Source organism: Malaclemys terrapin, chromosome 12 (genome assembly GCF_027887155.1).
Source record: "Malaclemys terrapin pileata isolate rMalTer1 chromosome 12, rMalTer1.hap1, whole genome shotgun sequence".
Lineage (NCBI taxonomy): Eukaryota > Metazoa > Chordata > Testudines > Emydidae > Malaclemys > Malaclemys terrapin.
The window spans coordinates 14,420,450-14,564,628 of record NC_071516.1 but is presented as its reverse complement, the minus strand read 5'-3'; the positions used below and the strand labels follow the sequence as shown (position 1 = coordinate 14,564,628).

At 40.5% G+C, this 144,179-nt stretch overlaps 1 protein-coding gene across 7 annotated transcripts; it reads right to left on the bottom strand.

Moving 5' to 3' along the window:
• Window positions 1-48,996: 48,996 nt before the first annotated feature.
• BCAS1 (brain enriched myelin associated protein 1) lies at window positions 48,997-140,725 on the bottom strand. 7 transcript variants are annotated; one of them, XM_054045706.1, is made up of 13 exons: window positions 140,586-140,722; window positions 133,910-133,991; window positions 133,266-133,350; window positions 111,289-111,878; window positions 98,887-99,030; window positions 98,042-98,086; window positions 90,707-90,847; window positions 86,505-86,540; window positions 85,946-86,161; window positions 72,403-72,570; window positions 62,418-62,483; window positions 56,708-56,959; window positions 48,997-49,975 (listed from the first exon to the last, which is right to left on the bottom strand). In XM_054045706.1, the coding sequence occupies exons 2-13, from the start codon at window positions 133,979-133,981 to the stop codon at window positions 49,901-49,903; spliced, it is 1,890 nt and encodes a 629-aa protein (XP_053901681.1). In that variant the 5' UTR covers window positions 133,982-133,991; window positions 140,586-140,722; the 3' UTR covers window positions 48,997-49,900. The 7 variants fall into 7 exon arrangements, with proteins under 7 accessions (XP_053901681.1, XP_053901682.1, XP_053901683.1 ...); XM_054045707.1 differs by lacking the exon at window positions 140,586-140,722 and adding an exon at window positions 139,848-139,976; XM_054045708.1 differs by lacking the exon at window positions 62,418-62,483 and having other exon boundaries at window positions 140,586-140,723.
• Between the last annotated feature and the right edge of the window lie 3,454 nt (window positions 140,726-144,179).

Sequence of the window (144,179 nt, the reverse complement as noted above, 5' to 3'; positions counted from 1 at the left end):
GACCGAGGAAATTGCAGTATTTGTTATTTCATGAATGGATTTTCTAATGTTGTGGTCCATGGACAAACTGAGTGTATAGAAGCATCTCAAATCTTGAGTAATGGAGATTCCAAATACATTTCAATTTTATTTGATCACAGGCTTAAAAAAAACAAAGCTGGGAATTTTTCTAATTCTTTCTGACAATAAATAGAAATGCTTTCTAGTTCGTTGAACAAATTTGGTGGCTTTGAATTCCAGAAATTCAGATATCCTCACAAAGTTAGCCATTATAACTGACCAGGTTACCTGTTTAGAATTTTGGCTGGATGCCGTTCTGACAAATACAATTGTTGCTTTAAAATGTGGTCTTTGCTTGAGCAAATTTGAAATGGCCAGAGATGTCGAGTCATCCTCATTGGTTGCACTTTGGAACTTGGGGCCCTCATTATAAATGCAAAACATGGCCCTGATCCTGCAAGCAGAACAAGGGAACAGCTTGCTGAGGTAAGTCTATGCTGGAATAAAAGACCCATGGCGTGGGTGCGGCTGGCCTGGTTGAGTGGAGCTAAAAATTACTGTGTAGACATTCGGGCTCAAGCTGGAGCCCAGGCTCAGGAACCCTGCCACCTCACAGAGCCTCACTGACTTCAATGGCTGAGTGATTTGCCCTAAAAAAAGTGGTGATTTTTATAGTCAGTGTACTGTCATTAATCAATCAATCACTTTTCAGGTAGAGAAACTATTGAACATGTCCAAAGTGTATGTTTTCAAAGATATTTGCTTTAGACATATCAGAAGGCAGAATAAAGATTTGATTGCAAGATTGGGGAGGGAAATGCTTTCCCCCATGTCTTTTTATGTTGTCTCTCAGGCTGCTGCTGTTCATTCAAGTGATATAGTAAATATTTATATCATTAATAAATACACCTCTACCCAGATATAACACGACCCGATATAACATGGTAAAGTAGTGCTCTGGGGGGGGTATGGGCAGGGCTGCACACTCCAGCGGATCAAAGCAAGTTCGATATAACGCGGTTTCACCTATAACACGGTAAGATTTTTTGAATCCCGAGGACAGCGTTATATCGGGGTAGAGGTGTACTCAGCTTCAAACAAGCCCCAAGATATTTCTTCTTTGCATTAAAAATATGGTTCCTTGATCATTTTTTTTTTAGTCAACATTGGTTTTATTACACAGAAGGATGTTTATGTTCTGTATCTTATAAAGAGTGTGGTTATCGGAACTGGAAAAGCAATTCTTGAGAAATTATTTATTACGTAAATTCCTCCTGTTTCTGATCACTAAAAACTGAGAGAGTTACTCTGATTTATTTGATACTCAAAATTATTCAGGGAGTAATTTTTACAAAGAAACCTTGGTCAATGCATTGTGGGCATTTTATTGATAACTTCCATTGTCTGAAATTAGATATTCAACAATATTGGCTTGTATTGAATGTTGCACAGGTCAGGTGGTCTGCTTCTTTCCCCTGATGGGATAACGTTTGCAGAAAGTGAAATCTGAAATTTTAAATGCAAGTATATCCACAAAAACTCAGAATCATCCAATGTTTTCTTAATATTCTGTTTGAATATTTATAGACCATGAACCCTAAACAGGTGTGAGCATAGATTAAACAAGCTTGTTTACACTTTTCTGTATTTTTTTCAATATTACCTGTAATTTTCTTATTAATATAAGATTCAACCCTGTACATCTGACCATCTCGCTCTCATTTGATCTTTTGTTCTTTAGGAGAAAATTCCTTTACTCATGTTCTTGAAACATCAGCAACAACATAATTCAAAGTAACAGGAAAGACTCCAATCTTGCCAGGGATTTTATCTGAGTGCGTAAATTTTTGCAGGGTCAGTGCTTAATACATTGCGCTATAAGGATCATTTCATCTGCTGGTCATTTAAATGCAGAATAAACAATTAACTGAGTCTCACGATGCCATTGATAGACAATCATTGTATCCATTTCACAGATGGATAAACTGAGGCCCAGAGAGTTATTTAACACAAAGCTAGGAACAGAGCTGCACATACTGTTTTAAGCACTAGCCCACACAGCTTCAGGATGTACAGATTCTTTGCAATAAAATATCTACTAATGCATTTACGTATAGAACATCGACTTTCCTAAGTTTTAACAATTCTGGTTTTCCCATTGTACAGTCCTGGGCGTGATAAGAAAGCAGGACTGAATGCCAAAGAATTGCCATCATACAAATTGCTACAGGCAGCACCCTCCTTCAGCATACACCTTAACTACTCAAATTACCTTATTTACTTTCCCTTACCCTTCCCACAAATCCGGTAGTAGTGTAACGCTCAACCTACCAAGGCCCCAATAAAGACAAAATGTATGTCCAGATGTCCTGATTTTATAGGGACAGTCCTGATTTTTGGGTCTTTTTCTTATATAGGCTCCTATTACCCCCAACCCCCGTCCCGATTTTTCACACTTGCTGTCTGGTCACCCTAAGTATGACTCAGACCCAAAATGAGAGACAAAACAATTATTCATACAAGAAATCTAGTACTGTGGGATTCCTCCCTTCCGTGTAAATATCTCTTTCTATAACCTTCGCTTCGTAATTCTTTACTTCCAAGGTAAGTAACTTCCAACAGTAAAAGCTGTGGATTGCACACAGACTGTTAGAAGGACTCATGGATTCCTTTCTTCTGCTTTTTATAAGTACAAAAGACAGATGAGGTACAAGTAGAAAAGTGAAGCTAAGTATTAGCAAAAGAAGTGAGAATGTCTGGTTGCAGTGCTATGGAGACTGCCTACCCACGTTTGTTTCTCTGCCCAATGCCTTTGGGAGTAGGTTTTACAGGGACGACATGTCATGATAGAAAGCAATAATTGACTTCAGCAGAAGAAGAGCAAGGCTTGTCTACATAGGGAAGCTACTATGAAATACTCCAGGGTATGGAGTTAAAGAGGAATAGTTATTCCACAATGGCTTCCCATGTGAACATTTATTCTGCATCAGGAGTGCTATTTTGAGGTTTAGCTTAGTCCACAAAGGCGTGTTTAGTGCAGAATAAGAGAGTCCACACAGGGAGCTAGTGTGGTATAGCTGTTGTGGGCTATTTCCCCATGTAGATACAGCTCTAGGCCAACACTGAGCATTTTTGGAAAATCACAACACACCTTGAAAGTCTAACACCTTCACATAAGGGCATATGTAACAAGGAGAGGAAAGGTGGTCCAGTGGTTAGCGAGCTAGCCTGTGACTTCAGAGACATGGATTTGAGTCCCTACTCTGCCACAGACCTCCTGTGTAATCTTACACAAATTATTTAGTCTCTCTACTTAAGTTCCCCATCTGTAGGAGACCTGCCTTACTTCACAGGGGTGTACTGAGGATAAATATATTAAAGATTGTGAGGCACTCAGATAGCATGATAATGCAGGCCAGATAAGTACCTAACATAGATATTAGGCATCAGAGCAGGTCTCCGTGACATGGTGTTAAGAAATGCCAGCAGCGTGGGGATCTGGCCCACACTAGAGGACCCAGCATTGTTTCCACTGGAGAAGCTGCATTGGTATTAGAATGAGAGGGAGATTTATTGCCAGAAAATCCTGATTTAGACACAGGCTTAGACTTGACTGCAAGATTCTCTCTCTCATAAGACAATGGTATTATTCTATCTGAGATGATTCAAAGATTCTGCTATGAATAGTTTCAGGGGAAAGCTGTTCATATCATCTTTGTTGTTGTTATCTAAAAGGTAACAGCTCATCTGCTAGATAGATGGGGGCTGGTTCCTGGCAGATGCTGAGTCCGCTTGCCTCTGTAGTAGAGGATGTTCAGCACCTCACAAGATGAAGCCCTTATTCAGCAGTTAGGGCCAGTTTTTAAGTATTTTTTAAGCATCTAAAGCTGCAGATAGGTGCCTACACCTAACCACATTAATAGCACCTAACTACATCATTGATCAGGAAGGTGAAGCAGTATGGGCTGGAGCATATGGACTGCCCAGAGGACTTAGCCCTTATACCTCTCCTATGAGGGCTCTTAGGATTGCACATGCCTGGACTACATGGACCCAGTTTTCCGCCTACTGAAGGCAATGGCGAAACTTCCACTGATTTTTTGTATGGATAGGATTGTGTGCATAGATGCAAAGCTTTTTTCTTTTCTTTTTTTTAAGTTAGTCAATTAGTTCTCTGGTTCAAAGTCTCCAAAGTGAGTGTGTGACTCTGTCTGTGTATAGGGGAAGCATCAGTGGAGACCTGGAGCTGGTACGTTGTTAATTTGAGGAGGTCTCTGTTGGGCACTTGCAGCCAGACTGTACTACATGCATCTGTGACGTTACTGACATAACCTGTGACCTTATAGATCATTATTGCAACCACTGTTATATATTTGCCGCAAACGTACAAAGGTTGTCGTGTAAGGTGTCTATGGAAAGGTTATGATTTGCTGGTTATGATGATGCTATCTGTGTGTGTGAATCATGTTTGTAGTTGAAGTTATGAATATTGGTTAGGTACTTGTATATCAATGTGTTTTGATTCTAAGTAGCCTCAGTGAAGCATATTTGGTCAGCTTCTTGAGAAGGGACTATTCTCAGTAAGTTCCCAATCAAGAAACACTTAACTGGCAATGGACTTTGGGAGACGCCCATCCACATCTGAGCTTTTCTGGGAATGTTCAAACTAAGGGCTGGTCTATACGGGGGGTGGGGGGGGGTGGGGAAATCGATCTAAGATACGCAACTTCAGTTACGAGAATAGCGTAGCTGAAGTCGACATATCTTAGATCAACTTACCTCACATCCTCACGGCGCGGGATCGATGGCCACGGTTCCCCCGTCGACTCCGCTTCCACCTCTCGCCCCGGTGGAGTCCTGGAGTCGACGGGGAGCGCATTCGGGGATTGATTACTACCCGCCGATCCGGCGGGTAATGAAGACGTACCCTAACATGTAAATAATGGTGTTGGCCTGCAAACTGAGTAATAGATGGAAATGTGACTTGCCCATGTGACTCCAAGCTCCATCTTGCTGCTGTACTTTTCCACAGTAAGAACAAAGAGGTGTCCTTACACCTGGAAGAGACTATAAAAGATAGCTGCCTCATCTCCATTTTGTCTTCAATCCTGCTTCTTGCTTCTGAAGGAACCTTGCTACAAACTGAAGCTTTGAATAAAGGACTGAATGACCCATCCCAGCTGTGGATGTACTACAGAGACTTGATTTAAACCTGCAGTTTATTCTATCACTGCTACAAGCCTGAACCAAGAACTTGGCCATTACTGTATGTAATTGATTCCATTTAACCAATTTTAACTGTCATCTATATCCTTTTCCTTTTATGAATAAACCTTTAGATTTTAGATTCTAAAGGATTGGCAACAGCATGATTTGTGGGTAAGATCTGACTTGTATACTGACCTGGGGCTTGGTCCTTTGGGATCAGAAGAACCTTTTTTCTTTTACTGGGGTATTGGTTTTCATAACCATTTGTCCCCATAACAAGTGGCATTGGTGGTGATACTGGGAAACTGGAGTCTTTCTCTGGCTGGTTTGGTATGCCTTAAAGGTGGAGAAACCGCAGCCTTGGGCTATGACTGCCCTGCTCTAAGCAATCTGCCCTGAATTGGAGTACTTGGATGCATCCGAAGAAGTGGGCTGTAGCCCACGAAAGCTTATGCTGAAATAAATTTGTTAGTCTCTAAGATGCCACAAAAACTCCTGTTCTTTTTGCGGATACAGACTAACATGGCTGCTACTTTGAAACCTGCCCTGAATTGATACTCTCTGAAGTGTCCCACCAAAGGCAGCATCGTTACCACACCCAAGCCATTTGCTGAGACTCAGCAGTAACAATACACAATCACCATTCCACCGACCACCACCCACATGCAAGTTCAAAAATTTCCCTATTGTTTCTCAACTCCCTTCACATCAGATCCTGCAGCTTCCCCTCAGCATTTACACTGAATCTGAAAACCACCAATTTCATTGTAAATGAAGTATGAAAAAATAGTGAAATATGCAATATTTGCAGAAGTGCATCCCTATGTACCAAGTTGGATGTTTTACTTCTGCATTTATATAACTCACATGTAAGAAAAAGGAACAAAGAAACTTTTTGTATTTATGATTATTGGTCAGATACTCAAGAGCCAGTATAATGCAATACAAATAAAAACAGTCAGGGGCAGGGGATAAAGACCCAAAAGAGCTTCATTCAGCAAAACTTATGGGAGCTGTTCCACTGAAGTCAATTGGACTAGTCACATGAGGACTGCTCATACAAATAAGGGCTGCATGATCAGACATAAAGTTAGCATTAATACAGTGGTTAAGACAGCACTGGAAGCTGGTTCCCCATCTACACAAGTAGGCAATACAAAGAAAGAGAAACTTCCCCTAGTGAAGCTGGAAGTAAGAGTCTGACTGTAAGATGGTGCACTGCAGATAAGTCACAGGTGTAGACCACAACCCTTTATGGAAAAAATATGGGTCAAAGTGTGATGACAGTTCTGTGTCTATTTTTATCCCAAGATGCATTTGTATATATAGGGTAAATTCTCAGATCTTTAGTTCTCTAGCACATAGAAGATTTGTTTTCTTTCTATATTCTGCTCTGCTACTCTGTATCAGATGGATTTATTGTTCGGCCAGCAGGAGCTGAAAACTGGAAGTCAGCTATTCTATGCAGTTCTGATGGAAGAATTTTGCCCTACTATGTTTTTAGGTAGAGGGTTGGGTTGTTTGTTTTTGTTAACCCTCAGAAATCTCTTCTTTTCTCTCCATTTCACTCCAACTATATTTCCAGTATGTGTATAGATATATTTAATCACAGTACTCAAAATAGAACCTAAAGGACCTTATCTCCGAGTGAAAGAATGGTTCCTCCTCCTCTTACCCCCATCATCATTTGAGAAAGTAATAAAATGCCCTCATGCTCACTTAAGATAATTTCAAAACTTTTGCAAACATTCTGGCAGGGGGTGGGAAGTTTAAAAAAATCCCCTCAAAAAACAAACTTTAGGTCACATTCTGCTCCCATTGAAATAAGGGGAAGTTTTGAAGTTGACTTCATTGGGAGCAGGATTAGGCTCTCTGTCCTATTTGATCCAATTTCAAAAGCTTTCTATTATTTTTCACAGCTAATTTATTTCAGATTGTTACAGATGCAAGAACCTTTCCTCAGAGTATCTTCCTTAACTGGCAGGTCAGCTTCTTAACTACAGTACAGCTTGGCTGATCATTTGTTCTATTTTGTGCCCCTAAAGAAGGGTATAGCCTGCTAAAGCCAGATAAAAGAAATGAATGAAGTTATTTAACTTTGAGCAATTTAGCAAATATAATGAGAGATTAACCTACCAAATATTAAACCCCTTAGCTAGCAGAGCATTGAGCTTATGGTTTCAGCTGTTTTCCACCACATTATGGTGAGTAATTACTGACTTTAAAAGGCTGGCAGACAATAAAGAAAAATGGTAAAGGTAAATGAAAAATGAATTTACTGCTGATACAAAGGAAGAGGGATATTGCATATAAGTATATTGTTTGGGAAGCTTTAAGACAATGAAAAGAAAACCCATCACTGTAGATACCTTGTGACTGTGCTCTATATTGTCTAACCCCTGGAGAAAGCCTGAGTTATTGAATGAGGAGACAAATCTTAAGTATTTTTTTTTCATATTGAGTAAGCTGTTTGAAGAAATTTTATCTGCGCATGGCTGAAGAGACAGAGAAAAGGAAACCAAAACCAAATGTAATGGTGAAGACAAATTTAGACTAAAGCAATGCAGAGAATATTATATTTCACAAGTCTGCTTAGTGCTTATCAAAGTAAACAGGGGCAAATATCCAGTAGCCCTCTGCTGAATCTATGGCAAAGAGGAGTTGGGTGTGATAGGGAAAAGCATCGAGAGAAAGTGCAATAAATGGAGGAAGGTGAAACTCATTGAGACAAATATTTTTTTTAAGCCCAGCCAATCACATTGTAGGACTGGGGCTTTAGTTAAGACTAGGGATATGGTCAAAAGATTTCCATCAAAACTGTTTTCTGAGCGAAAAATGTGTATTTGACAAAACAATTTTTTGCACACGATGCCTACTTTCTGTGGAAAATTTAGACTGTTCGTTTTTTCAATTTACAAATCAAAATATTTCCCCCAGAATCCACATTGCCTCATGAGAGCTGTAATTCAGTTCCTTCATGTCCACTTCTCCCGTATGGGCCAGGCTTCCAGGCAGGACTACATCTCCCATGAGCGGGATAAAGCCTTGCTTAGAGTGTTTTTAAAATACAGTCTGGAGCTTATCACATATACCATGGACTCCTTGCATCTCTCATTACCCATCGGTGAGCTACTTATGTGCCACCCCACCTTTATTTCAAACACTCCCTGCAACTCCCCATCCCCTCCCAACTTGTTATGGCTCTGTGTGTTTCCCATTCCCCCCTCTTTCAAATGTAAAAGGCTCGGGTACTCCCTGTTTACAAAAACTACAAACTTTTTGATATGAAATGGTGTTCAAAAGTTATTGTGTCACACATAGGCAGAAGTGTCATCAAGTGGAGTGTAGGCCCTTGCTTTGCTCAGCCAGTTATGTTTTCCTTTCATGCATATATAAATTACCAGCCACTATTGTTTAGGAACTAAAGCGCACTTACAAAATAAACTCTTAGAAGTTTATGTAGATTCTATTTTACATTATTGACAGACTGGTATATCTAAGCTCTACAGTGGCACAGGTGCAGCTACACTGATGTAGCACAAATGCTTACTACAGTGACAGGAAGGTTTTTCCACCCCCTCAAGAGATGGTAACTAGATCAACAGAAAAATTCATTCATCCACCTACCTATGTCTATGGTAGGGGTTAGGTAGACCTAACTACGTCACACAGGATGTGAAATTTTTCACAGCCCTGAGAGATGTATCTAAGTTGACCTAAGTTTTAGGTGTAGATCAGACCTAAATCTAGATGCGTGAACAGTAGAATTTCATTATTCAAAGGAACAGTCACTTCATTTTTTTATTACAGCTTATTGCAACACATTTGGAGCCCTGATCCCAAATAAAGATTTATGCACATGCTTAACTTTTATGCTCTATGAATACTCCCACTGAAAAGAACCCAAACCAACCACACAAACAATAATTATCTAATTTGCTGCATATAAGTTAAGATTGTGGTAAATCTTTGCAGAAAGAGAGCCTTGCATTAACAAACAATCTGCTATTTAAACTGGATTTTTTGTTTAATTTCTGGAGATCTTCACAAGAAGCTTTATTTTATATTGATAGTACAAATGTCTAGTAACATTGTCAGTAAGAATCTTATTATCTTTCATTTATCCGAGAGTGTTTGTAAAGCAGTTCAGGACCAACATGCTAGTGCAGTTTTCACTAAATGTGGATAATTACAGTGAGTTATGTTGTTATTAATTATTGTGGAAGAGTATCGCAGCAAGACAATCCAAGAAAGCAAAGAGACCCAGTTCAGAGGGGCTTAGATAAACCTACCCAGTTTATTTTAAGTATTGAAAAAAAAAACCCCCCAAAACCCTAAACAACCAACAAGGAATAACATCTATAACTAAATTCCTACAGGCCCATGTTCCTCCAGGTGACCCTTCCTCCTGCAACTCTGACTTCCAGCTAAAAGTCAGGAAATTTTGAAAAGGGCTTCCCACCTAGAACCCATGGGGGCGGGGAGGAGAAGAAAGGGAAGTCCTTCCCATCTCTCTGGCTGGGTTAGCAATCACCCAATCTCATTTCCTCCCTCCTGGCTACACAAGGGCTTCACCTCATCACAGTTATCAACATATCCATTTTATAAGTAAACTGAGGCACGTAAGCGTCTCCTTGCTGGGGTTGAGAGTAGAACACAGGAGTTCTGATTCCCGTCAGCCACTCTGACAATCATATAACACACCTTCCCAGTTTTGGTACTCTAGGTTCATAGGATTGTTACAAAAGTTAACTGTATGTGAGTACTGCTATGTTGTATGGCATCAACTACTGTAATCACATACAGGCCTCATCTGGACTAGTAAAAAGGTGTATATTTCAATTGAGTTAGTCAATTGAGCTAACTGAAATGAATACTGTATAATCCCTTTACATAATAATTCTGTATACATGTGTATAATCCTATACACAATTTTTGTACCAGCATAACTATTTTGTTGGAGGATGGGGTGTTACTAAAATCGTTATCCCAGTACAAACCCTAGTGTGGACATAGTTGTACTGATACAAGGTGTTTATAATTGTAAGGTTAATACCCCTTTCCATATGGGAATATGTTATACTGGTATAAGTACTTGTAGACAAGACCTCAATAAATCTAAACCCAAAATGGAACCAGATTGCTGGCACTTAAAATTAAAAAGGTCATAGCACAGTTTTTAAAATAAGGGCTGGGGGAAAGCTGACAGGTGCGGAGGAGCACATGGTTCAAATAGCGACATCCCTTATGGGAGGATTTATCAGTGGAGAGTCTCTATGTCCTAACAAGGAGGAGAGGATGGAAGATGATAAAATACAGGTAGCATCTGATAAGAAACAGTCAAATGAAAAAAAGTCCCATTCAATTACATTATTTAACAGACAGCTAAACAGTGACAAGTTTTTAAAGTACTTAAATACCAATGCTAGAAGTCTAAATAATAAGATGGGTGAACTAGAGTGCCTCATACTAAATGAGGATATTGATATAATAGGCATCACAGAAACTTGGTGGATTGAGGATAATCAATGAGACACAGTAATACCAGGCTACAAAATATATCGGAATGGCAAAACAGGTTGTGCTGGTGGGAGAGTGGCATTATATGTGAAAGAAAGCGTAGAATCAAATGAAGTAAAAATCTTAAATTAAACAACTGTACCATAGAGTCTCTATGGATAGTAATCCCATGCTCTAATAATAAGAATATAGCAGTAGGGATATATTACCGACCACCTGACTAGGATGGTGATAGTGACTGTGAAATGCTCAGGGAGATTAGAGAGGCTATTAAAATTAAAAACTCAATAATAATGGGGGATTTCAACTATCCCCATATTGACTGGGTACATATCACCTCAGCACGGGATGCAGAAAGAAAGTTTCTTGCCACCTTAAATGACTGCTTCTTGGAGCAGCTAGTCCTGGAACCCCAAAGGGGAGAGGCAATTCTTGATTTAGTCCCAAATGGAGCACAGGATCTAGTCTAAGGCCTGGTCCCCACTTAGTCCGGACTTCGGACTAAGGTACGCAAATTCAGCTACGTTAATAACGTAGCTGAATTCGAAGTACCTTAGTCCGGACTTACCGCGGTCCAGACGCGGCCGGAAGTCTCCCCCCGTCGACGCCGCGTACTCCTCTCGGCGAGCTGGAGTACCGGCGCCGACTGTGAGCACTTCCGGGATCGATCCGGGATCGATTTATCGCGTCTTAACCAGACGCGATAAATCGATCCCAGAACATCGATGGCGTGCCGCCAGACCAGCCGGTAAGTGAAGACTAGGCCTAAGAGGTGAATATAGCTGGACCTCTTGGTAATAGTGACTATAATATAATTAAATTTAACATCGCTGTGGCGGGGTAAACACCACAGCAGCCCAACATGATAGCATTTAATTTCAGAAAGGAGAACTACACAAAAATTTGGAAAAAGAACGAGGAGTACTTGTGGCACCTTAGAGACAAACAAATTTATTTGAGCATAAGCTTTCATGGGCTTAAACCCACTTCATCAGATGCATGCAGTGGAAAATACAATAAGAAGATATATATACACAGAGGACATGAAAAAATGGGTGTTGCCATAGTAACTATAAGGAGAGTAATCAGTTAAGGTGAGCTATTATCAGAAGGAGAAAAAAAACCTTTTGTAGTGATAATCAGGATGGCCCATTTCCAACAGTTGATAAGAAGGTGTGAGTAATGGGGGAGGGGGGGGAATAGCATGGGGAAATAGGTTTTACTTTCTGTAATGACCCATCCACTCCCAGTCTTTATTCAAGCCTAATTTAATGGTGTCCATTTTGCAAATTAATTCCAATTCTGCAGTTTCTCATTGGAGTCTGTTTTTAAAGTTTTTTTGTTGTAGTATTGCAACTTTGAGGTCTGTAATTAAGTGACCAGGGAGGTTGAAGTGTTCTCTGACTGTCCGGTTTGGCCAATGTACATGGCAGAGGGGCATTGCTGGCACATGATGGCATATATCACATTGGTAGATGTGCAGGTGAACGAGCCTCAACAGAAATTAAAAGGCACAGCGCCAAAAGTGAAATCCCTGCAAGCTGCATGGAAACTTTTTAAAGACCTCATAATAGCAGCTCAACTTAAATGTATACACAAAATTTAAAAACATAGTAAAAGAACCAATAAAGTGCCACTGTGGCTAAACAACAAAGTAAAAGAAGTAGTGAGAGTCAAAAAGGCATCCTTTAAAAAGTGGAAGTTAAATCCTAGCGAGGAAAATAGAAAGGAGCATAAAGTCTGGCAAGTAAAGCATAAAAATATAATTAGGAAGGCCAAAAAAGAAATTGAACAGATAGCCGAAGACTCAAAAAGTAATAGCAATTAAAAAATTTTTTTTTTTAAGTACATCAGAAGCAGTAAGCCTGCTAAACAACCAGTGGGGCCACTGGATGATCAAGATGCTAAAGGAGCACTCAAGGATAATAAGGCCATTGTGGAAAAACTGAATGAAGTCTTTGCATAGTCTTTACAGCTGAGGATGTCAGTGAGATTCCCAAACCTGAGCCATTCTTTTTAGGTGACAAATCTGAGGAACTGCCCCAGATTGAGGTGTCATTACAGGAGGTTGTGAAACAAATTGATAAACTAAACAGTAATAAGTCACCAGGACCGGATGGTATTCACCCAAGAGTTCTGAAGGATCTCAAATGTGAAATTGCAGGACTACTAACTGTCATCTGTAACCTGTCATTTAAATCAGCTTCAGTACGGAATGACAGGAGGATAGTTAATATGATGCCAACTTTCAAAAAGGGCTCCAAAGGTGATCCCGCAATTACAGGCCGTCAAGGTACCGGGCAAACTGGTTGAAACTATAGTAAAGAACAAAATTGTCAGACACATAGATGAACACAATTTGCTGGGGAAGAGTCAACATGGTTTTTGTAAAGGGAAATCATGCCTCACCAATCTACTAGAATTCTTTGAGGGGATCAACAAGCATGTGGACAAGAGGGATCCAGTGGATATAGTATACTTAGATTTTCAAAAAGCCTTTGACAAGGTCCCTCACCAAAGGCTCTTAAGTGAAGTAAGCTGTCACGGGATAAGAGGGAAGGTCCTTTCATGGATTGGTAACTGGTTAAAAGATAGGAAACAAAGGGTAGGAATAAATGTTCAATTTTCAGAATGGAGAGAGGTAAATAGTGGTGTCCCCCAGGGGTCTGTACTGGGACCACTCCTATTCAACATATTAATAAATGACCTTGAAAAAGGGGAAAACAGTGAGGTGGCAAAATTTGCAAATGATACAAAACTACTCAAGATAGTTAAGTCCCAGGCAGACTGCAAAGAGCTACAAAAGGATCTCTCAAAACTGGGTGACTGGGCAACAAAATGGCAGATGAAATTCAATGTTGATAAATGCAAAGTTATGCACATTGGAAAACGTAATCCCAACTATACATATAAAATGATGGGGTCTAAATTAGCTGTTATCACTCAAGAAAGAGATCTTGGAGTCATTGCGGATAGTTCTCTGAAAACATCCACTCTATGTACAGCGGCTGTCAAAAAAGTGAACAGACTTTTGGGAATCATTAGGAAAGGGATAGATAATAGGACAGAAAATATCATGTTGCCTCTATATAAATCCATGGTTTGCCCACATCTTGAATATTGTGTGCAGATGTGGTCACCCCATTTGAAAAAAGCTATATTGGAATTGGAAAAGGTTCAGAAAAGGGCAACAAAAATTTTTAGGGGTATGGAACGGCTTCTGTATGAGGAGATGCATAGATTCTAGGACTGGAAGGGACCTCGAGAGGTTATCGAGTCCAGTCCCCTGCCTGCATGGCAGGACCAAATACTGTCTAGACCATCCCTGATAGACATTTATCTAACCTACTCTTAAATATCTCCAGAGATGGAGATTCCACAACCTCCCTAGGCAATTTATTCCAGTGTTTAACCACCCTGACAGTTAGGAACTTTTTCCTAATGTCCAACCTAGACCTCCCTTGCTGCAGTTTAAGCCCATTGCTTCTTGTTCTATCCTTAGAGGCTAAGGTGAACAAGTTTTCTCCCTCCTCCTTATGACACCCTTTTAAATACCTGAAAACTGCTATCATGTCCCCTCTCAGTCTTCTCTTTTCCAAACTAAACAAACCCAATTCTTTCAGCCTTCCTTCATAGGTCATGTTCTCAAGACCTTTAATCATTCTTGTTGCTCTTCTCTGGACCCTTTCCAATTTCTCCACATCTTTTTTGAAATGCGATGCCCAGAACTGGACACAATACTCCAGCTGAGGCCTAACCAGAGCAGAGTAGAGTGGAAGAATGACTTCGCGTGTCTTGATCACAACACACCTGTTAATACATCCCAGAATCATGTTGGCTTTTTTTGCAACAGCATCACACTGTTGACTCATATTTAGCTTGTGGTCCACTATAACCCCTAGATCCCTTTCTGCCATACTTCTTCCTAGACAGTCTCTTCCCATTCTGTATGTGTGAAACTGATTTTTTTTTTTCCTAAGTGGAGCACTTTGCATTTGTCTTTGTTAAACTTCATCCTGTTTAACTCAGACCATTTCTCCAATTTGTCCAGATCATTTTGAATTATGACCCTGTCCTTCAAAGCAGTTGCAATCCCTCCCAGTTTGGTATCATCCGCAAACTTAATAAGCATACTTTCTATGCCAATATCTAAGTCGTTGATGAGGATATTGAACAGAGCCGGTCCCAAAACAGACCCCTGCGGTACCCCACTTGTTATGTCTTTCCAGCAGGATTGGGAACCATTAATAACAACTCTCTGAGTACGGTTATCCAGCCAGTTATGCACCCACCTTATAGTAGCCCTATCTAAATTGTATTTGCCTAGTTTATCGATAAGAATATCATGCGAGACCGTATCAAATGCCTTACTAAAGTCTAGGTATACCACATCCACAGCTTCACCCTTATCCACAAGACTCGTTATCCTATCAAAGAAAGCTATCAGATTGGTTTGACATGATTTGTTCTTCACAAATCCATGCTGGCTGTTCCTTATCACCTTACCACCTTGCAAGTGTTTGCAGATGATTTCCTTAATTACTTGCTTCATTATCTTCCCTGGCACAGAAGTTAAACTAACTGGTCTGTAGTTTCCTGGGTTGTTTTTATTTCCCTTTTTATAGATGGGCACTATATTTGCCCTTTTCCAGTCTTCTGGAATCTCCCCCATCTCCCATGATTTTCCAAAGATAATAGCTAGAGGCTCAGATACCTCCTCTATTAGCTCCTTGAGTATTCTAGGATGCATTTCATCAGGCCCTGGTGACTTGCAGGCATCTAACTTTTCTAAGTGATTTTTAACTTGTTCTTTTTTTATTTTATCTGCTAAACCTACTCCCTTCCCATTAGCATTCACTATGTTAGGCATTCCTTCAGACTTCTCGGTGAAGACCGAAACGAAGAAGTCATTAAGCATCTCTGCCATTTCCAAGTTTCCTGTTACTGTTTCTCTCTCTTCACTGAGCAGTGGGCCTACCCTGTCTTTGGTCTTCCTCTTGCTTCTAATGTATTGATAAAGTCTTCTTGTTTCCCTTTATTTCTGTAGCTAGTTTGAGCTCATTTTGTGCCTTTGCCTTTCTAATCTTGCCCCTGCATTCCTGTGTTGTTTGCCTATATTCATCCTTTGTAATCTGTCCTAGTTTCCATTTTTTATATGACTCCTTTTTATTTTTTAGAGCATGCAAGATCTCATGGTTAAGCCAAGGTGGTCTTTTGCCACATTTTCTATTTTTCCTAACCAGCGGAATAGCTTACTTTTGGGCCCTTAATAGTGTCCTTTTGAAAAACTGCCAACTCTCCTCAGTTGTTTTTCCCCTCAGTCTTGATTCCCATGGGACCTTACCTATCAGCTCTCTGAGATTAATAACACCGTGACTTTTCAGTTTGAAAAAGAGATGACTAAGGGGGGATATGATAGAGGTCTATAAAATCATGACTGGTGTGGAGAAAGTAAATAAGGAAGTATTGTTTACTCCTTCTCATAACACAAGAACTAGAGGCCACCAAAATGAAATTAATAGGCAGCAGATTTAAAACAAACAAAAGGAAGTATTTCTTCACACAACACACAGTCAACCTGTGGAACTCCTTGCCAGAGGATGTTGTGAAGGCCAAGACCATAACAGGATTCAAAAAGAACTAGATAAATTCATGGAGGATAGATCTATCAGTGGCTATTAGACAGGATGGGCAGGGATGGTGTCCCTAGCCTCTGTTTGCCAGAAGCTGGGAATGGGTGAGAGGAGATGGATCACTTGATGATTACATGTTCTGTTCATTCCTTCTGGAGCACCTGGCATTGACCACTGTTGGACGACAGGATACTGGGCTAGATGGACCTAGATGATTAAAGTTTGGTTTGATCCAGTATGGCCATTCTTATGTAATAAAGCTGAAGGTGTTAAATTATGTTTATATTGGTGTTAAGATGGGTATTACAGCAAGTTAAATTTACAGAACTGAAATTAACTCAGCTGAAATATATACATCTCATAGGGATTTGCCTACATAGGGAAATTGACTGATGCAGCTATGTTCTAGGTTGGCAGGTAAAATTTCCAGCGTAGACAAGACCCCCGTCTAGATAGGGCCATAGAAGAGTAGCAGGTTCTACTCATACAGCATGGAAAGAACTATAAAAGGAAATTAAATAAGAGTTCACTGAAAGCAGGTTTTTAAAATAGCAAATAAAGAGTCTCCTTATTCTTAGATTAACAATATATAACATCCCCAATGACAAATGCAAAGGGAAAATATTTCTTTATAAACAATCAATAAGAAGATGGGAGGTTTCAAGGGTGCAGTAGGTTTGTAAATAAAAGGCTAGTTTAATGACTATAAGAAAAGCTTTCATCATGGTTCTCATTGCTTTCATCCATTGTTCTTAGCGTTTGTTCTTAGCATATTACTAGCAATAATCACACTTTGAAAAAATGATGCAGGAGGGAGGGACCCTTTTTGCAACAAAGCAAACATGCCCTGACAAATATGAAGCTTTGCAAGTTCATCTCTATTTCTAGAAAAGCCAGACTCTCCTAGAGAGTATAGTTGCTTCTCCCAACATTCAGCTTTTCTAAATAGTTATGGCATAGGGACCAACATGAGTATTTGCATGTGTGTGTTAGCATGAGCAACTGAATAACTGGGCTAAATAAATAGTTGTCAAAACCACTCATATTTTGCAGACACACCTATAAAAAATTTACATGCATTCACTCTATTCTTTCAGTTATTCAATACTGCATTTAGCAAAAGGTTAGCGTGGGTGTGGTAAGTACTTTATAATCTTGCAGGGTGACCTAGTAACTTTGTTAAAAGGTACGTGTCTTCTCTCCCCCTCCCTTCCCTTTTAAATTACAATGGGTAAAAAAATACTTTATGTAGGTGATTAAAATTTAAGTGGTCTCATGCATTTTAGAACTGTTTACCTGTGATTTAAAACCAGTATCTGTTGATCAAAGAGATAAGCTGTCTCCATTCTGTCTGGTGATTAGTACTTTCATAGGCCCTTCTCCACCTTCAGTTAATTTCTTTTAGTTTTACCTGAGTAAGAATGAATGGATGAATACAAGTTTGAAGTTTGCTATTATAAGTTGACATATTATTTTGCCTAGCTCTACATTATTGTGTCTGATGTAATGGTTCTGCAATTTAAGTTTTAACAGCTGTTGCAGAGAATTGCAATTGGATAATCACAACCACACAATTACTTTGAAGTTGCCATGTCACAATAAAACCTGCAATTTCTTGCTAATGCTGCACTTGGGGTTATTAACAGCCAGTTGGGGGAGAAGATTTTTTGATATATTCTCAAAAACTTGTTAGCTGTTCTGCTAACTTCATCTTGAGAACTGCAGAGCAGATAAATTAATACTGTATTCTTCTTAATGGAAGTTTCACATGTAAAAGAAACTGAAATAAAGTTTGGCCTGATTTCCTTTAGCATTTGTTTATAACATCAGAGCCGAAAGAATCTTACTGCTTGGCAGTCCATTTTCTGAATTAAGAAAAATCTAGTGCAAATTTCATTCAGATTGTGACACTTTGATAACATAAATAATTGACCTGGTTGAATATTAAGGATAGAAGAGAGACTGTCCATTTACCAGCTCCATCACAGAGAAAAAGTCATCAGCTTTTTCTTTACTATCAAAATATTTTATACCTACGGAAGGGTAGTAAATGTTTCACTTCCCCCCACCCCTTGTCAGAAACTGCAATGATTAACTTGTTAGACAGAAAACTCTTGTATCCCAGCCTCTCTCTGGGATGATGGGACACATCAATGATTATAAATATTTACTTCAAAATAATGTCAGAGTTGGACTTAATTGAAATGCTAAGTCTTTGTTTGCTTCTCCTAGTTCAGTACAGCTGAAACAACAAAACCAGTTAGACAACTTTTTTTTGGTCAGGTATGTACTGAATTACTGGCAATAAGCTTCAGGGTTCTTGAAAAAGTTTTTTTACAGCCAGTTGATTTCTTCTTCCGAATCCTTACAGTGTGGTTTCATTTGACTATCTTCATTGCTTTTTTTATGGGATGTTTGTTGCTGGTTCAGATCATTACAGTATCCCATTTTGGAGCCAGACACAGGATTTAGTAAAAAAATAAAAATAATAAAAAAAATGGCTGTAGCTTCCTTTTATCAAAACATCAATGGGCTACAATACAGGCTTTTTCATGATTAAAGTTATTATATATAGGCCATGTATACATGTGTGTGGGGAGGACTGGGTTTTGTTTTTGTTTGTTTACTAGAAAAGGTAAGGAATACTTGGAACATGAAGATAAAGGGAATTTCCTTCATGCTTAAGTTTTTCCCATATGTCATTATATATGTTTGTCTGGAATACAATGCCTGATAACAAATTTCATGAGAGTTTTTCCTGAGTAGGAATTTCAAAATTAACCAATTCAGTCTCAGAGAGTTTATCTAGATTAGGGAAATTTGCTCTATCTATCTAATCTATCCAGGTACTTTTATGCCCCCAACTTCCATAGCATCTGAGGGTATACCTACAATACATTGGGAACGGTGGCAGCTGTAGCACTATAATATAGATGTTTCCGACGTTGATGGAAATAGGGTGACCAGATTAGTAGTATAAAATATCGGGATGGGGGCGGAGCAAAAAAAAAAAAAAAAAAGAGTTTTAAAGGGGCGTGGGGCATTAGCAGGCCCCGGCCCCGCGCGCTGTCCTCCCAGCAGAGCCCCCCGGCCCGCCATGGGCATATGGGGGTGCAGTGGTCTGGGCGGGAGCCGGGGGGGCGGCAGGGGCTGAATCCCCACTGCTGCAAGGGAACCCCGCGCCTCTCCCTCCCGCTCGTGGCTATGGCTCCTTCCCGGCGGGAGACACATCTCCCGCTGCCCCGGCCACATGCAGTGCGCGTCCCCTGCGCCTAGTCTCCCTCCCGCTGGGAAGGAGCAGCTGGACGCGCGCCGCATGTGCGTGGGGCAGGCCGGGGGGGCGTGTCCCTCCGGGAAGGAGCCGCAGCCGCGAGTGGGAGGGAGAGGCGCGGGGCTCCCTGGCAGCAGCAGGGATTCGGCCCCCGCCCCCGCCCCACCCACCTGGCCCCTGCCTGCTCCGCGCTGCCCCCGACTGGACCCACCGCGCTGCCCCGCGGGCTGCAGGGCTGGAGCAGCCTCCAGGCTGCACTCCCGGACCCGGGTGCAGCAGCCCAGGCAGAAGCCCTCTGGTGCGGTGGGGGGTTTACTGCTGAGCCCCCCGTCTCCCTCCCTTGCCAGTCCCCCTTTGCCCACCCGGTGCCTGGATGCCGGAGCTGATTCACCAGCTCCAGGATCCAGGCACCGCCGTCACCCTCTCCCTCCCAGGCTTGTGCCGCTATGCTGCAAGTCTGGGGGGGAGGAAGAATGCTGCGTGGTTGGGGAAGAGGCGGGGCCAGGGCGGGGATTTGGGGAGGGAGCCAATGGGGGAAGGAGGGGGTGGAGCCGGGGGGGGAGGGCGCGAGCGCCAGAGCAGAGGGCAACATTTCTTTTTTGTCCAGTGTCCTGACCAAACATTGGTCGGGACGCAGAACAAAGAAACAAATATCGGGACAGTCCCGATAAAATTGGGACATCTGGTCACCCTAGATGGAAAGGGTTTTTCTGTTGATACAAGTAATCAGCCTACTCGAGGTGATAGCTAGGCTAAAGGAAGGAGGAGGAGTTTATGTAAGGTAAGTGCTGTTATCCCCCATTTTATATCTGGAAACTGAGGCCCAGCTTCCCAAAGGTATTTAGGCACCTAAGTCCCACTGACAGACTAAGGGCCAGATTTTGAAAGGTATGCATAAAGACAAATAGACACCCAGTAAGATTTTCCAAACCATTCAGGTGCCTAACTCCTGCTGAGTCAATAGAAGTTAGGCATCTAGGTACTTTTGAAAATCCTATCTGCATCTTTATGCACTTTAAAAATCTGACACTAAGTGACATGGCCAAGGTCACACAGGAAGTCTGTGGTGGAGCAGGCAATTGAACCCAGGTTTTTGAAGTCCCTGACTAAGGCCCTACCACTGGACCTTCCTTCTTCTCAGTCCTAGTGTGTTAATGTTATTATTGTTTCACAGGGTATATTGCACTAATGGAAGCAGAGGTTCTCTTGTAATCTCTTGACTCCAGCAACTGATCTTTAAGTACACCAAATAAATACTACGAAATGCATCAAATATGGAAGACTCATGATACAATCATGGAGCTGTCAACACTGCAAACTATTTACAATCCTGGTGCAGAAGGGGAAAAGTAGCATAGCATTGTCTACATCTGGTCATTTTCCAGGTGTAGACAAAGCCACAGAGGTCTGAAGATGATTTCTATATCATTTACACTGAGTGAGAAACAGACAAAACTGGGACAATGTTCAGTCTTTTTTTTTTTTTTTTTCTTTTAAAGCAGGCATTGTAAATTGCGTACCATAAAGACAAAAATGGCTTTTGAAGGGCATATCAATTTCTGTTCTATAGACAAAACCTCCTAAGAGTAAGTAGGAGTTGGTGTCAGAATTTTCCCACACAGGCCTCTTTTCACAAAGAAACAGAGGAGAAAAAATGCAATTTATCACTGTGTGTGTCAGAGAGTATGCGAAGATTCTCTTCTGTTTCATAAGAAAAATGTGGTGATGCATACCAGGATGTGGGTGACTCAAAGGTTAGTGCTAATATTATGCAAAATAAATGTGTGTGAGATGGGGAAACAGATCTACAGTAGAATGGTAACTGTATATACCCCATTAAAAACACACGAACACACACAGGCAAAATATCTAGAATCCCATCATAAACACACACAGAGCCAGACAAATGTGTATTTTTTTTTTCAAACTATGACTTAACATAACTTCTAATAAGAATTTTTCAAAGGATATAAATAAGTGACATTTATAGTTCTCTAATGGTGCTTCATGAATTTGGTTGGTAAGATTGTTTAACAAAAGCACAAATGGACATTTACAGTGCTTCATAAGAGCCAGATTCAGCCACTCCTACTCAATTGAGTTGTGCCATTGATTTCAATGGGACTACTTATCCTGCAAGGCACAACTCAGCCTGAATAAAGGTGGCAGAATCTTGCTTGATAATATTGAATCATAATCTGGATCATTTAGGGACAGTTATTGCCACCACTCTGCATATAAAGTAGCATCTTCCTCCATATTGATCCCAATTGATTGCAAAATGACTCAGAGTATCAAAATCTAGCTGTTAGTTTGCTTCTTTCAAAATTTATTTTTATTGTGGTAGCACTTAAAGGCCCCAACCAGGCCTAGAATTCCATTGTGCAGAGCCCTGAACAAACACCTACGTAAACATATGTTCATGTATTTACAAAGGTACTTTGATGCCTAGTGGAATTTTTAAAAGTGCCTAAGCAGGTTAGGTGTCTAACACCCAAGGAAAGTTAGGCACCTACCCTGCTATGGTGCTTCTGAAAAATCCTCCTAGGCATCTGTCTGTTTCTTTAGCTATCTAAGTACCGGTTTCAGAGTAGCAGCCGTGTTAGTCTGTATCCGCAAAAAGAACAGGAGTACTATTAGTCTCTAAGGTGCCACAAGTACTCCTGTTCTTTTTATCTAAGTACCGTTGCAAATGTAAATGGCTCTATGGTCTGCCTTGAAGATCTTACAATTTTGTTAAAGTATTTTCTCACAGTGATAGAACTATTAGTGGCAGAACTCACAGCTACTTCATAAAGAACAGGAGTACTTGTGGCACCTTAGAGACTAACAAATTTATTAGTTTTATGCTCTAATAAATTTGTTAGTCTCTAAGGTGCCACAAGTACTCCTGTTCTTTTTGAGGATACAGACTAACACGGCTGCTACCCTGAAAGCTACTTCATACTGTGCTGTGACCAAAGCAAAAACAAAAATCAAACTTTCATAAGTCAGGTTTTCCCCATCTACAGAAGCTACTACTCTGATGTGATTACTGTGTCATTACCTTGCATATTGGAAGAGTAGGCCTCTGTGACTCAGAAAACAAAGGCAGAGTGGGTGAAAAGAGCCCATGACGTAATATACCAGCCTTCAGAGAGTGAGAAATTCCATCTCGATAAGTAATGGCAAATCCAAATATGTGCAAGTTCAACTTTTGCAATTCTGGGCTAGATTGTGCAATCTTTAATTTACACTAGTGTGCATTTACCTGATCATTTTGACATTGAACTCAAGAGCGCTATCCCAGCATCAGGAAATCTTGCATAATCTAGTCCTGTCATATGTTTTCATTGTACAGGATACTTAAGATAGTGAATCTGCCACCCTTCCTCCCACTGACTGAAATTCACCCTTGTGAAGAGATAGCAAAAACTTACAGAATATTAAGTCTCACTTCTGGCCCTGTGTGCCCTGTGCTGGCCCATGGGTGCATTTCACCTACTATTGCTTTACTCACAAGTATTCCTATTGCTCGACTACTCAAGTAAGTAAAGTACAACTCTAGGTAAAAACAACAAGGAGTCTGGTGGCACCTTAAAAACTAACAGATTTATTTGGGCATAAGCTTTCGTGGGTAAAAACCTCACTTCTTCAGATACATAGAGTGAAAGTTACAGATGCAGGTATTATATACTGACACATGCAGAGCTGCCTGCATCTGTAACTTTCACTCTATGCATCTGAAGAAGTGAGGTTTTTACCCATGAAAGCTTATGCCCAAATAAATCTGTTAGTTTTTAAGGTGCCACCAGACTCCTTGTTGTTTTTGTAGATACAGACTAACACGGCTACCACCTGATACTTAACTCTAGGTGAGTAAAGATAGCAGAACAATGACTAATCCTATTGAGCAGACAAAGGGTTCGCAATCTGGCACCAAAGTACTGCATTTGAAATGAAACCATTAGAGAAATGCCTTTTATTAGGAGACAAAGAATTATAGCTTCTTTAATGCTCTAATATTTATTAACAGTTGGCTAACACAGTGAGGCAATTTTTGTTTGTTTGTGGGGTGGGGTTGCCCATCTACTTTTTTGTTAAAGTTTATTGATAGGAGTTGCTCATGCAGTGCTGGCAATAGCAGGCAATGTGGCTTCCACTTTCATTAGAACAGCTTTATGCACCTCTTAGAAACACAGAATAGTTACACGCAATGGTAGTGCTGCTTTTTATTAAATGTGCAATGTTGGTGTGTGTTGGCTCAAATGGCCTTACAGGCAGCAGTGAAGGCAAGTGGGTAGGACACCATCCTCTAAATCTGGAGACCTGAGTTCTAGTTCCGCTATTGAGTTCAGTGGAATCATGGGCAATTGCTGTCACCTCTCTGCCTCAGTTTCCCCAAATGAGGATAATGATTCTTATTCACCTTTTTAAAGAGCTTTGCAGCTTTATGGATGAAGGATAACATTTTCTAAAGCTCTTAAGTGACTTAGGCTCCTAAGTCCCATTTTCAAAAGTGACTCAGGACCAGATTTGCAAAGATCTTTAGGCATGCAGATACATGCCTCCTGGGATTTTCAAAAGTATCTAAGCAGGTTTGCCACCTAATGACCATTGAAAGTCAATGAGACTTAAGTGCTTTTGTAAATCCTCCTAGCCACCTAAACACTTTTGAAAATCTGGTCCTTGATCCCATTGTCTTTCACTGAGACTAAGGCCTTGTCTACACTACAAAATTAAGTTGACCTAAGTGAGGTCAATGTAAAGCCATGGCAGTAAATACTGCGGTGGCTCATGTCCATGCTACACCCCCTATGTCAGTGGTGCGCATCCTCACCAGGAGCGCTTCCAACAACTTAACTGTGTAGGCATTGTAGGGCACTGACAGCTGGAGCCCTGCTACCCCGGGGTTGACAACCCAAGCTGTGAGCCCTGCGGGGGGCTGACAGATTGGACTGTTGGCCCCAGGGTGTGGGGCTCCAGCTGTGAGACCCATGCAGGGCTGACAGCCAACAGGTGATACAAGAAACGCAGTGTCTACACAGACACGGTGTCGCCCTAACTATATCGATCTAAGCACTATGTGTCTCGCAGAGGTGGAGTTATTAGGCAACTTCCATCGTCAGGAGCAACATTGTAGTGTAGACACTTACAGAGCTAGGTCGACATAAGTTGCCTTACTTCAACCTAACTCTGTAACGTAGACCAAGACTCCTAAGTGCCTAAGATGCTTTCAAAAATGGGGCTTAGAAACTAAGCCATTTAGGAGCTTTTGGAAATGTTACCTGAAAAATGCTAAGCATTATGGTGTAGTAGCTTCCAAGGTATTCAGCCAGTATACAGGCCTGTGATATTGTCTCCTGAGCCTCAGTCTGAGGCAGTTCATCATCCTGTTAACAGAGGATATCAGGCCTTATGGCGGGAGGAGAACGCGATGCATTCTGCTGTAGCGTAATATGATGAATGAGCAATAGAGTTATGGGAATCTGTTTGAAAACTGAAAAGTATATTTATTACCGATGCTCACTATTTACATTTGACAGATAGCATTTGCCTCCAACCTTCTGAGCCAGAAGTGGAACAGATGTTCGGGAAAGCAAGCTAATTTCCTGCCATTTGTGAACTGATTAGAAACTGAAACACTAGCATACTGACACTTCTTTATTTTTGATCTTATTCATGTTTTGAAAGGAAAAGAAAGGACCACTAGGAGCTAAATTCAGATAGGAATGGGCTGCACATTCTTGTTTCCTGTTTTAACCCAAAACCTTTCTGTCAAGGAAAAAGAAAAGAGCAAGACTGATTCCCCACAACCTCTTGCAACTTGGAGTTGCAAACTGTCTGTTTGTAACTGGCACAGTGAATAAGGAGGAAGAGAGAGAGAACAGCTGGTGTTCTCTCTCACACCCAGCTTCTATAGCAATTGCTTTGTATGTAAATAAGGCAGCTTGGGCTGGCTTCAAATGCTGCTAGCAAGCAGGCAGCTGTGCTCTAAGAGTCATTGTCACAAACCCAAGGCACTGCCCCATAATGAGGAACAAGGAATAGGGAACCTTTCCAGTTTGGGTTATCAAAAACGTTGTTACTGAGCTTCATTCATGACTGAAGCCAAACAATCTCTGTGTTGTAAGAGTTCTCCAGAATAGGAATGTAGGGCCAAATCCAAACCTGGTGTAAACGGGCTCAACTCCATTCAAAACTGCACCAATTCTCTAGCTCTAATTCCAGGGCAACTCCTTTGTTATAAACTATTTACGTACTATTATGAATCCCAGTGGGAGATCTCTGGGCATGTGTTATGAGTTCATATATTTCAGCCCTGAAAAGGCTTTAGGATTTTCTCTGTCTTGGGTCAGATGGAGGAAGTTACATAACAGCAATAGAAAGCACTGTCTTTTCCCAATATCCAGAACCAAGCTTATTTTTTCTATCAGTCTGGGAAGCATTGGGTATATATTTGGAAGACCCTGATAGGTCATTGGGCTGGTCAATATTCAGTATCCTTTGCCCATATTGCATATTATAGTGAGATTCAGAGCTCGTAACGTATCAGTTTTTGACTTCTTAATGTATACTCTGGCCCTATAGGTTACCAAATGGAAGATACATATCTGATGAGCAGTAGGATATTCTGTTTAGTGAGGGCAGACGGTAATAACTAAAGAAATGTGAAGCCTTTCAGAGGTTATGATTGGGGCTATGGAAAAACTTTCACACTGAAACCCAGAGGAGTTAGGTAGAGGGGCGAGAAGAGAAGCAAAAGCTGATACATATCTTGCCAAACTTTAATAGGTTTTTACAAATCTGTCACTCCAGGTGAGTCTTCTTTACTGTAGCTAGAAAGTTTTTGTTTTGTTTTTCACTGAGTTTCCTGCTTTCATAACTGATGGTTGGACAAATCCTCATAAACCCACATGCATACACAGAGCCTGACTTGTTTTGCCTTTACCATACTGAGTCGGAGGAACACACCCAAACTTACGAAACTTTGAGTGAAACTAACTCAAACGTTACCTCTCTCACAGTGTACAAACAACGAGGATGTTACACACAGAATATTCTTTTCTCCACAGCTGGGGTAAACTTTTGTAGCACAGTTGAAGTCAACAAGACTTCACATGCTTAAAGTCAAAACAAGTGCTTTGTTGGATTCAAAGCAGCATGCTTGCCTCTTGGCAGGATTGAGCCCTGTGTCTTATAAAGATAAGCACATATCTAAGTATCTTTGTTCATTAAGGGCCTGAGTGAATTCAGCAGCATTTCTCCTTCATTACCACTCCCCAATCATCTCTAATAGTAGTCAGCATTTGGTAGATGCCCATATTAACTAAAATCCCTAGCCCACTCACTTTCTGCCCTAGACAGAAATCCCCTCCCAACTACCACAGCCCTGTTCCAATGAAACACATGGACTCTGCAGCAGGCCTGTGGAAGGCTACTTGGGTTTGGGGTTTTTGGACCAGGCTCAAGGAGCATTCCAAAAGAAAGGGGCCCTCACAAAGAATGCTTTAGCAGCAGCTCACTCTCCCTTATCCTTATGGGGTCTATTAACAATGTCAAGAGAACTTGGAGAGCAGCAACAAAAGTAACTAGCTTTCTGGAGGGATTTATTTCTAAGAAAAAGGTAAAAGAACTAAACATGGTCAAGTGGTGACTAAGGGAGGAAATGATAATTGTCTACAAACAATTTAAGGTTGTAAGTAGCAAGAAGTGCTATGAATAGTATAGGCTAAAAATGAAATTGAGCAAAGGGAAAATTAGGCTGAACAGCAATGAAATCTTCTAGACTGGAATATTTTGTTAACAGTGGGGAGAAGGAGGCGGGGAGAGGGATTGAATCATTTTAAAACCAGGCTGGATGAGGAACTGGAGAATATACTATAAGGAGCAAGATCCAGCTACATCAAAGGCTGAATTTCAAGCTATGAACCACAGTGACAGCTGTGTTGCTCTGGGGAAATGTAGATGGCTAAGCCCAGGATGAAGTATGTGAGAGCTGGGGACAAAGTATTCTTGATTACAGGGATCCAGCTACAAAATAATTTTCCGGAGCAGATCAGACACATTCAGGACTTGCCCATCATTAGGAAATGCTGTAAATTTTTCTTCCTCATCGAAAAAGCCATTCTACTATAAGAATGACACTCACAGTGTTGACAACCCCATCAACCAAAGAAATTCCGCCAATCAAAAACCCTCTCCCAAGCAGAGTTTGGATCCCAAAAAAAACAAAGTACCAGAGACTCACTCAATAAAACCCACTTGGGACTTCACTATTGCTACTGATTTTACATGGAAGGTACTCGGATACTATGGTGAAGGGTGGCAGTTTAAAACCCTAAAATAGAGGAGGTTAAGCTAAATCAGAAAAAAGGCACTCATCTGGGGATCTATTCTGCAATAGTTATTCTGGTCAATGTACCCTTGTAGACAAGCCCAGATAAAAATATATGGAACAATCTTGGAATAGTAGGGAAATAAACAATAGTTGATGATCTAATTGATGTTTTCTCTAATTTCTGATTTTTATAAACTCACATTTTAATAGCTAGTTGTAAGGACTTGTCTGTTAGAAAATCTAGTGTAAATTTAATTTACCCAAATTAAGCTAAACTGATTTAAGTGAAGCTTTAACAGGTTTAAGTGGATCTACATTAGGCAGTTGCACCAGCTTTACAAGATTGATTTAAAAATCAATTTAGTTACCCTAGTGGTTTAGTCATCAGAACACTTTTAAACATGATCAACACATTTTACATTAGCTACCCTTTTTGTTTTAGTGCTTTGGCATGTTTTAAAAACTATATTTTAGGGAATTTTTCTCTGTTTAAATGATGGACTGAATAGAAATAATTACTCAGACCTGAATCCATAAAAACTAAAACTGATTTTGCAACAATGGAAGTCCCCCATTTTTTGCCTAAAATAGCTACATCAGGAATAGAATTGGTGATTTCACAGGGGTAGAAAGGATATCCTCCCAGAATGAACGACAACTTGGAAATATGTAATAAGAATATACAGTGAGCATTCTCATGGTCTTATTAAGTCAAAATCAGATTTTAAGTTTCTCAATGGAAGTCAACGAAGTTACATGAGGGATTAATTTGACCCTTTTTAAAATGTATAAAAGCAATTTTTGTACACAATGAAATTAATTTACACTGCTTTAGGAATATCTATTTAATCCATTGTGCTTTTCAATAAATGTTCTTTTGTGGTATTTATTTTAATTGAGCTTCATTAGAAATTTAAAATCAGAAAATATTTCTATTACAGCTGTGTAGAGGATAGCAGTTCTATTTTGAGAATTTAAAATTTGGCTTTGTTCCAAATCCGAAAATGTTGAAATATCTCCAAAATGTCTCTTATTAGGGGACATGTAGCTTGGCATAGGATAAATGTTTACTTTTTTCACTCATCTGATCTTGCAGTATGTCTTTATCCTTCCTGTACATTATTGACACAACTAATATTGAACCATGAAGCTGGGATTGTAGAAAGTTAATAATGCTAAAAGAAATTAATCCAACAGGATTAAAAGTTTTTGTTTGTTTGTTTCACCACTATGCTACTACAGCTTGAGATGTGTGCTGTTTCCTACCAATATTCTCATTTCAGCTGAAAGGTCTGATTTTCATAGCTTAGGTATGCAACTGTATGTGGCACCTACATACATAATTGCACCTCTAATTTGTGTATGCACACAGATATGTCTTAATAGACATTTGGCATGTAGTTACTCAATCTGTGCAGGCAATCCTAGGAGCAGAGTCCCAGAAAGAAATGAAGAAAGGTTAACACCTCCAAAAGTGCCCCAATGTTTCCAGAATTTAAAGTTTTGGTTTAGGTTCTAAAATGGGCAAAGATTCATAGATTAGTGCTGGCCAACACAGTAAAATAGTGTTTTTAACTATACTTGTAGAGAGAACATACTGATATTAACTAGTTTGATACTGACCCATTGATTTGCTTATTTGCAACTGAGCCTGTTTTTATACACAACTATGTTCAATGGACACAAAAGTTGCATGAATCCTAGTGTAAATAAATATTTTGGTAGAGCATTCACTACCAGAAGTGTTCTTGTGGCCATTCTGAAAATCCATTTTCATTATTTGCCTAATAGCTAATTTGCAGATGGAACCCTCCCCCCAACATCTCATTTGAGTCATCCAATCAGGAAACAGAAATAATATCCTGTGACCAAACACATTACTGGAAAAATTAATTACAATGAATTCTCTCTTTGGCCTGTTCATGAACAAACCATAGGATAAAATTTGTTTGCAGAAACCATTTGCTGAATGGTTTCGAATAACAAAACAAGAAACAAAAACAGACTTTAGGAACAGAAGAAAAGGCTAAATTGGATAAATCATTTACTGTGAATCTGTGAAATCTAAAAGTGACTTATTATCTTATTCTATAAAGTTTTTATTTATCCAACAGATCCACCTATCCCAAATGTTTCCATTTATACAAATGGCAGTCACAGGCACACCCCAGATGTGATGAATAATTATTTGAATGAGAAGGGGGGGGGGGGGGGGGAAGGCTCTGAACTTTTCAAACCTCTTAGTTCAGATTCAGGTTAGTTCTCATTTTATGCAAACTAGTTTTCCTAAAGTTGATTTTCACTTACATTATCACTGCTGCCCACCTTCCTCCAAAAGATTATAAAACCTTACATGCTAGTATCCAAGTCTTTACTTCCTAGAAGTGAAAGCATCAACTTCCCTTTTGTGTAACTGTATGTGCTGTTACATACAAATTGTTAATGGCTTTTAGCTGTTTTAGCTGTAGTGATGGGACTAATCCCGCAGAAACTGGATCCAGATCCAAACGTCCCTAGCTTTAGCGGCTTCCAGAACCGGGAGATTTAATTTGGTTTCATCTCTATTTATCAAGCTTTGCAAAAAGGACTGTTGCACTTGGTGCTTCTTGTTAAAAGGGCCTGACCCTACAAAGTACTAACCATTCTCAACTTGGATTTACTTCATTTAGAGTTGAAAGTATTTCCTGCAAGGAATCATTCAGCACTATGCAGACTGTATCCTTAGTTGTACTTAGAGTAACATGTTTTCCTCTCGCAGAATTGTGTTGGCAAACCTAAAATGAGCGTAGAGTTCTCAGAGCCAAGACAGTCTTATTCCAAGAACACAGGTATCGCTTAAAAAAATCTGTACCAACAGGTTCAGAAGCATGGTACATGTGGGAAATAGCATTTTGCACTCTTCTCACAATGTTGCATCCATTGTGTGCAATAAAACCAGTACTCAGGCCCTGAGAGATAAGTTACATGCTTATTTGGTCTTTAGGCTTTGATACTATGTTAACAGCTGGGAAATCTTTATTAGAAGCAGAGTAGCACAGTGCATTCTGTTAGGCAGAGGCAGATCTGCAGTGGTGTGTACGTGTATGTGTGTTTCCAGTCTCAGTGAGTTGGAGTAGGCAAGTAGACAAGTTTGTCCATATACATTGTGTATCTGAACACAATATAATTATTTATACTCTGGTTCAAGTTTTCATTCATTAAAGCGGGGCTATGGTCAGGGGAGTGATTATTTAAAATATGCTCAACATTTCTACTCCCTTCTGTACCTCTGACTGATTTTAGTGGCAACAGGTTATTATTTCTGCTGTCTTACAGCAGTAGATACATGGGATCTTTAGGGTGATGTAAAACAGACTAGAGCTGGTCAGCCAAGTTCATCCCTAGCATAGTGCATTCTGTTATGGCAGGGATGAATTTGGCCCTGTCTGATTAAAAAGTGGCCTTACCTTGGCTATGACTAAAGTATAGACCTACTCTGTGAGTCATTAAAACCTCCCGTCACTTTGTCAGCAGGCATGTGTGTAAGCACAATCCAGAGGGTCAGTGCCTGTTTGGAAAGTGGATGCTTGGGTTAGTCTCTGACTGTTCTCTATACTCTCTAATCGATCCAGGCGAGGGCTCTCCTTTTTTGCATTGTCTGATGGAGGGGGGAGGGGTTTAATTCCTGCTAGCAGAGGCTATGTCTACCCTACAGCTTATGTCAGCATAATTTATGTCCCTGAGGCGGATGAATAAATCACCCACCTGAGCAACACTCCTGCTGATGTAGCTATTGCCGCTTGCAGGGGCTGGAGTAGCTAAGCCGATGGGAGACCTCTCTCCTGTCAGCTTAGAGCAACTACGTTAGAGAGCTGTGGCCTTAGACTTTGTTCAACACTCCCCATTCTCTGCCACCTCCTCCTTGCTGCGACCATGACCTATGTACACGAACTGCACTGGCAGAAGTGCTGCTTGAGTGGAAACGTGACAGGATTGCCCGAGCCGTTTACACTTTATTATCTATTATGATATGTGAGTCCGTTAGGCAGTTAGCTACTGATACAGCTTTGGAGTCTAACCAAACTTCTCAAGGCTTAAAAATGAAAGTATAAGCACAGAGGCCCAGCACCAGGTTTACTTTCTTTTTCTATTTCACATAAATCCCTGTTCACACCCTGATTATTCCACCCACCCCTGCCAGCCATGTGAGTAAAAATCGAGGGAGTACTCTCATTTCTCTAGTCAACAGGCCTGTATTGATACATCTATCAGTATCACCCTAGAGCCCCCAGCATACTGTATTCTACCAGATCAGGGCCAGCATCCTGAAATACTCACCAAACCAACAAAACTTTGAACTTGAACAGTGGATCCCACCTGTGGCGTTCAGCAATCATTCTGAACCCAAAACACTCAGAAGAGATAATCCTTAATTTAGTGGTGACTGCCTCTGCATAATGGAACATGGGCTTCTGCAGCAGATACCTCTGTCTCTGAAGCTAAAGTATGGTTCCCAATCCCACACGGCCCATCCAAGCTTTCAAACTGGATCCAGGACTTTGTCTCTCTCTGAAGTGACCTAACCAGAAGACTGAATCTGCACATCTGGAATTTTGGAGAGTGACATGAATAGGGGCCCAGACTCTTACAGATAGCTCTAAGACCCATCTTTATTTAGAAGTATAATAGTCATGCAAGTGCTTGGGCATTTGCCTTTCATGAGTAAGGGTTGATTGAGAAATGTTTGGGTTTATTATACATAAATAAGCTCCTCCTCCTTCTCAATTAAGTATTTGCATTACCATAGTGCCTATGAGTCTGTCATAGAGCTGTACCCCATTGTGATAGGTGCTGTCCAAACACAGAATAAAAAGACAGTCCCCATCCCAAACAGCTTACAGTTGAAGTATGAAGATAAATATTTCTTTATGACAAAGGGATTCCACTGGTAAAAAAAAAAAAAAAAACATTTTCTACATTGGTTGTCCCAGATGTGTTTTTTAAACCCAAATGCATTTGCAGAATAATACAGAAAACATTGGCATGCTGAGGCACATTTGGCACTTCTTGCTTGAGCAAGGGCTGAGTATGCTCTGGGAAAGTATGGATGTCAGAGCAGGTAAAACACCTGTTTTCTGTCAAGACTACTGCTTTCACTGTTGCTACAACCCAGGGAACTACATGGATGGTAAATCATGGATCGTTAGCGTTCCTGGTGTAGACAAGGCCTTCTTTTCACTAGTAATTGAAGTACTGGCTAAGGTCTGATTGTTGTAACATGCAGGCAAACGTGTACAATTGTGTTCCTAATTTACACATGCAATCGCTACAATTGCACCTGGAAATTGGTTAGCCATGCATGCAAATAGCTAGTTATACATCTCACTAGCCATCTACACACTTACCTGATTTACACATACAATCACAAATAACTGCAAACACAAACTGGTCATGCAATTGTGTGTACCTCTGACATGTAGTTCTGAAAAATCACAGTGTGTAAGTCTTTGCTTAACTGCTTACAATCTTTAGCGTCGCCAACCCTATTCATTTTGCACCAAGCATGCATTAATAGTGTCAATTAGTTATAGCTAATAGAATTGCTTTCTCCTTTAGAAGCCATTGGTGGGTAGAAAAGTTTTTTCAGTAACAGCTATTTCTCAGGTTTTATACAGAAGAATGTGAGTTGTTTTCCAGGAAGGATATGATAAGTGTATGTCGCAATTTTTCAAAGCAATGTGGTGAAGCACACAGGTAAGTAAATGAGCTCACTGCAGCTGAGTTTCCTGCTCACTGCAAACAGCAGTCGATCTCTCACCCCATCTCTTGTTTTGAGTGCAACCTTTGCCTATTTTTTATTATTAAAATTTTGTTTATTTAAACGTTACATATTCACAAATGGGCCAGCAAGACAAGAAGAGGGGGAGAAAAAAGTTAAACACAAACCTGTTTCCATGCAGCATAATATAGTATCACTAGTTCTTTAGACCCACTTTTTTTTTTTTTGGGGGGGGGGGGGTAATGCAACAAGAGAAGCCAGGGGGTTGAAAAAGCTTAACTGGCTTTTTTGAAGTGGGGGGGAGACATTTTCCTTGTTTCATATAGTTCCAGTCATTTCTGTACTGCTCCCTTTAGCTGAAGTCCCTTTTGTGCCTACACAAACTTTGAAATGAATATTGTAGTAATTTTTGAACGATTTCACAACTGTACAGATTGTGGAAGTGATATTTAGAGAATGGGAGGGACAGCTGTCGTACTCTTTTGTCCCCTTCTGTAGTGTCTTCCCCTGCCCCTCGTTGTCAATGTCACCATTTATCTGTCCACCCCTCTCCAACTTCGTAGGCCCTGGTTCAGAAAAGCATTCCTATTCAGGGGAGCACTTGCTTAACTTTAAGTCAATGGGATTTAAGCACATGTTCAGAATTAAGCATGTGCTTAAGGGCTCACCTGAATATGTACATACTCAAGTGCTTTGCTGAACAGGGATCACTCTGAGGAGAAAATATCCATATTTATCTAATATAAATACTATCCCCCTTCACACGAGGGAAGTGGCCACAGCCATCAACAAATTCATGGTGCAGTCATTACCAGGGACAAGAGAGAGGTTGAACTGTACCTTCTACCAAAGGAAAGCAAATGACAAAGAGAAGGATAAATAGGAGTGGAGATATGCTACTGCTCCATATCATCCACACTTCTTAGGATGTGCCACCATTTTGTTGTGGCTGTGGAAGTGTTCTTGTACAGAACCTGTGTGAAATAATACAGGGGCTAGTCTTGCTCGTCATGGAAATGTGTGAGGATCTGAATGCATTTGTGCAGCAGCCCCTCATCCTTCCCTCTCTGTGAGCAGAAGATTCTTAGAGAGAAACTAGAAAGCACAGAGTTTACCAAAATGGTGTCTTCCATTGTCTTCTCATGCAGTGATATCACAGACACATCTGATGCTGAGGAACCTGAAGCCATCTTCTCTCTCTTCTGCTGATCTAGATATAAATCTTTTATTTATTCTCCTTGGTTCACCCACTTTCTGAGCCTCAGTTTCTACAAGAAAGAACCACCAGGAAAAGAGACTGCAGTGCAACTGTCTGAATAGTTTTAGTGACTCCAGCTCCTAAGAAACTAAATCCAAGTGCCCTCTACTGGCCACTGGGGGAAGACATTTGGAATGATAGCGTGGGTGGGGGAAAGGCAGTAAGAACAAGAGGGAAGTGAAATTAAGCAACAGTAGAAGGAAACTGTGTTAATAAAATGGGCCTGGCCCGAAAACTGCTCAGATAGCAGGATGAACAACAAAGTCTGCCAACAATTAATAATGTACAGTACATGCTGAGTACTGTATTGTTGGTATGAACCCAATAACAAGCCAGGACGTTGAAACAACTTCTGTCTCGGGGAAAAATAGAATTGAAACCTGTTTTAAGTCATTATTTTTCCTGTCTCGGAAGACATTTAACACAGGAGCTTTGTGGCTTTGTTTTAATCATTTCTTTTTGGAAGAGAGAAAGAATTGGGATTGGGATTATTCAGTATTTAATGTCTGTATTTACAGCTAAGAAAAGCAGTTGTGCACAACCGTACCACAGGAAGACAGGCCTGGAAACAATGAGATCATGTGTACTTTAGAGAACTTAATCCATGAGACCCTAGAAACTGTGGGTTTGTGTGGATGAGAGTATGCATACACACATGCACTGACAAAAGCAGTTCATGGAAAATCTGTTTCAAAAAGACAGGTCTCTCTGGATAGTACAGTTTGCCCTAGCCCTGTTAGAACAGCAGATACCTTTGTGAGGTTTTATTGCTCAAAGTGGTGACACTGTGCTGATGGTTTACTAAACTTGGGAGATCATCTATACTCCGTAATATAAAGGTACGAGAACACACAGACTGTATAGACTGCAATACCCTGCAGGGTCTTCACAACCTCAGTAAAAGTTAGAAACAAACTGTACTAATACTGCGGAACAACTCCAATAATTTACTGGGGCAAAAAGTAGAAAAAACGAGATGTATCAGTGGTGAAAATAATTTTTTTTTTTTAAATCTGGGGAAATTTTCTTAAGTTCTATAATAGATGGTGTTTTTTCTTCTGCTTTAGTTTAGAGACCATGTCTAAGGCTTAAGGCATTTATAGGGAGGCAAAGACATTGGGGAAGTTAGCAGTAAAGTGGGAGAACTTCAAATCATCATCTAATGACTAAGAATGGAGTTCAACTGCAGCATGAGGAAGCTACTCAGGAAAGTTGTAGTCTTGCCTTGGGGGGGTGAGGGGGAGGAAGATACTATGATCTCTGATACAACCTTTATGAAGCTGGATGGTTTTGCAATTAGTCACGTGAAAATAAGCAGACAGACTGTACATTTCTGCAGTTGTCATTTCATCTTTCTGCTTTACCACTTGGAGTGACTCAGGCACAGAACTGCATTTCTGACACGGGTTCTGGATAATTACCATGTAGTGATATTGCAGGAGCCGTATGTGAGGCCTGATTCCAATCTCACATACATCTATTTTATGCAGCTGTAACGCCATTAATGTCAATTTAACTGAGATCAGAACCAATCCATACCTTCTAAATAATTATAACGTGTTTGAAAGAATAGCATCAAAACGTTGTGCAGAGTCAAAGATTCTTGAATTGTGTTTTGGCTAGTACTTATTACATGTATTTAGTCATTTATATTACAGTAGCACTCTAAGGCCTGGATCAAGGAACATGGCCCCATTATGCTAGGCACCTATACAAATATGTAGTTAAGAGACCATTCTTGCCTTAAAGAGCTTAAAATGTTGATCTGCTTTTTGACCCTAAAGAGACTGCCTCTTTCTGAATAAAATGTAAATGTATGTTCCACTCTGTATGCATCCGAAGAAGTGGGCTGTAGTCCACGAAAGCTTATGCTCTAATAAATTTGTTAGTCTCTAAGGTGCCACAAGTACTCCTGTTCTTTTTGCGGATACAGACTAACACGGCTGCTACTCTGAAACCTGTTTCTATCTAGATTTCCCCCCGGCCATTCATAAAAAGGATTGTGGTTTTAATATAAACACACCCAATAACATTATTTTCAATATCAGTGATGCTTTTATCAGCTCCATCTTTAATAATTTACTGCTGGGAGTAGTCAGCCCTCTGCAGTGGTTTGTTTGCAGTCCATCTCTCTCCATCAGCACCTCCCTTTAACTACCAGCCTTGCCTGAGCTACGAGAGCTCGCTTAGTGCTGAAATCATTTATACAGAACACAACAATCCTAGACTTCAAATCAGATTCATTATTAAGCTCATGCCTAAGCCTCTCACACGCCGGATATTAAACCATAAACTTCTCAAGATTAGTTTTAATATTGAAAAGCTGAATTTCTATAAAATGCAATAGGGGAAAAATTGAGATTGGAAAAAAAGCTATTTTGACTAAGCTGTGGCTAACTGGATGCATGTAACCAGAACACCCACTTCATTTGAATCATAACTTGGATGTGCCTGAAATATTGTTCCTGGGAGTCCGTTGTTATCGGAACTGTCCTTTGGAAATAGGGCAGGATTACGATATAAGCCAAGAGAGTCTGCTTGGGGCTGGCTCCAGGCACCAGCGAACGAATCAGGTGCTTGGGGCGGCCAATGGGAAGGGGTGGCACGTCTGGATCTTCGGCAGCAATTTGGCGACGGGTCCCTCAGTCCCTCTCGGAGCGAAGGACCCACCACCGAATTGCCACCAAGTTGAGCTGCTGCCGATAGCGGCTTTTTTTTTTTTCCCCCTTCGACGCTTGAGGCGACAAAAAAGCCTGAGCCGGCCCTGATTCTGCTTATACATACAAAGATGAAACATGTATAGAAATCATTTTATATGTTCCTGGCAGGTCATTCTGAACAGCACCAAGGACTTGATTTGACATTGAACAGTGTTTCACTAAAGTAAATGGAGTTGAGAGATCATAGGATTAGGGTGCAAATTATGGACAAGGTCCTCATATCTGCTCTGGCCCCTTTGTGACAGGTAAAAGCCAGTGGAGTAATACAAGAAGTCTCTTAAAACCTAACACCGGAGTGAGGAAGGATTTCCTGGTGCAGGTACTCTGGAGGACCCCATCACAAGCCTGGGTGTAGTGTTTATCAGGGCCATGGCTGCAGCACATAGGGCAGGCCTGGGAGGCTGTTGTAATTTAGATAGAATCCCAGGACTGTCTAAATTATGCCAGGGGCCTCCTGAGCAGCCCAGGATTAGCAGGGCACAAGGATATCTTAAAGCTGCGTTAGTTTCCCCCTCTAGCTTGGCTGGGGGTTTTGCACTAAGAAGTGCATTATGAAATCTCACCCCATGAATATAAACATGCTACAATCTGACTGGACCACAAATTCCCCTCTTTCAGTGGGTTCCAGAGGGTTTTTTTTTTTTAATAAACCAGCCAACCAATCAATTTCCAAATCACAATGTTTTGACTTCAGTTAAAAGAAACTGTACTATTTCTATCACTTGCTTCAGTTATTTGCACTGAATGGAATAGTCTCATATTATCTAAATGGGGAAATCATTTTTGGAAGCAGATATTACCCTACCTTGCCAAATTTGATCTTTCATTGTAGCCCAGTAGAGGATTGTCTTGCTGGCTACACAGTAATATCTAAAAAACTGATTTAGAAGATCTGGAGTGGTCTGATGTGTATGTTAATAATGAATTAATGCCATTGGTTACAAGAATTAATTTAAGGCTGTACAGTGAGACTTTCAGAATTGTCTAAGAGATTTACGTCCCCAGGTCCCACAGACTTTTAATGAGAGTTGGATGCTTAACTTCCTTAGGCACTCCTGAAAAATCCCACTCATTAATATTAGTTTATGTGCTTGTATTTCTCCCCCCAAACAAGTAAGCATGATGAGTGTAATGGGAGGAGCAAAACAACTGAAATTGTGGGGTGGAAGGAAGCATCAATACACCAGCTCTGATAATATAGGGCTAGACTTTGATCTTAGTTACACCCGTATACATCTGGAATAACTCCATCAGAGCTATACTAGGTTAAAACGTCACTGGAATTACTGCAGTGTAATTAAGACAAATATTGGGTCCATAGTGTATTTTTCCAAAACATATAGGACCCTATCCTGCATCCTGCTAATCTGGCAAAATGAGTGCTGAGCTGGGATTGGGTCCACAGTGGGTAAGATAGTTGCAAGTGACTATTGATTTTGGATATCCCAGTTCTTGAATGCTCAATTTAAGGAACTTTAAAGGTGCCTGATTTTCAAAGGGTGGGTGCTCAAGATTTTCTGAAAACTGGCTCCCTTTTAAGGTTCCTTAAATTAGACACCCCAAAATTGACGCACCCAAAATCAGAGTCAGCTCGGCAAATCTTGGTAGATGTGTGCATGTAAAGAGACATCTGTGAACAAAAAAACTTAAGGAATATTGTATGCAAAACTTTAAGAACTATTTCTATCCTAGAATAGATATTTACAAGTAGTTCTGTCAGTGATCTTTTGTAATTGTAGTGGTGCTCATTTCCAAGCAGTAAAAGCAACTACCCTGTGTAATTGACTAGAAATGGTAAATGCCAATGCTTGTCCTGCCTACAGTGGTTAAGATTTTTTTTTTCTAAAGATGGAAAAACAAAGCACAAATTTGATGGAAATGGAGTAAAGTGTATTCACTTCTTCCATTGGTAGCTGAAACAGATCCATAGTCTAAACTAACACACCGCCCATTGCAGGAGACATGAGGATGAACACTTAATTCAGGCTAAAATAAAATAAACTCTCTTACCATATGGCACCTTGACAAAAGCTTTAAGTGCTTCAGTGTCCATTTTATATCCCCTCACTTTGAGTCAGCCATAATGATTGTCACATGTCAGTGTCGGTGAAAGAATGAAGACTTTTGAATCCATTGAGACTTTCCTTAACCCTTTCCACACCACTCTGAATGACATGCTTCAAACAGACAGGCCCAGCATCTCTTTCTCAGACCCCTTTTGTCACTCCCTTTAAAGCCATTCGCATTAGGAATGCCATACATTTAAAAGGAAGTGTGCAGCATCTAATGTGTTTGTTGTTAAAGGAGAACCGCAGTGCTAATATAAACAATGAGGCAAGGGTGGAAATCTGTGCTAAAAGGCGCCACTTAAAAAAAAAATAGATTGAAGAGCACACTCACCATCGAAAGCTCAACTTCCTCTTTAAAAAAAACGTTACCCCTTTGGAAATTCTCTGCAACTTTCTGACAAAGACAGAGAATTTATCGCTCTAACTTCAAAGATGTCAATATGTCCAATGCAACCCTGTGTGTTAATGCCATCAGTGTGATTCCACAGAGTAGTTCTGGAATGTCTTTTGAGCATTTACAGGGAGGAGCGATATGTGTTGTATGCTCTCGTGTATTCCTGAGTCAAGTTACGTTTTAGCATTGTTGTTTACCTTTAAATAAATATTGACTGAGATAAAAGTTATTCCAACATAAGAGCCTAAAATTAGGCTCCTAAATCCATATTTAAGCACCTAAATAAAAGTGGCCTGCTTTTCAGAGGCAATGAGAACCTGCCACTTCTTTTGACTCTATGGGGAACTGCAGGTGCTCAGCCCTTCTGAAAAATCAGCCCCCCCTCCTCTTTTAGTGCCTAAATACAGATTTAGGAGAAGCTAAGGCCTGGTGTACACTTGAAAGTTTTACTGGTATAACTGTTTCAGTGAGGGATGTGGTTTTTAAGTTTAAAAACTTCTGTGTGTACGTCGTTATACCAGCATGAAAGTGCCTTATACTGCTATGGTTATTTCCTAGTCCCCTACAAGAATAGTTTACTAATATGAAGCACCTCAATACTCATGTAACTGCATCCACATTAGCTGACAATAATGATACAGTTAAAGTGCTATAACTTTCTAGTTTAGATAAGGCCTAATTTTAGGCACCCAACTTTGAGCTATCAATATTGAGCTCAATTTCAAATCAGTCTGTAGAACTATGCCTGTATCTCTATCTCCATACCAGTGAACCGTCTCAGTGAAAGCTGCCATTGTACGGATATTTCACAGCAGGAGATTGTCTGATGATTTTAAAGCAGGACTTGAAGATTCCAGGTACAATTAAATGTAAAAGAAAGAAGGGACTTTCAAAATAGTCACCGGGGTCTGTTATTTCTGTAAAGTGCTAACACATGAGCACTTGGTTATCTGCGTTTGCATCCTATCCCTCAGCCTTAAATTGTATGCTAGGATGTCTGCAAAGAACCTTACATACCTTTGATGTTCAATGTCTTATGTTTTTTCTATGCCTACACAATGCCAATTTAAATTGAAAACCCTTTTAAGTCAGGGACCTTGTATTTTCGGTGTCTATTCAATCTCTAGCATATTTAGGTCAATAAATAAATACATAAAAAGAGTGAGTACATTTCTTGTAAGGCCTAAATTACCCAATTAAATCACTTTAAATCTTGCTCAGATAGATTTAACTTAGGGGTCTACTCTAGGGATTTGCACTGGTTTGCCTAGATCAATTTTAAATCTAGTTTAGTTAAACCGATGCAACTACCTAGTGTAGACAAGGTCTTTGTTCTGTTGTTTGTATGTGTGTAGTTAAACGCGGCTTAAGTATAGCTAGGGTCTTTTTGTTAGCTGGTGTATCCTGAGGAAATCATTTTGTTTGACTAGCTGTATTTATTCTAAGCTATCTATTCATTTACCTAGATATTTGCATGGGGTCCTTCCGCGCGCCCGGTCTTCGGGGCACTTTGGTGGCGGGTCCCCGAGCGCGGAAGGACCACCCGCCGCAGAATTGCCGCCGAAGACCTAGAGTGCGGAAGGACCCCAGCCGCAGAATTGCCGCCCCCCCAAATCCTGCCGCCCTAGGCGACCGGCCCTGCACTGATCTGCTGGCAAAATCCCCACCACTCCTCCAGACTGCTCTCAATACCATTCCTCATGCTCTTGGAGAGAGCTCCTGCAATGTCCCACCTATGTGAACACCCCAACTGCATGAGGTCCAGTAGAACCAGGGCAAGTCTGGTTTGAACTGGGCCTTCCAGAGCCAAGGTGAGGTGGGAGGATTTCACCTTCAGTGAGCAGACGTGTGTGTTTCTAGCTATCTTCCACACAGAGTTATGTAACTACAGCGGGTGGAGGCAGGTGATGTGGTAACCACACATTTTTTCCAACAGTGGAAATAGGTGTGTTTAAAAATTTGCTTCTGAGACAGGTTTCATTTTACATGCAAATTTTCCTATTTGCAATTCCTCTCTTCTTCCTTATTAGCCCAAATAAAGTTAATAGCGAAAACTGCAGAGAGAGAGGTTCCTATGAATTCCATGTCTGAACACAGCAGGACAGATGCCGATCTCATTACTGTGGTGTAAATCTGAAGTAACGTAGGTGAAATCTTTGGGGTTTCTCTAGACTTACACCGGTGTTAAAAAGCAGAATTTGGCTGGGTGTGTCAACATTCAGAAGAGATGCCACAGATGTTACTCACTGCTATCTTATATTTTTATTCACCGTGTAGACTTCTGCATGGTCAAATGGACACAGATGGCCAAGCAACAGAGCATTATTGATGTGTCCAATGATCTAATCAACTATGTGTAGGAGTCAAGAGCATAGGATTTGGCCCCAGAGATATTGCCTGATAGTTAAAAGACAATTTAGTCTAAATAAGGTTGCAGCATAAGCCTATGGGCAACTATGATTTCTAGGCAGCACAGGTATCATTACAGTATTTTAATTCTTTCTGTTCGGTATGCATTTCCAAAAGGAAGCTTCTGTATATTATTAGTGTGTCCTATGGACTGTCTGTTGGGGTTTCTTCAGCCAATGGCGTCCCCCGACGTGGTTCAGGATGTTAGGACAAGCCTGCCTCAGTTTCCCCTTTGTTGGCCGAATCTTCATTTAGACCCATGTCTGGTAGTACCTCACTATGACTCCAGCCAGATGTTTAATAGTCTACTCCCTCTCAGGGCAGTAAAGAGTCTTGTGGGTCAGGAGACCAGTAATGAAGGGTCAGTAGTGTCTGGCTTTTTGGGGTTCAGATCCCTTTGTTCTTCAGGCTTTACTGCCCTGCGAGGGGGGAGACTAGGGCTGGTAGAGGAACCCAGGGTTCCAGTCCAGGGATCCTGTGTGAAGCAGTTGGAATCAGTTTGCCCCCTCCCTTATTGCTTCCTACTATGTGTCTCTTGTAGGCTGTTTCCGATACTCACATTCTGTGATCCTCTTCTTTTGGAGGTCCAACTATCTGGGCAGCTTCCCACTTGTCCACTGATGAAGACCCCTGCTCTCAGTGGTTTCCTCAGCCTCTTTGGTAGCCATCTCTCCCTTCTGCCCTGCAGCCTTTTTATCTCTCCAGCTTTTGCAGGGCTACCAATCAGCCCCAGCTGAGGAGCTGTTAATCCTTTCATGTCTGTGACAGCATGGGCGCTGTGCACTCTATAACATAGATCCAAAGAAGGGCCAATTCATACAGTAACTTTGCATTGCAAGCAGAACCCGCCATGTTAAGTAGCCAGCAGAGCTTTCCTTCTGGCACTCTCAAGACATAATTCCCCTTTTTTATAACTGTCAGTTGTTTAGACTGGAAATACTATATCATCGATACAGAAAGCATCATTCCACTACACACAGGAATCGTCCACCGTTACTGTCACTTAATTATGATTTTCTGTTTGTTCTTCATCCCAAGTTTGGACTGAGACCTATAACTACTAGGGGCCAAATCATAAGCTGGTATAAATCGATGTGCTTCTGTTGAAGTCAGTGAGGTTAACTTACACCAGCTGATGATCTGTCCCTATAGCTGGTTGGAAAAAATTGACAAAAATAAACTTTCTGTGAGGAAAAAATTAAATTAAATGTTGTAAGAATTTTGCAAATTCATCCCCTTGCCCCTATTTGTAATGAATTTATTAGGGTTAAAATTTATTTAAAAATTCTCTAAGTGCTTTAATTGGGGTGGAGCTACAATGTTCTGAACTTGTCAAAGGTTTGGGGTTTGTTTATATCATTGTTCTGCTTCCTGCCCTGTTCTACTAAAGACACATGCAGCCAACAGAGTGCAATAATCAGAAAGTGCTTTTCTCTCCTTTCAGGAAATTCTGCATGTTAAAAAAAATTCCTTAGATAAGAGTGGGTAATCTCTAATACCTCCAGTGCTGCGTTACCTATGCACAGTGCGGTGAGATAAGGAAGAAGTTTGGACTCTGTTCTTTACTGGTTTAAACACAAATGGTTAATGCTTCCTTTCAAGTAGCTTGGATTTTTTTTAATGGTTTACTAAACAACAAACTTAATAGGAAATGATTAAGTAAAACTAAGGAGTCTTGATAAGGGACTTATGGTCTAAGGCTTCTCATTGGTGTGGTTTTATTATTTTTTTAAACAAATAATGCATGCTTTATGCTGAGGGATTTACACACATCTTCAGCCTTAGTCAGGGCTGGTGCAGAATTTCCTGTTTTTGTGCTGTCAGAACTGCTAAACTGTTCAAACTGCCAGTAAAGACCTAGGATGTTTATCCAGAAGAGGTGGAGTCTGTAGCCATTCCAGGCTCTTCACTGATATTCTCAAGTGCACATAAGGAAGTTAGAGCAGTTCCACATGTAACCCCCCAAATGGGGCCAAATCCCTCTGCAGATGCTAGTAGCACTTTCTGCTTATCGCTTCACAAAGGATGTACTGTTTTTGTTGTATTAAACAATGGATTTTGTCGCGTAAATCAGCTGAAATGAATCTTGTGAACTCCTACAGGCTCAACAGACAGCGGCTTAGCCATAAAAACCGGTGTTCTTACCCACATTGCAATTTGAAATTCAAATGCACACGTGGGCTGGTGCTTTGTTACCCACTTGCAGAGCTAGATTGGGATCTCAGATTTGAATCTGGCTCCTAATCTCTTAAAGCAAAGAAGCCATTGCACACAATGGGTAAGATGCTGCTCTGATAGGATTCGGATCTGACTCACATAAGGATGTTTTTGATTAAGTGCAATGTAAGGCTATGTTTATACTAGCACTTTCGTTGGTAGAACTTTTGTCAGGCTATGTCTACACTACAGCCAGGATCACGCTCTGAGATCGATCCACCGGCAGTCGATTTAGCAGGTCTAGTGAAGACCCACCAAATCGACAGCAGATCGTACTCCAGTCGACCCCTGTACTCTACCCCTACGAGTAAGGTAAGTCAACGGGAGAGTTTCTCCCATTGACCCCCCCGCAGTGTAGACCCCGTGGTAACTCAATCTAAGGTATGTCAACTCCAGCTACATTGTTCACGTACCTGGAGTTGCGTAGCATAGGTCGACTTACCGCGGAGGTGTAGACATACAGGGCTGACCAACATAAGTTTCACTGACAGAAGCGCCAGTGTGAACAGTGCTATAGCTACCGCCGCTCGTTGGGGGTGGTTTAATTATGCCGACGGGAGAGCTCTCTCCTGTTGGCAGAGTGGCTACATGGGAGATCCTACAGCTGCAGAGGTACAGCTGTAAGGTCTGTAGTGTAGACATAGTCTTAAGTGAGACCAGAACCAGGCCCTATGTGGTCACTAAGGGCTTGTTTACACTGGCACTTTACAGCGCTGCAACTTTCTCACTCAGGGGCGTGAAAAAACACCCCCCTGAGCCCTGCAAGTTTCAGCGCTGTAAAGCACCAGTATAGACGGTGCTCCCAGCGCTGATAGCTACGCTCCTTGTGAAGGTGGTTTTTTTATAGTGCTGGGAGAGCTCTCTTCCAGTGCTGGTGCTGCGACTACACAGCCATGTTCAAGCACTTCTGCGGCAGCACTTTCATGTTGCTAGTGAAGACATGCCCTAATATGAAAATGTTAAATCTACAGTAAGGTGTAAATCTTCAACAGAGCCGCCACCTGTATAGGCACACACCATGAGCAATTCTACGTTTGCATACAGTTCAGTTTGGTTGTTTATTAAAGCTTTTTTTCCTATCAGATAAGAATGTTATAGGAATAATATCTATGCCACAATGCTTCCATAATTAATCTACTTTATTCATCTACTGAATAGTTTTTATTTCTTTTTGATTTCACTTCAGTAGCATCCTGGACAACATGCATTTTTTTAAAATATAAGCATCAACAGAACTTTATCTGGATCTCTAGTCACAAATAAGTCTTCCTCTTCTTGACCCACATGTAGGGAAAGCCAGAGAAAAAAATGAGTTATTAATGCTACTGGCATTACAATCAGAGAAGGAACTTGCAGGAAGGCACTGAACTAGAACCCATTTAAACCAAGTTCAGTTCCTAGCTGCAGACTCCCTGAGGGACCCTGGGCAAGTCACTTAGGGTCAGATTTTCAAAAGCCCTCAGTCTGAATTTTGTTGTGCCTCAGTTTCCCATCCATAAAAGAGGGATAATGACACTTCCTTTTCCCCACCCTTTGCCTGTTTAAATTGTATGGCCCAGATCTACAAAAGTATTTTAATGGAAGTTAAGAGCCATTTGTGGATCTGGGCTTAAGGTCTTTGGCAAGGAACTCTTCTGTGTCTGTACAGTGCTTAGCACAATTGTTGATTTGTATTCCTGTAGCACTTACGAGCTCCAGTCATGGACCAGGACCCCATTGTGCTAGGTGCTGTACAAACACAGAGCAAAAAGATGCTTTCTGTCCCAAAGTCTTGTTGTCTATATATAAGGCAAAAGACAACCATTAGACGCAGCCAGACAGAGGGGGGAAAAGAATGGGGCTCTGTTTTTGTACAGGTCTCTAGGCAATACTTAGTACAGAAATAAAACACTAAAATCAAATTCCATATTTTGGCTGTTTTAAAAATTCCGCTTCTATTTCTGCATAAAATCCACATCAGACTGTTTGACACTGGAAATTACATTGTTTTACTTAAGTTGTGCTACTGAGTCAGCTCAGGACAGTTCCAGGCTTGAAAATATCAACTATTTGCCTCTTCTAGTTTAACAAAGTTGGGCACCTGGCCAGTTTCCAAAGAGAGAATTTGTTTGCAGGTTGAAAAATCTGCAGCATGAAACTTCACAAGAATCTAATTGTTTTTCTGCATTTCCAGTGCATAGCCTGGCTGAAAGAAAACTAATCCTGTAACGAGCAGAACACATGGCTGTGGAGCGCAAAACAACTTAACTGTTGAATGAGCTCTTTTATGGAGGGCAGTCCATAAATCACTGTCAGTTGGAGGGAGGCATTTCTTATGCGAATGGCAGCTATTTATTTAAACTCATTTCCTAGGAAGTTTACTTATTCCCTAGACAGCAGTTTTGGCTTTAAAATTTTATTTCTTTAAAAATTCTACTTTAAGATCACTGGATATTTTGCAATATTCTGATGTAATGTGGTTTGCTATTCAAAAGCTTAAATATAAAGATAGAGCTGATTCAGTAAAGTTCTTCATGTGATTTCTTGACAACTGGGGCTCAGTGCAGTATTTTGGTCTGGGAACTAAGAAACATTAGCAACCTTTCCCTTTGTCTTTGGCTGTGGCTTTAACAAAGCCCTGCCTCCCATATAAGCTCTCAATCTTTACTTTATGTGAACATCTACCATCTAAAACATATTTAAATTTAGTAATATGGCACTGGGATCGAGGAAGCTCAACTGAATGGTGGATTCGTCCCCTACGACCTTTTTTCCCTCTTAGCGTGTCGTGCTGCTTTATGAGAAGGCTGACGCTGCTTCTTCAAAGCTTGTAATCTTCCTGTTATCAGAGAGGAATCAAATGAAAGGGGTAGTTCCTGTGTAACGGGGCCCTGCCGAAACTAACCACTATTTCATCAGTATTAGCCACTCAGTGGCATGAAGTCATCTGCAATCGCTCTCGCCTTTTTTGAACTTCAAAAAGGTTGAGATGGAAATAAAATGTTTAGATTTGGTTGAAATAAAAATGTTCAATTTTTTTTTTACATTTTTGATTTGCGCCACCTCTCTCCCCCCAAAAAGACCTGAAATGATACTTCCCCCCTAAAAATACCAGTGAACCTAAAAAATCCATTATTCATACTGCTCTGTGTGGCAGTCACTTCCCTGATTCCATTGTAGAGATAAATTTCTCTTCTAAGGAAGGTCTGGCCTTCACACAGACTTTTTATAACAAGTCAGCTTAGGGGAGTGACCTTTTGTTTTGTTTTGTTTTTTTGTAACTGAAATAATTATTCTGGTACAACCTCTATTGTGGCTGCAGCTATACTGTGATCAGCTATACTGATCAACAGGTCTTGCACCAGTGTAACTATTAGGCTTATTGCTGGTTTCGTGCCACATTAAACTTTCCTATGTGAAGTGGAACAGTGAGAAAATGGGACGTTAACTTAAATCTGATCAACCTGGATATAACAGGACTGATTCTCCTGTCACTTACACCTGTGTAAATGAGAATTAACTCGTTGCAGTCAATGGAATAACACAGATGTAAAACCAATAAGCTGTGGATCAGGCCCAAGATGCATATAGTGGTTTTCTACAATTACTCTTGATTTATATCACTATATATGACATCAGGCCCATTGTGGTTGGGAGAAGAATAGACAGGGCTGAAATTATTAAAAGACCAATGTAGCTTTCTGATGCTGGCGCTAGTTTTGGTCATCGGTTGCAAGACTATGGGTTTGAGAGGTCCACTGAAGCATTATTTTCTACCTACAAAAGATCCTAATGAGAAAGACAGATCTCTTCACCTCTTCTTTCATAATACTAATCAGGAATATAGTTCTGCAGATGCTACAGAATCCATCTACCTACAGTGATGATATCTGGAAAGGACTGAAGTTTGAAATCTGAATTCAGTTCTAATCGATTCTTGCACTGAGGGAGTATGACATATTTATTCCACAGCCAAGCATGGTGTGGATGTGTAATTTATCCTTGTTCCATATCAATGATCAAAGAACAGGGACAACCTGAGTCCCTGTATAAGGCTCTTCAGTCAAGGACTAAAAATTCAAATGATTATTTTTTTAAAAGGAAACACATTTGCTTGTATATTGATTATATGTATGATTTAATAATCTATCATTCAGATGCTACTATGCATTAAAATGTCAGTCCCACAGTTCCCTGTTTGAGTTAATATAAGGGTTTAATAAACCACAGAAATCTGAAATCATTTGTAAAATTTATTAACCCTGATTATTACAAGAGTTTAGTAAAGCAGGGAGAATTCTGGTCAGTCTTAGGGTTGCTTTTTATTAGGATTAATTACAGATATGAATGGAGATGAGTAACTGACAAAACAACTAAGGTTTTTATTTTTTCTAAATCTGAAAAACATTAACAACATAAGATTGTAGATACATCCTCTGAATTAGTATAGTGGAGATACTAGCGCCCCCTTGTGCTTATGAATAGTTTAAGTATTTGTATTTGTTATTCTACCTCACCAAGTCAAGGAAGAAACTGTGCTTTAAATCATTTCAAGCCTTTGCATTTTAGCCTTTTAATTTACATTAATAATATGCAGGCCAATCTGAAGCATAATCTTAAACCACTGATTCTATTATATGCCAGACCTTGCTAATTACAGCATAATGACAAACTACATAAGGGTTGGTTGGTTGGTATTTACTTTTAAATATAAATTTTATCAAAATATGATTTTTTTTCATGACTGCTTTAAAGCTCTGTAGCTGAGAATTCTTTGTTCACTGCTTTGCCACAAAAATTGCATTCCTTTCATCACATGCACTTTCTCTGCTATTCATCTTTTTCACTGCCACTTGCTGACCTCACCTATACTTCCTCTCACCCACATAGACTTAAAAATCATTCACATGACCTCCCTTTAATTATAATATTACAGATTGTTTCTCAATGACCTTTACAGTTACTTACTAACATCTAATGAACAAATTCTGTAAATGATACACCTCAAATGTACACAAACATTGCCTTTAGCCTTCAGCATGGCCCTCTTTTGATGACGGCCATATAAAGGAAAATAATGAGACATCTTTACTGCAAGGGAGCTCATAGAGAGTGGCTGATTCTTCAGCAGCCAAGCATATTCATTACTTGGATTTTCCAGCAGGTAAAATAGACACTGGATCTGTTTGCACTTCAGCATCAGACATCCGTTTCGGCCCCTGGGGAAGAATATATAGAAACGTAAAAATAATTGAACAATGCTGAAGAACAATTACATCTGCAATTATGTTTTAGTTCTTTGCAAACAGACATTTCCATTGATGTTACTTCTCTTCTCCCCTCAGTTCTCCTCCTTTAATCAATTTTTAATACTATTGAGAGCTGGAGCCACATCCGCACACTCACCACAATAGGAGAAAAATGGTGCAAGCCACAACTATACCTAAACATGGTTGTTGCTCATTCTCTCTGGTTATTGTTTTCAGAGAACTGCACTAACCAACCATGCTATGTTATTGTGGTTCCAGAATAGTTCTCAATAATATATCATTGTCCAAACTGGTTACTGCACCCATACTAGAGCCCTTCAAATGGGCTTAGTAGTTCTGCTCCCAGTTTAAAGGAACATTAAATGCCTTTACATATATAGGTATTTGAATGTCATAATGATCTTGCATTTGTAATGCCCTGTCTACACTACAAACCCAACTGTTCCGGTAACCGTTCATGACACTCCTCTGTCCCGATTATAAGAAACATGGTTGAGTTGCAACAGGTCTAGTCACAACACAGACATGGCTCTGTCTTACATTAGGTGAAATTTTCCAAGCAGTTAAAGCCATTTTGTGAACCCAGTTTTAGGTGATTTGGGGTGTCCTGACCCATTTTTAGTCATCTTGAAACCAGCACAATAAATAGAAATATGCAAAAATCAGTTGAATAATTCTGAAGGACAGGCGTCTTAAACAGTCTAAATCCAAACCCATGTCTAAACTACACAGCTAAACCGTTTTAAAATTTCGTTTAGCTGAACCAGATTTAAAACAAGATTTCCTGCAGTAGACCAGTGCCATGTGTTAGCTAGGCTTACGCAGCCATACCTACCATTCTGTCTAATTGTGTGTATTTAGTACATTATTGGAAAATCTAGACCTCTATCACTCACAACTTCAGCAGTGGGTCTATTGCCTGGAGAGGATGTGCACACAGGGTGGCACCAATAATGCATGGAGAATGGCACTCTGGGACATACAATTTCACAGAGAAGTGGGAGAAAGGAGGACTAGCCAAACTAGTCTCACAAGCATGGTTAGGGAATCCTCCCCCTTGCTCGTGAAGCAACAGCAGATACTTTGACATTAATCCACGTGGCCATGGTAATGACCTGTTGGCTGCTGGCCATTTTATTTTTCTTGTTCTAAAAAATTGCAGCATAACACCCTTCCACCCTTAAAAGTCACCACCACCACATCAGTTGGCCAAAGAGGGCACTGTTTTATCCTGTGCAATCTATGTTGCCCCAGATGCTGGCAGGTGCGACTCCAGTGATTGGAACTGAGTTGAATTTGAACCACTGTGTCTAGAACTAGATGGCTTCTAACTGGTTATGCCCTGCAGGCAGCACAAGCTGTCTTTTTAAATGCATCGACATTGGTAGTTGACCATAATTATAAATCAACAACACAAAACAAGCTAGTCATTCCAAATTGAGCCAGTGAAAAGAGTCTGAACATCAATTAAAAGATTTCCCAATGTTAGATGATTAGCTTGAAGTCTGTCAACTGCAACTGTGTCTGTGCAATGCATGACTACATTGACTTGAGAAATAAGATACTATTGTTTGCCCCATTTCCTATAAAAACTGCAAGCGGGAAGTGAACTCATTTTGACTAACTTAGCACACTTGCCAAATAGCATCATTTATTAATGTTCACCTATAGTGCATTCTGATCGCTGTGCCCATTTTCAAAGTGCCTTGCTAAATAAAACTGGAAGCTGGAAAGGATGCTGGCCTGTGATTCTTATTATCTAGAATTTTCGAGGCTCTTGTGTCTATGAAACAAAGTGTTGATACCTCTGTTTTAATAAGCAAGTTCCAGATCTGCCCTCAGATATATGGGTAGGCATGGTTCCCATTGGTCCAAACTCTGCTCTCAGTTATTCCTGTGCAACCCCTTTGAGGGCTAACCTGGAACACATTTAATTTGGATTGTATCTGTTCTAAGTGCAGGATAGGAATGTAGTGATAGAACGGCAGTTCTGATTCAGAGCGCACTCAACAAAAGCATTGCCTCCATGCACACTGTACCGAAGATCCCGATTCAGATAGTTCCCGAGAATGTTTTCATGTGTGGAATACCCACAGTTTCCATTTATTTCATTTTGAGTTGTCCTATTTCTGAAAATCAGCCATTAATCTCGAGCTTTAGTAAATGTACATTTTCCTGATTCTCACTCTACCCTAAATTCCTTTGCATTTTATTACGTTGTGAATTCCTCTTTTGCTTATGTAACAGACACAGAATTGTGTAGCTTCTTTCAATGAAGTTCAGATAGTCAATGACCCTTGTTCTCTGACAGACCAATGCTATTGGTGCTGTAATTTTGTCTAATAGCATAATCTGTTCCACTAGTAGCTAGGAACAGATGCCTGATCTCAACATTCTAATCTAGTGCATCCCTGCACATTCCGTTCCCTTTATACTACTCTGTGAGCTGAGGGGTGAAAACATTATCTACTATCCTTTTCCAGAAGAATCAATGGTTTCAGGGCAGAGTGTTTTTTAAAACAGCTGGCCAGAATTAAAGGGACAATCCAGTGGACTTTGCCGATGAAAATGCACAATGGAGTATGGAGACAAGTAAGGTCTAGAGAACCTCCGTATCTGCTAAAATATCTTCTATCCCCATTTTATCAGTCCAGAGCTCAGCACTTTATCAGAGAAGCTGTTACCAGATTTCTGGACTGATACTTTGAATGGAGGATACTATGATTGGCTTATGTATAGTCTAATACTCTGAGTTTAACTGTTACAATTTGTGGTGTGGACTTTGCCACTTATTTTGGTTTGGTCTCCTCAGAACTATCATTGTTGTTTTGTAAAGTGTTGGTCTCTGGAAGGATTGAGGATTGACTTCCTTAGACATGGATAAAAAGTTGAGACATAAATGTATGAAGGAGTGGTAATATGCTGTCAAATATTTCAATCTGGGGAACACTTCTGTTTTAAATGCTGAATATTCTTCCTGATTGGAGAGGTCAAAACATCCATCTCCTCTGTGCAGCAAGATCTGGTAGTGGATTGGCTTTCCCAGTTGGAGAGCTAGCCAACTGGCCAGATAAACTATAAATCTAAAATCTTTCCACTATATATATACATATAAAAAGGAGTTATTCTGCTCATGAAAAAGGAAAGATACCAGAGTATGTTAGGGCTTTGTTAATGCAACAGAAAATGATGCCCTGCATGGCCAAATTCATATCAGGCATGAGAAATACAAAGTAGCAAAGAAAAATATCTGAGAATCTCTATTTCTATTCTGCCTTCACTTTACTTGCTTGTAGCAATATCCACCTCTCTTTCTCTGCACACAATCTCATCTCTCTTGGTGCAAAAGCCTTCTCTGCTCTGTGTCTGAGACATCCTCCTGCCTCACTGACTCTTATATAAAAACATATTCTCTTGTTTGCCTCCTAATCTCTTTGCAATTATTGTAATGCTGTAGCTATTTAAGGCCATGTGTACACTTACAAGCTTACAACAGCACAACTGTACCAATACAGCTGTGCCATTGGAAGAGCGCTCATGTAGCCACGTTATGCCAATGGGAGAGAGCTCTCCCGTTAACATAATAAAACCAGCTCACCGAGAGGTGCTAGTGCAAGTGCTAGTGTAGACATGGCCTAGCTGTATGAAAAGTTTCTGGTGCAGCTTGTATGAATGACACAATACAAAATAAAGAACTATTGTCTACAAATACAGAACCCCTTTCTCACTCATTGACTTCACTGAGAATTTTGACTAAGGCTACATCTTCACTACAGGGGGGGGTCGATTTAAGATACACAAATTCAGCTACGCGAATAGCGTAGCTGAATTCGACGTATCACAGCCGACTTACCCCACTGTAGGGATGGCGGCAAAATCGACCTCTGCGGCTTCCCGTCGACGGTGCTTACTCCCACCTCCGCTGGTGGAGTAAGAGCGTCGATTCGGGGATCGATTGTCGCGTCCCGTCAGGACGCGATAAATCGATCCCCGAGAGGTCCATTTCTACCCGCCGATTCAGGCGGGTAGTGTAGACATAGCCTAAGAAAAGACATTGGTATTTGGCCCACAGTATTTAATTTCTGCAGAATTCAAACCAAGCAATTCTCCATTATCTCTAGAAACAATAGAGGTAGTAAATATTTGCCTGGTCAACTTGTAACCCATGTAAGAAGGCCCTCTACTCAGTTCACATAAGAGGTTAACAAATCTACTACAGCTACCAGCTAAATCGTTTAGATCAAGCAATAGAAGCTCATGGTTTTACACCAGAAGATCCCAGGTTCAAACCCTGCTGTTGGTCAAAGTGGGATTGGTTACAAATATACATAATATGAGTCGAGTTTTCCAGACACCGTATGCTTGTCAGTCATGTGGTGCATACACACACATTTACATACTTGTGCATATTGGGGACTTGCACACAGATTTGGGAAAGTACACACGCACTCAGGAGCATGTGTCTAATAACTGGGACCAGTTTGTACAAGATACAAACAGTAGGTATAAACAAGGTCCTGCTTCTCCCAGAGGATGCTGAGCAACAGGACCTACCCTTGACTTCAGTGGGAGCTGCAGACAGTGCTTAATTTGTAATGAAAGAGGTACTGGAGCTCAAGCAATTTTTTACTTTAATAACTGATGCGGCAAGCACAGTGGTGCTGGGGCTATGAACTGCCAAGCCTAGAGGTGTTGGGGCTCAACCCTGGCAAGCCCCAGCACAAATTAAGCACTGGCTGCAGATGAATGGAAATCAATGGAAATTATTAGTACTTAGCATCCCTGAACATCTGGGGTGAAATTTTGGCTCCACTGATTTCAATGGCAAAATCATCCCAGATTTTAAGAAGGCCAGGATTTCACTCAAGGCCTCTAAATGATACATATATGTTAAACTGGAAAAAAAAATTGTAAGTGGCTTCATTATTATGAAGAGATCATGCAGAAAGAGTTAAGTTTCTTTCCTTCTCCTTCTCCAGCCAATATACAAATTTTTTGTAATGCAAATAGCACGGTGTAGGATAGATCACAATTCTGAGAAATGAATGTAAATCAAACACTCCTTATGATGTGGAAAAACATCTGCCACAAAATGAGTCATATTGTTCTGAACAACAGCTTAACTTTATAACCTAATGTTCTAAAAGGGCTAGTTTTCAAATCAGTGTCAATTTAAATTCTGTTCTACTTGCTTTTTCCTCTTCTGGGCAGTGGTGGTTGGCTCTGTTTTATTTTCTTTCCTAGTCACTTTATGAGCAGAGCCGGGGGGAAAAAAAGTTTTAAATAACCTCGCACAACCAGATTCATTACAGATAAGGTGGCCTCATCGTTTTGTGTTCTTCCCACCACTGGGTATTCTTGGCGATGTCCATTTGGGATGTAAAAAGATGTGGCTAGCCTTGGATGAGGGTTTGAAGTCAGGAGTGATCCCATAGCATGTTGTACTCAGTCTCTCTGTTGTGGTAGGGAGAGCGGAACAAGTTGTTTCCTGCCAATTGATTTTATGAAAAGCTACTAGAAAATGCTTGACTCCTCTGTTCCTGACATTGGTTGTTTAGAGAGAAGGCATCTTAACAGAGGCAAGTGGCTATCTGTGAACTAGCTTTTGCATTGCTCACCATGAGAGAGACAATGTCAGTGAGGTAATATCTTTTATTGGGCCAACTTCTGCTGCTGAAAGAGATGTTTTTGAGCTACAGAGAGCTCTTCTTCAGGTCTGGGAAATGTAATCAGAGTCTCCTAGCTAAATACAAGGTGGGACAGATTGTTAAACATAAGGAGTTAACACATGTTGCAAGAGACTATTCACAATGAAGTGGGCAATGAACACCTCTGCAGTCATAGGACAAAGGAGGATTAGTAGACTGCAGATTGTTGTAATGAGACATAAAATCAGTGTCTCTGTTCATGACTTTTAATGTATAGCAAAGTTATAAATTTTAGCTCCCACACTAAAATTGCACAGGTGTGGTGCAGCTTTTCTTTGAGGATGAGGACTGAGAGGTCAGATATGGAGAGTGATGGTTTTGTAAAAAGCGTTTACCCGCAGGTGATAGGGTATTTCTGTCTGATCATTTTTTTCTGTGTCAGTTCATTTGAGAGCTTAGTGATTGTCTGGTTTTACCCACATTATCGTTCTTTGGGGGGACTTAATAAAAGATATTACCTCACCCACCTTGTCTCTCTCATATCCTGGGACCAACACAACTACAACAACCTTGCTCGCCAAGGGCTCACTAGATGGGTGAGAGAAGGGAAGCAGAAGGCGCCATACCCATTGTATACCCCGAACAAGCACTAGACTCGTTGGCATTCCCCAAGCTCATGAGAGTTCAGATGTTCAGTCAACAACATTTTCCCCAAAAATCTAAATTTCAGGGGTGTGAAATGCCACAAAATAAAGTGGCAAAGAAAAATCCACGCACGTGTTCCCAAGATATTTTCCACCTGCTCTAATGTTGATTGGCAGCTGTGTTCCCATTTTCCCCTGCCTCTGGCTGAAAATGTGCTGCCGTAAGGGCCTGATCCTGCAAGCTGCTCCATGTAAGTGAACTCCAGTGCCACCCCATTGAAGTTAATAGCATGTACCAGTGCAAGGGTCTGCTCACAGGAGGCAGCTTGCAGGGTCGTCATTTAAATCAGCGGAATCACGATTTAAAAGCAAAAGTTAATTTAACGTACTAAGCCCTTAAAAAAGCCTCCAAATGACTGTCTCTTCTCCATTTTCTTGAGGGGGGAGTCCTTTGCAGTGTCCCCTCCATTCTGGATTGAGTCGGTGGCTGTGGTTTGCTGTTCTCTGGAGTCTTGCTGATCTTGGGTTTCCTGTTTGCTCAGCTCTGTTGTAGACGTTTTGTCTTTTGAACTCTCCTTGCTCTTCTGGCCCACAGGTTCACTTTCCGTTGGGGCGACTGGCCTCTCTGTGGAGCCTGATGTCTAAAGCAGTTTCAAACAATGGTTATTTTTAGTGGAAAATATAAACATTTTGGCAGGAGGTTCATAAATATAGTAAAAATCAAAGGCCACCTCCAACATACAGAGCTTGGGCCTGATTCAGCAGCCTTTACTTAGGACAGTAGCCCCAGTGAGACTGAGATCACTTATGTGAGTAAAGACTGAGGATCAGACCCTTTCTGCATAGCCTTTATTTTTATATATTTCGACAGTGAAGCTTCTTCAGCAGGCAGCGGCACATGATTTAAAAAAAGAAAAGACCGTATATTTATAGATATAGAGAATTACATGCATGCTCTCACAGCTGCAAAGATATAACCGTCTCTGTATCCCAAGCTGCAAAGTCACCATAGAAGCTTGAAAGTGCAAGGGAAGGAGCGATAAAGACAGGTAGCAGGGCACATAAAGCAGAGGTAAAAATATCCCGTCTATAAAATTACAATACTCCACCAGGTGATTAACAAGCCATGATTTGGCCAAGGAAGTCCAGTGCCATAGAAAATGCTGCATGGAATTGCAAAAGGAGACACTGTGAATTCCTTAAAACACAAACAACATTACAGAGCAGACAAATACAGTGAAGGTAAGAACTCAAATTGAGAAAACAAGTAGACAGGGTCAAAGTTCACAAATCAAGATTCAGATTTGAAGAACAAATAAAATAACATGATGATTCTGTCAGTTTCTGTGGTTGTAGATTACTGGTTACATTTGTGCTAAAACATTTGCTTGCAAATGGGAATTTCTTTTTGCATCATATAAGACTTGTCAAAACTATATTGACTTATTTATTCAGTTAAAAAGAATCATGGTAGTGGAGCCTACAAATTACATATTTAGGCCATCTGCAAATTTGGCCCTTGCAGCCTGAAGATGCTCCCATGGTTTAACAAATTGCAGTGTTGCCAACTCTTCTGATTTTATTGTGAGTCTCATAGTAGTGGTTGATTTTCTTAAAGCTCCATATCCTGGAATCATGTGATTACAGGAGAATATCAGCTTTCATTAAAAACAAAGTAAGTCTTTAGCTATCATGGTTACAGAGAAACTTCGAAGTATAAACTCTAAAGCAGGGATAGGCAATCTATGGCACGAGCTGATTTTCAGTGGCACTCACACTGTCCGGGTCCTGGCCACCAGTCTGGGGGGCTCTGCATTTTAATTTAATTTTAAATGAAGCTTCTTAAACATTTTAAAAACCTTATTTACTTTACATTCAACAACAGTTTAGTTCTATATTATAGACTTATAGAAAGAGACCTTCTAAAAACATTAAAGTGTATTACTGGCACGCGAAACCTTAAATTAGACTGAATAAATGAAGACTCGGCACACCACTTCTGAAAGGTTGCCGACCCCTGCTCTAAAAACCAGGAGACAAAGAAAAAGAACTCCAAATCTATTATTAAAAAAAACAACCCTCATGATTTTTAAGCTCGTCACATAATTTTGGGGCCTGATTTATGATTTTTGAATTCCTGGGGTTGGCAATACTACAACTGGTCAATTTCACATAAGTCCCTCTTTCCTTTTCATTATAGAATCATAGGGTTCGAAGGGACCACAAGGCTCATTTAGTCTAACTCCCTGCCAAGACTGCAGAATTTGTTGTGCCTAAACTATCCAAGACAGATGGCTATCCAGCTTTCTTTTGAAAACCTCCAGTGAAGGAGCATCGACAACCTCGTTAGGCAGTCCATTTCATTGTCCTACTGTTTTTACAGTTAGGAAGTCTTTTCTGAGATTTAATCTAAGGCTATGTCTACACTAGCATGTTTGTCAATAAAACTTTTGACGGTCAGGGATGTGGAAAAAAAGACACCTCGCCCCCCCGACCGAAATAACTTTCACCGACAAAAGTGCCTGTATGGACAGCGCTGTCGGTGGGAGACGCTCTCCCACTGACATAGCTACCGTTGCTCATTGGGAGTGGTTTAATTAACCCGACAGGAGAGCTCTCTGCCGGCAGCATAGAGCAGCTACATGGGACACCTTACAACAGCACAGCTGCAGTGGTACAGCTGTGCCGCTGTAAGGTCTGTAGTGTAGACAGAGCCTAAATCTGCTATGGTGTAGTTTGAACCCATTGCCTCTTGTCCTGCCCTCTGTGACAAGAGAGAACTTTTCTCCATTTTTTAAGGCAGCCTTCCAAGTATTTGTCCTCCCTTAATCTCCAAACTAAACATACCCAGTTCCTTCAGCCTTTGCTTATATAGCTTGCAGTCCATCCCTTTGATCATCTTCGTGACTCGCCTCTGGATCTGTTCCAGTTTCTCTACATCCTTGCTATATATGTACTGCTCACACCAAAATCTTGCAGGTCAGAGAACCTTTGATTCTATATCCATGCCAATTCCCCTGCTGTTTAAGAATGAACAACTTAATTCCTTGACTACGGCTACGTCTACACTACAGCCTATGTCAGCATAACTTATGTCACACAGTGGTGTGAAATCCCCCCCACCCCCCCAGCAACATAAGGTATAAAGACATAAGCACTCGTGTGCACAGCGCTATGTCACAACACAGCTTCTGCTGCTGGCGGAGGTGGTTTTATGATGCTGACGGGAGAGGTCTCTCCTGTCAGCATAGAGAGTCGAGTCTTCACCAGACGTGCTGCAGCTGCACCTGTATTGGTACAGCTGCGCTGCTGCAGTGCTGTACATATAGACAGGGCCTCAGTTATAATATTGTCTTTATTTTCAACTGTGAACCCTTGTTCCTTTTCTTTTGGGGAGGTAGTATGTCTGTGTATTGCTTGCTTGTATATTGATTTCTCAACCTTTATATAAAATCAAACCTATATCATTTCTCTGGAATTCCCTCATTCTGCTGTGGCACATAAGATGACCCATCAAATTTGGAGTTATAATCGGGTTTATAATGCGGTTTTAGCAACGGCATTATACACCATACTGAGGCCAGCTGTGTCTCTTAGGAAAAAAGAATATTCTTAAGGCAAATTCAGAGCTATTCAGCAACTGCCGGATTTATCTACACCCACACTGTATCTTGTAAATAATTGCATATGGGGTAAAAGAGCTGATTTTTATGTGTTCTGTGGGCACCCAAAACTTACAAATCGGGTTTCTGGGGGTGCAAAGAATGCAAGGAAAAGTGCTGCATAAAACCAAATTTAATTCTGTCTATCCTTATTCTGACTAATTTCCATGTCAAACAAGAAGCACTCATTTGCTCGCCTCCTGCTTTGTTTGACAAGATACTTGTCCCTCTTATTTGCCATAGATTGCTTTTTGAAATGTCACTATTTAGTGGATTCGCAGACCTGCATGAACAACTAGAAATAATCAAAGTACAAAGATTCCTGCACTACAACATGGGATGTGTCTGAGGTCATGTCCACCCTACAGGTATATAATGGTATAATTGCTTCCATCATTGTAGGAATTCCACCTCCCCAAGTGATGGTAGATAGGTTAATAGAAGCATTTTTCCATCAACCGAGCTGCATCTATATCAGGATTAGGTCAGCATTGCTAGAACAGTCAATGGTGTGGATTTTTCCACGCACATGAGCACCACGGCTATGTTGACCTAAGTTTTAAGTGTAGACTAGGACTAAGTTCCAAGATGTGAGGACAGAGTCTAGCCCTGATAAACACCCTATGAAATCAATGGGATCATACAGGTTGTAAAGTTAGGGCAGATTCTGTCCTATCATGTTTATTCAATTGTGTGAGTTCCTGATAGTTATTGTAGTTTTTCAGGCCAAATCCAAACTGGCTTCAATGGGACTGTTCTGATAAATGTAGCAAGCAGATTTTGGCCTTTGATGTTACTCAGAAAAAACACTTTAAACAATATCGGTAATATTTTTTTCAGACAAAGCAGAAAACAATCAGATAATCTCTTTGAGATGTTTCATATTAATCTTGAAAGGCAGGAAATTGACACATTTAATATTGATGGGAGTGACATCAGGAAATACAAACTGAAACCTATGAATAATGAACCATGTTAATGTTTCTCATTTTAAAGGTTGATCTGCATCTGACAAACCGCATTACCTCTTTTGGAGTTAATTTACTCCCACGGAAAAAAGTAATAAAAAAGATTAACAGGATAGTATTTTTCCTGTCATGTTTTACTAAGGCTTGATCCAAAGATTTTGAAGTCAGTAGAAAGCTTCCTGCTGACTTCATCGAGCCCTGGATCTGTCCCCTAATGCAGTTATTTCACAAACAACATGTCAGTAATGAAGAGAGAAATGGAATCAGAGCATTCCAAGAAAAGCTACAAAAGATAAATTAAGGCAGTTGTTTGATACACTAGCATAACCAGTTAAAAACAGGCAAAACAATTAAAATAAAGTGAACAATGGACTGATTCTCCTCAGTGCAAGTGAGAGGAGAATCAGGCCCAATACATACAAGTTTTTTCTAGAAATATGGTAGGTAATTGATAGCAACTGACAATTTAAAAAAAAAAAAAGGAAAAGAAAAAGAAAAAAGTTTAGACTATGAGCCCAGGACGGTAGTCATCTGAGAAGTCTCATTGTAAGTAAAGAATTGTTAGATTATAAGAGTAAAGATTTCAGAATCAGACCTTGTATCTTCTGTGATCTCTATAAGAGAACCATCAGCTAAGATTAGCTTAAACTATCAGCGGATGTTACACAACAGAAAAACACTTTCCTGATGATAAAAATGAGAATGAAGAAAGAAGGTCTGATAGGTCAATTTTCATCACAGCTTTAATTTTGCTACTGAGTTACAGAAAACCATAACAGTCTATACATGGCCAGATCTTTAGCTAGTGTCAGTTGATTTAGCTCCAGTGACTTAAATGGAGGTCTGCTGATTTACACCAGCCGAGGATCTGGCTCATAGTAAAGATCACAGCTTTTGAATTTCTACTAGAAAAGTCAGTGATTTTATAAAGAAATCTTGGCACAATAAAGGAATATAAAGGGACACGATTGGGTAGTTTGGGCTCATGCTTTAGGTTTTGTTTAAAGAAAAACAAAACAAAGAAATGTTTTCCTGATTTTTGTTAAATTTCAGTGAAAGTTTTTACTTTAAATTTAACTCTTCTTCCATAGTGTTTGTTGGAAAATAATCTCTCTCCAATAGTGCATGTGATGCTCTAGAAAATAACCGACTCAAAAGATATCTGGTTAATTTCACTGTCCAAGGTGATTGAAGTGCAAAAGTAAACAAATAGCATAAAGGCTGTAAAGGAAAATAGATTATAAAAATTGGTTCATTTTACTAATTATTATGAAAATGAAAAACATGAATTTTTTTTTAACCTTCATTCATCCTTATTAAGCAACAACGAATGGAAGAAATTCCATGGACATGATACCATCTTTTTACAATCCGTGATTTTTTGTACTAAAAAGCCAATCAGATAATTAAGTGGGAAATAAGCTACAGTGAAACCCATCACCAAGAGATGAATAAATCCAAACACTTACTTGGTGACTGGGGTCTGGCCCATTTACCTCTTCTGAGCTGGTAGCCCCTCCATCATTTTTGACTGACTAAAATAACAAAGGAATATAGGTCTTCCACGCTTTAAGCATAGATTCAATATTAAATCAAAAGTCTAAAGGCTTCATTTAAGCACATCATTCCTAACAGCGTAAACGCAAAACAAAACCATCACATCTCAAACTGTCTGCAAACACTATTGAAATGGGTCTCCTTCGATGACTGTATCACCAAGGTAAATTTTTGCATATGTATTTCAATGCAGCACTGTAGGCTTTTGGAAGGCAATTTTCCTGTTGAGGGCTGTACAACATGAACAGCGTCTCACTGGACTGATGATTGTGCAGTATGATGAGTGGGATGGATGGTGCTATCATCCCTGCCATCAAAGTTAACTAGGGACGTGATTCTGGCTTACAGCTCTGAGACAACTCGCCTTATAGGATTATCCTCTTGCGAGGTTGTACTTGTACTTTATTTCTACATATGTGCTTAAAGCTGCAGTTGACAATTAAAACCTGTTGAGATTTGCACATTTTCACCATTGCGCTACATTTCCCACCCCACATTACATATTTTGTTTTAGGCCTTAACTCTCAAAGGAGCGTGTGCATATAGGCAACAACCTTTCTTGGCCTCAGCTCTTCTTGGCCAGAATAATCAAAGTAGACCCTGAGGCTGTAGCACAGGCAACGTGTTCAAAGTAAACCTTGACTCTGAATTACATTTTAAAAGAATGATCCGATGTCCCCATAGTTTTATATAATATATAATTAGTTTTATGGATGGATATGACAAAAGGATTAATTAAAATTTGGGTTAGGTTTTAGGTTGGAATTAATACTTAAAAAAAATTACTAGAACAATGTAAAAATAGGTCAAAGTGTCTGATTGGGTTCTGTTTCCAATAATAGAACATGGTATTCTGTTGCGATTTGTTTAGCCATGGAGTATTCAAGCATAAAGTGAACCCCAGTATTTCAAAGTTCCCGAGCTTGAATGTCATTTTTCATTGCATAAGTGCAATGAAAACAATGAAAGGATGTGACTTTTGCTCTAAAGATAGACTAAGCGGATTTGTGGTTTTCTGCAGCTTGTAGATTTATCACTTGCAATACAACATTATCAGCTCAATCCTGAGTGCAATCTCGTAGCAAATATCTCTTTTTGGTGTATGATTCTTTTCTTTTCTCTCTAGCTGTTGAAAATCAATACTAAATAGGAGTTTGTTCCAAAGCTAAAGATTTTAAAGGGGTTTATTATGGGTAACCAAATTTGGGGAAGGCATTATTCTTTTAGGAACATGTCTTGGCTTGGTTGATCAATTACCTAGTTATATTAACGATGGTTGTTACCTGTGGGAAAGGTTGAAGAAATGGGAGAGAGGAAGCACTGTGTGATCTTTGTTACATTACAGGTTAGTACCCTAGTCTATGGTGTATGACGACTGTATAGCGATAAGATCGAGTTTGCATTTCTATTTCAGTGACTCTTATTCATATATGTTTAAGATGAATTTTAACAATAAGTTTACCAAAATAGGAGCCACTCTACTGCCTTTTATACATAGGAAAGAAGAATAACTTTAACAAACCTTCAGTAATCTCTCAGAATTCAAACTACTAATTATCAGTGGAGCATAGTTAACTATGGGCTAAATCAGTGGTGGGCAACTTGCAGCCCGCGGGCCCCACACGGCCCGTCAGGATAATCTGCTGGCGGGCTGCAAGACAGTTTGTCGACATTGACTATCCGCAGGCACAGCCACCCGCAGCTCCCAGTGGCTGCAGTTTGCTGATCCTGGCCAATGGGAGCTGCGGGAAGCGGAGTGGGCTGTAGGCCACAGGTTGCCCACCAAAATCCTACAATCCTTACCCAGGGAAAATTCCCATTTGTTTCAATGGAAGTTTTACCTGAAGACCTCACCCTAACTAAGTGCTCTTTTCTTGTGTCCCACTTTAACCAATTTAAGGTTGCTATTGATGGGCTTTTGAAAGTGTTTCCATGACAAGGAAGGCGGGTCAACATGACAAGATAGTGGACAGGGTGGGGACAGGGAACAGCTTTGCTAAATACAGGCTACACTTTTGTGAGTAATGACTGTCAGAATTGGGTCAGTGTAAAATACCTATATCTATACTTAAGAGGAAGCTGTTACTAAGGACTTGTCTACACTGGGAAATTGACTGGTATAGTTATTCCGGAATAATTCCCCACATGAGCACTCCATTCTGAAACAAAATGTGACTTTATTCCAGAATAATTACTTTGCTTCTGAAGCAGATTAATAATTCTGGAATAAAATCACTTTTCTATTTCAGAATAATGTCCTCATGGGGGAGTTATTCCAGAATATCTAAATTATACCAGAATAGCTATAGCAGAATAGTTTTTCTGGAATAGGTAAGAACGTAAGAACATCATAACTGCCATACTGGGTCAGACCAAAGGTCTATCTAGCCCAGTACCCTGTCTTCCAACAGTGGTCAATGCCAGGTGCCCCACAGGGAATGAACAGAACAGGTAATCATCAAGTGATCCATCCCCTGTTACCCATTCCCAGCTTCTAGCAAACAGAGGCTAGGGACACCTTCCCTGCCCATCCTGGCTAATAGTCATTGAGGTATGCCAGTCCATTTCCCCCACATAGACAAGAACTCAATCCCAGCTTTTCCATTGACCTCAGGTTTATAGCTCCACTCATTGTGGTCAGAGAAAAGAGAGAAATTTTATACTGTTCAAAAGTTTCCTCATAATATCTGCAGATATTCATGGCATATGATACATACTTGTTTTGATCAATTAAGCCTGAGTAGCGGGACAGGATTTTGCATCCATGCTTGATTACAGATGTGGCCTATAGTTCAAGCAAAATAATGCTGACATTCCTTTATGTTTAATATTGTTATAAGGGGTTGGAGTGAGTCAGTACTTGGTGATGCATCCTACCAGCCCTTCCCTAGTGACTCCAGTAGGTGTTGTTGTATTTACTCTACATAACAAGGTTTTAGGATTGGCTCTCTCTGAGTCACTCTGAAGGTTAAAATGTGTGAGTTAGTGTGGAATGATGGAACAGCTATAAGCATGGTTGAGAAGCACTTTTCACTCAGAATATCACCAGATTGAATCATAACTGGGTTTCATGGTCTGTTACTGTCCAATGTTTAGTTCTCAGACATTTATATTTCACAAATTACATCTGTGTGATGTACAGGTATGGTGTACAGCTACGCCATGCTAAGAGTCCAAGACCATTATGATATCAGAGGTAACTCAACCGAACACCACCCTTTCTCTATAGCTAATATGCATGCAACAATTTCATTGGTTGTATGAGGGAGACTGTACAGCTGGGGGCCCAATTGCCACTCATACAAACCAACATAAATCTGCCAGCACAACCCCTCTGCGGGACACACCATCACAACCAACCACACAGCAACACAATAACCCCAAACATATATAGTCCCTCATGGCAGCACACACTTCTTATCCACCACCCACACAAATCCGTACAACTCTCCCAGCACAATACAACACAATTAGCACACACAACCCCAAACATCATTCTGAGGGCTAGAATGTCTTTTGAGTCAGTGTGAAGCAATAGAAACAGCAACAAGCATGGCTGAGTGCTCTTTTTGTTCAGAATATCATCAGGTTCAATCATCGCTGCAGTCTTCTACTGTCCAGTTTTTAAGTTGCCAGCTGTTTTCAGCTTTTTGATTATCTATGACATTATGAATTACTCCGAGTGACAGTATTTCATTAAAAAAAAAAAAACCCACACATTTCTAGCCCTTACAGTTCTAAATGTCAAGAATGTTAGCCATACTGATGCTCATAATTTTAGCTGAAAAGCCCAACTACTATGGACTTGTAACTGAGGGTTATGCTCTTGGCAAAACTTGGTTTGAGTAGAATAGCACCACGTCCCCCTGTCCCCCACTCTGCCCCCTGACTGTTATTACAGTCTTCTCACTCATGGTGAATTGAGGGAGAATGGATCCTTGGGATTGGAATCATATGATTGCAGGGGAACCGGTCTCACTCAAAAGCAGGACAGCAGATGGACCAGAGTTGTTCTGCCTATACTCTCTTGTATAAAAGAATAATCAAGAACTCAGGAATAGAAGAAAGACAACACTTCATCCAGAGCAGGAACCTGACAGGAAGAGTCTAGTCTAGGAGAAAGAGGAACAGTTCACCCAGATAGTCCAAAAAGTTTTGTTCTATTCAGGCCTTGGTTAGCTTTGATCAACCTTTGCCCTCACTATATCGGACAAACCTCTCCTCTCCTTGCTCAGCTGAGAGGCCGTAAGAATATTTTCAGAACATGCGGTCCAGGGCATTTCTCAATAGGCACACAGGAAATAATAACTTGTTCCATTTCCTCTGTGGAAATCTAATCTATGAATTATAAAAAAATAGGGACCTCCTTCTGTCAAAAGTAAACTATATAAATCTTCGTCAAATAGCCTAAGGCTCTAACTTCTCTCTTGTGTTTCACTAAGGAGAGAGCTCTTCTGCTCAACCAAAATGGTAGAAGCAACACTAAAACTGCTGTAGGCTCTGAACATCTCAAAACCAGATTTTTGCCTCCAGTGAAAAAAGAACAAATTCCACCGTTCTTGCATATAACTGGTTCATTTTGAATAATCTTTGGATGGCCATTGGTTTTTGTCCTCACGCTGCCAAATTGCTCCAGGCTCAGGACCCCCATTTGTGAAAAGTCCACCAGGGAAATTATTGTTATGGGAAGTGACTGCTACCTCCATGCTGATGGGGAGGCCCACACTGCCCAAAAGTGAATTGCAGAAACTGGAAAGGGGTCATGCCCATGGTGCATGGCATGTACTGATCCCTTGCAGTAGCTTCTCCCAACAGGTTTCATACAATCCTGGAAGTCTATGGTGACAATACTGACTGCCCGCTCCCTTGCTAAGAATCCTTCTCTGGGTGCAGGGGGATTAGTTGGCACTTGGTTGAATCCAGGATCTTTGATTTTTCTTTCAAAAGTAATAATTCTCCACAACTGCTCCCTTTTAATGGGGGAAGAGGAACTGGTAAATCGCTCCTCCATCTGGAACATACTTTACCGACAGAGGAAGGTGTTAGAATCCCTATAAAGATTCCAATTATGGAATAACCCATCGTAGGTTAGTGCTTGGTTGGCTTGTATCTGTCTAGGTCCATATAGAGCCCCCGTCACCATAATATCGGAATACCTTACAAACAATCCTTGCAGCACCCCACCAGTTGGGGATAATATTATCCCCATTTTACAGATAGGGAACCACGGCACAGAGAGATTAAGTGGCTTGTCTAAAATCACACAGGAAATCTGTGGCAAAGCCAGAAATGAACCTAGATATACTGAATCCTAGTCCACAGCCTTAAATAGAAGACCGTCCTTCTCTTAAGTTTCAAGATTAACATCTCTTTTTGTTTTTTGGGGTAATATAATTGTGGATGTTCTCATTATCCATATAAATATATGCTCTGGTTTTGAATCATGCTGAACGCTTGGCCCTGATGATACCTTGTAGCAGAGAATTCTACTGGTAAATTATTCATTCATTTATATAATATATAGAGAGAGAGTATTTCCTTTTGAATAATTCTTAATATTGGGCTTTTCATTTTTATTGACGGCCCCCTTGTTCACCTACCTCAGAAAATAGAGGTGAAGGATCCCTTTACTTTTCTGACTCATCAGGTTAACCTGAAGGTGTCAAATGAAACACAACATAGACAAAATCTCGTATATTTGTAGCCATTGGGGAAGTGAGAGCCTTTTGGATCCCCTTCCACAAGCAAAGGGGAAAAAATAGAAACCCAGGTAATCAATTTAAAATTAAGACCGTTCCTACTTCAGGAACTTCAATAATTGTAATGATACATCTATTGCCTAAAGGAATATAACAGCAGCTAAGCTAGAGATAAACCAAACAAATAAAATGCTATTAAAAGTCCCAGCCAAGAAACTTGTGGCCATGCAACCATGAGGCCCTGCAACATTCCATTCCACATACAAACTCCCCTTGTAATAATCATTTAAGTATCAGAGGCCTTGAATAAATATTTGTTAAGATACTATCTTTTAAGGATTTATTGCCTGTTTTACCCTTGACGAGGGAACAGGAGATTTTCCTAAGGAAGTGTCAGATGAGTTGGTGGCCTGTATCGAGTGTGTGGCACATCTTGTACAGCTGAAAGTATTTCTTTTAGTCATTTTTCACAGCTCCAGTAGCCTCCTTGCCACAGTGTCACATGTTATGACTCTTCAGGTGTAGTATCAGGAAGCACATTTTGAAACAGGTTGGGTTTTCTCCTATTTTGTAGGTGAGAGTTTTATAAAACAGATCTAAGCACGTACGTCAGTGCTTTAGCTTCGCAGCTTTAGGTAGCAGGTGCTAAGGATTAAACTCATCACCCACACGTAGGAGACATATGCTGTAGGCAGCGGTGAAAAGTTGAAAGGTACAATCCAAGCACTGTGGGCCTGATTGTTCAGTCAGACACCCCATAGTGTCCCTCCCAGGGAGACGTACAGATGAAATTGAATAGCTTTTGAGTGGAAATTACAGCTACTAGCACAGGTCCCCATAGTACCCAGCTGTTCTGTGCAAAGAGATTCCCCACCACACACATCTCACATCTCTGTACAGTACCAAGCACAACTGGAGCACAGGAACTTCTCCCTCCATGTGATTCCCTGCAGTAGAAGATCATGCAAGGGGAGCAGGATGAGGTGGAGAGACATGAAGCTATACTTACCCAGCTCTAGACAACAGCTGGGGAATCCTAAACACTTCCTACATATTTAAGCATGTGATTATTAGTCGAAAAATATTAGGAAAGTTTGTTATTCATCATTTGTTACCCTTCTGCTTTTAAAAACTTTCATCCAGTTAGAGAGCAGAAAATAACACCATGCAACTTAGGTGACCAATCACACATCAAATAATATGCTTAGTCAATATCTAGTATTCTAGGCAAGCAGATGGATTGTATCCAATAAAGTGAAAATCATTCAGTGAAATTATTTGGTACATACTTCAAGAACAACAAAGGAAATCAGGGTCTGTTTGGGAATGATTGGATACACCAAAATGAGCTAAATCAACAATAAACAGTTCAAAATGCTGTAGGTTCAGTTATGCAATTAATACAATTCTATTTCCAGCATGGAGGGGATATTTGTCGTCTTCTTAGTTCCTTGTTTTTATTCCTTAACAATGAGGATAACATATCAGCTTCTTCCTCTTTTAAAGAAGCAGAAAACAGAGAAGCTGAGCCAAGACCAACTCCTTGCTCCGATTAGAGTAGTGTTACATCTAGTGCTTTATAACAGAGTCTTGTTTGTTTTGCCATGGTGACTTAAGCTGTGCGTGGAACAGAGCTTTATATTTAGGGTGACCAGATAGCAAATGTGAAAAATCGGGACGGGGGTTGGGGGTAATAGGAGCCTATATAAGAAAAAGACCTAAAAATCGGGACTGTCCCTATAAAATCGGGACATCTGGTCACCCTATTTATATTTAACCAGTGCTACTTTTTAAATTTTTCAGTAGGGGAGGTGTTTTGAAGTTATAGTTATCTCAGAATTGAAGCCTGATGCACATGGCTGCTGACTCGTATGGCCTGCTTTTTTAACAAGTTAGGCAGGCATTCATTTACAAGCTTACATGATCAATCGGGTGACACATTTTTATGTGCTATTACCAAATGTCCATATGCAAACAAAGATTTGAGGCTGGAGCTGGATTTAAAAAAAAAAAAAAAAAGACCCAGTGTTAAGTGTCCAGTTCCCTTTGAAATTAAATGGCTGTTGGGTGCCTAACTCCTTTAGATACTTTAGAATATCTGAAACTAGATCCTAATTGTATTGCTAATCTGCATGGTGTGCTGGATGCCTTCCATTCAGTCTACATGGGGAAGCAATTAAATCCCTCTTTGTTCAGTGTGTGACAGTGGAAACAGGGAGTTTGATTGGATTGCAGTACTGAATATGTCCTGGGTGTCAGAAAAGAAGCAGAAAGCTAGCACAAAAGCCAGGAGACAGCCAGAAATGGCCTTAGGAAGAAGCAGGAGAGAGAGCGCCTTTGGTGCAGAGTGCTCACTGGAAAGAGGCTTGGAAGTGCAAGCTTGCTGTGTTCAGGGAAACAGGACTTTGTGTAAATTCTTTGTACATAAACAAGACTGCACTTGAGAAATTCCTGACTCCATCATCAACTTCTCCTCCTAATGGAAACAACCCGCAAAGCCCCAAGCATTGATTAACCACTCAGACCTAAGGGACAACAGTATGACAACTTGTTCTCTTTACTGTCCTTCATCTCCACTCCTCTTCATTTGTTTGTCTCAGCCACATGTTTCATCATGTCACAACCAAAATGGTGAGTTCTTTGGGGGCTAGGACTGTTTTTTTTTTTAATTGTATGTCTGCTCAGCTCCTAGCACAATGTGGCTCTAATCCTGTATTGGTACTTATAGCTGCTACTATAAACAATTCTTCCCAATCTTCAGATCTACCATGCAGGAAGCTGGGGATCTCAGAAGTATAAGGATGCACAAACCAGCCTCTTTCTTCCAGGAATACCCAGTGCACAGAGGTCTAGGACCAGGAGATTGTGCAGAGTTGCTCTTTCAGCACTATGCCCCCTGGATATCCCTTAAAAATCCTCAGGGAATTGGTTAAATCAGCTTTCTAGCTGCTTTCAGCAACTGGAGCAGACCCAAGAATCCACGTGTGCTGAAAAACATTTGTGAATTCACTCGTGGCAATGGTATTTTCAAATTAGACCTGCAGTGGTCCAGCCAAATGCACACCTAACTTGTTAAAAGAATATAGGGTGATCCCGATAATGGCTCGGATTCCAAAAACTGTGCATCCACCTAATTTCGGCATACAGTTTCCACAATTATGCATGCACATATTTGAAAACATGCCATTCTGACAGGCTGAGCCATTATATGGTGTCAGATAAAAGCTAAGTTTTATACAGCTATGACTCCATATCAGGTAACTACCTAACCAATAAAACAGCATCTGAACCACCTTGCCAAAACAAATAAAATGCTATTCAAAGTCCCAGACGTGATAATGTTTTAATCAGAGCAGCAGGTTAGTTCTATACTAGGACTGTTTTCTTTTCTGCTTCTTTAGGATCATTTGAAGATGTGACTTCAACTGCAGTGAATGAGTGTACAATTGCCGGTTAGATTACAACATTGTCATTTGCATGTGCATTCACCATGATAGTGGTTCGTGTCCATGGAAATAATAAGATACATGTCACTTATTACCTTCATCACTTCCTTGTATGTTGTTCCCATTTCTACCCCACTTTGTCAGGAGTTGAGGGTTATATTTTGATTTTGTCTTTTAAGACTGGTGAAGTAAGGGGTTGTATCTAGGTAGCTAACCCCACTTGGGCTGACAGCAGGGTTTGAACCTGAGACCTAAGCATAACCCTCTATCTCTGACCTAAAGAACTAGCTGCCTGATTCAAAGCCCACTGAAATTAGTTAAGACTCCCATTGACTTCAATGGGCTTTGGATCAGGCTCTATCTCTGCTACTTAGAAGCTGTTAGCTCTAGCAGACCCATAAACGTTTGTGGAGCAGCCACTAGAGGGAGATATGTAACACAAAATAAACATGGGTGACACTTACAGCACCTAGCACATTTTGGGCTCTACAGAAATATAAATAATGATATCTTATGTGCAGTAATAGTAATTTCACATGCAAAGTAGGCTCACAAAGGTTTTCATAGTATTACAAGAGCATTTACGTGCCTCTGGTCAGTTATAAAGATTGTCTCCATTATTTACATATGTAGCTTTCATTGCTGTACGCAAACAGAATTGTAAACTCATTATGAGAATTGTTTAAAAAGTTACCAGCCACAAGTTTTGAACAAGGCTCCCTCAGATCCTTTTGTTCAAAGACTCTGCTTACCAGTTTAAAAAACTTCCTCAGGTTTGTTTTGGGGTTTTTATTTTCTTCTCTTCTAAGTTTTACTTCTGCAGTTTCTGGGGTTTTAGTCTCATCTTTGTCAGGAGCCACTGCTTCTAAAGATGCCTCCACTTTCGCATTGATTACAACCTCTGTGTCTTCTGGTGCAGTCTAGGGGTTTTTTTGACAAATATTAAGAAGGCAGAAAATCATTCATCTGTCATACTCTTTAAATCAGAACTTTTTTTTAATGCTGTTATAATGTAACAATGATGTTCTGAGTTAGAAATGCAGGAATTCTATACAGAAAGAATGAACATCAGGTACCATTATTCTAGGAATTGCATTACATCCTTTAGGGCTAGGGTGACCAGATGTCCCGATTTTGGGGGCTTTTTCTTATATAGGCGCCTATTACCCCCTCCCGATTTTTTACACTTGCTATCTGGTCACTCTATTTAGGGCTCCCAGTCAGGAAAGCACTGAAGCATGTGCTTAAGTCCATACCTATTCAAGAAAATGTTTAAATCAGTGGGATTTAAGCGCAAGCTTTGTTAGACATGTGTTTGAGAACTTTCCTGCAAAAAAAGTGCTTTCTTAAATTGGGGCCTTAGTTCCAAAGTACAATGTTCACCTTTACTCACAATTTAAAACAAAAATTTAATCAACAGAGAATGTGAACACTTACAGTGGTATAAATCAGGAGTAATTTCACTAAAGTCAGTTATACCTTTATAAAATGGGCATGAGCGAGAGGAGGATCAGGCCCAGGGGGTTTGTAAACAGAAATGGGAATAAGATTAAATAACTTGTGAAAACAATAGTGGGTCTGATTCTTCACTGGATTTCACCTGGATTAGTCACTCACACCAGTACAAAAGAAATGTGGGGTGGATGAAAGACATCAGACTCAGAATTCTCAACTCAGTCATATCAGTAGTGCTGTCATACACACATGCGCATACACACATACACACACACACACACACACACACACACTTTGCAAAGGTGTAAATAACTACATGAGATGCAAGGTAAAGGAGAATCAGATCCATTGTCTTACCAAGATCCTGATCCTAGAACACCTCCTGAGTGTGCTCAACTTCCACTGGAATTCATGAAAGTTAACACATGCTCAGCAATTTGCAAGAGGTACTCTGCATTTAGCAGGATTGGGGTCCAAATGAGCTCTAAAGTATTAATGAAAAATGGTGTCTATTCACTTGAATGCCTCATTCCACAGTCTACTCAGGGCCACACCTCTGAGAGCTTATCGTGTTCAAGTGAGCAATGCAAACTGCACAATACAGAGAACACAACCAAGAGGAACATAGGTGCCTCATCGAGGTATGGATGCTTCAGATCTCACCTGGACCTGGGGCTAAACATGCATTTCCTTGGCTGACTGTTCTCTCTTATATAACTGCCCAGGTACATAAGAACTAGGGGTGCTCCTGCACCCCCTGGCTTGAAGTGGTTTCCATCATATCCAGGGTTTACAGTCAATGGCTCTCAGCACCCCCACTATAAAAAATTGTTACAATACCCCTGCCCAGGTAGACAATAAAAAAGACTTTCTCCTGTGCACTAAAGAAATGTTAATTAATTTGGAACTCACAGTCACCATATAGAGAACCATCTTCTTTTCTGTCTTAGAGACCAAGCTATTAGCATGGAAATAACCCAAATAATTTGACCTGAACCCAACCTTTGCAGCATTTTACAGCCAATTGCAGAATGATGCATAACATCATAAATGCATCTTATTTTGCATTCAGCACCTTAAACACTGAACTAAAATGAAAGTAGTTACACTAGACATTGACATTTAGACATGACCTGCTGTTTACATTGCCCACAAAGTGAATATAATTTAAAATATTGTACAAACCAACTGCTGTAAATGTGTCACATCAATTCATAGACATGAATGCAATATTTATGTACACTGTATAGAGTTACTTGTAATGTGTGTGCCTATAGGATGACCTCCTCTTGGCTTACACACTGGGGATTGAATCGGAGACCTAAAAAGCATGAGCTGCTACAGTTTGAACTAAAGAACCACAGCTTTATTGCTATAGGCTGTAACACCTGCTATCCTTGGTGTGCTGGGCACAGAGGGAAGCTGTAACATGCACACGCAGGTGCCCATGGTATAAAGCACATCGTCTGAATGTTTGAAAATGGGATTGGTGAAGTGCATGAATAATCTGCAGTAAATAATCCTGATTGTCTGGATATAATGCAACCTTTTGTGAGTGAAATGCATGGAGACTGGTGGGGGGAAGGTTGCAGGGGAAGATATCTATTTCACCCCCCCCCCCCCATCTCAAAGGCTCTACAGCACAGCCGCCCCTTCCCCATGACTGTTACTTCAGCTGATGAATGACAAGTGGCTGTAGGGTCTCTGCACTGCGCAGGTGAAGGGCCCACAGGATCTCTATAATTGTTTATCCCTATTGCCGACACTGCCCTTTCTTATTATTTTGTTATCATCATTTGGACCCATTAAGGGCTCAATTGCAACTTTGCTACAAGCCCCCAAGAGCATAGTCACGCGGCCTCAGGACCAGGCACAGTCACAGTCTGGTTACTGGTTCTCCCCAAGCTCCAGGAGAAAGGTAATCTGAGCCAGCCCTGTACCTGCAGATAACTTCCCCTGCCACCCTTGCTCCACTATTCCAGAAAGCACACTCAAGGGGCAGAACCAAGGCCCTTCTAATACTGCATGCTGCCATTGGTAATGTGTGTATTGACCTCCTTACTCCCCTGCTCAGCACATAGCCGTGGTCAAAACTGTGCCCTACGTATCTATTGGCCCAATTTTGCTATCCTGATTCACACTGCATAGCACCTTCCCACAAAAGTAATCCCATTGACAGCACCCTCCAATGTAACAGCACCCTCTAATGTAAGTATGACAGGTATATGAGGTCAGAGAAATTAGCCTCAGATTTCCTAGCATGCATTGAAACAGATTGTGATATATTGCTAAACATGGGTTTGTCTGATCTATTCTTTTCCTGGGTATTTTTTTCTTTTTTCGTTGGGATGAACGGTATTTTGACAGGAATCAAGATTAGATGTTCAGAATCGTAACTTTTTCCAGCTTTACATTTAATTGCAATGTTCCTCTTAAAGAAATTACAGTGTAAATCTAAAATATGTTTAACATTACTCTATGAACAGAATTTAAATGTATGAAAGTTAATGAAACAGTTAATCATTAGTAATAATTTTAATCTGTATTTCTATTTGATCTGCTTTATGAATACACATAATCAATTCACCATTTCTTTGCTAGAAGGAAATAGTTCATTGCACGAGCTGGAAGAGTGGCTCAGTAAGGCAGTGACTTAGCTTCTAGGAGCTCATCTTTCAAAGATTAGCATTTGGGATCCTATTACGGCTACTGCTGTTACAGCTGCAGCCCGAATGAGTTTTCTCTCAAGCGTTTTCTGTGCAGGGGGTTTAGTTTCTCTAGTGATAACAATTGCATCCTGGGAGGAAATGCCAAATACTGGAGGGAAGGAAGGAAGGAAGGAAGAAAGAAGTGCTGTCTGTTAGAAAATATTAAGAGATAATCAGCCATTCAGGGGGATTAATTTGTTGAATATTCCATGCCTCACAACACTATACTTACAGTAGTGAGGTACTTTTATTCATTGGTCATTAGATTGTACAATTTAAGAGTAGGAAATTTAGAGTCAGAAACCTTTAGGAAAGTTAAATAAAACTTGCAATTTAAAAATAATATCAAGCCTACTTTATAAATACAATTACAGAGCCAGATTTTTTTAAAAATAGACATGTACAAAATGCACATCTAATTTGCAGTGATGACAACTGCATATGAAATCTCTCATTTTACCTGGGCAATGTTGCTAACGCACATTTTAATTAGGCATCCCACAGTGTTCCTGAAGAAATTATAAGGTGCCTTGTCTGCAGTTCTTAGTCTGCTATTAGGAATGACATTTTTATAATAATTTGGTTATAATTATTATGAGGAAGGAATCCTGTACAATTGCATATGTGTGTGCACATACACTAGAGCCCCCTTTATAGTTCTCAGAGCTTTTAAAGTATTTCCATTAACTTGAGGTGAAGCTTTATGTACAGTTATCACATCAGGGTTTCTTTATACTTACAAATATACATCAAATCTAATTGTTTTTAAATGCTAGCTATGTGCTGGCTTTGGAACTCAGGCCAGAACTGTGAATTATTTTTCAAATGTAGATGTTATTATATAATGACCCCTTACTACCGCATTCATACTTTGCATTACATACATGTTGATTCACTATTCTCAGTCAGAACTTTATGTGCACTTTAGAGGTTGTACATTTGTGTGCCTAATTTGCACAACCCAGTACTGCAATTGTCAGAGCTTCTGTGCTAATTGATTATCATGGGTGAAATTCATACCCTCCTGAAATCAATAAGCGTGTTCTCATTGCCTTCAACCGGGTCAGGATTTCACCCCCTGCATCTAACCAGTCACTGATAGATGAAATCCCTATAGCCATTTTGAGTGCTGTTACTAGATGTGTGTGTACATATTAGATGTACACTTGCATGTGTTTTTGTCATAGTATACCTATTTTCTAAAACCCCTCAGCCTGAGTCACAGGGTTTGTGTACGTTAGAGATTCATATCGGCATAGCTATGCCAGCATAGCTCTGTAGTGTAGATGCAGAAGAGGTTTTTCTGTTGGTGTAGGAACATCACCTCTCTGAATGAAGTTAGCTACATTGACAGAAGCTCTCTTCCATCAACATAACTGTGTCTATGCTGTGGGTTATGGCTGCATAGCCTCACTGGTCAGGGGTGCGTTTTTTTCACACCCTAACTGACATAGCTATGCTGATATAACTTTCAAGTCTAGACCAAACTCTATTTCCTATAGCATTGAATACTGTAGATACGCCGCTACAGCTTCTGAAGTACAGGCCTGGCCTGTTGCTTCAGCATGATGAATGAGACAGGAAAATGACTGCCTTCATCCTGTCACAACCTATTTTGTGTGTTATGCTTACAAAAATGCATTTGAAAGTTCCTTATTTTCCCTCAGCCCTGTAAGGTTCAGACCTTTCATATTCTTGTGGCTCCTATTATGCTTTACATGCTATAATGATGATTTAACTTTCAGATCTTATTTTAAAATACTTCACTCCAGAAAATGAAATTCCTTCAGAATGTGCTTTGTAAATAAAAGCTGAAAGAGCACACCAGAGCTGCTGTACAAACAGCAAAATTCACTCCATTGCTGCCATGACATCACAAAGGAAATGTCACTCCTATAACTATAAAGAGAGTTTCCAAACTGCTGCTGTGATTCTGTCAAGTTCCAGTTTTATTTCACCATCTTGGTTGACATACCGAAGCTTGGCTGTATTTAGTTTTTCCATGCAGGATGTTTCAATGGAATGCAAAAACTTTTAAACTTACACACTTATATACAAAGCAATAAAGGGTCAAATTGTTACTTTCATTGCAAAGTATGAATAATTGGGCTTTGTAGTAGGGACTTCATCCATGGGTGGGGGGAGGGCACTGGACATAGAAAACTTATCTTCTCGAAACCCTGCTAACTCTAGGGGGTTAATGCCCAATAACGTATTCAATATTTTAACAGTTATACTCTTCATAACACTAAACCTCAAGAGGAAGTATGGGCCACTGGTTACTTGCCTGGGACTCTGGAGATCCTTCCATACTCTGCCACAGACCTCCTGTATGTCCTTGGGCAAGTCACTTAGGCACAGGAGGGATTCAGAGCTCAGGTTAAATGGTGAGTGGTGTATAAATTGCTGTCTAAGTTTTCTATTGAAAGAGGAACAGGGAACAATAGGAGGTTGAACTGCAATGGGAGTTAGGCACCTAAATATCTTTTAAGGATTTGAGTCTTAGGGCTTGTTGAAATGATACAATAGTATAGGGTTGGTTTTTTTTTTTTTTTTAAATGGAGATATCCTATCTCCTAGAACTGGAAGGGACCTTGAAAGGTCATCAAGTCCAGCCCCCTGCCTTCATTAGCAGGACCAAGTACTGATTATTCCCCAGATCCCTAAGTGGCCCCATCAAGGATTGAACTCACAACCCTGGGTTTAGCAGGCCAATGTTCAAACCACTGAGCTATTCCTCCCCCATTTGAGAAAACGTTCTCAACCTTTTTCTTTCTGAGGCCCCACTGCCCCCCGCTATAAAACTCCACAGTCCACCTGTGCCACAACATTTATCTGCATGTAAAAGGCAGGGCCAGCATTAGGGGGTAGCAAGCAGGCAATCGCCTGGGGCCCCACGCCACAGGGGGCCCTGTGAAGCTAAGTTGCTCAGGCTTTGGCTTCAGCCCTGGGTGGTGGGGCACACATTAATAGGTATTATGCACCTGGTATTAATATAGTATATATTAAATGAGAGTATTGGGAAGTCATGCTAAATTGTATTCTACTTACTTACTTATGCTAAAGAATACAGCCCATAATAACTTTTAATAGTACAATTCAACATTTGGCATAGGCAGATAGGAAACCTGTCAAAGTCAAGATACATAAATGTACTGTCCTGGTACAGGCTTGGGATGTGCCTCAATGCCCATTGGCACCAGGGGTGTACTGTCCAAAACAAAAGATAATGAAAGGACAGAACTGGTTATGGACTGGTTGGTTAGAACTCAGTGACGTATGGAAAGCTCTAACTTGTAAACACTATTTGATATAAATACAAGTAGTTTTGGAGGCATATTTTGGGAGCAGACCTTCTGTGTGTGGGTGAACTGAACACCCTGCAAGAAACTACTTCCTGGAAGGATTGGTGACATACTAACTCTTTCCTGTACTGTACTGCTTTGTCCTTAGACAATAAATTGGCTGTTTGGTTACTTCATCTCTTGAATATTTTTAATATCAAACTGCAGTAGTCAAGCAATTGGTTAAACTTTGAGTTATACAGTTGACATACTTATGCTGGCAAAATCTCCGGTGTAGATGCAACTATGCCAAGAGAAGAGGGTTTTTGTTGGCTTAGCTAACGTCATCGGTAGGTAGTGTAGCTATGCAAGCCGAACTTCTGATGGCTAATGCTGCATCTCCACTAGGGGGCTATGCCAGCATAGCAATTCCAGCCAAGGCTGTGCAGTGCACACAAGCTGTTCAACTGTCACTACGATGGTTTTGAACGTTTTACCTGGTATGTTTTTAGGCCCTGGAACATTCTGAAGGGTCCTGAAGGGTTTATTAGGCTATTTTGTGAAACACTGAATGTTCATGGTGGTTGAAACCACAAGTAGCCTTTTCAAAGTGTACTTATAAAACAACAATTGAAAATGCTGGCTTCCTAAAGAGAGATTATCTTTAATTAGGCTGTCTCTCTAATGGACGTTCTTACATATAGTGCTGACTAAATTAGAAATCGGAGTTTGTGAAGAAGAGTCACAGTAGGATATGCAAACCTGGCATTATATGAAAGGAAACTTTAAAGGCACCACGCAATTCCCATAAGGTAAGAGAGGCCAAGTTGTCTTACATTTTGCAGATTCCTGGAATCTGACAGCACATTACAGAATAGACATAACTCCTCTTAATTTTAGAGAGTGCTGTGCACAGTCTTCCAAAGCCAAAACAACCCCTCCAAATTACAAGGGTTTTTTTTTTTTTTTTTGACATACTTTTAACTCTCTGCTTCTGATGGAAGGCCAGAAGAAATGTTCTTATTTACCATCCCAAAGATCTTGAGAGATGCCCTTGACAGCAGCTGAAGTTTAATGGGAAAAGCCTGACAAAGATGAATAGTCAATAAACTTTGAATGATTTTACATTAACTTAAATTCTCCTCTAGGGTATGGGCCTGTCTTCCTCTTTACTCAACAAAGCAATAATAAAAATTCAAAATGACAGTATGTTCTGTGATTAGTTTTATAAGGCGGAATCTACAATTTGTATAATAATAAATTATAGGGAGAACAATTTTATCAACTTTATTTGTCTTGAATACACAGTGATACTCCGATAGCCATAAATTACATTGACTGAGCTTTCTGGATTTATAAGTCAAAATTCTGCTGTCAGTTACACTGGGTTAAATTGGAATTAATTTCACAAAAGTCAAGAGTCTCTTCTGATTTGCACCAATGTGACTGAGCTTAAATTCCTTAAAAAGAGAGAAAACAGACTTTGCAGAGAACAAGCCCAAACCTTGGAATAGCATTTCAAGGCAAATACCTTGTTTGAAGGAATAAAATGAAATCCACCCACTAGCCTCACTATTACAGAGCTACCATTGTATTTTTGTTATTTAAAATAATCGTTTTCTCGGCCTCTGTTGTGTTTTATAACAGTATTTTACAGCTTTTTTGCTTCTTTGTTAGTTGGAAAATATTGTTCTACTTCCTATAAGATACTGTTCTCTGTTCCTTTTCCTATAAAAACTTAGTGAAAGTGGTAATGGTGGTATCTGTATAAGTTACTGTCTAAACTCTGAATTCTTCCTCTGACTTACAAGACTTTCAAGCCTTCCTACAATTCAGTAATTGATGTTGTACCAGTACCTAGGAGTTTTCAGTTCAGTGTTTTCTTTTATGTTAGTACTATACAAAATGGAGTGAAAGTTGAAAATGTCATTTATTTTCGGGCCTGATGCAATGAGCTGGCTATAAGGGTTTGTTTCATTTACTGAGCATCCTTTCTTAAGTTTAAAGTAAATCCTATACCTTGCCTTCTGTATTATTCTCACATGGCAGCTTCAGCGTGGTGCTCCCTATCTGAGTCTAATCTCCATCCTGCATAAGACTCTATTTTTCTTGGGCCATGCATTTGTTAGCTAACAAACCAAACTGTATTTTCTTGTAATGCATAAGTATTAATTAATGAGCTCATCTTTTGCAATTTTTTAATTTAAAAAAAATGCAGCTGGGTGTGATTTTGATCTCTGCTGCTTAAGAGGCACGTGGTAGAACTTATAGCTCAGTGGGAGAAATATAATGGCTTTAAGCTATTTTTGTGCCCTTCTGATTTTGGGTGGCCCCTGTGTGACTTAGAAAGGGTCTGTTTAAGTTACTGCAGCCTGCCCCTGCCTGCTTACGAGAAGTGGCACTGTCCAGAACCACTATAGTGCTTTATGCTATGGCCCAGCTCTTGATACCCGTCCCATCTCTAGGATGCCCGCTACATTAGGACTTCCAAGGGGCTCCTCAGAAATCAGCCGTGCCTGTCTTCCCCAGTTATTACACAACGGAACTTCCCTTATAAAGCCCCTTTATGATACTTTGGCCCCTTTAGTCAGGATAAAAGGACCAGAGTTCAGATGATACCCTCACCCTCTACTCCCGTGCAACTTTTCCAGTAGTACATTCTATAATGGAGGTTGACAAAGCACTTCAGAGACTTGATAAGGCCTGGGTAATACATTATAACCATCTTCTCCACCCAAATATTCGTTTTCCTTCTCTATGGGACTCACCCTTCACATACTGTTTGCTCTGCAAATCCCATGGTAATGACTCAGTGCTGAAGGTTGCTGTTTGATACATGCTTATCATACCTGCTGGACAGCTGGGTTGCTGGCTATACTATCAATAGATAAATCCTCCCTTCTCAGTAACAAAGGCAGGTCTTTTGCTGATACATCTATGACATAAAAACTGTAACAGCTTCAAATTGTGATTTTCCCCTGCAAAATGTATCCATTATTTGAGATAATTTACTGACCAATTTCCCTGAATCCTTCTTAGCCTGCAGCTGGTTTGTGATTATTCTATATTCAAAATGGCCATGTGGTATATTTCTATGCCTAGACACGTTCAAATCCTGGAATCAGGTTTCCAGTGCAAATACCTGTGATTACAAATGCAAAATTTGCTTGTCCGTTAATATTCATCGTTTGCTTAAAAATTAGAAAGCATACGTTGGCAAATATTCCAGCCATTTGTGAGAATATTCCTGGAAAGTGATCACAAAATGGGGCCAAACACAGCAGAAATGAATTAATTTGGAAAGTTAAACAAGCATTCACAGATATTATTTTGCACTGTTTACCGAGCTCTCATTAAAGCATTAGCACTACAGTCTGTTGACAGTCATTTCATTAGTTCTATTTTGAAGTGAAAGCTCCTTCTAGAGACAAGCAAAGCAACTTGAGTTTCAGGCTACTCTATGAGGCTAATCATTTTGTGCAGTTCTGCATTTCTTTGGCCTCAGCTGATTAGGTCACCAAGATTCCTGGTTAAAGGAAATATAATATCTTCCTCTATCAAGAAAACCTAAGGAAGCGACACAAATCTTTTGCTGGTAAGGGATAATCATTCAAACCAAACAGGTAATTTTATTTTTTTTAAAACAACTAAATATAAAGGGCCAAATTCTGTTCTCAACTACACCTGTTTATATCTCTTGTAACTCCATTGAATTCAGTTCTCCCTGATCAAATCAATGGCGTTATTATGGAGTTTGCACCAATGTAGGGTTCGGATTTGACCTACAGTACCCATTTCTCAAACAGAGAGAAAAGTGAGATTTCCAAAAGACAAAGGGCCTAATTTCTCACTGGTTTATACCCCTGTAAACAAAATAAACTTCAATGACTGTAAACCAGTGTATGTGGGAGAAGAACTGGGTCGAAAGATTATTTTAAATTAACAGAATATAGCATCAGAAGCTCAGGTGGTGTAATTTATCATCGTTCCACTGGAATCAATGAAGAGTTAATTCAAACCAGCTGAGAACCTGGTTCATATTTTTAATTAGCCTGATTTTGATTGTGCCTGCCACGTATGAGATAAGATAAAATAATTCTTCCATGGCAATCAACCTTCCTTTGACAACAACTAGTTCATTAATGGAGACAAAAGATATATTTTCATGTATTTTAAAATCAGCTACATTACAGTGAGAGAGAGCGAGAGAACGTGAATTAACAAGAACACCCCACAGGGAGTTGTAGCCTGGTGTAATGCATTATTTCAACCATTAAAGCCAAGCCAGGAATTTTATTATGAAGTAATTACAATATGTCTTGTTTCCTACCGAGAAAACAAAACATTTAAAAATAACACCTGTTCAGCTAACAATGCAAATATTTTTCAACTTGTCTGAGAAAAGTCAAGAGACTTCTAAAGCTAGACAAACACTGGTTTGGATTAAATAAAAAGCAAGACAGGAATTTCAGACAAAATTCAAAACAGAATTTTTCTGAGCTTTGTAAAAGTTGGGCAATTTCCCCAATTTCTCTTATTTTTCATTGTCCCTTTATTTGGCTCCAGTGAGCTCATGATATTTCTATCCCATCTGGAAGCAGGAAAGACTAGAAATCTCACAACAAATCTTGTTCTCATAAGACTTCCAGCCAAAGTTTGCAGAATCAGGAAGTTTGGAGAGTTCAAAATTAGGCAGAGATGGACCCATGCAGCAAAATTTGGGTCCAGGTTTCAAAGACCTCAAAAGTTCACGGGTCTTTAGAGTCAGGCATTTGGTGAAGGCCCATCTATACTCAGAAAGTTGTGATAGTCACCCATATCTGCTGCAGCCTATGTTAGGTCTGCACAGAGATATGCAGAGCTCTCTCTAGTCCCTGTCCACTATCGGGGCAAATTTCTACTCTGATCACCCAACACCATTTGGATGGTGAGGAACATAATAAGTGGAGTGGGGATGGAGCCAGAGCACTGGTGAGACTCTTGTCTTGCAGTGATAGTATTTATTTTTGTTCCAAATTTTGAGGGCTACAAGGAACATTAGTTAGGATAGTCAAGCCCTTTTTGCGGGCTCAAAGATGGCCCACATGCCAGGAAGGTGTCTTTATACCTTTTCAGTCTCCCTTCAGATTGACAGAGGTTAAAAAAAATGAAGAAACAAATGGAGGGAGTTGTCTAGGCCTGACATATTTGGGCGGGATTGTGGTGTGTGAGGGCAGCTGATATTCACACTGGATGGAACTCACCACCGTGCAGAAGGTCTCTGCACTACTTGAGTCCAATAGAAGCCCTCAGGAGACGTCTTTAGTGGGACTCTCCTAGTGCAGAGGCTTTGTGTTGGCCCTCAGTAGAGGGCAGAATCTCATTTATTAGTCCTAATGGGATTTTGGCCGATAAATCTTCAATGAGAGTTAATGTTCAGGGACAGATCTCCATTTCCCTTCTTTCCTCTTACACAGTAGACTAGGTTACTTATTTATTAAAAACTGACAACTTGGACTAAGTGAATTTCTGGTACACTCCCATTGACATCAATGGATTTACAACAATGTTATAAATGTCTATCAGGGATGGTCTAGACAGTATTTGGTCCTGCCATGCGGGCAGGGGACTGGACTCAATGACCTCTTGAGGTCCCTTCCAGTCCTAGAATCTATGAATCTATGAACATAATGGATTTGTCCCTTTGTTTTCAGCTGTTTCTCTTCTTATCCCATCTTGAGGCTCAGTTGAGCCAGACATATTCAGAAAGTGGATATGGTTTCCGTAACAATATGAAAGCTCTCAGATATCTCTTTCCCCACTTTACAGGCTTCCTTTCATTACAAATACCTGATTCAGCCAACGCCACAGCAAAATAATAAACCCGGACAACTGCTTTAAACTGTCTTGGATGTGAAACGAAACAAGCAAATCATGCTTGCTTCATCTGTGAACTAGTAAGCACCATAAATATTCAGTGTCAGTGGCATACACAAATTATGTCTCCAATTCCTCTGTCCATTACAGAAATTATAGACAAAGAAGCTCATGGGCTTCATTTAATCAGTATCTATTTATTTGGAAGCATTTCATTGTTGGCATCTAAATCTGAATAGTGGCCCAGGAGGGCAGTTACTCACAATACAATGAATCAGTATAGTTTAGTGCAGTTCCTCTGGTAAATAAAATTAGAAGGGCCCAGCTTTTTGTATATGTACCACAAAGAAACCTAGAAACTGCAGCTTCATTTTCATAATTCCTGCTAGTTTCTATCAAATACACTGTTTTAACTAAGGGCTGCCAAGCAGTCAATCTGAACCCACAAACCTATAAGCAAGTTCATTCTTGTTTGAAACCCAGCAGAAGAAACAGACCCAGAGAGGGACAGATTTTCAGACCGTTAAATAAATCAAGCGACTCCTATAAAAAGAAATAGATTTCTATGGAAATTACTCTAAAAACCTATAGAATTTATTAAAGAATAATATAATCTCTAAAGGATTTTTAAACCAATCTATATCATTTAATAGAGATTTATATCACCTATCATAGGGTTAGTTCAAAAATTCTATAGAAAGTGATGACTCTTTATTAAATCATATAGGACTTTTCCAGAAGAGTCATAACTACACACTAGTAAAGTAAAGACATGTGCAAATAACCATCAATAGCCATTTGCACAGGCAACTGCACAAAGCACATGCACAATGGTGGTAACTGCACAGACATTCACACTTACCTACCTTGTTTAAAAATGTGACTCTGCTTGACTTCTTGGCTTAGGTTCCTTCATCAGGAATCCAGTTATATCATCTCCCAAAACTGGGGAGGTGGGGAGTAGAGGAAACAATTCTGAAATCTAGACATACCTTTTTCCAGAAGAGTTTGCTCAATGGTGTGGAAGGAGGTGCAGATCTCTCCTTAGTCATATCTTTGGGGGCTTCGGTAGTTGCTGCTGTTGCCTGCTGCTGAGTTGCAGGTTCAGAGGCTTTTGCATTCTGCTTTGTGGTCTGTGATTCTTGAGAGGGAGGGGTATTTTTTTCAGATTTTACATTGACAGAGGTGACAGGCTGTTGTTCAGCACCCTAGAGACATACACAACAATCGTTACAGCATCATTAACACTTTGTAAAGGAAAACGGACTCAAAACACACTCAAGCATCGCTCATGACAAGAGCTATGACCCAATAAACCATGATTACCCAAGAAATATAACACAGTACAACACAACTTGTACAGCATCAGTCATACAAATTGCATTGCCATACACTTCAGAGTTAAGTAATGCAGTGAACTCATGGCAAGGAAGATGTAAATGAAGTAGAAATCCATCCACTGCAAAGTCTGTTAACTGTTACATTCATACATTGTGTCAGACTGGATGTGGCAGTGACATTAGTTAAAAAATGACGGCATCATCTACTCACTTGGGCATTAGTTGTCTGCTGGGCCTCTTTTGTGGACTAAAGGAAAACAAAACACAAAGGCAAGTTTGTTTTGAACAATACCATTCTTCACAGTTACACAGTTTAGGAATTGGTTGCATCTCTAATCGTTTTCTTTTCAGTGAATATTTGTGTGTATGAAAGTCCAGACTCCGGCTGCCATGTAAATTGAATTGGACTGCCCTGATTCTCCCTACCCTTTTTAAGAAACAAGGCAGCTGTTGTTTGAGCAGCTCCAGCAATAAACCTTTTGCTTGACCTACAGGAATTGCCCTTTAATAGAGAATGATACACACTACATCAGCTCTACCTTACTGGAGTAGAGCTGGCTACTAAAAGGTGTTGGGCTTTCATACTTAATTTATGGAAATCACCAAGCTCAAACGCATCCACTAGTACACCAGTCACCTTTATTTGGTGCATTTTGTGTCCTTTTCCCACCCAATTATTTATATCTTTAGAAACACTGAAGTTTCATGTCAGGTGCTTTGTGGCCAGTTCTGGTGCATTTATTTTCACAGACTTGTAATTTCAAGAAAAAAAAATCTCCAACTCATTTCCTTATATAAGTCATAACAAATTAAAAAAAAAGTAGACGTAGCTTTTCAAAGGCACTCATTTGTGTGTGTGCACCTGCATATGCGTGTATGCACATACAACCCTCAATGCATGTGTACAAACCCTGGTTTATGTTTATAGATGGGGACTGTTTGCAAAATGGTGTCTTTGAAAATCTGGGTCTTAATTTCTGGGATAAGAAATGTTGAGTGATAAATGCTATACTGCGGCCTATGTTTTGTAGCAAAATGCAGATAAGATATTGCAAATAGTGCTGCAATAATTGCTTAATCAGGCCTTTAAATGTAGCTGGATCTGATTATACTAGGCGCGGCTGATGTAGGGAATTGTGTAGGATGGATTTGGGGCTATATAGGGCCGTGTAATGTTTGTTTTTAATTTCTGTTTTGAGGCCTGGTTAATATTTGAGCTATGCCCATTACAAATGACAGTGCAAGTAGATTTTTGTTGTTGTTATGATTGGTTGAGCATCAGGTCTTATTGCAGAGTTTTGCAAAGCACTGTATGCCCTAATTCAGTACTGAAGGTAAATGTTCTGTACTCTTGAGACCTTTAGGGAGTAACATTTACTCAAGTTCAGAAGGTCTGCACACACCTTTAAAGCACCTGTGTTTTGTGGTAAGGCTATGCAGGGGGAGAGGGAGACGGCAAAGAGAGAATGGTCACACAGTGGGGCATCTCTGCACTTTAAAGGCCATGGAGTGTGCCTGGAATATATCATCTCTGAATATGATCAACAGACAGAGCAGACCACTGGGGCAGCCCAGGGAAGAATCCATGAGGTTCACACTTATGTGGATCCAGGGGCTAGGAATTTCCAGTCTATAAACCGGTGTTGTGGCTACAGAGAGGCGGCACTGGTGGTTGGAGGTTGATTCCATTGCCTCCACCCCTCCTCCCTACAGAGTTCCCTACCAGGGCCAATTTATAATTTTATGTAAAAAATCAGGTAAAACTCAATGGTCTTGGCTGGGATTTGCTTTTCAATTTGGGAGTTTGTTCACATGAAAAGTGTGATCTTTGGGGTTATTGCGACACTGGTAGCCTTGCAGCATGCAGTTTATGCAACCAGATCCAAACTTCAGTGAACCAGTTATCATGACCCTTGAGCTGCTCAATCAAAATGTTAGGGAAGCTTATATTAGGAAATTCTGGATTCTGTAAAAGGAAGAGAAGCAATAAACTAGAATATAGGCAAATACTCTTCCTGCTGCTCTAATTCTAGGCACCCTGCCATGCTGTTGAGAGATTTCTTGAAAGAACAGTGTGAGTGTTCTGCTGGAGACATGAACTTCCCCTTTTGTGGTTAGCTTCAATGGTCCAGAGTAATTTAAAGAACTCCAGGGTGAATGCCAGAAGCTGACTTCAACTGTAGCACCTGAAAGTTAATTAATTATTTCTCGCCACCCCAGATGGAATTTCATAAATCAATAAAGTTATATTTAAGCATAAAGCGATATACACTCAGGATCTGGATTTAGTGATGCACAGGGATTCAGCTGGGGGAATCCCATCAAAGCTAACAAAATCCCAGGGTACCAGGCTTAACATGTTTCCAGTTACTGCTCACAAGCAACATTTGAAACTTGTTTTTAAATATGCTTATTTTGACTAGAAATTAGTATTTTATAGAAGTGACAGCACTGAAAAACAATGGATTTTTAAAAAAATCTCAACCATTGCTATCCTCTTTCAATTAGGATGGATACTTCAGGATTATTACTGAAGCTAGCAAGAATATTAAATACAAAAAACTCCAAGTGTTCTCAAAATGCAGTGTTCACAGTTACATTTTATTAAACCAATTAGCCATCATTTTAAATACATTAGTTCTTTATCTAATTGCCTAAGAAGATGTGTCATGTTTAAATTACAGTTTGTCATGTCATAGGACCAGAAATTAAGACATGAGGCACTCCATTGTAAAGTTACTAATGTCAGTAATTTCAGATTTTGAAGCAAATCAACACAAAGGACTGACATTCCTGTGGTGGCACAAAAGGTAGTGTCCTGATTTGAGACCTCTGCCACAACTAACGGGGTAGTGTTTTAGCCTCAACTTTGAACTTTCTACCTTTTTCATTGGCGAGTGTCAATTTGTAGTCCCAATATTATTTACACTTGTTTTATAGTGTGGTAATTTCTTATATATTTAAACACAAAACACTCACACACTTTGAAAAACATAATAAAAAAATCCCCACAGAAGGAGGAGTGAGATTCAACATAAAAAGTATGCATTTATAAATACCTTTTAAAAACATATTAGCTAGTCATGTTTGACACTAGTGGGAGGTCTAGGGGGTAGACTGTGACCAGCTAATTTATTTTAAATGCATTAAATACTCTACACTATTTAAAAATGTGTTAGTTAGAACATGTTAGATGTCATGTTTTCAAAACATGACCTATTTTCCTAGTCTAGACAGTGCCCAATAGTTTTAACTGCAGTGGAAAGACTGTCATCCCTTCCATGAGAATTAATGAACATTTCCAGTCTAGAAAAAAATGAAGGAACATGGAACTTTTAGTGAACAGTGGAGAATAAAATGTTCTTTTTAGTTTTGAAGGGCTTCCTCCCCACCTCTAACCCTAACATAGCTACTTATTATAAAAACCCCCTACTCCCAAAACATTCCAAGTGGGTGTCTGAGTGGAATTTTTGCATGCAATTAATATTATTTTCCTCCCCTCAACTAAAGAGTCTCTGATTCTACATTCTTTGGGATATAATGCTACAGTTCTTTGCCTCCCAACCACAGTGCATCACAACATAAATCTTGATCATCCTTGTTAAGACAAAAACTTTGATTAAGATCTAACATACTGAATACTAGGACTGGGTTGAAAATTCTCTGTCAACACTCCTTTTTCCTATGGAAAACTGGATTTTCAGCTACATGAATTTTTTTAATGGAAAGTGTCTGCTTTCCTCAAGGTTTCATTAGGAAAAACAAAAAAGATTTTCAACCAAAAACAAAATTCAGTTTTCAGCCAAAAATGTTTCAGTTTTACAATAAAAATTCAAGCATTTCAGAGGAAAAATATCCCATTTTCCAACCAGCTCTACTGAATGCATGTTTGGGTTTATAGGCCCCAGTTCAGCAAGGTATTTATGCACATGCCTTATTTAAGCATGTGAATAGACCAATTAAGTCAATGGGATTTTTTTCATTGTCTTCAGTGGAAGTTGGATTGGGCCCTTAGAGATAGCATCCCATTGAAGGAGATCTTTTTTTTCAGAATTCATTGTTTGTCAGTGCCAATCTTCTATGTATTCTGGTTATGGTCATTGTAAGTTTAGTTAGTGTTAATGACTTATTACAATAATAAAAGAACATAGGTTTTAGCGGATTAGAGGGATTCTTTCAGAATCCTGAATTCACAGATGGTATATGAGGGAAGTTTTTCCATGTTGCAAAACACTTTTTTCCTATAGGTTTTAGGTATATGCTCATGTAATTATTTTTCAAATGATTTAAGGGTTGACCAGAGTCCGATCTCAGTTGCACCATATTAAATCCAATCATTTTAATACTTCACCCTGCGAGAAGAGCCATCTGTTACTGCTCAGGGTTCCACTTTTGCTAGAATCATATACAGACCTTATGCCTAAAGAGTTTGCTAAATGTTTTGTGTCCTAATCTGGGACTCTCTGACTTCTTTTTCTTGGCTCCTTTAGCTTGGGATTCTGCTGCTGTCTTCTGAGCAGGATGCCCACCATGGCCCTTTTCCACTTTGGATTCCTTTTGTGCAACAGCATTCATAGTCTATTACATACTCCATTTCCTTTAATGCATTATTAATTATACATAATTAAGTATTAATTAATACATAATAAAACACTTACATGTGGTGTATTAAAGCCAAACATTTCATTTCATCCACCTGGACAATAACATGCCAAAAGAATGTTATATTTTTTGTTTAAGAGTTATCTCTCAGTTCCCATGGACTTTGTTTTAGGTGAACAGTAGCAAAATTTGACAGTCATCACTTGGCAAACCTCCTCTTTCTGTTATTTCAGTGGAATTCAGGTGATTTGAATAGAGTTACAAATCAGAGACGAATTTGTATGTGAGTGTTTAATCTGAGTCCAGTGGGCCAAAGTCGGAATTAATTTAAACCAATTAAATCCAAGATTAATTTCACTCCAGATTAAACTAGTATAAATGAGATCCAAATTTGGCCCCAAATTCATCATTATGTTAAGGCCGCAATTCTACAAAGATTAAAGCATTTACTTAATTTTGAGCACATGAATAGTCCCTTTGAGTTCAGATGGATTATTCATGTGCTTAAAATTAAGTGGGTGTGTAAATCTTTGCAGGGTCAGGGTTTATCTTTATTATTTAGGATTTTTCTAATGATGTACTGCTGGTTATATAAAAAGGGTTTCTGAATAATATGTATAAATAATAAAGATGTATTAATCTTGCATTAATGCATTAATCTAAAATGCATGTGCAAAACATTCTGAGATATATGGAAATGTGTAAAACACTTATGCAAATGTCTACCAGCCATGTTGAAAAAAAATCAGAGAAATATTAGGAAGTGGGCAGGTACTAACGTTCTTAAATCAGGAAGTAAATGTTTTAAAGTCACCCCATTGTATATTCCCTTAAGACAGTGTTTCTCAAACTGGGGCCGCCATTTGTGTAGGGAAAGCCCCTGGCGGACCGGGCTGGTTTGTTTACCTGCCCTGTCTGCAGGTCCAGCCGATCGCGGCTCCCACTGGTCATGGTTTGCTGCTGCAGGCCAATGGGAGCTGCTGGAAGCCGCGGCCAGTACGTCCCTCAGCCTGCGCCGCTTCCAGCATCTCCCATTAGCCTGGAGCAGCGAACCACGGCCAGTGGGAGCCGCGATTGGCCGGACCTGCCAACGGGGCAGGTAAACAAACCGGCCCGGACCGCCAGGAGCTTTCCCTACACAAGTGGAGGCCCCAGTTTGAGAAACACTGCCTTAAGAGGACACTGCTTCTGGGAATGATCTTCCAATCTGAGCATGAATCAGGAGTATCCTACTCTGATACCAGAGCTAGAAGTATGGCTTCAAACAGCTGGAATTTCCAGAGCAAAACCACTTACATTGACTGTCTGAGGAAGGCTGGTCTGTTAAAATAGCTAACCTGTCTAGGAATCTCTGAAAACCTCTTGAGTGGAGCTGCATGAAAGTTTTCAGTTGGAATTCTTAGATGAAAAAATGGCTTTTTTCAAAGCTGAAAACTTTCTTCAGTATTTTGGACGTTGTTGAAATTTTCCAATTTTTAAAAAGGAAAACAAACCAACCCAAAATTTGTGATTTATTTCCAAGTTTTTAATCCCCTCACCCCAATCTTTCTAAGTGGCAAAATAGTAAGAGGTGATAGGGGAAGGGGAGAGGAAGAGAAAGAATGTGAGGGGGGGAGGAGAGGGAATCCTCTCAGTTTTTCAGGTTTAATTATTGAATTTATTAATTAAAAATAGAGAATACCATGTTTTTGCAAACCATACATACAACTTTTTGGCCAATTCTCTTCCTGAACCAAACTAACCTCATTAATGTAATAACATTAATGCCAATACTCTATAGAGTTCACAGGTAACACCAGTTAAGATTCCTCCTTTATCCACCTCTTAGAAAAATTCAGCCTTTTTATAAATGTATGAAAGTAAAGTGGTGTTCAATAAAAACATGCAGTGTATTATACATGCTCTTTAAGATTATAGATTATAAAGCCAGAAGGGACCATTGTGATAATCTCATTTTAGGTGGGATGGTAGAATGTTTTGTTTTATTTTATTTACATTTTATTTTTTTTATTGAATATATTTAATTAAATATATTTATTTAAATCTAAGTTTGTTTTATTTGCTATTTGCAAATGTCTTGGGCTTAATTCTGATCTCTTATCCCACTGTAACTCCATTTATCGCAAACAAGGTACTCCTGATTTATAAATTAATTAAAAATCAGGCCTAATACATTCAAAAATATGAATATGCCAGATTAGACCAATCAAATCCAAAATGTAAACTACCAGCTGATCACAGGCTTTTGAACGCTTTGACCAATCAGAGTTGACTGACTTATAGAAACCACAAGAACACTGAGTGGTCCAGGTCCCAAAGCAATAAATATTGTTTGGTCTACAGTGCCATCAATTAAATTAAAGACATTATTGTTCACTGGATCATGCAGGATAATATGAAATATTTTGTAGGAAGCTCTGAAGCCGACATAGAACTAGATGTCATCCTGACATCTAGATCTTCCCTTGACATGCAGTTGCCCCTAACTCTGTTGCATCCTATCTCTTGGATCTTTTATTATATGATAGTTGAGTTTGCTATTAAATTCTTCTTACCCTCTTCTGTCCTGCAGTGCTCTTGATATTCCCATCACTCTACTAAAGGGTTGAACATAGTGGGACAAGTTCAGGAGTACTGTGAAGGGTTGAATAGGGTTGAATAGATCATTCAGTTGAGGGCAGATTTGTTCCAGTCAAGTAGATAACTTTGGCCAATAACAAATTGTAAAAAAACAGCAAATCCTATGACAGTGTGATTCAATTCAACAGAAGAGGAAGGTGAGCAGGAACAGTCAACATGGATTCACCAAGGGCAAGTCATGCCTGACCAACCTGATTGCCTTCTATGATGAGATAACTGGTTCTGTGGATATGGGGAAAGCGATGGACCTGATATACCTTGACTTTAGCAAAGCTTCTGATATGGTCTCCCACAATATTCTTGCCAGCAAGTTAAAAAAGTATGGATTGGATGAATGGACTATAAGGTGGATAGAAAACTGACTAGATCTTCAGGCTCAGTGGGTAGTGATCAATGGCTCTATGTCTAGTTGGCAGCCAGTATCAACCGGAGTGCCTCAAGGGTCAGTCCTGGGGCCGGTTTTGTTTAACATCTTCATTAATGATCTGGATGATGGGATGGATTGCAGCCTCAGCAAGTTTGCAGATGACACTAAGATGAGGGGAGAGGTAGATACATTGGAGGGTAGGGTTAGGGTCCAGAGTGACCTAGACAAATTGGAGGATTGGGCCAAAAGAAATCTGATGAGGCTCAACAAGGACAGGTGCAGCATCTTGCACTTAGGATGGAAGAATCCCAGGCACTGCTATAGGCTGGGGACCGACTGGCTAAGCGGTAATTCTGCAGAAAAGGACCTGGGGATTACAATGGATGAGAAGCTGGATATGAGTCAACAGTGTACCCTTGTTGCCAAGAAGGCTAATGGCATATTGGGCTGCATTAGTAGGAGCACTGCCAGCAGATCGAGGGAAGTGATTATTCCTCTCTATTCAGCACTGGTGAGGCCACATCTGGAGTATTGCGTCCAGTTTTGTGCCCCCCACTACAGAAAGGATGTGGACAAATTGGAGAGAGTCCAGCAGAGGGCAACAAAAATGATTGGGGGCTGGGACACATGACTAATGAGAAGAGGTTGAGGGAACTGGGATTATTTAGTCTGCAGCAGAGAACGGTGAGGGGGGATTTGATAGCAGCCTTCAACTACCTGAAAGGGGGTTCCGAAGAGGATGGAGATATGCTGTTCTCAGTGATGGCAGATGACAGAACAAGAAGTGATGGTCTCAAGTTGCAGAGGGGGAGGTCTAACTTGGATATTAGGAAACACTATTTCACCAGGAGGGTGGTGAAGCACTGGAATGGGTTACCTAGGGAGGTGGTGGAATCTCCATTCTTAGAGATTTTTAAGGCCCGGCTTGACAAAGCCCTGGCTTGGGATGATTTAGTTGGGGTTGGTCCTGCTTTGAGCAGAGGGTTGGACTAGATGACTTCCTGAGGTCTCTTCCAACTCCAATCTTCTATGATTCAAGTTACTTTGTCATCACTGTGCTGTACACAGCTTGTGTCACTAAGACTTTTGGGGGCATATCTCATGGTTCTTGTGCTGCAGTAAGAAGAAATGCTCTATGATTCCTTCCCAGTGAATTGTGGGAGAATCTGTTTGTCCTGGGGGGAATTGTGGGAAGACCCTGGAGGACTATCAGAACTCAAATGCATCCTCACTGCAAAGTGGGTGGATTACCAGTTTGAGATGAAGTGGAACCCGGACTCTAACCCTTAAGCACCAGCTGTGCCAGCTAGCTTGGGTTGAAAGCACAACCGAAGTTGGGTGAAGACACGAGTGGAGTTAGGGGCAACATGCAGGTAAGAGTATGGGCTAACTCTGCAATGAAGACACATACTTAGAGAGAACTTATTCTGTGGACAAAGTGGTTGCACTATAAAAACCGTTCCCTGTTGTATTCATGAAGAAAAGCCTGCTTCTGCTTCCACTGAAGTTGATGGTAAAACTCCCATTGAATTAACTAAGGGGAGGACCAAGTCCTAACTGGAATTAGGGTCAAATTTTAGTACTCCTGTTTGCTGACAGGGTTTTTAATATGGTGAAAGTGGCAAAATTCCTGGTTTGAGCAAAATCATTGATTATGAATTCATCTCTATCAGAAATTCATTATTTGTTCCTCGCTCTTTTCCTACCAAACTGATTTTGAAATGGGAGGGGAAGGGGGAATAAAATTTAGTGCAAAACAAAACAAACACACAAAATGTTATCTTCTTTTTATTTTAGTTTTTTCTTGAATTGAGTGAAAATATGATTTCTCACTAGGAGTGAGGATTTATTTGTCTTGCCCATCTAAATGCTTAATCGTGGTGTTAATTCTGGAAAAAAGATTATTGGAAGTAAAAATGTGTTCTTTGTAGAAAGCACTCCCAGCAATCTCTGTATATTGTGCACAAAGGCTGATTTGCATATCCTGCTGGAGGCACCCGGACGTGTTTACTTTTACAGGTGTGCCAGCAAACCAAACCCAAACAGCATATTTGTTTCCAAACTTCAGTGTGCCTATATCTACAGTCATATGCCGCAGAAATATCAGTCTGGTTTTCACAAAGTCAGGCATTCAACTGTCTATGTAGGCTGGGATTTTAAGAGGCTCCTGAGACAGCTAGATATCCAAATCTCATTGAAATTCATTTGGATTTGGGTGCCTTACTTCTGTTGGCTCCTATGAAAATTTCATCCCTGGTAGTTAGGGGCAGTTGACAGAGTTGCATGGACAAGTTAGGTAACTGTGTGCATGACCTATTACATGTCCAAACTATCAAAATTTGGCTGGTTGTTAAGAATTAAAGGGACATAAAGAATAGCAGGAAATTGGTATAAAAGAACTACATTAACGGTTATTTTTTATTACTGAATATACAGACGTCTGATGCTACTTTTGAAACTGTTTTATTCTCTTTATGCTATTTCTCTGAATGCACTTGATAAAATCTAATGAATAAAAATAATGTAGGAGGTTATTTAGTTATAGTCATATGAACTCATGACCAGGTTCACCGGGAATTCCTGTCTAATTCACACTGTCAACAGTTTTCCGGTAGGCTACTGTAACATTGCATTATTAAGCTACATTATATATTCAGATGGTCCAATTCTGCTGATGATGAAGACATTATGATTTTTGACACTGACTTCACAATGGGATCAAGAGCAGCCCTTCAAGGCATACTTGTTTCTATTAGAATGATTTGTGCTTTTAAAAACAGCCTCCAGAACATATGCAATTGTCCCAAACTTTGGACAATGCCAGGTTTCAGATATGCACAATAATAAGACTATTACCATAATAATGCTTCACAGAGCTACAATAATAACGATTCCTGGAGCTCACAGATTTGCTGGGCCAATTTTTGCTCTGTTACACCAGTGTAAATCCAGAATAACTTCAGCGGCAAGACTCTAGATGTAACAGCATGTATAAATTGGCACAACAGGCCATATCTTCAACTAGTATAAAGGCGTGCAACTCCAATAAAGTCTGTGCCTATGAAGGTTATGCTGATTTTCACGAGCTGCTAGGCGGTGGGAAGGAAATGTCACTGTAGGAGAGACTGCAGTCTGCACGCTGCATTACATTAGAAGAGTCTGGACATTCTTTCTACCCCATTTTAAAATCATCATGGAGAAACGGACTCTCACCTCCCCATGTCCTCAAATGCCTGAATAAATGAGAGAATTATACAGAGGTGGGGGGGGGCAGAATTTACCTCACAAATCAGGAGCAGGGTGCAGTTTTCATCTGCTTAGCAGGAATAGTACAGCCCCTCCAACTACAGCATGCGCCTAGTGTGGATGCTAGAGACACACAATGAAGGTGTCAGGTCTGGTCCCACTGAAATCACTGGAAGTCTTCCCACTGACTAAAATGGGAGTTAGATCAGACCCCTTGTGGGTTTGTTCCCACCAATGGCATCTGGTTTAGACCCCAGCTCCAGCAAGAGCAGAATGTGTTGTCATCTTCCTATAGACCTGTTCCACTGCTGGCCACACCCTATACAGAATAGCTACAGTTCTGCTGTGCTGAAGGACTTCTGTGACCCTCTGTACAAACAGGTGAGAATGTCTCCCTGTATGCAAGGCCTCAAGAAAAATATCTATATTCACATTTAAATAATAGGAAGTGAAAACTGGCAGCTTTGCACATCTGTATAAGCAAAATCATACAGAAATCCTGACCCGATAGTAGTTAATGGGAATTTTGCAATTGAACTCAGTGGGGCCAGAATTTCATCCAGAAACCCCAAACTCCTCTAGTTTGAGAATCTAAATAATTTCCAATATAACAATATTACTATTTCAGCTTCAAACATCTAACACGGGAAGTGAATTAAGTAGTACATTCAGCACAGTATTTGAAACTGAATGGAAAAAATAGACTAGTCTATGGTCATCTTTCTTCTTTTGTATTTTATTTCTGAAAGGTTATTGTTTGTTTCATTACAACAAACAGTAACCTCATGTACAGAGGAAGGGAAGGCACAGGAGAAGAAAGTATAGCATTGAAACCAATCTGAGCACACTGGAATGGTAATAACAGAGAGAAAAACATCAAGCAAACTGCCTACCTTGTCCTCAGAGTCACTTTTGGCTTCTGATTTGCTTGGTGAAACCTTAAATATTTGAGAAAACAAAATACTGTAATAGTGGATGAAATATGTCCAAATTCAGCTTCTTTTATTAGGAAGGATCTGAAATTTCATCAGTTAGAACCCAGCAGGCTTATCTATGCCAATAAGGGAAAGAATACACATGCAACCTACAAATATCAAACTCTATTTTGCTTTCCAAATGGGAAAGACTTATTGCATATTAATATGAGATGAATTAATTTCCTGAATGTAATTTTGAGACAGTGTCTGGAAAGATAAAAAATAAAAATAAAAAATACATTAGACAAACCTGCAGGTTCTATTATTCCCTAAAGGTGAACCCAATCATGACCAAATCATGGCATTTGCTGTCCTTTTGCACTGCTAATTTAGTATTTTCATTACCCAGCTTCCTCTCTCATTAACAACTATTATTCTTCCTTGTACTTAATGGTTTTCCTGTCTCTTCCTTGACTTACATTTGTGCTGCCAGTAACTGATGATTGTTTTGTTTGTATATTTAGACATTTTCAAAGCAAGTTTTAACTCACGGAAAATAATTTTAATAGAACTGAGTGACTTGGGTTCTAAAATAGTCTATAAGAGTAGAGGCCGTTTTCCTAATCAGTACCATTAAGTACTTTCTCTCCCTATCAATCTAAGCATTCTCTACGGCATCAGTTCAGTTTTACAACATTAATCTTTGGTACCCGAGATAATGAGCATATTAGACATTCATAGATGCATATAGATTGGAATTTAATAAGCAGTCTTTGTTCTTAGATGTTCCCTATATAGCAAAACTGTAGGCAAAGACTTACCAGCGTTTTAAAGAAACTCATGACAGAATTATTGTTGTCTGTTGTGGCAAATGCCTTGGGGTTCTCTTGTTTTACTGCCGCCTCGTCAGTATTGACACCTGCTGAGCCTTGCTGCACGGCTTTTTGGTTGCAATCATCTATGTCCTAAAAAAGGAGCACAGTTTCTTCAGACCCAGCTTGTTTAATTTCCAGTGGAATGTAAAAGTAACACTTGTGATTTGCATCCTGTTGCTCTCAAGAGTCACAACCCCAATTCCAGCCATACTTATCCAGCCTACATATTCAGAACAATCGAGCATTTATAGAAATCTTTTTGCCCCCTCTCTTCTAATGTAGTAAGCATTTGCAGATGGCAAGAGGAACACTGTTCTGAGCTACAGAATATAACACACATAGCAAGTAAAGTTGCATGCAGCATCCAAAACAACCCCCCTTTTCTATTAACATGGCTTAGCGCTTGTGAACGGTAACAAATGGCTGAGATTTTGGCCTTTGAAGTCGCAATGTCTGATTACAACATACAAAGAAAACTTCTGCTCCTCAATATAGTGCAATTTCCAGAAATAATTTTTATCTAGAAACCACAAACAATATTAAAAAAACCTCTCAAACCACCAGCAAACATCAACAATAACTCTAGCTTTTTAAGCCACACAGAGTTGTCTCTCATGTATGAGAGGCCAGATTTTCCAAACAGTACAATCAGGAGAGTTTTCCTATGCTCACACTCAGAATTGGGAATTTATTTTCAAAGAAGCTCACTTCCCATATAGGCAGTGAATAAGGGCCAGATTTTCAGAAGTGCTTAGTAGCTGCCGTTAGCACATTTACAGTCTGATTTTCAAAAGAGCGCAATATCTACCATGTTAAACTTTTCTGAAAATCTGGAACTCTTCGAAAATGTGGCCCCTAGACTGTCTTCATAATTTACAATTTTGGCACCACTGATGACTCATAAACTATCTAAAGAGCTGTGCAAAAAATTCACCTCCCCCTTCCCAAATATCTTTTACATGAATACCTAAAAGAAATAACATAAAAGCGTGAGTCCTCACACACCTTTAGGTTTTGATCTTGCAATGTCCTAAGTGCATTTTGAGAGGTACTGACCATTCCCATCTTCTCTGAAATCTGTGGATGTTGAACACCTGGCAGGATTGGGCTCTGGGCTTTAGGGACTCAGTTAGCAGACAATTCAAATGCAGTGGATCTCATTGTAACTAACAAACAACAGTGTGATGAGCAAAGTGCAAGCAGACCAGTTAGGGATCTGCTCCTAGTAGATAACTTTGTAATTGTTAGCACTAAAGAGGCTAATAGATCAGTTAATCACAAGCCTATGGATTTATACACATGAAAATGAGTGAATTCAATTTCAGTTTACAGTGTCTTACATATAAACGACTCTTTGAACAACGATTGGGCATATTCTTCTTTTCCCCCTTTATTAACACTCAGGTTCCCTTTCTCCGTTAATAATTTATTTGTTGGGCTTGCTCCTGAAAATCCTACTTATGTGAGCAGTCCTGTTGCAGTAAGTAGGACCGACCACATGAGTTAGAGTTTGTGACTCCACAAACAATAAGCCAGGTTCCTTCCCCTGTTCTAGCCTCTCCATAGTGCTGTGATGGCATCGAGGGCCAGAATCTGGCCATAACTGGTCAGCTGAATTCCTGGCATGGGAGAGTGCTCAGCTTGTGTTTCTGTGCCCAGAACAATAACAAGTGATGATTCAAACTGCACTCTATCCTGAGAGGGGAACACATCACAGAGATGGGCTGTTTCCTCAACTTCTCCCCTTTTGGGCTGCCCATATCCACCTATCTTGAGGGAGCTGAGCTTTTTCCAGAGGCACAAGAAGCAACTTCACAGTGGGTGCATAGTTATCTCTCACTTTCCTGGGGCCTCCCCACACCTACTCCATGTGTTTAGGACAATTCTGCACCTTTCTATGCTGCAAAAGGAGAGAGGAGAAGATGGCCCAATTGTCTTAATTTCAAAAGCCTACATGAAGAGCAGCAGGACGTAGAAGATCTATCAAGAACCCGAAAAAGAGCTCTGTGTAAGCTCAACAGCTTGTCTCTCTCACCAACAGAAGTTGGTTCAATAAAAGATATTACCTCACCTGCCTTGTATCGCGAACAGAAGATCACAGTGAAAAAGCAAAAGTCCGACCAGCTAGGTATGCAGGTGCACACATGGGACTGCTGGATGGGGTATGCAAAAGAAGTGTTCATACAAGCTGAGGTTGGGTTGAGGTTCCACTGAAAATTGGGCCCCATATAATTTTAATCCAGATAGTTTTCTGTACTTTCCTTGTATCAAATGTCTCTGATTAAGGACTGAGAAATGCTCCTTCTTTCTAAATAGATCATAATTATATAGGTTTCAGAGTAGCAGCCGTGTTAGTCTGTATCCGCAAAAAGAACAGGAGTACTTGTGGCACATTAGAGACTAACACATTGATTTGAGCATAAGCTTTCGTGGGCTATGAAAGCTTATGCTCAAATCAATTTGTTAGTCTCTAAGGTGCCACTAGTACTCCTGGTCTTTTTGCATAATTATATAGTGGAAGTCAATGCAGCCATGCCTATTTACATTAGATAAATATCTGGCCTTTGAACCCTCAGGTAATTACGTTAATCATCCCTTGAATTTATTTATTTATTTATTTAAAACCACTTAACTATATAGCTTGTTTTGTCCTTTTTCTTTAATATGTCGCACATTTTAGTCTTTATATGTAGACACTAGGATCCTCACTCACCCCCAATGTATAAATTACCATGTTGCATTGACCGTTCATTTGCACAATGGCATTTGCAAAGTAGGCATTTACTTCTATGCGTTTTTGCACATGCACAGTTTGGAAAATCTGGGTCCTAAGTTGTCCCTGTCTTAATGTCTGGTAGTTGGAAATCAGGTTACTTCATGAAAAAAGTCACATAGCTAGTTACATATTGACTTTGCGAATTGAACCTAGCGATACCAGTCTCTACTTTAATGATTTCAATAGCTTTTCCCTCCTGGAGATATTAATACTGGGGGGAGGGATAGCTCAGTGGTTTGAGCATTGGTCTGCTAAACCCAGGGTTGTGAGTTTAATCCTTGAGGTGGCCACTTAGGGTTCCTGGGGCAAAATCAGTACTTGGTTCTGCTAGTGAAGACAGGGGGCTGGACTCAATGACCTTTCAGGGTCCCTTCCAGTTCTATGAGATAGGTATATCTCCATATATTATTAATGCATCAAAGACTGGGGCAAATTGAAAAAAAAATAGGTTTCAATGAGACATGTTAGTTATGGTAAAATAGCAGGACTTAATGAAAAGTTCACTCAGCTACACAGCACCAGTCATCCATTTACTAAGCCTCTAAGTTTTAGTCTCAAGACTATCCACTGATCAGTATATATGAACTGAACCACATAATTTACATTTTATGAGGCAGAAGTGCAAAAACAAGTGTCCCTCTTTCACCATTCAGGCAGAATTTCAAAAAGTGAACGTGTCAATTAATATTTAAGTTTTCTCCATGCACCCACTTTTCTTGGGGAAAACAAATTTTGAAATGTCAAAATTTCCTGTGGCATAGCAATTCCATTTCCCAATTAGCTCTGGTCGTTCTGGACATGAAATTATTTTTGTACCTTGGGCTTCTTGTTGTTCTAAGTTCTTGCTTGATGCTGATAGAGCGCAGAGATGAGATTTACATAGGATGTTTGATCCTGCACAATTGAAGTCAATGGCAGCATTACCATCAACAACAATGGATACAGGATTGAGTCTTTGCTGAGATGCACACTCTGCTTTTCTGCATGGGGGAATGGCATATGGGGAGACCATGGTGTTATCCACACTATAGAAAGGAGATGCTCAGTAGCCGTTCATTCGGAAATGGGTATTTCTGCTGGGAGCAAGCGTGCAGCCCAGGATGCACTATACCCTCCCAGGACGAGTAGCCTCCTCACCAAACTGAATAGCTGTCTTGCCTACTAGTGACACTATTAATGCACCACCCTCCACCTCCAGGAGGCTATAGCTCCTTTTCTCGTAAGCTCGAATTTACTGCGTGCAGTCCTTTGCTGTAAGGATGCCATCAGGCAGTTGTTCCCATTGTCAGTTTGCTTTTTTGTAGCGCCATCAAACAAACTAGTCTGAGATGCAAAGAAAGAGATTTTGCAGTTCTTAAAAAATCATCATCATCATCATCATCATCAAAGTTTTGCCTTGAAAATACCAACACAGTACACTAGAAAGACCAGTAGCCAGGTCAGGGTCCAAAGTACAGCTCAGAGACCTGTTACTAACCCTGCCATTTCTTCTTGCTCTTCCTTTTTCATGGCAAACAGCACACCCCAATTGTTTTAAATGACTCCAGTCTGTCATGCTTGAAGGAATGACAACACATGCAAAGTCTGTTTATAGATCAGATAACCAATATGGAACCTGGAGCCTTTAAAGCTTGTGGGCTGTTTTCTGTTAAATGGGTTTGTGGGGTTTTCTTTAATTTTTGCTTAGATCTCTTGAAATAAAGCTTCATTATTAAACATCATAACAAAAATTAGAAACTCTCTTGCAAAAAATATATTTTTTTTTCTTGGAACTGTCAAACTTACAATTTTTTGACAATCCATATATTTTTTGTAAAAATAATTGGAAAAAAATCAAAAACCTTTGACAAATTTTGAACATTCAAAATTTTTCAACCAGCTCTAATTATAATCTACTAAACCATGGCAAGAGAAGAGATTTCATGCGGGAATGATGTATGCAGTATTGTACCGTAAGTGTAGTCCACTCCTGTATTCAGTTCACTGATATTCTGATTCAGCACTGTTTCAAATCATTGTTGACTTGGGGCCTAAGATCTTATCAGTTACTAGTTTTTTACCCTCTATTCCACACCCACCAGGGGTGCAGATATTACAATGAAAAAAGGAAAGAAACCAGCAGAAAGAGAAATATTTCTGTACCCTTTGGTGACATATTCACTAATGAACTAAATAAACTAAAATTGAAGTGCATTTTTAAATGCATTAGGACATACTGCCCTTTTCACTCCCTCAACAAAGTTTACCTCCTCTCCAGGCTGTAAATATTGGCATTTTGAGGAGGTACTTTAGTGTCTAGATAACTATAGTGATGGGTGCAGTACAGGGCAGACAAATGCATCTGAACTCATATTGATTCGTTTACTTATACTTATATCAAGCTGCCTGCCCCAGGGTGAGCACAGGAGCTCACTAGCCATCGGTGGAACCTGCTTCCTCCTGTACTACAATCCTGCTTGATGGGCTGGTACAGGGAGCATTGAAGGCCCAGCCCCATCTCCTCCCTGCCACTCCCATGGGTAGTGAGCACCTCCCCTGTGAGTAGGGAGGAAGGGGTTTTTGCACAGGGACTGAATTCAGCCTTGTCTCTAGATGTATTACATAAGTTGGGGCGTAAGGAGGGTATGGAAGGAAGGTTCCTTGTGCCCTTGTACCTCCACTTCTCATGGAGCAGGCCACTGTTATTTTCTCAGGGGGGAGGATGTTTAGCATGAAGGCTGCTATATAGAGCTGTGCTTGAGTCCTATAAAAAGAAGCCCTGATGTCACCACCGTGAGTCGAGGTGCTCACTGGCAGCAAAAGGGGGAAGGGGGGCTCAATACTCCTGCCAGGACCCTTCAGCCTGTGCAGCAGTACAGGCCTCCCCTCACCCTGGGGGGAAGAAGGGGGTGCCTGTGGCGCTGACCATAGGGAAGGCAGGGATAAGGCACAATGAAGGCATGCCCAAGCCTCCCCCTTGGCCGGCTCTGATTGTAGACACAGCAGCTGCCACCTCCCTTCCTGGCCATGCCTTGGCCTCCCCTCCTAACCCGCAGTGCCAGAACGCCAGCAGGAGCTCCCCATTGGGTGAGGATGCAGGCAACAGATCCCTCAGTGCAGAGCCGCCCCACACTGCTGGCTTGGGCATGCCTGTGATGAGAAGCCATGGCTTCTGGGTCGCTGCTCAGAGCTGGCAGTGGGAGGAGGGCCTAGTTCCCCATCCCCCTTTTTTGTGCCTCCTGGCCTCCTTCATTGTGCTCCCCCCTTCATTGCACCCTGTCAGAAATACCAGAACACGATTCTGGAACATTCCAGCATCGCTCAAGTGCTGATACAGAGGCTGTCCACACCTCTTGTACAGCACTGAGGGACAAGATGAGAAAGGGACACCCATGCAAATCCGATCACCAGAAATCTCTGAGTAGTAGGGTAGGCTCTAGACTTGGGAGATCAGGGTTTGTTTCTCAGCTCTGCTATAGGCTTCCTGTATAATCCTGACAAATCACACAGGGCCAGATTTACAAAGGTATTTAGGCACCTAAAAATGCAGATAGGTGCCTAGCTGTAGACACAAAAGCACCTTTGGAGATTAGGCACCTAACTCCCATTGGAAGTCATTAGGAGTTAGGCATCTATCTGCATCTTTAGGCACCAAAATACCTTTGTAGATCTGGGCTTTAATCTCTCTGAGCATAATTCCTCATCTGTAAAGTGGGGATGACATTAATAGTACACTTCTCCAACCCTTTGTCTGCCCTGTCTATTTAGATGGAGCTCTTCAGAGCAGGGGCTGTCTGTCTGCATACAGACACGCATGTGCGGGTGCACAGACACACACACACACACTCAATAATTACAGTGCCAAGCACAAGGGGGCCCTGATCTTGTTAGTGGCCTCTAAGTGTTATTTCAATACAAATAACAACTTATAATAATACAATATATTTTCTTGAAACTGCAGTATGGATTTACCAGAGGCAGAGAAAACAGTGACACAGGAAGTAGTAATAGCCATTAGGAGATGATGTTCCCACTTTCTTTGAGGCACAAAAAATAAGTTGCCAATGTATCTTCAATAGGTGGTATCTCTGAAATACCTTGAGAGAAAGGACTAGCTGGCATTATAATGGCACACAGGAGGTTTCTATCAACCTGTCATTAGGCTTTTTTATCAGTCTCCACTTTTTCAAAGAAATAGTCGTTTGGGTCATGTTTCTGAGATTTTCTTCCTCTGTATCATAGAATTTTAAAAGAACTATTTATATATGATTTACAAAGGAACATATATTTGTATGGGCAAGTGGTGGGTTGGGGGAGGAGGGGTGAGGAATTCTGAGCATGTGAAATCATGAATGCAATTAAAAAACTTTACTAGAGGGCTTCTTTGGCACTGTGAAGTGTGCACAGAGTGGGGTACAGTCTTAGACCTGTATGCAAGGAGTTAAGTACACAGGTTTCATTAGCAATAACAGGATTTTACCTGCTTAAATCTCCAGCCACCATTTTGCAAATCTACCACAGAAAGATATTCATCACAATGGCTCAGAACGTTTTAACAGGCTATTTAGGAGTTTCTTGCAAGGACCTGACACAATAGTTTGTACAGCTGCCAATTACAGGCCAAAGCCTTTCCAAGAACAGTATGTTCCCTGCAAAACACACGCAGTCTGTGCCAGTTTCAGTGGCCATTCTTCCAAGGATGCCATGTATAGTGGTACTGGACACATGATAAAAGTTAGCTCTACTTCAGATGTGAAAGGGACAGTAAAGTGTGAGGCACCAGACCAAAAAAACAGGATGCAGAATATACATTACTAAGCAAAACTAGCCTCAGCAGAGTGCTTGAAACTGGTGACATCAGCAAAAGAACTTCAGTGAGAATTGTTTAGTGACTTTAACCTGAGTTTCTCTCTCTCTGTCTCTCTCTCACACACTCAAATAGAAATGAAAGAGAGAGACACACACAAACACAAACACACACAAAACCAAACACAGGACTATCTAGCGACCATCACTGGTCAAGTAGGAGTAGGTGTTCTACATTCCTACAGCCGTCCCAACGCATCTCATTGCTGACCTGAAACACTCGCCTACGAGAGCCAGACTACACAGTGTAGAGAGAGGTGGAGGATGTAAAGAGCCTGAGGCACCATGCTACCCAGAGCCACCTCAAAACCCAACATGCCACAAGCACAACTAAATCCGCTATCACCCTTTCTTCCCCCTAATAGACACACACATGTTGCATAGTTAAGCTCATATTTTCATATGCGGCAACCAAATTGCATCAGCAAAATAGGTGCACATAGGAGCAAACAATCAAATTGCATTCACAGGATACACCTTTTTCTCTGGACAGTGGGCAGTTTCACACACAGTTACCTTTTTTGCACTATAATCACCTTTTTTGTACGAAGAGCTCCCCTAAACTATTAGCCTCCATCAGCATTCAAGCTGCAAACTCAGACCCAAACCTGGATCTTGATATGGGGCTTTAATTGTGGCCCAGCACTAACTTCAACAGGAATTTTGCTGGAGTAAGGACTGCAGCATCAGGCCTTTACAGCGTAAGTCAGGAGGAGATAAAAAATATAGAACCTCACATTCTAGAGTCATATTTAAATACGCACAAAAACTTCTGCATCAGCGCATTCCATAATGTGCTCAGCAAAGACAAATGCTAATGAAAAAACCTCTGGAAATAACATAGGAGGAAAATCAGCATTAGGAGCTAAATGTTCCTGGGTAAATGTTCCTGGGTAAATGCATTTCTGTAAGGAGCCAACCTTTTGAGTAATTAAGGGCTTATACTATAATCTTAGTTCAGTCATTAGAAAAACATATCAAAAGAATGTATTCCTGCCAACACTTTTGTTTGTATGAATCCTGGCTCAGTGAAACATTTCAAGCAAATAATTTATCTTTTCTTTGGCTTAAATAGTAAATTCTTCATCAATTCATGAATCCTGTCCTTGTTTTAATTATGCTGTGATGTGAATGTAGTTTTGTAGACCACGAAAATAAAGACTGGTTTGTCAAACACTGAATGCTTGTGCAACTCCTAAGCTAAAACTGTGGAGTCTATCCTTCACTTACCAGCAATGTTATTGGTTATTTGTTGGTGCTTACCCTCAGTGATGCTTTGACTTGAACAGGCTCTTATAGAGGCTACAAATCACAATCCACCAAAAACGATAATGGCCAACAGCAATAACTTGAGTTTCTTTTTAATGGTGTAACATTGTGCAGACACAATCAAGTTAAATTAACAGCTGTTTGGGAGATTTTTGGTGTAATTATAAATCTTAATCTTTCTGCCATCATACATGCAAAGTAACCAGTTTTACAGGAAACATAGTATGTATGTATTTGAAGACAGAGGCCAGGTCTTAGTTTAATCAGGTGGAATTAAAGCAAAGCTCAGCAACTCAAGAATAATTATAAATTTGACAGCATTTTTATCACCTCTTTTCATCTGGCTATAAAATGTTCATTCCTGGCTCATCATAAAAGGTCTCAGGCTCCCCCACCTCCTGCCTTTTTGTGTTCTGTCCCTCAAATATACAAAGAAATGCCAGGAAATTCAAGGCTAAGGCTGAAGTTTCACTATCACGTTGAGTACCAATTGAGGCCCTTACCTACAAGCACCTATACACATTTGTGACTTCACTGGGACCATTCACATGCTTAAAGTTAAGAGTATTTGCAGACTCAGGGAGTTAGTCCACAAGCAGTTTCACTGAATTCCAAAGGCATTATATGCAAACTAAGGCGCGAATCCTGCAAATACTTATGCATGTGCTTAACTTTACTACTCCAACTAGTCCCATTCATTTCACTTGCATTGGTCGTTACAGGATTGGGGTCGAAGGTAGTATTCAACATGAGCAAGGGTAGCAGATGTCCAAGTATCCAAGCTAGAGCTGTGGAATAGAAGAAACATTTCTAACATGTAATTGTTTGAGTTGGAAAAATTTACTTTGATTTGATCGTGTTTGTGATACATTGATGTTTGCTTTTAACAAACGCTCGCATGCTTGAGGTTTACACATGTGAGAATTTGTTCACAACAAGCAAATGTTTAACTCAAATTCCTAGTGAAAAGCTACTTTTGTTTATGTATTGCAGTGTACAATGTATGCTTCACGTTTCACTGCTTGCACCAGCCAACACAGCATGAACGGTACACTGCACATTTTATAATTAAATATGGAATTTGAAATGTGTGCTTTGTGGTTGCTTAAGTCTTGACATAAAAAAAGAGAATCATAGGCCAACTATAAGTGTCTGCCAGTCAGAGAGGGGTGTGATTCCCTACAACGTTTTTATACCAGCAAAAAGCCCTACTGTAGATGCAGTTATACCAGCAACGTTGTTTTGCTGATATAGCTTATTTTGTTTGGGGAACAGGCATAAGCTATAGCTCTAAAAACATTCTTTATTTCTGGTATCAGTTGTGTCTTCTCTCAGGGGTTTTGCCTATGAGCAAACCATTCCTAGTAAAGTGAAATGGCATAGGCCTGCTCTAAAGAAAGTCACAAACAAAGCAAGAATTGTGAATTTTATAATTAACTGTAAAGGTAACAATTCTAATCAGCTATAGGCCAAGACTTAATCTTGAAGAAATTTGTAAACATTTTTGAATCCTGGCAGAATATCAGTCTTTCCCTGGATAATTTGCAAACTGAAAGAAAAGGCAATATGTACTGAACACATTATTCATTGTGGATTATTCATTCAGCTCTGCTTTAAACAGTGAGTGATTTTAGATTCCATGAGTCCAAGTCAGAACACAAATACACAAGTGTGCATAGGCACTATATCCCATATGTTATACATTAGCTATCTGAGATACCCAGTGATGTGCACCATTTTTGAAGGACAGGCACAAAAACACATTTGTTATCAATAAACTTCTATTCTTTCAAACTCTTATCTTAAAACAAACTGGCAAACCTTAAAAAAAAAAAAAAGATAAATAGATTTATTCTAGGGCTGAGATCCTCCAGAACTGAGATAGCAAACCTTGGGGCGGGGAGAGGATGGGGGGGAAATGAATTTCAGAGTAGAAAAAGAAAGACTTATTTTAGAAACAATACTGCAATAATATATTCAGAAGGCAAACAGATCTCATTCAGAGATATGGTCAGTGCTGCTCAAGGCAGCAGTTAGTGATATTCCACCATTAGTGTAATTAGAGGACTTATGCTAGAGCCATCAAAATAATAATTGCTCTTAAAATTGCCCTTTCCTCCATAGATTCTGATAAACAGCTGCCAGTTTTTATAATGTCTTTTTTCCCCAGAGGTCATAAAAATATTTGAGCTAGATTCTCAGCTGATGCAAATTAGCACATTGAAGCTAACAGTGGAGTTACACCACTTCACACCTGTTGAGGGGCTGGCCCTTTGAGCAACATAGCTATGCTTGAAGTGCTATGATATGCAAAATCAACCTCTAGTAATTTTGATGGTATAAAAATTTACAGATGAAGCCTGAACTCATCCCTTAGAAAAAGTTTGGGCTGGATGCTCAGCTGTTGTAAAGTAGCATTACTGTGTTGAAGTCAATGAAGCTATGTTGATTTGCCCCATTAAGTTTAAGAGCCTATTAATAATCATTTAAAACCAGAAAGAATTCTGATTACATTTCCTCCTACATTCCACTAATTCTACTTCAGAGTGCTGACAGCCCTTCATAAATAAAAATATACAATAAAATTAATAATAAACCACTGCACGTTCTCCTTGCTACTACCCGCTATTCTACAGGAAGAGTAAAAAAAGCCATCACATTTGAGACAAAGTATAAAGCAATTCAACAGTAGCGTCAGAACAATTGCTATAGATACAAAACAATTGTTTATCTCAAATGCTGAGATCTTATCTATAAAGCGCACACAAGAGAGTCAAGGTCTATTTCCAGCTCTGCTACTGACTAGCATATGACCTTGGGCAAGTCTCTTAACTTCTTAATGCTTCATTTTCCCTGTCTCTAAAATTCATTCCTATCCATTCTAAAGAATTATCATTCTTTGGATGAAGAGCACTATATATACAAAATGCAAAGAGTTACTATGGTATTCTAGTCTTCACTAAAGGTTGTGACCTAGTATGTCTGATATGCAATAAGTAGCTAGTGCATAAAATGAGTGAGTTAGTATTTTATAAGCTTCATGTGAAATATGCCTAAAGAATTTCCTAAAACCATTCAATATCACACACTGAGTTCCTAAAGCATGAAAGTCACTTGTGCTCCAAGTACATTTTTTACACGTGCAGCCAGCTGCTGTTCATCATCTAGACTAATGAAGCATGAATATAGCTATCTTGCCCAAGTCTTTGGTAAAAATACAAATGAACTTAAACTGTAGGTCAAACATCACCAATTTTGTCATGAAACAGATGCCACAGCTTGTATTAGTCTTCCAGAGATTGTTAGATTTCCCTGATAAGTGGGGGAGTCACACTACAAAGCAAGAATATTTGCTGCCTGATTCACACAACCATCAGAACATGATGCTGTCCTGCACCATTAATAATCCTAAGAAATTTCATTAAGGAAGAAATTGATATTCCCATTCAAACACTTGCCTTCCCCTGTGGGACATTGTTTGGTGTGCTCTGTAATCCAGCAGCCTCTTCCGCTGTGATGCCTGCGTCAGGAAAGTCCGCAATCTGGCTTTCCTCTTGGGTTTCAACTTGTGTCTTACTCTTTTCTTTCTCCTTCCCCTTTTCCAGTTTGAAGAGTCTGTCAAAGAAAGTTACTTGTTTTGTCTTTGATGCGGCTGCGTCCTCTGTCTCAGGTGATGCTAATGCTATTAGTTCAGTGTCACTAAGTTCTGCTGCAGAAGGAGCCTGGCTTAGGTTTTTATCGGACCCTTCCTCCAGCACAGCTGTTGCAGAACTATCTACTTTCTCACTTGATGCTTTGTTCACTTCAGGCATCTCTGAACTGACATCAAGCTTAGCTGATCCAACTGATGAGTCTGTAGCTTGCTCTTCAGTACGTCCTGGTACAGGCCGTGAAAAAGAAAAGACAAAACGAGATTTTGCAGCTGGCATGGGTTTCTTGGCCTCAGTCCCAAGATTTTTTCCATTTGCATCAGAAATGGAGCTTATCTCTGTTGTCTTCTGGGAAGAAACGGCCACATTATTCTGTTCAACACTTGTCCTTGCATCCACTGCAAATAGAAACATAAAACAGCAATTATCCAACAAAGCAGGGAAGTTATCCTATGAATCGTGGTGGTCTAGAGCTTTAATAAACTCATTCTAAAATGCAATGCCTGCGTGAAGACAATATATACTGCAATGTGGTAAGTAAATGTGGTGTTCTCTGGTACAAAATGTGAGCTTCTGCTTAGCTTTGAGGCCTGGTACTCTGAGTCTTTGATGTTCTCTGTTCTCACTGAAGTCAGTGGGAGTTGTGGTACTCAGTATCAGCCCAGGATCAAGTCCATTATTTCTTTTCTCAGACTAATACCCTAACTAGAAAAAGACTAATAAGGGGAGGGGGTAGAAAGTATTTCTATCTTCATTTTGCAGATGGGAAACTGCAGTACAGTGAGATGGGAGAGGAAGGATGGCCCAGTGATTAGGGCACTAGCCTAGAACATGGAAGACCCAACTTCAATGCCGTATTTTGCCACAGACTTCCCATGTAATCCCTTGGGCAAGTCACTTAGCCTCTCTGCCAGTTGGGCACCCTCTACATTTTGCTTTATTTTGTCATCTAATATTTATATCGTGGCCACGCCCAAAGATCCCACTCAGAACAGGATCCCGTTGTGTTAGGTGCTATGCAAACATGTATTGCTGTAAAATTTGCTAAAATGCCCATTTTAACAGAGAAACATTAAAAAAATTTCAAATGTTGAAAGTCCAATTTCAAATGTTAAATTTTAAAAATTTCACTTAAAATGGGCCAATTTTTGCTTTGAAATGGGCTCATTCGTGGGGAAACCACCCATTTTTTTAAGCCAAAACCCCATGCAAAATGACCAGTTTTTCAGTAAAACGGACTGTTGTCTACTTGGCAATGAACTGTGAAAAAAAATCCTCAAATTTCACCTTGTTTAGCATTTTGCCTTTAACTTTTTGTACACTTCAAATGAAATGCTTGAAAGGCAACAGTACTAGCGGGTATCATCTAAGAAGCAGCGGCATAAAGAAGCAGTTCACGTTCAATGACCTGGCTGAGATGATGGCTTAGTTCAGCGAATGTCAATTTGAACATCACAGCGATGCTGCCTAGAATATTTCATTTTGATCCTTTCCCGTTGCGCAGTAAGGACATCATAGTCCTTGAAGATCAACAGGATGGCTCTGCTGAGATTTTTCTTGATAGTACACAGGAGAAATCCTATCTACACCAGCATGCACAGTGTAGCTAAGATGAATATATTATTTATATTGTGGTAGTGCTTAGGAGCGCAGTCATGGATTGGTACCCCATTGCGTACAGATACAGAATAAAGAGAGAACAATGAGAAGTCCTTGTGGCACCTTAGAGACTAACAAATGTATTCGGGCATAAGCTTTCGTGGCTAAAACCTACTTCATCAGATGCATGAAGTGGAAAATACAGTAGTAGGTATATTTATACATAGTACATGAAAAGATGAGAGTTGCCTTACTAGGTGGGGGGTCAGTCTAATGAGATAATTTAATTATCAGTAGAATTCCAAGGGAGGAAAAATCACTTTTGTAGTGACAATGAGGCTGGCCCATTTCAAACAGTTGACAAGAAGAGAGGGTTCCTAGGTCCATACAGAACAAATAAATCAAATTTACACTCTGGTCATAAAGTTAACTCTTTGGGTAATTACTTTAGACTCAAGACACTGCTGTCTCCATTCCACTACTGCCTACCAACTAGCAGCAGGTGGGAACCTTCTATAAACTGGAGTGACAAGAAAAACACAGAGCTTTAGGAGTCAGCTGATAATGCCAGGGTGAATGTAAATTGAATTTGCTGAAAGGCTTGCCAGCAGAGAAGGAAACAGCCGATGAAAACGGAGGGCTGTGACAATGAGATTCATCACCAAGGCGAGGTTCTTACCATATGCCAGAAGGGCCGGTTCATTTAGTTTCTCTACTTTTACCACTTTCATTCTGGTATTTTCCTCCTCCTTCCTCGTGTGGGTGTGAGTGTGGGTGGGTCTGTTTCAATATCTTGTGTTTTATAGTTTGTCAATAAACAGATTTTTTCCTTTTCCAGCTCTGTACTTTAAAGGGTAAATTGTCTCACATTTTAGGCACTCCCTATTACTGCTTATGTAAGAAAATAACTTAGTCTGGCAACAATTTTGTTAGCCTTTAATAAAACAATATTATCTAAATGCTTCTGCAGTATTGAGTGTGCATCTGTTTGAGCATTGGTGCATGCAAAGAGAAGTTTGCATACAATTATTCAATAGCTACTCCCCTGATCTACTAAGGTCTACTAACTATTGATATCTCTCTCTAAGCCTACCAGGACAGATTGTTAAAGGTATTTAGGTGCTTAAAGATGCAGATAGGCACCTACTGAGATTTGTAAAGGTGCCTGGTGTAGTTCCTGAACTTCCTCAGGAGTTTTGCCTGAGAAGGGACTGCAGTATCTGGCTTTCACTTAGTAATTTAGAGAAAGAAAACTTGAGAAGGAATTTCAGGAACTCAGATAGGGATGTGGAAGACAACCCAGAAAAAAAAGAACAAAAAGGTAAATGGACATTATCTTTCTTTAAGTTAATAACAAGGACAAGAAAAGACGCTTATAGCATAAAAGATGCTGTGTTTCTGTTATGTGTCATAGACAAGCACTTTTTAGGGGAAAAAATATTTTAGTACACAAAATAGGAAGACAATCTTGTTAAATGCTCATTTTTTAAAACACAGCTTGTGAAGCAAAGAAAGTACTTATGTCTCTAATTACCATGGAAGGAATGAAAGGCCTGGAAAGTATCATGCACTTTGTATTAAATTTGTATTTAATTCTGCTCATTCATCGGGCAAAAACAGGTCGTGCCATCAAAAAGAAGAGCGGTTGCACTGGGTGAGCTTGGAGTTTTTCATGTCTTGAAGGGAAGGTTGAGAATAGCCACATATACCACTCCTACAGCCATCCAATCAACATTAAAAATCTAGTTTAAATCCATAAATACAAAGACATTCCGAACTGAATCTTCTACTCTTTAATAGCCCCCGGTCATTTGGGTCATCTGGGACTAGACTAGCAAATGATCACAAATGAGTTTTATGAATTTATAGTAGTTAATTTTGGTAAACAGACTAGATGAATTGCCAACTAAAGCAAGTACATGACTAGTGCTGGTTGAATTTTTGATGGAATAGTTTCCATCACAAATTGCAGTTTTGTTGAAATCAAGATGGTTTGGGGGAATCTGTTGATTTCAACAAAATATTCACAACGAAAAGTCTAACAGTTGAATTTCAACTTTCTTGTTTGGTTTCAGTACTGTCAAAATATTTCATTTTTACTTTATCATTTTGATTATTTTTGTTTCAACGTGTATATTATATTAAAATATTAAATATAACATCATATTTTAAAAATAATGTTTTAATATCAAAGTCGAAATACGATGACTAAATGTTATCAAAATGAAACACTGCAATGGTTTCAAATAAAAAGAATTTTTTTTTCTATTGGAAATTTCCAGAATTTGGCTTTTTGTTCTGATTCTGAATGAATGTTTTGTAAATGTCTTAATTTTCCAAAGAATGGAAATTTTGGTTTCCAACTAGCTCTACAGGACATGATAGCCATAAAAATGATCTGAGAACCCATGAAAGGTTTCATAGTCAATGATCAGCAATGCATGCTAATCAGGACATGTAAACTCCTCAGAAGAGGGAGCTTGTCTTATTATCAAAACACTTTCAGGTGCTGTATTACAGTGAGTACAGTAAAGCTATATTATGCTGGTTACTAACATCAGTGGAATAATCATTGTCTCCAAGAAGCAACTGTCAAATAAACTATATTTACACATAGGAATAGATGAACAGGAAAGCAGCATTACCCTCCACGCCCAGCATGACTCACAGAAGACCTGCTTTCTTACTATGTCCACATACAGACTAAGGGTTTTTTTGTTTGCTTTTGTTTTGTTTTTTTAAAGGGTCCTTAACCTAGCACTTTACTTTGCCATTAAGTGTGAAGTTAGGATGCAAAATTGACTGTGGGAACAAATCCAATTAATTACCTCATTTCTGAGTGTAATCAGGTAGCGGAATGTATAAATACTAACATTTACCCTCACATTTCAATGCACATTTGCATTTTGCAGATGCAAAAATATGGTCACAAAATTAGAGAGCATCTTCACAAATGTAGCCTGAAGTTTCCATTTTCACTAAATCCTCTTTGTGACTGTCTTAGCTAACTAAGGCTGATCCATTTCCCAGTAAATTCAAAGGGAATTGAATTGGATACCAAGTAGCAGAATAGTTCCCTTTCAGCATCTCCCAGCAGTTCTCTTCTCTCTCAAATGCCATTCGCATTCAAGCCCTCCATTCTTGGTCTCTCAAGGTGCATTTGCTAGCATCCTATTTCTCTAGCATCTATGGTCCCAGGACAATGATAATACCTAGCTCTTATATAGCACTTTTTATCAGTAGTTCTCAAAGTGCTTTACAAAGGAGGTCAGTATCATTATCCCTATTTTACAGATGAGAAAACAGACACAGAGAGGGGAAGTGACTTCCCTAAGGTCACTCAGTAGGCCAGTAGAAGAGCTTGAAATAGAACCCGGTCTCCCCAACCCCAGTCCAGTGCTCCAAGTACATTTATTCTCTTCAGGACACTCCCTCTGAGTAAAAACATTCCTTATCACTGAGTGGCTGAATCAATATACAATGATCTACAGCACTGGACATAGTGACTCATGTTTATTGCGTTTCACCCTACAACATATCTTGTACTTTTTGCAAGTACTTAACAAAAGAACCTAATGCTATACGAGATTTGCAGGGTTTTTTTGTTACTCTTAAAAAAACCCAGTTCAGCAAGACATTTAAGCATGTGCCAAACTTGAAGCACACACCTAACTTTAAGCATACACGTAGTTCCATTTAAATCAAGGTCAAAGGGACTTAGGTAATTTTCAAACTTTTACCCTAGGCCCTGAACAACTCAGGATGACTAAAGTCTAACCTTGTTATTGAGAACACTAAAAGAGAAGCTAGCACTTCTATGCTGGTGTTAGTCTTCAAAGCACTTTAACAATGGCTTAACTAATAAATACATAACGCACAATAAAAATAAGGAACAAAAAGAGTAATAATACTATTTTGTATTTCCATAACCCTTTTCATCCAAAGATCACTCCCCATTTTGCAATAGTGGGCCAGTATTATTTCCATTTTACAGAACAAGAAACCAAAGAACATTAAGAAAACAACAACAACAACAACAAAGTCACATAGTGCATCAGTGGGAAAGCCAGGAACAGACTCAAGGTCTCTGATCATAGTGTTGTGTTCTTTAAGCACATGCATTTTATAGTGTATTATAAAGATGGGGCCAGATTCTCACCTGGTGTATATTGGCATAGCTCTATTGACTTAAGGGGCTACCTTTTTAAACCAGTTGAGGATCTGATCCGTGATCTCAGTTCTTAGCAACACTGCCCACCCAGACTGGAGTTTAAAAAAAAAAAAAAAAAAGAAAGAAAAACCGGTCGTTCTCTTCTGATTTTATTTCATCTATTTTTTTTTTTTTTTAGAACACACACACTTTTTAAGTTCTGATGTATCATTTCTGTGATCGACCAAGCCAGGTATGACTCAGATCATACCTGCCAGATAAAAGCTTAAAAAATAGCAGTGTGATCAGAACTGCTCCCTTTCAGGAAGGGGCTCCATTAGGGACTTGGTAGAATAGAATCCTGGCCCCAGTGTTTTTCTGTCTGCTGCAGATGAAATTACAGGAAAATGAATTAGATCCTATTGAAGGCGGAGGGGGGAGAAGTACAGAAGAAAATAGCTTCGGGTTTTATTTTTAGATGAATGGAAAATACGTGACAGGAAATCACAGAAGTGCTCACTAAAAAAGTCTACATTACACAAGACTAAATAAAATGTGATACAGCATAATTTAGTGGCCTGGTCTGAAACACTTGAGACAACCTATGACCACAGGAGGGGGTCAGTTCAGTGCTTCATATCCTCGAGCAGCAGAAGAACTACATTTTCTGTGCAGAGAGCATTCAGATTCAACTGTTAGATCTTAAGCAATATTTTCAGAAGCACCTACATGAGTTAGGAACCTAACTCTCATTGACTTTCATGAAAATTAGGCGCCTAAGTGCTTGTCACGTTTGAAAATAGGATTTAGGCACGTTTTCTGCCCTACATGGACATTAAATCTGGGCTTGGACTATATTTTTGCAACTCCTGTAACGAATCACATAAGAACGGCCGTACCAGGTCAGACCAAAGGTCCATCTAGCCCAGTATCCTGTCTACCGACAGTGGCCAATGCCAGATACTCCAGAGGGAGTGGACCAACAGGCAATGATCAAGTGATCTCTCTCCTGCCATCCATCTCCATCCTCTCACAAACAGAGGCTAGGGACACCATTCCTTACCCATCCTGGCTAATAGCCATTAATGGATTTAACCACCATGAATTTATCCAGTTCTCTTTTAAACGTTGTTATAGTCCTAGCCTTCACAACCTCCTCAGGTAAGGAGTTCCACAAGTTGACTGTGTGCTGCATGAAGAAGAACTTCCTTGTATTTGTTTTAAACCTGCTGCCTATTAATTTCATTTGGTGACCCTAGTTCTTGTATTATGGGAATAAGTAAATAACTTTTCCTTATCCACTTTCTCCACATCACTCATGATTTTATATACCTCTATCATATCCCCCCTTAGTCTCCTCTTTTCCAAGCTGAAAAGTCCTAGCCTCTTTAATCTGTCCTCATATGGGACCTGTTCCAACCCCCTAATCATTTTAGTTGCCCTTTTCTGAACCTTTTCTAGTGCCAGTATATCTTTTTTTTCAATGAGGAGACCACATATGTACGCAGTATTCGAGATGTGGGCGTACCATCAATTTATATAAGGGCAATAATATATTCTCAGTCTTATTCTCTATCCCCTTTTTAATGATCCCTAACATCCTGTTTGCTTTTTTGACTGCCTCTGCACACTGCACGGACATCTTCAGAGAGCTATCCACAATGACTCCAAGATCTCTTTCCTGACTTGTAGCTAAATTAGCCCCCATCATATTGTATGTATAGTTGGGGTTATTTTTTCCAATGTGCATTACTTTACATTTATCCACATTAAATTTCATTTGCCATTTTGTTGCCCAATCACTTAGTTTTGTGAGATCTTTTTGAAGTTCATCACAGTCTGCTTTGGTCTTAACTATCTTGAGCAGTTTAGTATCATCTGCAAACTTTGCCACCTCACTGTTTACCCCTTTCTCCAGATCATTTATAAATAAGTTGAATAGGATTGGTCCGAGGACTGACCCTTGGGGAACACCACTAGTTACCCCTCTCCATTCTGAGAATTTACCATTAATTCCTACCCTTTGTTCCCGGTCTTTTAACCAGTTCTCAATCCATGAAAGGACCTTCCCTTTTTTCCCATGACAATTTAATTTACGTAAGAGCCTTTGGTGAGGGACCTTCTCAAAAGCTTTCTGGAAATCTAAGTACACTATGTCCACTGGTTCCCCCTTGTCCACGTGTTTGTTGACTCCTTCAAAGAACTCTAATAGATTAGTAAGACATGATTTCCCTTTACAGAAACCATGTTGACTATCGCTCAACAGTTTATGTTTTTCTATGTGTCTTACAATTTTATTCTTAACTATTGTTTCGACTAATTTGCCCGGTACCGACGTTAGACTTACCGGTCTGTAGTTGCCGGCATCACCTCTAGAGCCCTTTTTAAATATTGGCGTTACATTAGCTAACTTCCTGTCATTGGGTACAGAAGCCGATTTAAAAGACAGGTTACAAACCTTAGTTAATAGTTCTGCAACTTCACATTTGAGTTCTTTCAGAACTCTTGGATGAATGCCATCTGGTCCTGGTGACTTGTTAATGTTAAGTTTATCAATTAATTCCAAACCCTCCTCTAGTGACACTTCAATCTGTGACAGTTCCTCAGATTTGTCACCTACAAAATCCGGCTCAGGTTTGGGAATCTCCCTAACATCCTCAGCCGTGAAGACTGAAGCAAAGAATCCATTTAGTTTCTCCGCAATGACTTTATCGTCTTTAAGCGCTCCTTTTGTATCTCGATCATCAAGGGGCCCCACTGGTTGTTTAGCAGGCTTCCTGCTTCTGATATACTTAAAAAACATTTTGTTATTACCTTTGGAGTTTTTGGCTAGCCGTTCTTCAAACTTCTTCTTTGGCTTTTCTTATTACATTCTTGCACTTAATTTGGCAGCGTTTATGCTCCTTTCTATTTGCTTCACTAGGATTTGACTTCCACTTTTTAAAAGAAGTCTTTTTATCTCTCACTGCTTCTTTTACATGGTTGTTAAGCCACGGTGGCTCTTTTTTAGTTCTTTTACTGTGTTTCTTAATTTGGGGTATACATTGAAGGTGGGCCTCTATTATGGTGTCTTTAAAAAGCGCCCATGCAGCTTGAAAGGATTTCACTTTAGTCACTGTACTTTTTAACTGTTGTTTAACTAACGCCCTCATTTTTGCATAGTTCCCCCTTTTGAAATTAAATGCCACAATGTTGGGCTGTTGAGATATTCTTCCCACCACAGGGATGTTGAATGTTATTGTATTATGGTCACTATTTCCAAGCAGTCCTGTTATAGTTACCTCTTGGACCAGCTCCTGTGCTCCACTCAGGACTAAATCTACAGTTGCCTCTCCCCTTGTGGGTTCCCGTACCAGCTGCTCCATGAAGCAGTCATTTAAAGTATCGAGAAATTTTATCTCTGCATTTCGTCCTGAAGTGAAATGTTCCCAGTCAATATGGGGATAATTGAAATCCCCCACTATTATTGGGTTCTTAATTTTGATAGCCTCTCTAATTTCCCTTAGCATTTCATCATCACTATCACTGTCCTGGTCAGGTGGTTTATAATAGATCCCTAATGTTATATTCTTATTAGAGCATGAAATTTCTATCCATAGAGATTCTATGAAACATGTGGAATCACTTAAGATTTTTACTTCGTTTGAGTCTACATTTTCTTTCACATATAGTGCCCCCTCCCCCCGCACGAACTGTTCTGTCCTTCCGATATATTTTGTATCCCGGAATGATTGTGTCCCATTGATTGCTCTCAGTCCACCAGGTTTCTGTGATGCCTATTATATCAATATCCTCCTTTATCATGAGGCACTCTAGTTCACCCATCTTATTATTTAGACTTCTAGCATTTGTGTACAAGCACTTTAAAAACTTGTCACTGTTTATTTGTCTGCCCTTTTCTGATGTGTTAGATTCTTTTTTATGTGAATGTTTATCATCTGATCTGGCCCTTACATTATCCTCCTCCATCCTCTGCTCCTGACGATAACCTGGAGATTCTCTATCATTAGACTCTCCCCTAAGAGAAGTCTCTGTCCGATCCACATGCTCCTCTGTAGCAGTCGGCTTTTCCCCCATCACAGTTCTTGCACAGTCCCATGAAGTAATGTGGCTGCAGAACCCAGGGAAGGAAGAAATGTTAAGGGACAGGCTCCGCAGTCTTCATATTGAGTAGCACTAAGGGCTTGTCTACACTGGCAGCACTTTAACATGGCTTGTGTAGTCACAGCAGAGTGCTGGGAGAGAGCTTTCCCAGTGCTCTTAAAAAACCACCTCCATGAGAGGCATAGGTACCAGCACTGAGAGCACGGCTCCCAGCGTCGGTGCACTGTTTACACTGGTGCTTTACAGCGCTGAAACTTGCTGCACTCAGGGGGGTGTTTTTTCACACCCCGGAGCGAGAAAGTTGTAGTGCTGTAAATTGCCAGTGTAGACAAACCCTCAGTGTAGCATATACGCATTCATATGAATACTTAGGGCCTGGCTACACTTGCAGATGTAGAGCGCTGGGAGTTAAACCAGCCTTTGGAGACCGCAGCAGGGAAAACGCTGCTGAGTGTTTACACTCTCAGCTGGACATGCACTGGTGTGGGCACATTAGCAGCTCTTGCAATGCCACAAAGAGCAGTGCATTGTGGTAGCTATCCCAGCATGCAAGTGGCTGCAACGTGCTTTTCAAATGCGGGAGATGGGGTGGAGTGTGACAGGGAGTATGTTGTGTGTATGTGGAAGGAGAGAGGGTGGGTTTTGGGGGGCTGAGAACATGTCAGCATGCTGACTTGTAAGTTCAGACAGCAGCGGACTTCCCCCTCTTCTCCCCGCCTCTCTCTCACTCACTCAAAGCAAGCAGCATTCCTTTGTCCCGGAGCAGATAAGCAGCTAGCTGTCAAAAATGAAGCTTTGAAAGGACATATCCGCATTCCTACAGCATTCCTACAGCGAGTTCAAAACAATGACAAGAGTGGCCAGTTGACTTAAGGGGATTATGGGTCGTTTCTGGAGGTCAATCAGAGCTCAGTAATGCAACACCCCGTTCACATTGGCACCGCAGTGCTCCAGTAGGGGCACAGCAAACGTTATTCCACTCGCTGAGGTGGAGTACCAGCAGCGCTGTAGCTGTGGAGTCAGAGTGCTCTACGTGCCTTGCCAGTGTGGACGGGTAGTGAGCTAGTGTGCCTGGGGCTCCTTTATTGCGCTGTAACTCGCAAGTGTAACCAAGCCCTTATTTGGCAACATGAGTAAGAGTTACTGAATCTGGCCCTAAAATAATGTAAGTAGACCCCATCATAAGCAGACAAAAACTGAAGACAACATATGGGATTTTTGACAAATCTCTATTTTCAGCAGCAATGCTGAAGGTGTCTCTTGAACAGGCAAAAGATAAGGCTGGCTGTTGAGCAAGCCACTGCACAATAAGATAAGGCCAGAGAACTCCATATGAAGTAACTTTTTAGAGGGGTTTTTTTAATGGTGTATCTGATGGAGTGTCTACGCACAAGCTCTGGAGGGGTTAAGCTGGCTAACTTGGCCAGTTAACTGCCCAGGCTGCACCTGGAGGAGGAGCAGGGATTAATGACATGAGATGGATGTTCAGATGGATGGGAGCAGCTGCTGGGTTTAAGGCTAGGCTGACTTGACTCCATTCCACTCCCTGGGAGAAAGCAGGTGTGTCTGGGGCTATATAGGCAAGTAGCCTACAGTCTCTGCCTAGGAGGACAGAGTTGGACTAGCAAACCCCAAGAGGAGGGAGAATTGGAAAGTCTCAGGGGAAAAGTAGCAAGGTATAGGATAGGGCAGAGCTTGGCTGCGGATCAGAGGGCCCTGAGGTAGAACGTGGAATAGAGGGCAGGCCTGGGTTCCCCTATTCGCTATTGGGGAAGGGCACATACCAGGCAGTGGAGAGTGGACTGCTTGCCTGGGACAGTTTGCCCTGAGAGATGTTGATACCTTGGAAGGGTAAAACATGCTTGGTGACCTGGCTGGAGGACCAAGTCATGAAGAAGTCTCTCCAGCCATCTCTGCAACTCTGGGGCTCCTGCTAGAGGAGGGCACAACAACTGAAAGGAATTAATCCCCACAGCTTCTAGGAAAAGGCACCCTAGTGCTGAGTGGACCCTGTGACAATTATCCTTTGTAGGGAGTGTTTTAAAGCAAAACTGAATGTTTACATGTCCTTTGCCAGGAAAGGTTCATTCAGATTCAACTGGTGGAAGTAAGAGCTGTTCATAGTACTCCATTGAAGAATCAGTCACTAAAGTTTCCCTTACATACTCCACTTTGTGAGTTTTATAACTCAATCATAAACAATAGTAATTGGCTGGAAAAATAAATTGTTATACAAGTTCTCTGACTGGAAACACATGTTGGATTAACACAGTGTATCTGAGACCAGAATCTTGGTCAAATCTTAACCTAAGGCCGACTGTCTGCTTTTAATTTGGCCCCTTTTTGTTAGTGAAGTGTAAGGCATTCTCTGTCTATTTCTCACTCCCATACTTGCCTCTCCCACTTCCCATCTCTCAAGCTACCGACTTTAGATCCCTCTCTAACACTCCCCCCCCCACACACACACTTTTTTTTTTAACCTTAAATCACTCATCTCTGCTCTGGTGAGATATATGTGCCCTCATGACTGACATTTATCTGTGGCATCTGTCTAGTCTAAAACCCAGTCTTGTAAACACTTATTCTAGTGAGACATCCCTATTTGCACAATTTGTCCATTGACTTCAATATGACTACTCGCATCACTAGTACCCTTAAGTGGTGACCTCTTCAGCAGAGACCTCGTCTTTCTACATGGCCTGAAGAAGAGCTCTGGGTAGCTCGAAAGCTTATCTTCCTCACCAACAGAAGTTAGTCCAATAAGAGATATTACCTCACTCACCTTGTCTCTCTTTCTTGGTTGCAAAACATACCAATGATGGTAGGATAATAAGTTCATTGTTTCAGATATTGCAACTTGCCTACAATTCAAAAACATCCTTATGTTCTTAAACTAAATTTTGCATGTCAGCCTAAAATGTGGTTTGATTATTTAGTTCAAAATGTCTTGGGGTTTTTGTGTGTGGCTATTTTGGATACAAGCACATGACAAACAACTTAGACATTTTGTTTAGAAATGTAATTACAGCACTGCAGTTGCATTATCTTGTTCCTAGGAGTCCACTGAAAATCAGAGAGAGAACAGAGTTTAATGGCTGTGATGAGGCCATTATTGACTCCAGAAAACATTCTACATTTTAAAAGTCCATCAGTGTTGACTAGCATGATGGACTGTAATAGCCTTGAATGAGTCACTGCAGTGTTTCTGGTGAATAATACACATTTTAAAGGATTCTAAATATGTAGTCATACAAGAAGGATTTTTTCTATTTTAAATTTTCACCTTTTCATTTAATTTTCAGTATATCTAATCGGTGTGTGTGAATTTCTTTTCACAGATATTTAAAATGTCCTTGTTATTGTACTAAAATTGCTATACATTTAAGAGACCCCCACTGCTGTATGTATTTACATATGCAGAGTTGTTGGTCCCAAGATATTAGAGAGACAAGATGGGTGAAGTAATATCTTTTATTGGACCAATTTCTGTTGTGATCCTGTTAAACTAGATCAATATGTTCATGCAGAACTTTACCGCAGAAGAGCTCTGTGTAAGCTTGAAAACTTGTCTCTCTCACCAACAGAAATTGGTCCAATAAAAGATATTACCTCACCCACTTTGTATGTATTTACATGGCACACCCCAATGGTTTGCAAAGAGAAGTTATGATCTGACTAAAAGATCATCTATTTTCAAAGGTATTAGAGCCTCACTTATGAGCACAATAAATTTGTTTTCTCCCTTTTTAAACTAATATTTTTTAAAGAATTTCAGAGGGGTAGCCATGTTAGTCTGTTTCAGCCAAAACAACGAGAAGTCTTGTGGCACCTTAAATTTATTAGTCTTTACAGTGCCACGAGACTCCTTGTTGTTTTTTCTTTAAAGAATGAAATTCCCATTCAGAAATCTATGTTATAGGGCAAAGTTTCAAACTGGTGGTGGCTGGATGACTTTGCTCCATGACTGTTACTTACTTTAGAATTATCTAGCCTCAAATCAACACTTGCTTCTTTACAATGTACACCTGAGAGTTTTATTTAATTTTCTTGTTTTCATTAATTTAACAAATGAGCTGCTTTCATCCTCCCCCACCCCAAACACCGTGCTCTTTACAGACCATATGCAACCAGCACTTTTGATATGTAACCGTTTTGGGGTTGCATTGTTGTAACTGTTTGACCACTCAGCAGCAGCAGCAGCATTTTACAGGACAAGCAGAGAAGAATGCCATTTGTTATAGTTACCAAGCTAATTGCACTTCTGACCCCCTCCTGGTCTCTTTGAATGTACCCCCTCAGGTGTCGGGCCTTGAGCAGTTACTTCTTGGATGGGGGAAGGGCGGGAAGAATTGTATGTTTCTCCTAATCTCATACCAGTCCTTGGGTGGCAGTGGCCTGTATATCAACTGTGGTTACCTCAGCAGATCTGAATTAGGTTCAGTACCTGCAGTTCTGTTCTCTCCAGTAGCAAGGACAGTCACAAGGCAGCCTTCTTAAAACAAAGTATTTAGAACAAAAGCATTTCAGAGATTTTAAAACACTGAACCGACCATCTTCCTGGTAAAACTAAGCTTCCCATAGACTGCCCCCGCCCCAAGCCCCTGAGACTGCTTGGGTCTGGGTTGCATAATCTGTTCCTTTATGTCACTAACCAGTTCCCTCAGTCTGCATAAGGGAGAGGTCTTTAAAACTGCTCAGTCTTTTGATCACCCATCCAGGAGCCAAATCACTTAATTGTTTAGTGTCTCTTTGCTCTCTAGGCTCCTAGACTTGGAAAACAGCTGTGTAACTTTGGGCTGAAGCCTGGATCTAGGCCACTGACCTGCAATTTCCCCTGAAATGTTTGTTGGGAGGTTGCTTATTGAGCGCCATTGTGTTACTTTCCTTTTGTTTTTCCAACAGTCTCCTGTTAAACTAGATCAATATGTTCATGCAGAAAAGCTTTACAATCCAATATAACTGTACTGTAACTTTACCTCTGCCTCCAGCTACCGGAGCAGTATACCTAGGGAGGCAGCCACCGATCCGCCCACACTGATGAGTAGCAGATGGCAATGGAGCCTTCCAAATAATGTTATTCCCTTTGGTTGTATCACAGGAGTAGTTTAACTATCTGGATTACTTTTGTTATATTAGCAAATGGGTGTGTGAAGTCTACCTATTTACCAAATATACTGTTAAATACAAACAACTCTCACATGGTAAGGGTGGTGTTGGAAAGCACAGTAAGAAATTAACAAGATAAAGATTTGGAGCTGGTAGAGATGATGCATAACTGTTGGCGGGAGCACAATTGAAAAGTTCTGGTGGTATGCAGCAGGGTGAACAGGCTATTTAAGATTTATTACAGCCAAACAGTATGGAATTGAAGCTCTGCACCATAATGCAGCTGAACATTCTCTTACTGTTCCAGAAATATGTTCAAAGGCCAGATATTTCTATTGGCTGTAATGTACTGGTAGTTTTCACTTACTAATAAAGTTCTAGATAAGACTGGAAACAACATTTCATAACTGATATGTGTAATGTCCCAGGCAGGAGAAACACTAGTAACATTCACTCTGCTGTATCTGTATAAGATGTGAATTGAAACAATAAGGCTACCAACCAGTGCTTTCTCAGCACGTAGCAGGATGCTTGACAAGACTTCAAAAATAACAGGTGGGAAGAGAAATTAAACAGTTTCCAAAAGGAAAGCAAAGAAACATTTAAAAGCTGTGGTTGGCAGCATGGAACAACTGTGCCTGAGCACTTGTGGCCAAATTTTCAAAACAGCTCAGGGCCAAATTTTCAAATGTTCTGCACCCAGAACTGGGGCCAAACTTTCAAACAAGATCAGCTCTCATTTAGGCATCTAAATAAGGGCCAGCTTTTGACAGTGCTCAGCACCCATAAGGTGCCATTGTGATCTTTACAGACAGATTTTCAAAAGAGTGCAGCACCCAGCACACCCCCTTCCTCCCCCCGTGCTGAGCTCTTTTGAAAATCTGTCCCCTGTTGTTGGTGCTGAGCACTCTTGAAAAGTGTGGCCTTACTCATCTTTATTGGGATTCTTTAGGAGTCAAAGGGTCTGATCCTTCACCTGTTGAAATTGATGGAAAGCTCTCATTACCTTGAGTGAAACTGACCCTAAATGGCTTTTCTTTGAGAAAATGCACATTACGACCACCCACGCATTACTGGGTTCTTTTCAGGCTGATATTCACAAAGCTGCCTAAGGATTCTGGATGTCCAATTCCTATTAGAATTAATGGGAACTGGATATCCGGATCATCAAGGCAGCTCTGAAAAATCCCTGCCTTAAACCACACCATACTTCTATTTTTTCTAACGCATCAGACATTTAGGCTACTACCTTGCAATGGTCTCTAGATAGATCCCTGACATCAGTGGGGCTCTATGTCAGTTCAGGGGTCCATCTAGATGAGATTCATTGCAGGATTTGGGCCTTCGGGGACAATTAGGAGTCACTATTTCATTTCTGATTTGTTTTCTCTGTGTCTCATAGATATAAACTAAAGATGTATTAGAGACACATGATGAAATGCAAAACTACTTGCACATCAAGATTTACGTATTTCCTCTGATAATTGATTCTATGGAGCAAAAATGGGGCAGTAAAATCAGTCTTGTTTCTAAGTGAAAATGGACCCTTTTCTTTGAGTGATTAATTTGAAAATTTAAACTAAAGAATATAGACAGGTCAGGGGGCTGGGTTACATGATGTTTGTCTTCAGGTAAATAAGTCTTGATCTTGCAGTATAGATGGGATTGAGCACGTGAAAGCATGTTTTTGGTACTAAAAGTTTAATTGCAAGTTTAATGAAATTTAAGGGGGAGGAGAAGGGATGTAAAACTGACATCAAACATCAATAAGGCTCAGAGCAAAAGGTTTATATTAGGTTATTTTTTTAAAAATCACAAAGTTTGGAGGCATATTACATACATTCATCATACATTAACTCACCAAGAATCAAAAAGAAAAAAAATATGGGAAATCATGAAATTCAAAATCATGGAGCATTCTTCCCTTGCTCTGGAAAAATAATCTCTGATTATAAGTACAATTCCCTGCTTCATAAATTTCACCAGGGCTTTGGCTGATACCTTAACTAACTGCCTGCCAGCTCACCACATGGACATATTTGGAGAAAAGCTGCATGTTGGTAACAATGGGAGGTGTGTGTATGTGAGAGAGAGAGAGCCATAAACAAAGTCGAGACGGGATCTAACTTTCTTAGCAAAAGAGAGGTGTACATATGCAATTTTGAAAACAGTCCATGCATGTATCAGTAACTAATCAAAGCTCCATTTTTCCCTTCCTGGCAATAACTCACATAAGGGAGAGGAAACCAGTCAAGTTTCTGACATTCTTGCATGGGGGATTTGAACCTCTGTAGAGTAAGGTAGGAGTTCCACTGACTTAATCTGAAGGCTTCAGGGAACATGTAGGAGACAAGGTCATACAGGCAGATGGCTCTTTGCTTTTGCTCTACTGTTGAGCCCCATGGACAGGAGTCTCCGTGGACTGGTCATGAAGGTATATGGATAGCACACACTGATCAGTGGGTTCCCTCCCCATCCCCTAACACACACGTGTGCATCTCTCTCTCTCTCTCTTTTTTCTTACAGTATAGTGTGGAAAACAGGAAGGAAAAGGCAGCTATATGTGAGCTGAACCAAGTCAAATAGTGTTAATCATTCAAGTGTTGAGCTAACACCCACAATTTATACATGATATTGACATATGTTCTATGTACAAAAAGACAGGGCTCCACCTATGTACTATAGTTATATACAAAATAGTAAACTCATATCCAGGGCAGACTATTACAGTCAAACAGGTCAGGGGGCTGAATTACATTATGATAGTCCCCAGACACAGATAAAATGATTTAGTTGGTGTTGGTCCTGCTTTGAGCAGGGGATTGGACTGGATGACCTCCTGAGGTCTCTTCCAACCCTAATATTCTATGATTCTATGAAAACAGGCTTTGGTCTTGCAGTGTAGATGTGACTGAATCCTTGGTTAACCATATTTCCAAACCATGCTACAGTCCTGATTGTCACAGATATAGTTATGCTGTGTTGTTGTAACTGTGTCGGTCCCAGGATATTAGAGAAACAAAGTGGGTGAGGTAATATCTTTTATTGGACCAACTCAAAATATATTACCCCCACCTGGTCTCTCACATATGTAGCTATGTAGATTAAGATTTCACTTCTGTGTACTGTACCTTTAAATTTCTAGACATCTAATGAAAGCAGCTGCCATTTTATGTTTTGTTCAGGAGCAGACTATTACATAGGAAAGACACAAACTGTGTTCTCCTGGAGAATTTACTTTATTTAATAACTAAGTATATGGGTGATCTCTGTAAATAAAAAACACTGTTAAAGTGCCAGTCAGTGGCACAATTCAGGATCATGGTTAGGTGACCTCTACATGGCAAAACAGATCCATGTCTTAATCAGGTCTGGGGGACAGTCATGTTATTACTACTTTCCCCAACACATTCTGTGTCTGTACTGTAGATAGCATCAAAAACAATCAATTTACTAGTTTACTGGCCTTTTACCCACTAACATCTCCTGTGTTAAGGGTGTTAGGACTTGTAAATGTCTTGCCTCAACTTATTGCTTGTACTAATATACAAATGTAAAAGAAAGGAGGTTCTAATAGTTTTTTCTCCCCACAAATAACTAATGATTTTTCAAGTCAAAACAATATCCCAAGAGTAGCCAAGAACATAATCAGGAATCAGAAAATTAGTCATGAATGTTTAGTAGCACATGAGCATATGCAACATTCTTACCATGACACTTATTAAAATTGTTATAGATCAGGCCAGAGACATAGATTAATAAAAATGCATATTGGATGTGTTTTCTGTCTGGAACCCAAAAGTCAGGGCTCTAGAGGCTCACCTCCAAGCCTGAGTTTGCACATTCCCACCCCCTGTATTTTAGAATAAGCAAAGTGATTTATTTGCAATCAGTGTGCTGATTTTTCTCCAATTAAGTAAAATTTGTATTAACTTTTGGAGCCCTGACTTTTGTTTTCCAGACAGAAAACTCATCCAACGTGCGAGATTGTACTTGATTTTAGCCAAAAGTTGAGAGATGATAAAAGGGAATGTTTACATGTTTTTTATTGAAATCCCTAAGGAACATTCATTTGGTTTCTAAACCTTCCTCTCATTTAACACCACTTTATTTTGGGACCTTGAATAGGGTGCTGGCCAGGAGGTCCTAAGCCAGGCCCCTGTTAGCCCAGCTCCAATTAAGAAGCATTAATTGGGGCTGGCTGAGTATGCCACACCTAACTGCTAGAAGGGAAGCACCTGTGGGCCTCGTTAGCCAGGGGCTATATAGGGCTGCAGGAAGGAAGGGGGAGAGGAGAAAAGAAAGGGAGGAGCGAAGCGAAGCGGAGCGGAGCTAAAGATTGTGTATCCCTGCTGGCTGGAGAAGCTATCTGTCCCCCAGGTTACTGGTTTGATGCATACTGTAAAGTGAAGGTGGTGGGAACTGACAATGAAAATAAAAAACACTGGTGATTGCACTCAGAAGAGGACTCTGGCTGATTTGTTGTGAGGGCAAGCGTAGGCCTTGTTACAAACCTAAATCATTTATATATACTAATAACCTCATGTTTTGGTAGCTGTGCAATATCATGCACCTTGTCCTCCCTTACATCCCAGTTTTGTTAGCAATCTAGACATATGTCTTAAATCCTGAAACTCTAACAATGTGTGTGTATGTTGGTAGACCAGAATATAGTCTCTCTGAGAAGATTAAGGTCCAGATCACTGGAGCTAGATTGATTTATACTAGCTGAAGATCTGGCATGAAACTCCCTCTTCCCCCTGCATCTGATTTCTTTGCCCTGATCTTACATACACTCTTAATGAAGATCAAAATAATCAACCTGTATAACTCAATAGCAAACAAGTCAATATTGTCACAGGTCTGCAATATTTTTTCAGCTCATTTCACTGGCCTCCATCCTCTATCAATATCAGGTGCATCCTAACTTTCAAGGTTTTCCATGATTCTGCCACACCTATATTGACACTACCATTAGAGTTCATCTGGCAATTTTAGAATAAACTTTTAAATTCAAGGCATTTTATTGGCATAGTTTTTATTTATAAAAAATTTGGCTCATCAGACATTTACAGTCATTGTAACATACATGTAAAGATGTATTAGATGTATGTTACAATGACTGTAAATGTATGATGAGCCAATTCTTGAGAACCCTGAGCACCTTCAACCTCCACTGAAGAATACTTTTGGCAAAGGGACACAGAGACACAGAATAGGCAAACATTTTATTTCCTGTAGGTCTGATTCTATTAGAAATAGTGGGATAGGAGCACTTTAAACACTCTAATGTGTTTCCCCATTTTCCAACCCGGGTGGGGGTGTCTACCCCACACAAGGCTTGAGTAGGAAAAAAGGGCCAATTAACCCCATGATAGGCTGCAGCTGGAGGAGAGTCAGGACTGATAAGGCCTAATGGCTGATGAAGCTGAGCTGGGCTAAGTACAAAGAGGAAGTTTGTAGTAGTAGGAGACTGTAGGGAGGAACTCTGGATAGAAGGGGAGTTGGAAAGAGAAGAGGAGGAGTCCTAGGGAATGTCGAATGCAGATTCTCTAGCCACAGGGAGCAGAGAAAGCTCCAATAGTAGCCCAAGGGGGAGAGGGGCTGAAGAAAGATAGGATGGAGTCCAGGGAAAGAGCAACAGGGTTTGAGATTTCATACATTGTAGTTGCTAGACATAGGGTCCCTGAGATGGAACCTGGAGTAAAGGATAGGCCCAGTTCCCCTACCAGCCACTGGGGAAGTGGCACAGTCTAGGCAGTAGAGTAGAAGACTGCCGGTTGTCCAGTGAGACATTGAGACCTTGGAAGGGGAGAACTATAGTGACCGGGCAAGAGGGCCAAGCCATGAAGTGGGAGCAATGTAGTCTGGAAAGTGAGAGAGAGAGAGAGAGAGAGACACCACATGGCAAGCAACCAAAGGAGAGGGCATCAGATTTGTCAAGAGCTAGTCCCCAGGTAAGTCCCTAGGAGACACTCCAGCAGTGAGTAGTAAACCTCCTGACACTATCTACCATCTATTCTGTTGCTTGCAGGAAGCTTTTGCTCCCATCAACATGTTACATGTTCTCCTCCGTTCCATTTGGTGACACATCTTCCCATCATGTACCCATAATCTCAGAACATCTCTAAGGGGTGGATTCATCCCTTCACTGGCATGGGTGCAAGCACTGGGACAGAGAAAAGGTAGTTTGGGCCTCTCTTCCGGAGCTTGCAAGGGTTGGTGGAGCCTTCGGGGCTGCCCTCACTTGTACCCCTTGCTGCAATGGCTCTTATGGAGCTATACCGGGGCACAAAATACTTGGGAAGTAAGCTGTCCCAGCCACACTGCTTCCCACCCCCATAATTCATTTCCTTCCTTGTTTGCCCCACCTACACCAACTCCAGTCCATCCTCAGTCCACCCCCGAACACCCCCTGCACCTTGGGCTCAGGCAGAGACATAGAGTGTCCCTGTCCCAGGTCTTTACACCTGTGCTTAACCCCTTTGTGCCAGCCTGGGACAATGATTAATCGGGTCCTAAATATTCAGTCTACTGTATAGCTCTTTATAGTTCAGGTGGAATTTGCAGCTGCAAACACCTAATCTGATTAAACAAACAGCTTAACGAGAGTATTTGAATTAGCTGCTCTCTTTGCTATCTAATCTTTTGAAAGGCCTAAGCTTTGAAAACCACAAGCGCTGATTCACAAGTCTGAGCTGACAGGAGTTAATCTTTTCATCTGACACTAAACATTGCTTCTTATTGCTTCAGCTTTAACCTTGTATCTTCCTAGCTGCTAGCAAAAGCAGAGTGGATGTGACACTCTTCCCTTTCCAGTACATACCTTTATCGTTTTCAGAAGAATCAGTCTGTACAACCTGAATTGTGACAGGTCCATTTTTAGCACCAGTAGGAGGTTCAGACACAACCTGAAACATCAAATAATATATTGTTCAGTTGCATGCCTTAGAATAAACATTTGCATTAATTTGCACGCAGCAGTGTAGCAGAAGATACCTGGTAATGATTTTTAAAGTGTTTAAGTGACTTGGAAGCCTAAGTCCCATTTTCAAATTGACTTAGAACCTTAGAAACTGAGTGGAGCAATGCTTAAATATCTTTAGAAATCTGGGTTTTCATACCTAAGACCCAGATTTTAAGGCATTTAGGCACCTAAATTATGGAATTTATTGCTTTGTTGTTCCCGTCAAAGGGGACAGGAGTGAAATTCTCAATGAAGTCAATAGGGGTTTCCCCATTGACATCAATGGGGACAAGATTGCACTTCAAGATTCTGGTATCCGTGCATCCTTTCCTCCCATACTATACACATGAGAACAGGGAATCCAGAATCCAGCCCTTAATATAGAAAGGTTGTATACAATAAGGGTGGAATTTTCAAAAGCAGAAAAGGGAGTTAGGCACCCAAATTCTTGTCCATTCTTATTAAGGTAACAGTAGCCAAGGAACGTTAGATTTCTCGGTTACCTGATAATTCTCTGTTGTACACACATTATCTTGGTCTTCAGCTTCTTCTTGAACAGTCAAATTATTTCCCATATTTGCTGTGCTATGGAGAAAAACAGTTTATTAATACAAAGTCGATTCATGCCTGTGAAGGAATCTATCAAATTAAGAGAAGGCAACTGACCACAGGTTTTTACAGGCACCTTAGAATTCCCGGAAAGTCCCATCTGCTTTGCAGAAAGTTGCTTCTTTATTACATCACTGTCTCTTTGATGCTACAGGCCTCATTATTTGGATACAGCCGCCCCTACTGACAACTGCTCACCAAAAAGGGGGGAGAGTCACATACATTTCTGGCTTCTTCACAAAGTTTAGTTGCAGCTGACACATGGGTTGCTTGTTAAGACTATATGAACTGTTAAGATGTGTGAAATGAGCACAGAGCCTGTGTCTGCTAGCTGGAAAGAAGGCATAGGGCATGCAGGGAATTGCTCACTATTAAGACAAAAGGCAAAACACCATGAGAACACTAGTACTGAAACAACCAGGGGATGGGAGAAATTATCCCAGCAGCTTTCACACAAAGGGCAATTAAAAGGGGAAAAAAGCATGCATCTAGACATTTTGAAAATCTGGCTCTTGTCAGAGGAATGGTGTGTGCAGTATGGCAAATCCTACAGGAGATTTTCTTCCCCCATTCCTCCCGGACAGCGTCACATGCCTTGCCAATGGCAATTAGAGGGTATAAAGGCACCAGATGGTGTCAAGGAGAGAATTCCCCTGGCACAAGAGCAGTGTAGACCCACTTGCAGCTCCAAATGTTGGGGTCATGTCCAGGTAGGGTATTTTAGTTAGGTAATAAGTTTAATTCATTAAGGACCAGATCCAACACCTATAGAAGTCAATGAAGAGACTCCTATTGACTTCACTGGGCTTTAGGTCAGGCCTTAGATGACTGGGTTAGGCATAGGCAATAAGTTTGAGTTAATCAGCAAGGTCTCTCTTTGACTGTGTTATATCATCTGAACTTTCCAGGTCTTTAGACTGTAAGCTATTCAGGGCAAGGAACTGCAGCTTGCTTGGCACAATGGGCCCAAAACAAAACCCACTGAAATCAATAGAAAGGTTCCTATTGCCTTTCATGGGCTTGGGGTCAGGGCCTACATGCTGTCCAAGCTAAATAAACAAAAAGAAAAAAGCCTGGACCAGACCTTAAAACAGGACACTCTGGAGTATTTTAAGATTGTTCAGTTCTACAGTCATTGGCCAATTTAGTAGTTCATTCCACTTCATCCCATTCCATCTATTAAATGATGGTATCTGAGTGCCGCACAGAAATAAACAAAGCAATCTTAGGTCCAAATTGTCAAACATGGCAGGCAGTTCCATGTTTCCCTCTTTGAAAATGTGGGATCCAATTTATTATTTTAGTTAAGCAATAAGAACCAAATTTTGCTCTCACTTACCCCCACATGACCCTGGTCATGTTGCACAGATATACCTCTGAAGAGAGATTTTTCTAGGTGTTTTAATTAGATCATCATTAAATATTCAAGAGGGAGGAAATCCAGGGGTTGTTAAACCTTGTTGGTCAGACTTTGGTTCTGCAAAACTTGTTCAGAAAAAGGTCTCCCTGTAGCTGAAGCCACCAAGGTTGGAGGTTCAAATAATTGGTTATAGGTAGGTCCCAAATTCAGCTTAGAGGGGCCAAAACCAGGGATAGTTTTGCTAAACCTCATCAAGTAGGGTTTTTTCCCCCAGGGATAGTTCAGAACTGGTTCCTTTTGTATGCAAACTCCCAAATTTGGTGAGATTATGGCAGAGCCTCTCTTTCGCATCCCTGGTTACTGTGCTCTGTTAAAGGCCTGATACTGGACTGAAGTGAACATTGAAATAATCCCATTGATTTCAGTCCATAAACAGAGCTGATATATTGACTTCAATAAGAGTACCTGTGTGAGTACAGATTGTAGCACTGAGCCCTGACTTCAGACTGCAGAGAAGTTTTTACAAGAGGTTTATCTTTTCAGCTGATATTTCAACTATATATCAGAACTTTTGACTTATTGTGGAAAACAGCCAACATTTCCCCATGGATGTATAATGGCCCCTTGCCCTTGTTGGGTAGTTCTGTTGCCTAGCAACAAAGTAGCATGCTATCTGGAGATAAAAAAAGGGTTTCAAATCCTGCTTAATCTCAGTGGGGAAATTCAGGGTCTAGTTGAATCTGAAGAATTTATTTCTGTTATCCATGCACAATGTTACCAGGTTTACCTGCTCACACATGCAGACTATACAATTTACACAGTGTAAGCAATATTTGCAAATGATGTGTGTCACTTCCCTCGTATGCATTAGGTGTAACATACGTGCATTTGAAAGAAAAAGAACACAGTATCTAGTTATTTTCACAAGAGTCTGGGGTCTGACTCTCACTTGCACCAGTTTGATATCAGTACAACTTTAATGATTTCAATTGCAGCTGCGTGGTATATTACTGAGATCAGAATCTGGTCTCAGAACTTTACGTTCATACACAGAATTAAATTGATAAATTTGATTGAAAAAATATAATTCCAGCTGAAATAAAACATCTTTTGTTATTAATCATGTATATTACTTTAGTGCCTCAGGGCCAACCCCAAATGGGGCCCCGTTGTGACCGGCACTGTACAGAGTAGCAGGCAATCAAAATAACATTCACACTGAAATTCAAGAAATCCTCAGAGCTGCCTATCTCATAGAAACCCAAAAGAGGTAAAAGCTCATTTGAAAGCTGCTTTTGATAAAAGTCTGGGATTAACTTGTTACCTCATTGGCTTGGATGATGTTGAAAATACTCACACAAAAAGCCAGAGAAAATTCCATCATGTGAGTGTTTGTGATATTATCCATTCAGACTTATCTCAGGTCACAGCAATTGGTCATTATTATGCATTACTAATGGCTGCTCTACAGTTTAAGCGGAAATGTGGTTACTGAAAAAAATTAAGTAATGAGTCTCTTGCAATTACTATCTGGGTACAAAATTACATTGCCTGGAGTCAAGTCATGACTCTGATTCTCCAATATTGCTTTAAAAAAAACCCCAACAAAACATACATGTTGCTGATATTCAAGAAAAAGCGATATTCAAGCGAAAGGTCACTGCCACCTCTAGACAAACCTAAGCATCAGTAGAAATGATTATATTAACAACACGTATACATATAACTATGCTAAACCAGCATCACTTACATTTGCCACAACGGTCTGGTACAGACTTGTGGTAACCTCTCTCCTGTAATCCTGTCATTATGTTTAGATATCACTGTAGCAAAGATTGGTATGACAGATTTTCAGCACCCACATTTGGAGCCAGATTTTCAAAAGAGCTCAGTTCTTATTGAGGCACTTAAATGAAATGGCCAAGTTGTTTTATTTTTTTCCTCAGAAGTGCTCAGCATCCCGCAGCTCCCATTTTTAGGACTTTTGTTCATCATAGCAAACCTACTTCTCCAGCTTCGAAGCCTTTGCAAGCATACATACTGCCCACTGACTTCACTCTAGATTGCCAAACAGCAGCATACAACTAGGTTGCCAGTCCCAGAAGATGCTACAGCCCCAAGATGCATGCTGTCAAACTCAAGGTTTCACAAAGAGCTGCTGCATTTTTTCAAATATCCAAATATTTCCATCACCTAGCAGGGTAGGTTGCCTCCAGGAGGTTGGTTAGGTCTATTATCGAAATAGTTAAGTCAGCTATGCAATTCAAATCAAAGCTGAATTTCTCCAAGTGCAAGGCGACTAGGATCAGGGCCCCATTTAGGGACCATTTCTCTTCTCCTAAGCTATTTCCCAAGGAAAGCGCTTGTTTGGCAGGATCTTTTTGCACACATCTAGTCAGAATGGATAACATCTTCCCAGGAGGCTATTCCAGCTCAGATGACAGAAGCAGAACTCAGTTTAAGGCAGACCCTCTCATTTTTAAGGCTGGTTAGCAAAAGAGCTGACGCCCAGCTCCATTAACAAAATGTGAGTGCATAATATGCGCACAAGTAATTGGTGCAAACCGTGACTGACTGCCGACTTGGCTGGTTAGAGGTCAAGCGGCCATTTGTGCATGCAAATAAGTTGTTTGCACATGCAATTTCAGTAAATGCACAAATTAGGCATGAAAATGCACACACTAGTTTACATGTGCCTATGAGGGAAAACCTCACAATGGCAATTAGGAGCATTATGAATCCCTACTTCCCTCAGGACAGGCTGAGCACCATGTAATAAGCAGTTGGGCCAGTCTGCTATTGCAGCACATTACCTACAAGCACAGTACAATCCCATATAACGACATTAAGGTGGAACCCCCTCTTTCTCCAGGCCAGCGGTGGGGTGATTTGATGGGTTGCTGGGTGGAGGATGTGCACATGGCTGCATTCTTTGCTATATTTGTTCTCCGGACTTTACTCTCCAAGGCTGTCATGCCAGCAACTTTCAGCACCAGCAAACTTACTTAGACCAGTGTTTTTGAACTTGGGTTGCCTAAAGTTAGGCTCCAGAATCCATTTAGACACCTACATAAAAGCTCATCTAAATGCATGCCTTTCAAAGGTGCTAAGCAGCTGCACTTCACATTGATTTAAGTGAATTGAAAGTGCTCAGTACCATTCAGGGACTTTAAGCAGAGTATAGGTGATGTTTTGGTGCTGAATTAACTGAATGCCTGAACCCTCAGATGTACTTTTCTTTAAATTCTATGATCATCTGTAAGTTTTCTTGTAAGCAGAATTTGATCTTGTCAGTCGCTGTCTGAGAGCCGTTCTCTAACTATGGACACTTTTTCCCTCAGAGCTCCCAGTTGGGTTCTCCTCATGTCTTCAATCAGATTTCACATTTTAGTAGTGCATCACTTTTTATTTATTATATATTATATATTATAGTTATTTCTACTGTGGTAGCACCTAAGACCCCCAGCCATGGACCAGGACCACATTGTGCTAGGCGCTGTACAAATACAGAACAAAAAGATGGTCCCTGCCCCAAAGAGCTCGCATCTTTCAGATACAGGCATGCAGGCAAAGCATGATTCCACATGAGATTTGCTAGCAAACTTCTCTCAGACCTAGGTTGTTGTGGGGGGTGAGTATTGATTTTTTGTAGAGAGACACACCATCATGGAAATCAAGTTGTAAAATAAAGTCCTTGCCATGGGGTGGAGGGAGTATAAAGGTAAATTTGCCATCAGCCTGGAGGTTTCTTTTAAGAGGATACAGATTTTTATATCAAGTTGCAACTGTAACCTGCAGGAGGATCAATCAAACCTGGAGAATAGGAATGTAGTCTAACTGGATTTAAAAGGAACGCACGCTATTAACATCCAAGTCAGACACAACCCACAAACAGTTCCTCTTCTGAACTGTTTTTCACCTCTTCTACTGGGAATAGGGAAAAGAAATCCCAAAAGAAATATGTGGGTTTTTTTTTTAACCATAGCATTTTCCACAAGGGAGAAATTCAGTCCTTGTGTGGCTCTCTATGTAAAGGTGAATGTCATCCTTCCTTCCCCCACCATCCAAAAATCATAGGTTTGGTTCTGCTGTGTGTATATGTGGTTTTGCAGAGTAAAGATTGAGAAAGTAATAAATAAAAAGTGATCTCTTGCCCGTGCTGTGTGAAACCAGTCTGAAACTGACCCTTTAAATGCCATTTATTGACCAATCTAAGATTATTACAGCAAGCTGCGTCATATAGCATTCCATAATACAGGAAAGTACACAGTGAGCTCAGGCACTCAGTTAATTCAGCAGTGAAGCGGCCCATATGCTTTGCTTAAAATCTCTTTACAGTCAATCAGGCTCAGTTCTCTTTTTTAACTATGTTCTGTGCCTAAGGAACAGCGAGTTTTGCTGCTGATCTGAGCCATATGCAACCAAGGAAGGACTAGGGCTGGGGCAGGGCCTTCAGAAAACCCCCTTCCTACCTTCACAGAAGTCATCCAGGTCTCAGTCACCCTTTGCAGAAGATAGCTGGGACAGGAGTTGGGTTCTGAGGTGGGAAGGGAAACAGGACTCTTGAACTTCAGCTAAGGAAGGAGAGTTTATCCACCTTACACGGAACGGAAGGGACGGGACGGGACAAGGGAGGAATGAAATTACTCACTCTAAACAAACAAGAACCACCCTAGAACAATTCAAACAGCAACAAAGCTGTGGTCACCCATTCAGAAAGTGCAAAATTAAAGTCCTTAAGGTTTCACATTCAATCTTTGCAAGACAGGAGTGCATTGCAAGACATGCATTAATCAAACGGGAAGGGTAAACTATAGATAAGACGGGCATTTACAGTCACACCTCAGGCTCTCATGGGAAATCTTCCCAGGGAAATGACAGTTCAATAAGTACCAAGACGGGTTTAATAGTCCCATGCAATTTGGTAAAAATCTCTCTTGGAAAGTCTGTTTCCTTTTGTCTTTCTGTCAATTTGCACTAAGCATCAGGTAGAAAATGCTAATGCACAGCAAAAAAAACAAAAACAAAACAACCCTACACCAGCCACGTTGAAGAATAAACAAACCAACACACAGCTTTGCAGCTGCATACTTGGCAGAAGTTCACATGAGAACAGACAGATCTAGGCTGAATCGTGGGGTAGAAATGGTACGCTATGAAAACAACAGCACAGCCCAAGATACAAGTGAAATCATAGCAGTGTAAGTTACCTTGTACAGGTTCTTGCCAAAGAGTCCCACGACCACTGAGCCAACCTGGAGCTGTTCAGGTGGAGGTGCTGCCGTCCCTTAGCAAACAGCTGCCAGCAGTGGCTTGTTGTGCCTTTAGTAATCTGCTGTCAGAATGCTCACTAACACTAGGTGCAAATATACAGAGGGGTGGAGTGCGCTACTCCACCAGCCCTGTCAAACTATTTTCTGTTCCTGGACTTTAGGGACACTCAAACCTGTTCAGTTACATCCATTTGCTTCATTTTTTTCCCCTGCTGAGTTCTTACACTGGGCTGTCCCAGCAACAATAAATTCTCTCTCCTCCTGGGAATAACAACTGTTTGCTGAACACTGTTTAAAAAAAGCACAATTCTCCCTCACATTGGCAAAATAGACCAAGTGAAAATTATTCACTGCTTTTCTGTTCAGGGTATATGAGATGGATCTTAAATTTCCATCTGGAAAGTGCAATCATATTTAGCAATTTAAAGCATTGTGAAATATTAACTATTTAATCCTTATGATGCTCTTAGGTAGGTATTCCTATTTCATATATAGACTTTGGGACAGGGACTGTCTTTTTGTTCTGGGTTTGTACAGGGCTGAGCACAATGGGGTACTGGAGCATACCTGAGTCTCTGTGGTGCTCCCACAAAATAAGTATTTCCTGTTTTACAGATGGGGAAAGTGGAACACACAGGAGTGAAAAGAGTCACACAAGGACACACAGCAAGACAGTTTCAGAGCTGGGATTAGAACTCAGAGGTTTCAGTTTCTCGGCCCCACACACAGAGTATTAGACCATGTCGCTTCACTTAAGCAACAGTGTAAAACCAGGAGCTTCATGCTTCTTCAAGCCGTGGTGGTGTGACATACAATGTGAAAATTATCTTAAGTTATTACTGGAGTGTCATGTGTGAGAGTTCCCGGAGGTTCTCTCTCACACTCCCTCTGCAGCTCTGTCAGGATAGCACAGATAACCTATCAGTTTCAAGTGTTCAACTCTATTAATCAGCTTGCTTCTAGCATTGCAGTGTCTGTGCAATACCTGATCTCAGAACTCAGCTAAATTAGAAAGCTAATGCATGCCATACATTTCTTTCCACATCCCATCTTGCTCATTTCCCTTTTATTATTATTCTTGATACAGGAAGAGACCCCTGGTTTAACTGCTGTGGTATCCTGTCCCCAAGAGTGTCAATGCCAGAGGCTTCATCCACCAGAAAACCACACAAGTAAAAATCCCACATAACTGTGTAATATACCATTGGTCCAGGTCTATGGGAGTGAATAGGAACACATCCTGATCCCTGCTGGCAGGGGCGACTCTATATATTTTGCCTCCCCAAGCACGGCAGTCAGGGAGCCTTTGGCGGCATGCCTGCGGGAGGTCCGCCGGTCCCGCGGCTTTGGTGTACCCGCCGCTGAATTACTACCGAAGCCGCGGGACTGGCAGACCTCCCGCAGGCATGCTGCCAAAGGCTCCCTGACTGCCGCCCCCACAGTGACCGGCAGGCCATCCCCCGCGGCTTGCTGCCCCAGGCACGCGCTTGATGAGCTGGTGCCTGGAGCCTGCTGGTGATCAACCCATACCATGAAGCATGTGGATTATCATTTCACCACAGCTAATGTCACTTCAGGTGCTGTTTTTGTTAAAAAACAACATTTTTTTTAGCTTTTTATAACCTTGCTAGGCTATTTGCCCAAATAACACTGTACAGCTTGGGCTCACAACCCCACAGAGAGCAACATTTGATTGTTGTGGCCACAGCCAACTGTCAAAAGAAAGGTTTTCACTGGACAGCAATTTGGAAACTGCTTATGCAGAAGTGAATGGTAAATTGAATGTAAAGTTACAGTATAAACCAACTGCCAAATTCTAGTTACATCCATTAGAACCTGTCAGTCTCTGTTTGCTTCACTTGGTCTCCATTGGCTTTAGTGGGATGACCATTAGCCCCAGGAACCTGGCTACTTATGAAACCTCGCTGGGAAGCTTGAACCCCCAGAGGCCCTAGGGTTTTTTCGCCTTTCTCTGCAGCGTGGGGCATGGGCCACTTGCTGGAAAATTCTCTGCACCTTGAAGTCTTTAAACCATGATTTGAGGACTTCAATGGCTCAGACATAGATTTACAGGAGTGGGTGGGTGAGCTTCTGTGTTGTGCAGGAGGTTAGACTAGATGATCATAATGGTCCCTTCTGACCTTAAAGTCTATGATTCTAATTGAAAATTTTCAATTAGCACGTGCTGTATGGCTCTCTGAACTTGCCCTATATTATCAAAGAGCCACTAGGTATAACTTAACATTTATTAAGTTGGGCAGGAAGTGTATTGTCCATTCTGGGAGAAATGCCACAAGTTGGAGTTGTTTTCCCTGTTCTGAAACAGAATGAAGATAAACATTTTGAAATTTCCCATAAAACAATTCTGGGGAAAAAACTGAAATGTTTTCTTTCAATAAAATTAAAATGCTTGCTCCACTTGGACATCTGTCATTTTTATAATACAAATTTTTTAAACAAAAAAAAAAGCTGTTTTGAAATGAAAAACAAAACTTCTGTTCCAAAAATGTTGAAACTGAATGTTTTGACATTATAACACTTCATGATTTTTTTTCTAAAATGGGGAGAAACACACATCAAAATTGACATTTCCACAAAGTGTTTTGCTTTTGACAAATTGGCAGTCTGATGGAAAAATGTTGTCAGAAAATTTCTGAGCAACAGTAACATTTATTCCCTGATTTAAAATCTAGGACAGGGGTGGGCAAACCTTTTGGCCCAAGGGCCACATCTGGGTATGGAAAGTGTATGGCGGGCCATGAATGCTCACAAAATTGGGGGTTGGGGTGCAGGAGGAGATGAGGGCTCCGGCTGGGGGTGCGGGCTCTGGGGTGGGGCCAGAAATGAGGTGTTCAGGGTGCGAGATGGTGCTAGGGTGTGGGAGGGTGCTTCAGGCTGGGACCGAGGGGTTTGGAGGGTGGGAGGGGGATCAGGACTGGGGCAGGGGGTAGGGGCATGGGCAGGTGTCAGGGGTGCAGGCTCTAGGTGGCGCTTACCTCAAGCAGCTGCCAGAAGCAATGGCATGTCCCCCCTCTGGTTCTTAGGCAGAGGCGCAGCCAGGCAGTTCTGCGCACTGCCCTGTCCACAGGCACCGTCCCTGCAGCTCCCATTGGCCATGGTTCCCGGCCAATGGGAGCTGCAGGGGCAGAATCTGGAGGCCCCTGGCTTCCCCTACACATAGGAACCGGAGTAGGGACATGCCACTGCTTCCAGGAGCTGCACCGAGTAGGGCAAGCTCCTGACCCCCCTCCCTGGCTGGCGCGCCGGAGTGGGGCAAGCCCCAGACCCTGCTCCCCAGTGGGAGCTTGAGGGCCAAATTAAAACGTCTGGAGGGCCGGATGCAGCCCCCAGGACATAGTTTGCCCGCATCTGATCTAGGATCTTACCTTGCAATCATTTTCTTAGTTTTTAAGTCTACTTTTTACTCTATCTTGACTCTATCTTGACTCAGGCAAGTCTCAGTTAATAGATTGTCTGAGTAAGCACTGATGTGAAGCAAAGCAAGGACCCCAGATTTCCACACCACAGCCC

Bases quoted from the DNA above. Each gene is read 5' to 3' on its own strand.
- BCAS1 (XM_054045706.1), bottom strand. From the start codon at position 133,981: ATGGGAAATAATTTGACTGTTCAAGAAGAAGCTGAAGACCAAGATAAT. The intron at 98,087-98,886 runs GTAAGTCTTTGC...CAAATATTTAAG, and splicing joins TGAGTTTCTTTAAAACGCTG to GTTTCACCAAGCAAATCAGA. The intron at 90,848-98,041 runs GTAGGCAGTTTG...GTTGCACAAAAG, and splicing joins AAAGTGACTCTGAGGACAAG to GAATCCAAAGTGGAAAAGGG.